The 144,179-nt window shown below is 39.9% G+C and overlaps 2 protein-coding genes across 3 annotated transcripts; one reads left to right on the forward strand and one right to left on the reverse strand.

The window, feature by feature from the left end:
- Window positions 1-2,060: 2,060 nt before the first annotated feature.
- On the reverse strand, window positions 2,061-17,031 carry TARS1 (threonyl-tRNA synthetase 1). The gene is made up of 19 exons (XM_054652205.2): window positions 16,884-17,031; window positions 16,541-16,621; window positions 15,543-15,733; window positions 14,368-14,491; window positions 13,186-13,307; window positions 12,848-12,965; window positions 11,951-12,015; window positions 11,791-11,869; window positions 11,055-11,201; window positions 10,050-10,148; window positions 9,143-9,309; window positions 8,481-8,643; window positions 8,255-8,392; window positions 7,510-7,587; window positions 5,708-5,808; window positions 5,493-5,597; window positions 4,768-4,840; window positions 3,922-4,036; window positions 2,061-3,301 (listed from the first exon to the last, which is right to left on the reverse strand). Exons 1-19 carry the CDS (start codon window positions 16,902-16,904, stop codon window positions 3,153-3,155), a joined length of 2,136 nt encoding a protein of 711 aa, XP_054508180.2. The 5' UTR covers window positions 16,905-17,031; the 3' UTR covers window positions 2,061-3,152.
- Window positions 17,032-29,786: 12,755 nt separating this feature from the next.
- NPR3 (natriuretic peptide receptor 3) lies at window positions 29,787-75,265 on the forward strand. Of its 2 annotated transcripts, none has more exons than XM_054652206.2 (8): window positions 29,787-30,784; window positions 35,344-35,466; window positions 39,194-39,360; window positions 55,952-56,087; window positions 59,866-59,960; window positions 62,738-62,873; window positions 64,357-64,444; window positions 67,313-75,265. In XM_054652206.2, exons 1-8 carry the CDS (start codon window positions 30,085-30,087, stop codon window positions 67,422-67,424), a joined length of 1,557 nt encoding a protein of 518 aa, XP_054508181.1. In that variant the 5' UTR covers window positions 29,787-30,084; the 3' UTR covers window positions 67,425-75,265. The 2 variants fall into 2 exon arrangements, with proteins under 2 accessions (XP_054508181.1, XP_077027213.1); XM_077171098.1 differs by having other exon boundaries at window positions 64,360-64,444.
- Window positions 75,266-144,179: the final 68,914 nt, after the last annotated feature.

Raw genomic sequence — 144,179 nt, forward strand, 5'->3', positions numbered from 1 at the left:
ATGAAAACTTTCCTAGGGATATACAGAGTGAAAAGCAAATTGCAAATTACTTGAACGTCTCTTACCTAATGCTGGCAATCAGAGCAGGCTCTGCCAAACTGGAGAGGTGGGTTTCAGCCTTCTTCTGGAATGAATTATTTAAGAGCTTCTTTCCTGCTTGACAAGTGTTCCCACCATCAATCTATGACAGCCAAGCTTCATTGTCCTGCCTTAGGAGACATGCACAGTACTTTGGGGGGAGCTTATGCTACCAAGGATGGTAAGCAGTGACCAAAGCCACTGTTCAGAGGAATTCTGGTTGAACCAAGGGAGAGAATGTGCTGCTTGTGCCAGGCCAGTGCTATAGATGAAGTATTGCACTTGTAACCAAGAAATAGCAGTATGTTTATCAATGTAAAACAGTGATCTAATGAAGCTTAATTGTAAATGCAACAGTGTTTTAACAAGATTCAGTGTCAAGGTACACTTGATTTTCACTGCATAAAGAACAGGATCAGGCAAAATTGTAGGGAGACCCTACTGCCATTGAGTCATGAGGTTCAGGGAGAAGTCCCAGGCATTCAACACTCCTTTCTGAGGGGAATCTAGGTGCTGCTGGATTCAGGCTTAGTCCCAGACTCAGTCAATAGCTTCTGTCTAAAGGATTACATGCGCACAATTCATCTTTTTTACCACTTACCCAATATTTCAAAGTTTAGCATGCTGTTAATCACTTGCTGAGAATTGGTTGTGGCAAGGATTCTCCCAGCCTCAAGGATTAACCCTGAGCAGAGTCCTTACTCAAGGAGACACGCTGGCACTGCCATAAAGGAGAGCCCATCAGGGCCTCAGCTGTCAACTATCTAAGGAATAAGACAATTGACTCACAGTAATATTTGCATACCAGATGTTTCTTGGGTTGGCACGTGCTAAACTAGCCCTCAGCTTCTGAGGAAGATTTATGACCTGAACTCCTGGAGTGCTGTCTGTAGCCAGATGCAGCCATCAGGAGCACTGCTGAAGGCTGCTGCTCGGGCAGGGACAGGGCTGCGGGAGCACAGCCTCAGAGCCAGCTTTATTTCTGTGCACAGCCACAGCTGAACTGTGCTGACCTGATCTGGAGGCAGACACCTCAGTCCTGTCAGCACCCTGCATGGGCTCTGTGCTGTGCCTAACCCTGCCTTGGGCAGTATTTCTAGAAATATGTGCTCACAGTACATACCCATTGTTCTGCTGGTATTTAAGAGCACAATCTCAGCAAATGAGGTTACGGTAGAGGGACAGCCTCTCCAAAACTGACACCTGCTGTGCCATAGAAAGCTGCTTTACAGCTCCAGCTTCTCACTACACAACCTGGGCAGTCTGGTGTGCCCAGGGATCCCCACAAAAGGAAAGGAGAGCTCTCTGCAAATCAACAAATACACCAGTGGAAAGGCAATATGAAGCACAATTTCTAGAGAGAAACAGAGCTAGTGGCTCCTTTACTCTGGCTACTGGTACCTACACCAGGTTTGCTTCACCAGTTGATGAAGTCCTGCTGCCCCAGGGGTAGATGACATCTGCTTCCACTGCAGTGACTGCATGGGCAACAGCCACTTCTCAGCAAAGAAGAGCAGGTGCAAAATACAGAAAATAACAACCCTTACAAAAGTAACTCTGAAAGCAGCAAGGCAGGGAAAAATCAATTTCCCCCTCTTCCCCCCACAGCAGTTAGATGGAACCTTTAATCACCATGAATGAGAGTAGGATGAAATAGATTTTGCAGAAAATTGCAGGGGTTAGAGTCTGCTGGGTCTGAATTCACTAAGAGTTCAAATACTGATTAGATGCGACCATCACCCCTGAGTAAAATAGGTGAGAAAACGCAGGATGAAATGCTTCTGCCCAGACAATAATGGAAATGGCAAGACATGGAGGCTTTCAAATGGTGAGCAAGCTCAAACCTGTCCTCAGACTTGTCTCATCTTTGCTTCGGCAGTAGCAATAGCTTTTTTTTCTTTTTAAATGAACTGTTAATCAACCACCTTCTGAAACTGTTCAAGTTAGTTAAGATTATTAAAATTAAAAAAATGCAAAAAAACCTCAGACCAAGATTTTATTTTTTTGTCAGTGACAGACATTTGCTTCTTGTTAGCCAGATGTAGAGGAAAACCCCAAACCAAACCCAGAATCAATAGATGAGAGCCCTCAGCAGTAAGATAGGAAGAGCTGCTAATTAAGTGATACCTTGGACTAGAGGCTTGGGAAGGAAGCCTGGATGGGACTGTACCTAATTAAGTGAAAAGCAGCATTTGTATTAAAGAAATAATCACTACCTTAGTACATTCTTGATTCTGTGTGAGAGATGCCCTTACTGTAACGACGGCTCAGAGATATGAACAGAAACACCCTTTGTTCCTAGTACTACCTGCTGCTTTGGCCCTAATGTGCCCTGCTTTTTCCAGACAGTGTTATCCCCTTTCTACAGCTCTGAGGACTTTACCTGCAGAGCCAGCACATTTCAGAGACTGCCTTTGGAAAGGGGCACAGTAGCCTTTGGTTAGCAGCCCTGTGCTCTGTGGCACAGGGCCCCACTGTGGAGTCAGGAATGCCTGACTTCAGGAGCTGAGACACTGCCAGAGGTAACAACCACTATGGAGGCAGGAGGCCTCTGTTCATGTCTCCATTCATGTGACTGGGAGCTCTGGAGAGCCAATATATTCACAGCTGGTAAGAGACCATGAGACAGGATAGCAAGGTATCACCTTCTTTGCTCATGGAGACACTCCAGAAGCTGCTGCTGCAGGACATGGTTACTATGTGGGTTCTTAAGCCTGAGGTCTATTGTTAAACTGACATGAAAAATATGTTATCAAAATGTATGTTATTCTTAACAGGGCAGATAGAATGCCAGAGATACCCCTGATTAATGTTTCCCTTGCAGTCACAGAAAGTCATTTCATCCTGCTTCATATGTCACTGGTTAAAAGCCAGGAAACTTTACTTAAACGTTTTTGAAAAACTTGATTTTTTTTATACAAAGAGAGGCATTTTTGACTAAAGAAAGATCCCCATTAAAATGAGCAAGAAGTCCAAATGTGAAATATACTTCAAATCTGGCTCAGAACAAAAACTCTGGTTAACTAAATTAGGAAAACTACAAATTCTTTATATGCCAGGTAGAGCAGATGGTGTTAAAATTCTTCTTCAGCTTGTCTGGAACGAGAGGATTTCAGCTGCAGCAGCCTCTCCACAGTGTCTGCAATGGTTCTTTCTCCATGCACCTTGTTGTCACGGGTGCGGATGTTCACTGTTCCACTTGCCTTCTCCTTTTCACCAACAACTACAAACAACCAAGAGGCAAAGCAATTAAGTGATTCTTCACCATTCTTTCAGTTACTTGGAGGGTAGAGTTTCTCTGTCAAAGGCTCCTTCTACTCTTAATGGATCCCAGATGGTTTTAAGGCCAATGCTAGACCCCCAATTCACACAACAGGACTACCATGCTGCTTCAAATCATGTACTTCAGGATGAGTTTCTAATTTTTCCTGCATCACTCTCTCTGAAAGAGGCTTCTCTTATGCATAAATGCCTAGTTCAGAAGTGTACCACGGCTGAATGCAATGGAAACATACTTCTTTTGATGAAGTAGAAGCAAGAGCATAAATTATTGGGAGGATGGAAAATTACTTAAAATCTGACTGATGAAGGACAAGAGACTTCCCATCTATCCCCATACTGCTGACCAGAAGACAGCAAAAAGTATCAATAATGCCTTGGGTCACAGTGATCTCCCTTCAGGGACAGCTCTCCAAACAAGGAATGCCTATGATGTCAGCAGGAGAGGTTCTCTGCAGGGGAAACTCTCAGGAACAAACTGACCTAGAACACTGATTACAACTCACAAAATGATCAAACCCTGTAACAAAACGGTCAGCCAGTACAAGGCAACTAATACATTACCCAGAATAAAGTTATACTGTGCAAGCTGAGCGTTTCTGATCTTCTTGTTCAGTGTGCACCCGGGGTCCACATCAACATCTGCCATAAATCCAGCATCATGGAAGTGCTGCCTGACCTAAGGAAAAAATATCAGAACTGTCACTACTGGCTATTCAGGACCATGAACTACTCATGACTTGTAGATTTAAACCATTTCAGATTATCTGAACCCTGAAACAAAAGCACTGTCATGGGTTCAGGCTTCTGAGATGAGTCCACTTCAAGAAATTAAAACACATCAGCTATCATGCAGCTATACACACAATAAATAAGTAAGCAGTGATGTGAACATCTAATGTTTGGGCTGAGTAGTGATTTGAGTTTGATACTGTAAAAGGCAACAGGATGATGTAGCTTACTGATTAGAAGAGATTTTTTAAAAAAAATTTTGCAAACTATTTTATTTGTATATAATGTGCTTGAAAGAACTACAGGCAGAGGTGTGCTGGATGCTAAGTCTGCAAAGACATCATCTTTCTTACTGCTCTGCAAGACGCACATGGCCATGGGGCACTAGAACCTGAAGGGTAAGACAGATCTGAGCAAGAGAAAAACTAAGTTTTCCAAAAATAAAAGTCTCACAAAGATCAACATTTATTATTCACATATCCAAAATCTAACTCAGGTTATCTTTAACAGATCTACAACTTCAGCAGCTAATTGTCACTGTGATATAAAAAATGACTCAATGCAATATGCAAAGACTTGGAATATGTCTCTGAAATAAATACTATTAATCATTAAGAACTAAGGATTTCAGATCAATACAATATACTGAAATCAAAGCCCTGAAACCATATACATCACCTTTTGAGCATACTCATCACATGCTGGTCCCACTGGTACCACCATTACTTGCTGTGGGGACAGCCAGAGTGGCCTTCAATAAACAAACAAAACAAGTTTAGATAGCTCTCATTGTTTTTTACAGTACAAAAAATACTATTTACAAAGAGGAATAAAATCTACACAAGAGACTCTTAAAGCCAGCTGCACAGATTAGGTTCAGAGGTGAGCCCTATATTCATTACAATTATTTCCCCAAAAGAACTGAGTGTCTAAAAGGATTGCAGCGTGGGCACGAGCACTTGCTGACTGGACAACTGCTGTTGTGTTTTATGACAGATAACAAAGCCTAACAGATTGAGCTCATTACTAACTAAGCACAGGAAAACCTTTGAGTCTTGTCAGAATCAGAGGGGACACTCCCACTGGGTATTAACACAGGTAAAGCAGATCACCTACATAAATGACTCTTTACAAGATGGTCCTGCTGCACAAGCAGCTGGAATGCATATGCTGTGGGCAGACTAGCTCTATGCTGCACCTGCACTGGCAGTGTCAGGTAGAATCTACCATATTGAATAATTTCACATCTAAGGAAGGTGGTTCAGAAGAAATTGCCCTGTGGTATTCCTAGGCATGTTGCCCTAGCAAGCAAGTGCAACAAACAGATCCTCTTGACTCTCCAGTACTTAGGGCTAATTTCTCTCCTACGTGAAGAGTTTGCTCGAGCTGGTAAGCAACCTTACCATTTGCCTCCATAGTTCTCAGTTAGAATGGCAATCATTCTCTCCACAGATCCCAAGATAGCCCGGTGAATGATAACTGGTCTTGTCTTGTCATTGCCATCATGGCTGTAAAGAAATGCTTTTGTAAGGCTTTTTGTCTTGATGCAACCTTATCCCTGTAAGTGTCACTGAAGTCAGATTACACAGAAACTAAAGCCACCAGCCTTTGTGCTTACCTGACAAAGGTGAGGTTAAATCTGACTGGCAACTGGAAGTCGAGCTGAATTGTAGCACATTGGTGGTAGCGGCCAATGGCATCCTTAATCTGAATGTCAATCTGAAGAACAAAAAGACATAAATTTTACAGTTAAGAGACAAGCATTCCCCTCTGAAAGCAAATTCATTGTTTTGAGATGGAAAGTTTCACTCAATGCAGAGAAATTCTATGCAGTTTAAACAGCATTCATTTTTGCAGGTTCTGATGCAAAAAATGTTAGAGCTAAAACAGGGTGAGTAACTAGAGAGATAATCTATCAGGTGGGAACTACATTTAATGTCTCAGACATTTTGTGAGTCTGAAAGTCTGGAACTTTCATGGGCCTTTTCACTCAGTGAGTACAGCAGAACATAAATGCAGAACTGAACATGTCTCCCCACAAATGAGACTTCTTCAGCCTCAAAGTGGCAAATTTGCACTTCTTTATTATACAGTATTTGAGGACTTTGCAGCTTGTGTTACAAATTCAGGGCATGAACAAGAGACAAGAATCTGTTAAACAGTCCACTTACCAGCAGGGGCTCCTATCAATCAGTGACACTTGTTCTGACTTAGGAGTCAAGCCTGTTCTTTCTTTTGTATCTAACAGTTAAATTCTGAGTACACTTATGATACAACTTAGACAGAGAAGACTTACAGAAAAGAGTAGACTTATAGTGTCCTGACATTATTTATTTATTACATTGCTCACTTACTCATCATTTTACCAGTATATATCAGGCTATATATTAAGGCAGTATGCCTTATTTTAATTTGTGTAATAAACAAACAGATCAGTATTTTAACAACTCAAGATCTAAATGTCCTTCAATTTCGCATCTAGTATTCAATTTATCAGAATTCAGCTAGTCATCAAAGAGCTTCTAATCAAAATACCTTATTTACAACCTAATTTAATTTCAAATCCAGACTGTATGAAGAGCAAGCGTAAGATTTATTAATGTTAACAGAAGTTCCTGTGTATTTGTCTTCCTTCAATCAAATACAGAAATTAATAAATATGAGCTGCTGTAACACATTTTACCTAAAAAATGACACAAACCAGAAGTGATTCAACTGGCATACAAATACAGAAATCAGAACCAGCTTACTAGATGAGTACACAAATATAAATGTAGTGAAGGCATATTAGGGAAAGATTTAAGTCATTTCATAATACTCTGTGTCCTTAGGAGCAAGGATAACAACGAAGTTTCTAAAAAGCCCTATTTAATCTGTCTAAACTGAGACTGTTCTTAAGAAACTCAACAAACTCACATGATCACTGCATGGGAATTTTTAAACTAACAAAAACCACCAGTAACTCAATGCAACTTCAAAACTGGGCAGTTAAAGGAATAAAAATTTGTTTAACCAGAAAGTTTACTTTTGATTTTCTCCTGACTCAGAATTCACTCACTGCTGAAAGGATTATTTGCAATGCAGAAGTTGCTCTGCTAAAACAGGTCATACAGTGCCACCTTGTGTTTATGCCATCCACCTGTCAGCTGTTTAAGCACCAGATAAATAGTTTATTCATGTTTAATTAACTAAATGGGTGTTAAAGCAGTTAAAACTATGTGAAAACCAGAATCATAGAAGATTATTTCTCTCTCAAGTATGTTAGAGTTTATGTATCTGGAAAAACAGCGAATTTCAGTCAGACAGCATCTTAAAATGGGCTAACATAAATAAAATCTGCCTTCTTCCTCATCCCAGCCTTTTGCCTTACCCAAACAGAATTAAAAACCAAATCCAGGGAGAGGTTAGCAACACACTAACCTTAGGTCCATAGAAAGCTCCATCACCAGGGTTTAACTCCCATTTCTCACCAAAGGCATTGAGGCTGTTTTCAAGTTGCTGGAGATAAAGGACACACACACTCAGCGTTTCTTTACACATTACAGTTTCAGGTCAGCCTGCTACTACCAATAGGTGACACTACCAAATTCTCACTACTTCTCAGTAACTGCCAAAACACATTTATTTTCTGAAAAAGGTGAGTTTTGGAAGAGCACCAGCACAAAAAAGTCTGAATTTAAACACACAAAATTAATGTACTCATATTGGAAGAGGCCAAAGAAGCATTAGCTAAGATATAAGAACTTTTTATACTAAATTCAAAGTCTGTAGGTAATGTTGAGATGAAATCTGCACTGGTACACCAAATGTCTACTCTTGCCCTATCTTCTCCCCAGTACTGCAGCTGCAGTGGCCAACCCCATCCCTTTCAGACTAACTTTTGGGAGATGGCTCTAAGTTTTATTACAGGGGCTGCCAGAACTGATTCTCTTCCTCCTTTTTTAATTATCAAAAAAGACAAGGAGAAAGAGTTCATTTGATGCTTACATGGAGACTGTCTCTGCAATGAGAGCAAATATTTACAGCAGGCAGACTGAACTGAAGGCAATTATCAAAGTTATTTTGCTCATGCCCAGCCCAGCTTCACTCTACCTCCCAGAAGGCAGTATGGTCTTACAGAAGATGCAGCTTTACATCCCAGAAAAGAGTAAGACTACTGTTTTACCTTTTCAGCTTGATTCCACACTTCAGTATCTCCCAGGTACTTTTCAGGACGGGTGGAGAGATTCAGTTTAAACGAAAATCCAAAGACATCATACACGGTACGCAAGAACTCCAGACAGCTCTTTATCTCATCTTCAATCTTAATGACAACAGAAAACATGTCTCAAGTACGGAAATTTCAGTTTACCTGATTTTACTACCCAGTTTCATTTAGCAATAGCCCCCACCTGCTCCATAGCACAGAAGATGTGAGCATCGTCCTGCTGGAACCGGCGTACTCGGGTGAGTCCTGTGAGAGCTCCCGACAGCTCGTTGCGATGCAGGACACCAAAATCCGCCAACCGCAACGGCAGCTCACGCCACGACCTCGGGCGATGGTCAAACATAAGGCTGAAGGAAAAGTTTATTACTTGAAGCTCATTCAGAACCAAAATTCTGCAAAGAACAGTCAGGGAGAAGCAGCCAGTGATGAAGCACATGCCTGTAAGGCCATTGGTGTAATCTGGACAGAGATATCAGTCTTATCTAGATTTGTCAGGGAAACAATCTCCTTCAACACCTGGTAGGCCTTCCCTTTTTCACAGAAAGGAGATAAAACAGCTCCTAAAACTGAGCTTTAAAAGCTGAATGCCTGAACTGCCACAAAACTGACAATGCCCCAGTAATGATGGGGTCACTCTAATGATGGTAAGATGACAAGACATTTCTCAGTGTCTCAAGTGAAGAGAGCATGTACACAGCAAGACATATAATTACATCATTCCTGACAGAATGGGTAACTGAAGGTAGCCATCCTTATCATTACACAGGCAAAGGAAGCACAGTGGGTTTCACTTGGATTTTTTTTCAATCAGCACAATCTCTGGTAAACTGAATTTGCTATACTTACCAGTGTCCTGGACAGTTCATAGGCTTCAGAGCAAAGATTTCTTTCTCCACTTCAAAGGAAAACATATTGTCACTGTAATGCTGCCAGTGCCCTGAAGTCATCCACAGTTTGCTGTTGAAAACATTTGGAGTGACAACCTCCTGGAATCCACGTTTTCGATACTCACTCTAGAATAGGCACAGTATATAAAAAAATAATAAAGAAAACAAAGGTAAGTACAGGCTTCAATCTCCAGCCAAAAAAAATATAAAACTGATGCCATATGAAAGTGCCATGACTTAGGAAGGGAACGGGGGAAGAAAGAATCAACTTGAAGCTGGACATGCCAGGATACATCCCTTCCACCACCCTTCCCCCAGACAATTTCTCTAGTAGAAAGTAAGCAAGAAGAACAAGTTTCCTCCCTGCAAGCAATGCAGCAGTCTCTAATTACTCCATGACCCTAGATATATTTAATTGCAGCCCAAATATACAATAATAACATAGACTTCAAATCTTAGAGCAGGAAGATCAGAATTCTTTTCGTACATATATTTTCAAAACAAGTAAGTCTTCAAGGTGAAATTAAGTATGTTTATTAAAACAAATCAATATGCAATAATGGAAGAGCAGCAGTGTGAGCTTAGCTCAGTAGAGCTAATAGCAGTTAGATGTCAAAGAATTCCTATGACAAAGAACCTTTACCACAGTTTCAACTGCAGGTAAAAAGTATTGATAAAACATAACTTCACAGAGATTGTGACACAACCAATTCAAAGAAACAAGGTTACTTTAGTTCCATGGCTTACACAATTAAAAGATAACTTGAAATAAAGGGCTACTGATACTGTTAAACATAGCATGCTGCTATGTATTTTTTTTAAATCATGCAATTTCTCCTACAAGATTTCCAAAAGATGTTACTTACCCGTATAAATTCAATTAATGTGTTATAAATGTAAGCTCCTTTTGGCAAGAAAAAACAGCTACCAGGGCTGAGCTCATGGAAGAAAAACAGTTCTTGGTCCTGCAGAAAAATAATACTTTAAGAACTTAGTATTTGCACCCTACCTTTTTCACTTAACATTCACACATGGATTGCTACTGACTGGTCATCACTAACAGAGTTTCAAAAAGAAAAACACGGGGAAAAAAGCAATATCCAATACACCAGATGCATTTTCACTAGTATTCTTATGTCTGTCAGCAGTTATAAGGGAAGGAAATTTTTCAGTTTCCTGTTTCACTCATTATTGATGTGCCAAAACTTTACACTTAACTCCCAACTGTGCCCTCACAGTTCCCCCTGCATGTTTACTTGTCAGTGTTTAATTCTGCTTCTGCAGCTCTCTAATTATCTGCACACAAACTGAAGGTGTGAACTACAGCTGGTTAATGTTGTTACAAACTGTGCACACACCTGAGATCTGCATATGAGGAGCTCTTCAGAATTTTGTCATAATGTACCAGCAACAGACATTTTAACCCTGTTCAGAACTATCAGTTAACTGACAGGGGTTTCCATCTCAAAAAAGAAACCCAAGAACCAGCTAACCAAAAAACACAGCTCTATACTGCCAACTCTGAAATCATGCAGAAGGAAAGAACTGCGTGAACAGGCTGCAGCAAACTGTGTAGGAATGAGCAGTGCCTGAGGACTGGAGCATTCATGGGTGCAGACTGAAGTCTTTATATTCTGTTCTGATCAATGTGTGCAATAAGGATGTCATTGTGTTGAAAGAATAAAGAAGTTATTTATTTTAGGACTTTGATGCTCCTGAGAAAAGCAGATGACTTCATAACCCAACTGAAAATAAAACTGTGTCACACCTTGGCTGTTGCAGCCAGTATAGGCTATCTTCAAGATGCTTTCAATTAAGGGCATATATCCACACAGTGCTTTTGGAATACATTACTAGAAAAGCTGTCTCACCCGCCCAATTTTTCTGTGATCTCTGCTTTTAGCCTCCTCCTGGAATTTCTCCCACTCCTTCAGCATTTTTGTATCTGGGAATGAAATTCCGTAGATCCTCTGGAGGGATTCCATATCAGCCTTGCCTTCCCAATAGGTAGAAGAATTCTGAACAAAAAAAGAAATTAAACATTGAAGAAAGGGAGAAGCCTCCACATTTTACTACTTCTGCCTGCTATGAAAAGGCATACAATTATTAATAAATGATTACTGTGGAACAACTAAGTAATAAGGAGAGTTTTAATGTGAAATTCAGAGCACTGATCAGAAACACCCTTAAAAGGTAAATACAGTAAGTAAAAATGGTTTCAGGCTCTTGTCTTTTTTAAAAGCCCATCTGCTTTGTAGCTATCCTATTCCAACTGTTTATTCACAAATAGGTATAATCATCAGCTAAGCAGAAACTATAAATTCTAATTGACACAGTTCAGCCAAACTTTAAACCAAACTCACCCTCCTGTACTGGAAGTGCAAGCCCTGGACATCTAATTGGGCTTCACACCATGGGAATATCATTCTAGCATACAACCCTTTCACAATCTGTAACACCAAGTTTTTGGCCAGGTTACACAGTAACCTGGAATTCCTTAGCCAGGAATGTACAGTTTCACAGTACGTTCCTGGCTAAGCCTAAAGGCAGCAATGCATCTGAAGTGTTGCAGTGAAAACATTTGTATAGGACAGTTCCAGCACTTACCTTATGAATTTTTATGGTCTTTATCTTGCCAGTATGTCTGACATGAGGCCCTCTGCATAAATCTATCAGGGGACCACACCTAAGAAAAGGAAAGCATTTATTTGGTATATTTAATCCTAGAGCCATAAACCCAGTACTATTACAATCCATGCATAATTACCTGTATACTGTAGTAGTTGGGGTATTGACCTTCTCGTTCAGGATGCGACACTTGAATTTATTATACTGAGAAGAAAAGCAGCACACATACTTGTTAATTCCTTGTTTCAAAAAGAGAAGTGGACAACAGTTTAAATTATTTGCAAACCTGATGCTGTGTTTCATCAGGCCTGTAAAAGAGACAGACAGGAGTACAGACAGTAGTGGAGCAAGGTGCCCAGAGAGCAGGGTGTGCAAATCAGTCCTTGGAGTTTTGAAGGCCCAACTGGACAAGCCCAGGAAACCTGGCCTCAGTGTCCCCATGTCTGATCCCATGTCCTGTGCATGAGACTGCACTGGACATCTATGGAATTACCTTCCAACCTAAGCGATGCTATGATTCTCCTGATGTCTTAACAGTGAAAACTCATTAACGTCTACCTCAGGAATGCCGAAAAATTATTTCCAGCTAGATATGAGAGAGAAAGGATCAGGTTTTAGAGTTGCCTGCACTCTTTTTGAAGTCCTTATTCTAAAAATGTTTTATAAAGCTTTCTGAATGCAGCAGCAACATATGCAGTCACAGTATCACCACAGACAAGGTAACACAACTAACTGCATACATGATGTGTCACAAATTTACATTTCTGGGAAGTAAATAAAGAATGTGGCTTCACAGAATTTAGTTAGATCACCTTGGGGAAGTTGTAGAAAATTCTCAGTTTTAGAAAATCAGAACACCTACTTCCAAGAGCCTAAAAATTACTTTTTCTTTTTTTTTTGTTAAGTATCAAAAATGAGTTTCTAAGAACATATCACCTTTAAAAATTTGATATACTTTCTTTTACCACTAGTAACACATGCTCTGAGATTACAAATACTTGCACAAGGCTAGAGATAACCTTCTGTAACAGCCCACCTTAAACATTTCAAGCAGTGTTTCCTTCTTAACTTCCAGTCTTTCAAAGGCTTGTTTTTCCTTCATTATCTTCTTGCATAATGTTTCCAAAGCAGAGAAATCATTACTTGATACACCCCTAAAATAAACACACCCAGAGAAGTGAGTAATTTTTGCTTTCATTTGCAATTTGTCATCCTGGTGCAACGCACCAACCTGTGGTTGGGATATCCTGCAAAAAATCCTAAGCCATCTGCAGCAGTACATATGACTTTGTTCTAGGAACAAGCACACAGCAGAAATTTTGCTGTGACTGCCACCCACCCCAGCTCCTAAATAAAGAAAAATACAAAACCTACCCTTCCTCAAGAAACATGTCATAATAAAATCCATTTTCTATTGGTGGGCCGTAGCACAAACAACCACCATAGATTCGCTCCATAGCTTCACCCATTATGTGAGCACTTGAGTGCCAGTAGACCTAACAGAAGTAAAAAAAGAAGGGATCAGTCTTGAATACACATGATGCATTTCCAGTTGTTTCATTTAAAACCTTTTCTGAAATGCTTGCTTTCAAGGATATTTGAGGCACATCCCAAATTAGAGCAGTGTGCAGAACAGAAGTGACCTGCGAGCACCACTCGCATCCTCAGCATCAATGTTTACAAAAAGCAGCATTTCCACTGGAAAACTGTGGAAATGGAAAACTTACATTCTGGTAGCAAACAATTCTTATTTTCAACTGTTGCAAACATGATTTCATTATTGTCAAGAAGTCAAGATACTAATTCAGAAATCTTTTTTTTCTATGAACTTTAATCAATCAGATCTGCATATTGACCAAAAGATGTGCTTTCAACATAAGACTGGTTCTACTCCAGCAATCTTATGCATAAGAAATCCTGCACACTCCTCAGGTGTTGTAGAACACCTGAGGTTTTGACAAAACCAAATCTTTTAAGAATTAGTCTGCCTTGGTTAGCACAAATTGAAATCATAAACTTGGAGCTGTGATTAAGCCAATATGAAGACCCTAGGTTTGAACGTAAGACTTCTGTGATGAGTTTGACTGACAGTTTCTTGTACCAACTGATTTTTTTTTCTAAAGAACCTAATCACAAATTTACTGGCTGGGCACATTTATCTGATTGAATAGCCAAAATAAAAAAGTAGATACTTTTGCATACACAAAGACAAAGAACAGTCTACTCAATACTTTTATGATTCTACACAGAAAGTACTGTACTCAGTTTTGTTCCCAAAATCAGTGCTGAAGATGTCAGTTCAAAAGACCTACTTTACATTAACATGAAGGCTGAAAATACAAATTTTTAGCAAGAACTACAGCAACTGCAAGCAGACTTGGCTACCAGTACACAGCAGAATGAACATTACCTGTAGTACCACAACTCTGCTAGTAAGGAGCTAAACGTCAAACCTGTTTTCTTCATCTTCTGAACACAGCAGTTATTTAAATAACTGCAAGAGGCTGAGTTAAATGTAAACCTGAAACAAAAAATGTTTTGGTAAAAGATACTCACTGCTTGAGCCTCTTCATCTTCAAATTTCAGCAGCTCCAAGGAACAATCCTCCTCCAAAGGACGGTCTAGATCCCAAACCACCTTGTTCACTTTGGCAATAACTGTGTTGTCAGCTAATCCCTGACTACAGAACAAACACAGAAGCACAATTATAAGAAAGTACATTGTACTTTGAAATCAGCAAGCAGAAGCTCCCCAGATTTGCCCTCCAGTGTGAATGAGACTTTATAGTGCTCAGAGTGGATATAATGCCACAAATAAATTTTAAATTAATAACCAGTTTAGCCAGTCTTGAACATTCATGAAAAATCCTACTTCTATTTTAGGGATATGGGAAGAAAACCCTACTATATACTTAACCTTCATACATATTTCACTTAGAGGCAGCTTCCTCCAAGTACAAACCTGACTTCACAATCCTATTGCAATGTAAGAGCAAACTACTCTTTTAAAAGCTATCAAATACAATTTTTGACATAGTAGCTTTACTGTTTGTATCCATTGGGCAAAATACTCTTTTCATGATCCCAAATCACAGAAGCAAAGGAGGTTCCAATGACATGGCATCTTATTATGGACAGGGGAAAAAAAAAATTAAAAAAGAGGCATTTCACCTTTAGGAATCACCCAATCTTTGCAATGTTAACTGTCAGGGTGTTCACTGTGTATGATTCAAAAATACTCCACAGCAGTTATGAGTAACCTGGAGATGTGCAACGCTCTTTTTAATAGATATCTCCCATGCAAATTATAATGTAGAATACTCATACTGTTAAATTTCTCTGTAATCAATTGAAACATCACCCAGCAGTCATCTTCCTTGAATCAATGCACACTGGTTTGCAGTGCTAACATTCCATTTGGTAATTTAATAGCAAATCAGTTCTTAATGCAAGCAGTTCTTAACAGCAGTACTTGGATGGAAAAATACACTATTAAAATGTGTCTAAAATACCTCAGTTTTATTCTTATTTAATGTCAGAAACTTCATCTTTATGAGGCAAAAGAAAACTGCACTCCAAAACTAAAACCCTGCTAGTTACCTTCAGTTCATTGCATACAAGATGCTTTGAGAAGACTTGAGATAAATTACAAAGAAAATAATTATACGTTACCCATTCCCTTAAACTCAGTGTCTGAAAATGACTGTGTAGCTTCACAGAACAGAAACATACCTAATTCCACATGCAATTTGATAAGGAGTAGTCTTCCAAGATTCAGCATCAACCTGCTTGCCATCAGGTAACGTAACTTTAATGGGTTTACTCTCATTTGCAGCTCTTTCTGCAAGGAGTGCATCGTGTTCAGCCTTAAGTTTATTGTACATCTCCAAACGCTCATTGATAAAGGCAGGCCAGGGATTTAGCTGTATATAATAAAGACAAAGGAAAATTATTAATCTGATTTTTAATCTGATAGTGCATCATGTCAACAATGGCAACACAATAGCTATTCATAAGCAACTATGTGGTGATAGCTGTGTGCCACATGTAACAAGTAATCACCATTATTTCAGATTATATAGTATTAATTATGTCATAATACCACATGGCTTCAGCTTAATGAAATCTGTACCACTGTACACCTGTTCAATAAACCACATATGTTACCAAACAACTACACCATCTAATAAACTACACAAGGACAAAAGTCAACCAGAAAAAAAAAAATGTAAGTTCAACGTAAAGCAAGACTTTCTTATTAGGTGAAAAAGCTGAGGGAGCGCTCTAGCCTGAGCCACCCAGGCAGGAACTGGCTCCAGTTTAAACACGTGTCCTGACGTCAGGACCATCCGCCCGGGCACAGCCATGCACTTGGCTCACGCCGCTGCTGACTGGCAGCGTGGGCTCACAGCGATCTGTGTTTACCCACCACGAAGACCAGAGCACCTTAAGCAGGCTTTCTCCACCTCGGCGATGTGCTGCCTGCTTCCCGCTGCAAAGAGGCACAGGGAAAAGCATAACCTAACCCAGCTATGGGAATCTGAGCTCTTCTCCTATTACACCAATGCAACTTAATGTAAAAAGCCAACAACGGCACTGCAAGGCACACTGTCGGAGGTGTAACTGTATCGCCTGATAAAACACCCCAGAAGGACAAACTGTAGCAATGTCAGGAGCGCAGCAAGGAGGACTCCGCATCCTCCCACCCCCGCGGCCCAGGGGCTGCTCACCTCCGACCGCCCTCCATCGCCAGCCCCTTCCTTCATCTTCTTCTTCCCGCAGTCTGCCTTCTTCTCTTCCCCAGCATCCACCTGCGGAGGGCGAAAATCGTTTAGTCATGCCCCGGCAGTCCCTCACACCTAAGGCGCTCTAAGCCCCCCCTGCCCCGCACACCGCGGAAAAGACCCGACCTCCTCGTCCTGCAAAGCCCGCGTGCCCCCAGCTCCCTGCTCCTTTTCCTTGGGGCACACCCCACCGCCCCCCGGAGCTGGGGAAAGGCTGGGGAAGAGGCCCAGCTCCCCCGCCGGCCTCCTGCCGCCCGCCCGCGCTGCCGAGCTGCGGAGCAGAGCCCACCTGGCTGTCAGCGCCCGCCATGGCCGCGGAGCCGCCCGGGAAGGGGCGGGCGCGGCCCGGCGCAGGCGCCGCTCGGCCCGCGGCTGATGCAACCGGGGGCGGCCGCGCCGGCCCGGCCCCAGCGGGAGCGGGGCGAGGGAGCCGAGCGGGGCGGCGGGGCTGTCCGGGGCCGCCCTGGGGTGGTGCGAGTGAAGGCGGCCCGTCACGGGGTGCGGCGGCTGGACACAGCCCATGCTCTGTCCGCGCCCATGAGGGCGGCGAGCGCGGCCCGGCGCTCGCACAACCGCGCTCCGCTCGCTGTCGCGGGAAGAATCAGAGAATTGATTCATTGGAATAGATCCCCGAGATCAGCGAGTCCGACCTGTCACCGAACGCCACGTTGTCAAGTAGACCACGGCGCTAAGTGCCATGTCCAGTCTTTGCTTGAACACCTCCAGGGACGGTGACTCCGCCACCCCCTGGGCAGCTTGTTCCAGTGTCGAATCACCCTTTCTGTGGAGAAATTCCTCCTAACGTCCAGCCTAAACCTTCCATGGCGTAGCTGAAATTGATCCTCTTGTTCTACCAGTTGTTGCCTGGAAGAAGAGGTGGATTCCCGCCTGGCTACACTCCCCTATCAGGTAGTTGTAGGGAGCGATAAGGTCTCCCCGAGCCTCCTTTTCTCCAAACACACCCAGCTCCCTCAGCTGCTCCTCATCACATTTGTGCTCCAGACTCTTCCCCAGCTCCTTGACCTTTCTCTGGACTCACTGCAGAACCCCGGGATACCTCGCTACCTTTCTCCCTGACACAGATGTTCGATTAAGGATGGATGAGTGATTGGGAGTACTTTTTAAAATAAAATAAAAATCGGGTTCACCACTGTCTGATTTCATAGGAGAGGGGGAAAAAAAAATATGCAGAAGAGATTCTGAGATGGCTGTGTCAGACTTGAACCACAAGATCACCTGCAGCTCTCCCAAGGAAAGCTGGTGGCTTCCCAGCTCAGTGGCTCGGAAGCTACAGACACCTCTGAGAAAAAGATGTGATATTCAGGCTTGACTTTTACTCTGCAACCATCTTTCCCTCCTCTCCTGCTGCTTTTCCTCTAATAATGATATTTTCATTTAGGAAAGTTACTGTCTTGCAGCACAATCTCATGATGGCTGTGGACTCCCAGAGTGGCCAGTCCCAAGGCCTTACGTGTGTTTGGTAACCTTAGGCATACTGGTATACCAGTGAACTCATCCAGTTTAAGCAAGATGTTCATCGCCAAATTTCAGGTTTTCAGGAAATCCTGGCACAACATCCTTACTTTGAAGAGGGTAAATCACAGGTCAGGTCTTGCCTTGGACTTCTGCTGCCTGCAGAGGACCCAAAACTACCATTCTGCCTCCTGAAATAGCTGCCTTCTCTTCATCTGCAGCAGTGATTGAGGAGTTTAGAGTGTCTAAAGTGTTCCCAGATGGATATCAGGGCACCTTATCCTCCATGGACTTAAGTGCTATGAGCCAAAGGTTCAGGGAAAAAAAGGATGTTTTATATAGCTTTCAAATATGTGGTTATGTAGCGGTGAAGGATGGTTGAAAGAATGTCACTGGGTCATTTCACCACAAATGTAGAAAATAATGCAAATATTTTAATCTATTTGTCAAAATATGAAAATGGGAAGGTGTAGTAAATAAGAACTTAAAGACAGAATCAGGCCTAGATCTAGATAGTTCTTTTGTGATCTGAAAGTAAAGTATGAACAGCATAAATATTGGCAAAAACATTTACTAAACAGATAAATTTAATAATACATATACATTCTTTTGTAGAAATACAATGTTTAGTAATACAAAGGGCATTTGTTTTATAATACTAATCTTTATATTTGCAAGTCTCCTAAAATCTTTTTTGGGTGGACAAATCACAAGTGGCTAAGAGACAGAACATTGCAAAACTTATAGATAAATTATGTAAGGCCAAAATGGAACAAAAACGTGTACTGATGCTGTTCAAGAGAAAAAACAATTAAGTATTTCAAAAGCAATTGGGAAACTGTAGAACTTTCTCTTGTGCCAGAAGATGGCAGCAGAGAAACACGCTGATCTGCTGAGACACAAATTCTGCTCTGCTCTTGGCTTTAGGTAGTAGGTTTTACGGCAAAAAGCACAAAATTAAATTAATGCTTCACTGACTTCGCTCTTAAACAGTGTAATTAATGATGTGCGACTAAATTCAGCCATGCTCTAATAGTTTAAATTTATTTCAGTGTGCTTTAATGATTATCAGCAATGAATAGACGTTTCTGTTTCATGAGAAGTTTGTTAGGGAAAATACGGTCAGAAATTTCTAGTGGAATTGCAGGGTAACTTGGCTTATATTTCATTTAGGAAAACTAAAGATCAAAATGAAATCAAAATGCAAGTAAAGATTTAGAGCAATGAATGTAACACCTTTACACCATTTACTTGCACCAGCTGCTCGAAGGGAACCATCTGATTTGTAATATAGCACTCACTAGGCTTTCTGTAAAATGTCTGGGTTTGTTCATATTTGTGTACATTAAATCAACTATATTCACTGTATCTAGTAATTTCACAAACTCTGAATTAATTTGAAAATAGAATTGTATGAATACCACCCATTTATGTTGAGGATTCAAAATATATAATTTGAATTCCAGGCCTAGTGGATTTCCATAAGCCCACTTCAAGCAAAGAGTTATTATCTCAAAATTAAGAAAACATACAAATATGAGAATCTCAGGTTTAAGAAATGAAATACTTTCGTGCAGTTCTCTCTTGTATTAATTTCCCCTGGGCTAATGCAACAAAGCAGTAAACTTTTTAGAAGTCTAGTATAACAGTCTTAGAAATATATATTCAGAAATTGGAAAATGTGTGAATGTAAACAAAAAAATAAATATGATATTTAAATATTGTGAAAATAACTGAAGCTCTGATTCAAACAGGAACATGCTAGGAAAATGAAATCTAAGCCATGACTTTTGATATTACTTCAGCTTCTAGTGACTTATTATTAAAATACTAATGTTTTTAGGACAGCAAGAAAAATAACTGGTATTTCACACAAAAAAAAGGAGACCATTTTGGTTTGGTTCTATGTCCATGATGACTTTGTGTACAGACACTATCATTTGTAGTCTGGTAATCTTCATTCACCAAGAGGTTTGCCCAAATACTGGGCTTATTTCTGCTTTTTCCAGGAGAGATACACGCTCATGCATGCTAGGGAGAAAATCCTCACTAACAGCAGAAATCCCAGACCTTTTGTAAACTGAAAACACACAGAGGCACAGAGACAGCCTCATCCCACCTCTGTTCCCCAGGATGCAGTTCCTCTCCACTTTCCCCTCTTACCCACTTCATACTTGCAGCAGTGGAGATAATACATTCAAATTACTCAGAGTCATTCAAATTACTTTGTTCTGTAATCATTCAAATTACTTTGTTCTCTAAGGCCAGGCAGGTTTTTTGAGAAGAACACAATAAGGGTGTATTTGGTAAAATGTAGGAGACAGCCAGTTTCATTGCTCATAGTTACAGGTGCTGAGACCAGAGGTTACACATTCCAGGTGCAACTTCAAACCAGGGTTCACTCCATGACATCAGATGGGCATCAGACTTCTACTAGGAATCCTTAGGCCTTTTAAAGGAGGGAGATGCTGGGTGATTTTCTCTTCCTTCCCTCCCTGGATTTTTCTCCCTCCAATAAAACAAGATTTGGCTTTCTGCTTCTTCATAACAAAAATACCAATTATAACTCATGTCTCATTTCCCCTGCATCTCAATTTTACCCCTAGTTCGCTTGGTTAAATGTTTTAGCACTTAGCATGTATAGCTGAGCCAGCAATATTTTGTCTCACATCATAAAAAGTAGTAGGTGTGCATGCACCCAAACAAACTCAGCTCTTTCCTGTTTTCTTTTTGTAGAGCTCAGATGTGTCATTTTGGAAGGTGCATTGTTAATCCATTATTAATTGATGTATCTAGGATTAAGATACTTTTCCAAACTCCTACCTTTAATATGAACTTCCCCTGCTTCACAGTATAACAGCAGATTCCTCCTACTCTATGATTCTATTTTCCAGTAGGATTTGCACTTAGAAATCTTGTTGTTTTCATTTAAAGCTTTTCTTTTGGATACTGCTCTCAGAAAAAGATGTGCTGTCTGCAGATGTGACTCCTACTCTGGTCTCCACTCCGTCTTATGAGTGGGCTGTGAGATGTGGATCCTGAGCTCCTGCCTTCCATTTCCTGTTTGTAGGTTATCAAACAGTGAGGCATCAGTCATTTTACAAGGAAAATAAAATGTTTGCTATTTTGTGTAGTGAGTAGGAGGGATGATAAGCTAAGAAAAAAATTAAAATCATGCGTCCTTGACTGTCCTTAAATATGACTGTCCTTAAATGTTAAAAATCACATTGGTAAATTTTTTGCCAAACTTCTGGATCTTGGAAGCATCCTTGGTTTTTGCAACTAAATTAAAACTAGCTTTTACTTTAACTGAGCATTTCACCAAGTTATTGCACTACATAAAACTTTTTTGTTTGTATATGTAATTTTTCAGAATACAAACTACCTTTTTATTAAACTTTTGTTCTTAACCCCCCCAAATTATTATAAAATATATAATATATATCGTATTATCTATTAGCTATTATCCATTATCTATTATATATTATATGTATATAGCATTATTCATTTTAGTGTGCATTTCAGAATTCAAAGTCTGAGAATGTGGGGTTTGACAGATACATTTGTAATAATGGAATTCCCTTTTTTTCTTACAGATATCACTGATAATTTTCCCCTCAGAATAACATTTTATTTTTCTGTAATGGCAGATCATGGATATGTTTATGTAGTACCTATACAGTTAGAAGATAAATTTTATCATTTCTAAATTTTAAGAAATAATTAGCACCAAAAAAACCCCAACGAACAACCCAAAAAACCCACACCAAAAAAACCCTTTCTGATACTCTTACCAGAAAAAACACTGATTTTCACATTACTGACATTGAGGTGTTTCTCCATGTTCTTTGTGGGCAAAGTCCTCTATGCCATGGTATGACATGGCACATGGAGCAATTTTCTACATAATGCCATTAGAAGCAGGAAATGCTGTTTCCAGTAATTTCCTGGGTACAGTCCATAACCTTTGATTTTCCAGACTCAGTTTCTTACTCCAGGCAATATCTGTCATACTCCATAGCACTAGAAATAATCTCCAGATACTGAGATGTGAAAAATGCTTGCATTATCTTCTGCTGAGGCTCCATCTCACAATTTTGGGAAGAAATTGCAGACAAGACAGGGAAGTCAGATATTGCATTCTAGGATTTTTTTTCTCTTTGACCATATTTTTCATTGCAGTAATGACCTAACTTCACACACTTCCAGAAAAACTTATTTTATTTGAAAAGTCTGTTCTTGGTTTCTCTTTTTAGCTATGACTCAAATGTTCTGGTGATGTTCTCATTAACATCCCTTTTTAGTGATGTTTCATGGACACAATCCAGTAACATTGCTTCAAATAAAGGAACACATGAAAGCTGATGAAAAGAGGTACATCATAACTGTGAATTTTGTCAGACCTCTTGTGACAAGTTATATAAAAGCTTTTTTCTTTGTGTCCTTTTCACTTGGAAGTATTTGGAACATTACTAAAAATAATACTAAACTGGAAAATGATTTCAAAGTTTTATAACCACAGGGATAGAGGGCAGAAGGGACTCCATTCTTACTTGCTGGTTAGAGGAAAAAGATATTCCAAGGGGACATACAAAATTTAAATTATTCACAATTCACCTAGAAGAATAAGATGGGATGTCTTGGCATGGAACAGAAAAACCAGCTCATCACTATGTTTGAAACATCTGCTCCATATGGAAGGACCACAACATATCTTTTCAGTCTTTTCTTTCCTAGACTAAGCAAACTTAATATTTTAATCTGTTTCAGGAAACATGCTTCCAGAGGGTTCTTCCCTTCTCAGTCTGTGATTTTCTCAAAACAATGGTGCTTAAAACAAGCACAATATTCCTGTAGAGCAGAGAGAACTATGCCTCAGACCTGACATAGAGCACTTTATTTGATATGACAGCTCAGTATTGCTCACTTGCCTTCAATTGGTGGCTTTTTAGGATAAGCAGCTCCATTCCATACTGTGTCCTGTTCTTCTCTACAATTCTCTGAACAGAAAAGCACTGGGCAGTAGCAAATTGTTTCTTTGATTTCAAACTACCTCTCCAGTTCATTGGTCACAGATTTTTAACATGTACTCTTTCCTCCCTCATTAATGACTTATGACTTTCTGGGCAAGAACTAAACACAGGGTAAAATCAGGGTAGAACCAGCTTGAAATATCCTCTAGTTTAGCACAGTTTCATTTAATCATGGAAGTATTCAGTAATTAATGCAGCCTATTTTAATTATTTTTGTTTCAATAAATTCATCTAGCTGCACTTGTCATTGCTCTCATGTCTCCCTGATGTCTCTCCATTGGTTTGGCATGATTCTGGCTCTGTCTTCTTGTGATTCTCCCTTACAAGGAAAGCACTGCATCATTCATTGAACACAGCCCATGTTGCTACATAAAGCTCTCCTTTCACAAACATCGTAGGTTCAATCACTCCTTTAAACAATGGCACAGTTTAATATTGACACCAAGGGTTAACCACAAGAGAAAGAAATACAGTAAAAGATATGTATTTTCTACCTTTATTTGTGTTTTGTATCACCTGAGCCTAATATACCATCTCAGGTGCAGCTGCCTTGGGATAAGAAATTTGTTATTGCAGCTCACCTGGAGCTATTTCCTCCACCTGAGATTATCACCCCCTCCAGCCTTTTGGCATTTCTTCATATGGATCTGCTCCCTAGCCTGGTTTTAGTGACCTAGTTTAGCAGAAACACCTTTTACACTCAAATCAGGCTGACAGAATGAGGGTAAATAGCAATTACACACGCACTTGTCCTGACATATCTGGAAGGGCAGTAAAGTCTGGCAGCAGAAACCAGCCAGAAAGCCCCATTTTTCACATCAACTATTGCCAGAATGGGCATGACCTTAAGTCTTTTTTTTGCCTTTTTTTTTTACTCATGGCAGTCCTATTGATTGTGGCAGTTGTACACAATAACCCAATAGTCCTGCTTCAGCTACAAATTACTTTGGGGTCTTGCTCTTCTCTGTCCTATGTTGGACCAGCTCCCAGCTGCCTTTGAGAAAATTAAATTGACCAAACACATCTGCCTAAAAAGATCTGTCTGGTGTTAAAAGAAGAACAGTATAAGAATTAAGGTTGAAGGCAAAAAGAATTAAACCCCAATATTTTCTGTCCTTTTTTTAATGTGAAAACTGTTGGGAAAATTTAGGAGGAAAAAGGAAGTGAAGAATTGCTTACTTCTTCAGAAAGATGTCTAACTCCTGCTAACATTTCCACCACTGCATACGTTTGCTCTTTCTGTCTGCTTTGGCAACAAAAGACACGAGGAAATTTTTTTTCACAAACACGAGGGATGCCTATGCCTTTTTGACCTTAGTCTACAAGTGTACATACAGGAGAATGAATTAAATATTTTCAAGCAGGTTTTTTGTCTGTGTGTGTATGATAAAAACACTTATGCTGTCAGAAAGAGCAAAATATAAAACTAATGGAAAGAACAAGCAGGCTCTTAAGAAATATGTGACAAACTGCACATAAAGAATATTTCTTTATATTTCTGGAATCACTTTCCAGAGGTGTCAGTGTGCAAATAGAAGCCACACTTCCAAAAGGCCTTTCTCTCTCTGCACAGAGTATGAGGACACCTCCATTTCATCCTGCTCTGCTTCTGTCAGAAGTGATCACTGCTGAGTTGTGCCTTTTAGCAGGAACTAGAACCTGTGAAGTAGTTTGCTTTATTTTTTGAGCCCTTATCCAACTTGCTATGATTAAATTACATTAACTGATGTGTGAAATGGCAAGTTTGCCATTAATTGTAAGGTCTCCTTTTTTTATTTGCTTTGTTGTGTCTCTATTGACTGTTGGCATCCCACTCTGCTCTGCACTTTGTCTTCCTCCATCAACTCATCTGTTCCTGGAGCTTTTGTCCTCACTCAGTAATCTTATTTGTTCCCATTCCTGTGATGTGATGACAAATGACAACTGTGCATTCCACCAAGTCCATACATTAATTTTTTAAACTGCATTAGTACTTTAATAAACTGGAAATTACAGAACCCATAAAGGACAAGTTTATTTAATATAATTTATTTTGATTTAATTAAATATTTTAAATATTTTTGTATCAGCTCAGTGGAATAAAACCTGTCAATAGTATTAAAAATGTTTTTTCTATGCATTCCCTGTAATTTAATCATTAACTAACATGCAAGAGAAAAGACATACAGAGATCTCAGTACTAATTTCCACTAAGAAGTTCCTGTCTCTCATCTCTGGCATTTTGCTGCTCTTGTTTCAGATCTCTTGCTCTGCTGTGCCAACACACCCACAAACCATATCAATGAGTTGATTTAGTTAAAAAAATAATCCACATTTTCCCTCAGAGTACTTCTAAAGATCAATCAGTTCCTGGGGCGACATTACTGTGTAAACTGACACATTCTGCAGAGCTGAATATCCTGACAAAGCATAGATGTCTGGCTTCTTTATGTTGTGAGACTTCTGTTCCTCTTATATGGGAATGCATGTGAAAGTAGACTTTGGATTAGTTTCTGTCTTGAGATTACACATAACAGCAATGCAGCTCCTTGGCTGTCAGTGGTCTGGGATGTCCGATCCCAACTCTCTTTTTGAGGGACACTGTGATAGTATTTCTAACTATTCTTTTACAAGAAATATGGGTACATATTGTAGTGTTACTAGATCTCAAGCAGAAAAGATCTTTGCTCTCCAAAACCTTTAAAATCCTCTGGACAGAAATGCCATTATATTGGTAAGGTACAGCTGGTGTTTGTATTTCACCACTCACTCTTTATCTCACACTATGATACAGCTGTTTGATGGAGGCAGATGCACGTGAGGAGCAAGGTGGCCACCATCCTGTGCACTCCAGTGACCATCCAGTGCTGACCTATCTAAGACATGTGGAAATGAAAACAAAAGTGAAAATCACAGGAACAACTTGGATCCAAGCCAATTTAGTTTAGTTAGATCCTTCTAATTTAGTTTAGTTGGCAAAAAAAGTCTGTTCTATACCCAGACATTATCTATATCCAGATATTGCCTCTAAATACAGAAACTGGTTGCCTGAACAAAGTGATTATTTTCTAACATAGTCTAGTCAGAAGAGGAAAGTGAGTTTAGCAGAGAGGCAGTATGACTTAAGGTAGTGTATAAGGTTACACTGTTAAAAATAATGCAATAGTTGCATTTTTAATATTACAATCCTGACTACAAGTACTTTCAAAATAGGTAACGTAGGTAGACTTTTTAAAAGTGAAAATAATTGCAAAAACATCTTTCTTAGAAATTAAAGTTATCTGGAGGGTTGTGATGTCAACTTCTCACCATTATGTTCTTTCACAAGCTTCAGTGGAAACACAAGTGTTCTATAAACACTAATGAATAATGCAACTAGTCTTTGCTGTGTAAAAAGCTGCATTTTGCCCACGTTGCATGTTGCATTTTGGCCATGTTGCACGTTGCATTTTGCCGATGTTGCATGTTGTCTGGAGTGGCAGGCAGCAGAAAAGAAGAATTGTTCCTCCTTAAACATTCATGACAAGAAGTTTAACCTTTATTATTTCTGGAAAAGAACAGAGTGGGAGCCAGTCTTTTGCATCCTAGCATCTCATTCATAAAATAAAAATGACATCTACCTGCCTGCCTTTTCTTTCTGCTGTGAAGTGGAATCTGTTCAGATGGCAACAGTAACAAAGTGTTATTACTATGCATGTATGTATATCTATGTGTGTACAGATATATATAGATATATATATATATATATATCTGTATGTATGTACATCTATGTTTTGTGTGCATTTTTGTGACCTTGTGGTTCTTATATCTCCACAGAAGTTGGTGTCACAAGGAAAAAATAAATTCACATTTCCATCTGTTTTTTTAGCATCAGATTGGCTCATCTTTCATGTGGGAGTATTTTCACCTGAAAACCATGTTGTTTTTTTACATAACAGACGTGTATGAAGGTAAGGTCACAGAACACAAAAAGATGCACAAGATACATCATGATGCATTTAGAAATCATTTAGGTGCATTCCAAAAGAGTATAGATTCCTTAAAATAAGAAGATAATAGACCTTGCAAAACAGGGAAAGAGTTTGCAAGTCTCAGTGCCTGGGTATATTTGCAGTATAGGCGATGGTAAAGCATTTCATCTTTTCAGCCTGTAGGTGGGACTGTGTTTTCAGCGAACTTATCTGTGAAAAAAATTCTGAACTGGCATCAGGCAGCTCAGAGTGCTGCTAATGCTAGCTGGAGTGAGTCAAGTGATTCTTGACTTGTGTTTGAGTTATTTCTGGGGAGAAAATAGCCTGTGTCCGAAATTGCTTTAGTCCTTAATGGGCTATTCTGAAATCTCTCTTCTCACTGCAGTCTGTGGGCATTCTGCCTGCTACAAATCTGCAACTGCAGGATTTGTTCCTATTAAAAAGCAGTTATGTAGCAGAAAAAAATAATGTCTGTGGAGAAATGTTGAATTTATAGCTATGAAAAATACTGTGAGTGAACTGATGATGGTGTAGTAAGTGACATTTTGAATTGGGATTAACAAGTAAATTCTCATGCATAACTTCTTGGCTCAGAAAAATAAAAGGCCATCACAGGCTGGGATTCTTTTTTACAAAAACACTTCAGGCAAAGAGGAACAAAAATGTTTATAGCACTCTAGGCCCACAGAGACACCGATTCCCATAACACTGAATGCAATTACTCAGGTGAGCAAGAGCCACATTCTGTGGGCCAAATGTTTTTATGAAAACACTGAAATTGGACTCCGACACTACTACTGCTACACGCTACTGGCTAGATGCCTTTTGTTTCTTGATTTGCCTCATGCTGGCCGTGCTTCTCCCACTCTGATTCATTCCCAGCAGTACTCTACCTCACAAGGAGCAGCCCATGTAAAGGGGCAGCAGCCCTGTGATTTATGGGGTTACTATCTCTTCTGTTGTGTTTACACAGCTTATGCTCAAATAAGACAGCTAGGAGAGTATGGAGCTCACATGTAAAATGTCTTTTTCATGTAAAATGAAAAAGATATTCTGTTGGGGGAAGAAGGAAATCAAGAGAGATCCGACCAGATTTTGGTGCTGTAAACACATCTGTTGGGTCACCATAAAGCAATGACTACAAAGGTCAGCATTTCAAAATGTGTCCTAAGAAAATGTTTTTGCAAGCTTTGTGGTAAAGATGGCTGGTGTGTTGTATATTGTAACATTCTGCTTAATCTCCTCTATGTTATATGGAGTCATTTACAACAAAAAATGCCTGACATAACTTACAGCACAGGAACACACAAAACCAGCTTCACCAGGGTGGATGTTTATGTAATCTTCAAGAACACTCTGAAGTTTGATTCAGTAATCAAATAAAACTACGAGAGGCACATTTCTCAGAGACACTACCCATCTTTGAATTTCTGAGCTTCTTTATTTTACCGAGCCTTGTTAGATAAATGTTGATGATTATTTCTGTACATCATGTTATCTGCTGTTTTCATTCCACTTCTCCGTTGTAATTGCACAAGCGCTTTGAGCTTGCTTTATTTGATTGAGGCATCTTAAAGGTGAGCAGATGGTCACCACAGGAGTGCAGGTTTCCCATTCACAGCCTGCACAGCGAAGGCAGCAACAAAAGTTAAGTTTACACATACTGCCCTGACAACGACCTCTGTGCTGAACTAAACAAACCCCTTCTGTAAAGCCAGGAGCAGTTCTCTCCCCTTTCAAACACAAACCTGGCACTCTCTAGCAACCGTAAAACATCAAAATGTACAGCCCTGCTCTGGCTTTCAGGATGCACGCTGCTACAGGGCACACAGAGCTCCACCGAGCACCATCCTTTAGGCTGTTGCAGTCAAAAAGCATCAGGTGCTCCAAAGCCTCTTTCACAAAACATCTTGCACATTTCACATCACTTTATTTCAGAAAAGGCTAACAAAAACTGAAACATAGCAGTTTTAAGCCAGTGAGTAGAACTCAACAGGGATGCTCCTAGGACTAGGCAGTGTTGTCGCAGTAATTCCAAAAGTTCTCTTTTTCCTGGTAAAATAATCTCAGACCTCTCCTTCACTGATGTTAACCTCTGTTGCTTGGGGCATGAAACTGTGTCTCTCCACACAGTGGGAAATGGCAAAACCCGGCATTCAGACCTTCTAGGCACGGGGGGCTCAGAAAGATCCCAAAGGGTCACAGGCAGGGGCCACAGATCCACTGTCAAATTCCCCGTTGGCCTATGCTGTGCGCGGGCACCTTTCCGGGTGAGGAGATGGGAGCGGGGCAGCCCCGCTTGTGTCCTGCCGCCTGCATGCCCAGGTGCTGATGCTGCAACCCCTCCTTCCCCAAATCCCCCAACCCTGCCGAGCACCGAACCCCTGAGCCCTCGGGATGTCTCAAAAGCCTTCCTCAACCAGTAAAGGACAGCTTAAGCGGTCTGTAACAGCCCCCAAAGAATATTTAAGAAATCTTTAAAAATGGTAGTGCAATGGGCTCCTTTACTCCCCGGGCCCGACCGCGGGGACTCGCTCGGCAAGGCAGCGCAGCAGCCGAGCCGGAAGGTAGGCGAAACACACACACATGAGTGTCGGATGCGTGCGATAAGGACACCCCCCGCGCGGCCGCGGAGGTGTGCGGGGCGGGGGGGCCGCAGGGAGGGGCCGCAGGGAGGGAGCGCCCGGGCCGGCTCCTCCCTGCGCACAAACCCGGCCGCGCCGCGCCGGGCGTGCGGAGACGCCGCCGCCGCTCCCGCGCTACTTAAGCGGGGAGGGCGCAGCCCGGCAGCCCCGCGGGGGGATCCGGCGTGGGGGGGAAAGTGATCATAGTAATAGTCGTCCATCTATAAGAGAACGAGAAAAGCAGAGCCGAGATGCTCCGTCCGTGACCCGCCAGCGGGGTGGGGAGGGGCAGGTTGTGAATCCGCCAAACACCTGAGAAATAAAGCACGACCGAACAATTTCGAGGCGGGCGGGGAAGGGGGGGGCGAAAAGTTTGCCGGAGCTCGGGCGTCTCCGGGGGGGCGGGCGCGATGCCGCCCTGGCTGCTCGGCAGCCTCTGCTGCGTGCTGGCGGCGCGGGCGGCGCTGGGCGGCGGCCCCGCGGGCGAGAAGGAGGAGGAGAAGCTGATCCGGGTGCTGGTGCTGCTGCCGCAGGACGACGCCTACCTCTTCTCGCTGGGGCGGGTGCGGCCGGCCATCGAGTACGCGGTGCGGAGCCTGCGGGAGAGCGGCACGGGTCTGCCGCCCGGCTACGCCTTCCAGATCACCTACGAGGACTCGGCGTGCGGCAACCGCGCCCTGTTCAGCCTGGTGGACATGGTGGCCCTGCAGCGCCGCCGCCCCGACCTGCTGCTGGGGCCGGTGTGCGAGTACGCGGCGGCGCCGGTGGCGCGGCTGGCCGCGCACTGGGACGTGCCGATGCTGTCGGCGGGAGCTCTGGCCGCCGGCTTCGGCGCCAAGGGCGGCGAGTACTCGCACCTCACCCGCGTCGCGCCCGCCTACGCCAAGATGGGAGAGATGCTGCTGGCCCTTTTCCGCCACCACCAGTGGAACCGGGCCACGCTGCTCTACAGCGACAGCAACCCCGAGCGCAGCTGCTACTTCGCCATGGAGGGCGTCCATGTGGTCTTCCAGGAGGAGGCTTTCCACATGGCCGTGCACAGCTTCGACGAGACCAGCCGGCACCTCGACATCGACGACGTCGTCCGCGCCCTCCAGACGGGAGAGAGGGGTGAGTGGCGGCGGAGTGCCCGGCAGGGCTCCTCCGTGGCGCTCGGTGGCGGCTGGGGCGGTGGGAATCCCGCGGAGGGAAGGACCTGCGCGGGGGGAAGAGTCCCGGCTCGTCCCCGCCCGTGGGGAAAGCCCTGCGGTGCTGCGACGGCGGTCGCGGGGCCAGGCATCCTCCGACGGATGGGAACAGCAGCCCGGAGTGAAAACTCTGCCCACAGAGGTAGAGTTTTGCCTCCCGACGGCGTAAAGAGCGGTTTGCCCTAGGGGACCACCTCAGGGGGGCTTTGTGCCGTGGTGAGAAATCAGCTTTCTGCTGGCGGTCGAGTTTACCCGACATTATCCACGTCTGCGGGGCAGCAAATCTGTTGCTTACTCTCTGAGATTTTTTGCAGTGACGCTGTGTAAGTTCAGGGACTAAACAAAGATGTTTTCCTCTCACCCCGCTGTGCCTGGCAGCGGGAGACCTTTTCACGACTTCTGCCATTGGGAGCCCCGTCAAGTATCTCGTAAATAATAGATGCATTTAGGGGAAATGGCAATTTCAGGGGATGTGTGCATGCGAAACACCTGCGTGCATGCCGTGATATTGTCACCCACAGTTAGGAAGAGACCGTGGAGATAAATGGCTTGTGAAACATCTGGGACAGTCAGGTCTGGGCTGGATAAACTGACTTTGCATCATGGAGCAGCAAAGCAAAGTGCTTTGGAACGTGCAGTTTTGTAGTTAGATGTGCTTTAAAGTGAGATACTGCCTAGCAATTGGTGGATATATGGGCTTATCAGAAACACTTTTCCTGTTAGAGGGTTTTAACAGCCACAGGCTTCCCCAGTAAGTCATGCAAAAAGAAAATATGTGTTCCAGGAGTGAACTGGAGGGTGAAGTTAAAGTCTTTAGGTATTTTCCAAGAAAGCCATGGATGTACAAAGCCCTTTGTACAATTCTTACATATCTTGCTGTAGAGTGTTAAAATAGCATCAGAATTGAACAGAAAAAGATCATGCTGTGTGTGGCAGGCAGAACTGGTATTATGGTGCTGTAGGCTGTGGATGGAGCAGCCTTGCACTGCTGATGTTACGCTGCTGTGAAATCATTAACATGCAGGAGTGTGTGAGATAACTGAGGTCTACCCGTATAGGGCTTTTAATTCCCTGTTCCCTGAAGCAGGTGCTTTAAATAGAGCTTTCCTTTTAAGTATCATTTGGGAAAATATAATGAATGGAGAGAAATAAATGTGTCAGTGCTGGAGGAAACCACAGTGTGGGGAAAGATGCTTGTCAAGTGTGTGTGTGTGTGGCTTTCCTGATGCCGAGAGCATTGCAGCATGCTTACAGCAGGAAAAGACAAGTGTTCACCTCAGCCCCACCATGCTGACGGTCAGGAAAGAGGGCTTGCTTTCAGCCTGGTCTGAAATCCTATGCTGAGCTGAGACATTTGATCTTTCACAATTTTTGCAACTTGCAAATGACTGAACAGAAGCAGCCCTCTTCTTTCTCCCCATTGTGCCCTGTGGGGTCCCTCCTTCCATCTCACCTCTTTATTTGTTCTCTGACTCCTGCCACTCAGGTGGGTTCCTCCAGCTTCCACTTGTGCCTTTCTGACCTTAAAAACTGACTGCAGGACTCACCTGGCCGATTCCTTTAGCCCTGCTGCTCATGGCATCTTTCAGGTTACCACAATATTTTAAGAGTTCTACACCACGTGGAGGGTGCACCAGATGAGGTCTGAAGATCAGTCAAAGTCTTTATTTGCTCACTGGAGATTCCCCCAGCAGGACTTGTGGGCAGCAGCACACTGTCCAGAGCACTTTCTAGAAATATTTTTTCTTGGTTGGTTTCCAGTTTTTCATGACTCCTGTGTCACACCTGCTGTGATACTGTCCTTGGCTCTAAGCTCTCACCTTCTCTAGCTTTCAAAGACTGCTGCTGTTTGGGGTCCCACCTGATTGGTCAGCCTTCGCTGAACTCCCTGACTGGCAGTGGGCTTTTGAGCAGATACAGGATTCTTGCTTGAAACTCTCCCAGAGCTGGAACAGGAACTGCCCCACCAGCTGTCCTGTGGGAAGCAGGACAGAGGCTGGGCCCTGGGGGTGAGGCTGATGCTGGCTGGGGGTTTGCACTGACCTCGCAGATGTCTGGGAGGAAGAGGCACACTCAGCCATTCACCCCAGGTACCAGGGACTGTGTGTTCAATGTGACATGACTGAAGTCTTGGAGCCACAAAAAATAATGATGAAAATATGATAACTAAAGTTAAGTGCTTGTCTACAATTTGTTTGATTAGTAGTTCAGGCTTTTTTACAAACTCAGGTAAGCCTGCTGCAGAGTTCATGTTGTAGGCTCAGGTTTACTGTAAGGTTCACAAATGCAGGCTTGTGATTAATCTATAAGCATGTAGTCCAAGGGATATGTGTAGCAAAGGGAACACTTATTCCTTTAAACTGGAATCAAACTCTAAAGTATTTTCAGGATGAGTCAATAATCCTAGTCAATAAATTCAGCATTTTAGTATTAGAATTACTGTGGTCTGTGTGTATTATGGTGGAGGGAGAATATTTTGTATGGGTTTGCACATACGTGTTTGTACATACACAATGGTAAGGTACAGGTGCAGATTTAATACATAATTTACATTTTTGGAAGATTGTGAGAAACATACCCTTGGCTTATTTGCTTCAGAATCTTGAAATATGTAATCTTTGCTTTCCTGCTGGGTTAGAAACCCCTTCCAAACAGTTAATATTACTTCCCTTACATTCCTTTAGAGGCTTACAAAATACCATTTAATGTATGTTAAAGTAGTTCACCACACACTCTCTTTCTTTTATTCCTTTTGCCTCAACGTCTTTTATTGGTGTTGTGGGAATCCCTTTGATTCCATCTACAGATTACAGTTTTATGATAGAAGTGAATTACAAAGGCAGAGTCAAGGAAGAATTGGGAGGGCAGCAAGGAAACATTTCAAAAGGAAATCTCTCACCTATACTGAAATTAAGAACAGTGAGACAAATTCATTCCTGATGTGCATCTGGAAAATATTTGGTCCAAATTTTATTGCAAGAAACTTTTTTTCTTGTTCGTTTTCCTTCATGCTAATATTCTTCACAATGATCATGAAATATGTCTTGCTCTGTTGCTCTGGAAATTATTATATTGCTCTGCCATCATCAGTAGGACAGAGCTATGCATGGTATAATTCTCCTGAAGCGAGGGGTTGTACTGAATATGACTCACCCCAGCGGCACATCTGGAGGCTTATGCCTGTGATGGCATCCAACCAGAAAGGCGATGGGAGAAGATTCATTGTGTGCGAAAAGATTTGGCCTGTTTGGCGTTTTCATTTCTTATAATAGAAAACACTTCCACCCAGAAGAGCCGAATGTGGTTTTGATTCATTTTTATTGTTGGGTTGAAAATATTTGCGTACATTATTGCAGCTTTTGAGTCCTGCCATGCGTGATGGCGTTCTTGGAAACGTGTGTGCAGTTGGTTTTGAATCACCCTTCTGACAGGATCTCTTATGTCTCTGCTTTAGGATACACTCCTGAAGCACACTCTGATAAATAAAATACTTTGCTCTTCCCTCTGATATCAGGATCTTCATACCTGTAGTCTTGCAAACCGGTGTAAAAGCTTGTAGTGTAACTAGCTCTGTGTGGGAGTTTTCTCCCCGATGTTGAAGACCTCACCTGTTGGGATTCTCCTTTTCTTTTGCAGAAGCAAAGAATAGCAAGGGCAGTAGTCCCCCTGCCCAGCAGATCTGGGAAGAGACCTAGGAACCACAATCATCACAGTGGGGGTCACGGTGCCCACACAGGGGCACACCTGTGGGCTTGTAGGTCTCGTCGTAGCAGCAGAGCCTCTGCTTAGCTATTGGCCCATGGTAAATGGGGCTCTGTGGTGTTTGTACCCACCTTTAATCTTCATGCTTATAAAATGGTGCTTGGTTTTTCCATTTATTAACATTAGGCATCCCATCAGAGGTGGTTGCTTAGGCTTATTGCATGGTCTTTGGAGAGGAAGTCATGTTCGGGAAAGATTCATACCACTGTTCCTGCTGCACAGGTGCTGCTCTCCCTTAAGTGCAGAGAGGCAGCAAAATCTAGGTCAGGTACCTAAATATTAGGTGCCTGAGGTGTAGGCAAGTTCAGTCTACATCAAACTGTTCAATGGAATGGAAATGGTAAGTCATGGTATTTCCATCTTTGTCTTATGTCTGCTTAGAAATAACAACGTAAGCTTGTGATTGTGGTCTAGTCTACAAATACATGTAGGTAAAGGAATTTGGAGCCAGAATTCTGCAGGGGTAAAAACCCAGATCACACAGAGGACCTATTTAATTATCTTCAGAGGAGACAAGGGAAGAGGAAGCCTTTCTGTGTTCACTACCTGTCTTGTCAGCTCTTTAGGAAATCAGCTTTTTTTTGCAATCTGTGTTTTCATGTTTGTTGCAAAACTGTGAGGACAGCTGGGGTCAGTGTCTCTGGCAGCATTCTTGCTTCACATGCTGTTCTCTGAAGTTCTTGAGCTGCTTCTTATCTATATTTCTTATTTTTTTTCCAGTTGTAATCATGTGTGCCAGTGGTGACACTATCAGGAACATCATGCTGGCTGCTCATCGGCAAGGAATGACCAATGGGGACTATGCTTTCTTCAATATTGAACTCTTCAACAGCTCATCATATGGTAATGCTTTTCTTGCCCAAGTGTGTTGCAAAGTCTTTTGTAACGTGGTATTATTTTTAGATTTGTTAGCCTCAAAACATGCAGCACTGAGTCCCAGAAAACACCACTGTCTCTCCCTGTTTTTTGCAGTTGTCTTCCACTTGGGCTATGGTGTTGCAAGAAATAAAACAGACCTTGTGGCTATAGTTGCTACTGGGTGGGTAACAAGATGCCAAGTATGCTACAGGGATTACTTTTTGGGGAAGTAGCACCAGGCAGAGACATTGGTTATGGTGTGGGTACCCCATTCTGCAGTGTGTGTGCTCAGGTCTGGGTGACTTTCACTGTGATCTTTTGATCACAGACTCTGTCTGCAAAAATATTCAGCCATGCTGCATTAAAGGGAAAGCTGTGGATGGGACACAGGCAGTCCAAATTTTCTAGAGCAGAGTGAATAAAAGTGGCGGTTTACACCCGTAAGTAAAAGAAGTCATTTTTGTCAAACTAAAATATGACTTCAAAATGTAAATTAAATGTATTTTCTTTTTGAAATATACCTAATATACCTGTATGCCAAAATATAATTGTAACTGCATGTTACATCAGTGCATGGCAGGGACTATACCTGCTCTCAGCTGGTGCAGCTGTCTCACCTAAATTCAAAGTAATATTGGAGCTATGTGTTTGCTGAGATCAAACATCAGGTGGCTGAAGGCAGGGCAGGTTTTGTTGAAGTATAATGTGGCTCTTAAAAGGAGCAGATTCTTTTGCAGATGTAGAGAAAATAATTTTCTCTGTGCAGACTTCTTTAAATAATCCACTATAATAAGAAATTCATTTCAAGTTAAAACCAAGTGGAAGTTGAGAAAAAAGATGAAGTGTGGGGGCTTTCTTTCTTAAAGCTGCAAAGGCTGAACAACAGAAACAACTGAATTTAAAAAAGGATGATTTTTTAAAATTAATCTGTTAACTGGAAGTTCTTCTGCATAAGCTTTCTGTTGCTCATCTACTACCCCTGAAATTATTTCACAGTAAACAGCGCTGTGTGACACCCTGTGTAATGAAGGTATGTAACTGTATAAATTCAGAGGTCTAGATATGTACAGAAGTACAGATTCTGCGACATATATCAAGATTAGCTAAAGAATGCCAAATTTTTCCAGGCAAGAAGTTAATCACTCAGATATCTAAAACATGAAGTTGTAGATCAAGATCTAAGCCAATGTGGGAGCCTCATTACCACCCTCCTTTGCATCACAGGTAGTCCAGCCTTCTTGTAGCTTTTCTGAGGGGTGAAAAATGCCTGGCTTCTGATGTAGTGTAGTTAGAATGTGGCATTTCCTGACATTTGTTTTAAACCAATTTTCTGCTTGTGGATGTGTTTCCTATGTAGTGGGAAATGATTGTGCATCAGAAGTTGACTTTTGCACAGATGGTCACTGCATATGAGAAGCAAACACAAGAGAAATGTAGAGAAGTTCTTCCAAAAATCCTTGTTCCCAGTGCCTGGAGATACTAAGTTTTGTGTTTCATAAAACCTAAGAGTGGGTGTGATTGGGCAATTGGCACTGTCTCCGAGTTCAGATGACTTTATTGCAGTTTGTTGTTGCCCTCTGTTCTGAATATTTCTAATTTTTCAGAAGACCAGGCTTATTAAATGCCAAGACTGCAATAATTGTACACAAGTATTGTAACAAGATGACCTCCCACAAAATACTCCATGAAGGAATTTAAATATGTGAATTATTCAAGGAACGCTGTTATGCAAGTGAACCTTCCCCAGTCCCAGTGTTGGGATTTAAAGAAGGAACACCTATAGTGTCCAGGACAGAAAGTTACATTCTACTAGCACCACCACATTTTTTAAAAATTTTTTTTAATGTCTCTAATCTCATGCTTTTTAGCTATGTCCATTTGCAAATGCAAAGCTATCACTAAGCCCTCTGTGCTGAAGTCTCTGATGCGCTTCTTGAATCCAGCACCTCCAAAATGCAGGTGCCCAGCTGGAGCAGAAGCTGTTCAGCTTTGAGGCATCTGCAAGGCTTGTACTCTCTTTTGGGAAGGTAGCAAGATGTGCTTGCTTACAGCTGCCAGATGTGTGTTTCCTTCTCTTTGAAAGCAGTGAAGAGGTCAGGTGCAGGCTCTGCCGGGGAGAGTGGCCAAACCAGACAGTGGGATGTGAGTTGCTATGCAGTGTCTCCACTGGGTGTGATGAATATGGCTCTGTGTAAGTGATTTTGACCTTGTATTGGGAAATAAATCCCTCAAGCAAGGCATATGTATCTAGAGCTCCTTCCTAAAAAAAAATTAAATCACTTTAAAAAAATAGCAAAGTTCCTGCTGTGTCTAAAGATTACAGTCCTAGTTGGTGTTGGGCTGTGGTAAATAAGGCTTTCCTAGGGTTGACAAGAGATGTGGGAAAGGTGCTCCTGTGTCTCCTGCCTTGTGTGGGGACTGACAGGAGCAGTCCTGGACCCAAAAACTGCAGGAGAAAGGGTTTATCCCCCAGAGAAGTGCAGGGCCTCTGCTCCTTCCCTTGTGCTCTCTGAGGAAGCAGAGCAAATCTCCAGTTAAGTCCCAGCAGTAGTGCTAGGAGGACAAAAAGCAAGCTCTGTTTACCTGCTTCATGTCCAAGAGTTTGTTCTTGCAGCTGTGTGATGCAGCTGGGAAGCACTGTGCAGGGAGCACCATGAGTTTTTTACCTGTACTCCATCTCCCTTAACATCCCTACAACTTGCTTCTCCTTGTCCAATGACAATATGGTCCTCAACACAAGCAAAATACCCACATCCTCTCTGATTTCAGGTTCAGTTGTACCTCCAGGTCACCTTGGGAATTTAGCATTAGTTTTGTCTTGGCTCATTTAGCCGTAATGGGGTTTGTTGCTGTTGTTCAAAAAATAAAGACTGTCTAGCTTTTAATTACTTGTAAACATTTAAAGGCTCACTGCTTAGGGCTACCATTGTTCCCTCTAGCCTTTTTTAGTTATCATTTACATAAAATAGTATAAAACCTGCTCCAGAACAACATGAATCTTTCCACTGACCTCCTGAGGCTTTGGATCAGGATCTCAGGGCCTGCTAAGGCCAGGGTATATTTGTAAGAAGGACTTCTTTCCTAATAAAAAACCAATCATCTATCCTGCTTTTTAAAAATGTGGTTTCTTTACTGGTGGTCTGAGTTAAATTGTTCCCTTGCTGTGACACAAAACACGTGTAAATACAGCGTAGGTGCAGGATTCCATTTTATTTCTATGTATTCCTTTCCCATTAAAAACAGAGCTGGTCTGGCAGCCATGGCACGCATGGTTTTGTCCTTGACCACAGTGGGAGAGCTGCACCATCTGCCTCCCATTCGGGGTGATTTTCATGCCTTTGACTTTACTGGTGCCTTTCTGACTGTCCAAGACGAGTGACATGTAACAAAAACTTTGTGCATGAATCCTCCCTCACTTCTTCTCACTTAAATCTCTCTGCCTTTGGGATCTGGCATATGTGTTTGGCTCCAAGATGCCATCTCACACTTAGGATTTATTCCACCCTTTTAAAATATGCAAAAACAGCATGGGAGTAAAGTTGTCCTTTGGTGTGCACATTCACTTCTTAGTTATTTCTTGCACACCTTGAGGAAGGGTCTGTTCTCCTTTGTACTTTACCATCTCTCCAACAATCAGAAAAGGGGACTTTTGGGTGGAAAAAGGATCCCATAATGATACCTAGTTTGGAAATGTGCTTGTTTCCCTCTTTAGGAAATGGCTCTTGGAGAAGAGGAGACAAACATGATCTTGAAGCCAAGAAAGCATATTCATACCTCCAAACTGTCACTCTCCTGAGGACTGTGAAGCCTGAGTTTGAGAAGTTTTCCCTGGAAGTGAAAAGTTCTGTTCAGAAGCAAGGTCTTCGTGAAGATGACTATGTAAGTATTTGATGACAGTCTTCAGATCATAGCATCTTGAAAAACATGGTCCTAATTAAAGTAGAAGTGGCAGAGAGACCTTATCAGGACAGAAACACCTGGGCTCAGTTGCAAAAGTGTGCTGTCGCACATATAATATTTTTTTTGGTGGATAATGCAAATTACACGGATAGGCTTGGTCTAGGTGCACTATATCTGCATCAGCATCCATGACCAATTGTCCTGTGCTCATCTCTTAGTTCATCAGCATAAAGGGCAAAGGCAGGTGTCTCTCACTCTACCACTGATAAGTCTTCTTAGCAGGTGAAGAAAGACAGCCTTCTTTTTTGTTTTCTCCCAATAATTAATTTTCTTTTTAGAATCCAGTCTCAGAAAGTTATGCTATCTGTATCACATACAATCAAGTCATTCCTGATGTGAGAAAAGTATTATTTCTCAAAAAAGAATATTTAAGTAGTTGCTGTTTTTATTTTGAACTGTCTAGAATATCAACAGTCCTTGCAAGTTGCTTTAAGCCTTGGGGAACGCCAGTGTCTTCCAGAGCTGGACATGGGAAGCTATGCCTTTTTTTAACCTCTCAAAATGTAGGAGGAAAACACCTTTGAAAATTGCTTTTGAGCTAGTGCTGAGCTAATGCTAAACTAGTTCATTAGGCATTTTCATAGAAAAGTCATCTGTGGAAGCAAAAATGTATGGCACATACCTGCAGGGATTTCTGCATGCTGATACAAGTACTTCCCAGACAGTCAGCCTTCTCCATGGTGCAGTCTCAGCTTTCCAAATACTCTTATAAAGAAGAGAGGCTTGAGGAGAGTTTGGTCAGCCTTTAGCTGCAGGAAATGAGAGCCTGAAACCCAAGAAAGCAACCCAAACCCTTCATTTTCCAGCTTTCACTTAGGCTTCCATCTCATCCCTTTTGCTTTAAGCATTGTGTCCATCTTTAGTTCATCACCTTGTGCTTGAATGTTATCTTAAGGAACGATAAACTTTCCTGCAGTTTATTGTATAACTTTGGCTACGTTTAGAAAATGTGGGCTTCTTAGAACTATGATGCATTTGATTTAAATATTTTACCTAAAATGTTAAATTTGAATCACAACAGTGGTTTATATTATTCCTGTGATACTTTCAAAATCTAGTCTTAGTCTTCTGTTGGCATGTTTTGTTTTGGGTTAGTGGGAGAAACCCCACCTCACAGTTTCAAGGTGCTGCTCTGAAGAACCTGCTAAATGAGTTTCTGAAGAAAGCCGTGGGACTTCAGTTTGTGCTGTTGCTCCCTTTTCTCTCCGTATGTCCTTTTGCAGATTTCACTTAGCAAGCTATGTCCTTTGAAAACCTGCTACGTGCCTTTGGTTGTGGTTGGTGAGAAATGTGGTTTTAAATACTTTACATCCATTCATCTGCAGCGTTGTGGTTTTCTTTTAGTCTGGGCAGTGTGATATATTCCCCAAATAAGCCTTATACTGCTGAGAGCTCAGGGTGCTGTCTGTGGGCAGTTTGGAGGCAGGCAAAAGGATACTTTTCTCTTCTTTGGGGTGGGGACCCACTGCAAACCCTGGGCACTGTTGATTGGGGCTGCATAGTTACAAGCCCTGTTCTGGGCATTCATTCTGTCAACCAGAATTGGATCTAGGGGAGAGCAAATTCCCCTCTGGCAGCATGGGGGAGATTTTGCAGGCTGATGTGTTTGCTGGGGAGACTCCCTCAGCTGCACACCCACTGTGTGCAGTGTCCTCTGCTGTCATTCCTCACTGCACAGCTCCTGTGTCTGCTGTCACTGCCCCTGGCTGTGCTGGACCAGCAACAGGGGCTGGCTCCCTACCGCCTCATCCTTGAGCACCTTCTGCCTGGCTCTGAGGGCTGCCTCTCCCTGTGTCCCATTTCCAGCTGTGATCCAGGGTCCTTCACCTTGTTCCAACATTCCTTCACAAAAAACCTTGAGCCTTTGCTAGGGCCAGGCAAGCTGCATAGGCCTCCTCCTGCTGCTGCTTCCCCTACTCCTCTTCCTGTTCTTCCTTTCCCATCTGGCTTTCTTCTTGCTTCCCTATCTGTTCTTGATGGGACACAGAGAACATCTTGGTAGGTGATCTGTGTACACCTGCCACAGGATCCTGCCATCTAAAACAAACATCAGCCCTTGGCTCACAGGCAGCCTTCAAGGTGGAGGCCACTGGCATCTGCAGCTCTGTAGAGGAAATACAGGTCATGGCTATGGGGAAGGAGGTTTGGTTTCAAATGCAGAGTATCCTGCTATTAGTTGGATGCTTAAATAAAATAGACCTCAGCAGAGCCTCCCCTACCTGCATTTTCACAGCCTTCTAACAATGGTAAAATAAAATGTCTCCAAGAGAGTTAGTTTCTGGTTGAGTATAGCAAAAAACCTCATTAACAGTGTGTGAACTTTAACTTTGTGGTTTGCTTTGCATCATTTTTGATGAATTATACATTTCCCCACTTTGGACAGTGGAAAAGACATGCATCATATTCCCTTAACTGATTGTCCTGCTGCCCTGTTCAGAGGAGAAACATTTTGGGGCAGCCTTCAGGATTAAGAAAGAAAAAGCATTTTGAAAACTAGTGGGGAAAGATAAAAAGCTAGACTGAAGGCCAGTTCCTTCCCCTCTGAAAAATTTCTGGGTAGTGGGCACACATTAATGTGCTTTCTTTGGCAACATGGGGGAAAAAGTGTCCTGGGTATTCATTAGGCAAAGCTGTGTCCTCCAAGGGAAGATTGGGAAGGAAAAGTCCTTGAGCTGAGTGGGTGGGAAGCGACAGAGATGGATGTTGCTCTGCTGGATTCTGCTCCTGAAAACAAAAACTATGTAGAAAGATAATCAATAGTACAGCCCATCTCAAGTCATATCCACGGGTGTTGAAATCTAGTCCTCATTCTTTTCTGCAAGCTGTGTCCCAAGAGGAGACGCTTAGGGAGGTTTGGATTTGAAGCATTCACTGTGTCTGCTTTTCTGTGTGGATTTTTCCAATGTCATGGGAAAACGGGGCCCCAAGCCCATGGTCTAAATTATCTCACAGTGACCCTAACTCAAACAAAAATCATTAGTGCTGCCATTTTGTCCTGGCCTCTTGCCAGCACTAATCCTAAAGGCATTATTATCTACCAAAAAAGAGTATAATAAAAATGGAAAATAAGCAGATGACAGAAGGAAAGATAAAGGAGACAGAAAGGGCAAAGTCCTAAAGCAGCAGCTGTCCCACTGCCAGATGCAGAACACATATGGCCCTTGGAGGAGTAAGGTCAAAGAGTGTTGGCTGTCTTCATCTCCAGCTGTGAGATCACACAGAAAAGAGAAAAACGTGTTTTGGGTATGTCTTTCCCAGCTCAGAAGTTTCTAGTGTTTCTGCATGAGTGTTAGGCTTTGGAAATGGGGAAGGTGGGAGAACCTATGCCTTATGAGAGAGCAGGAAAGTGTGGAAAAAACCAACTTCTCCAGGAATCTCTCTCGTGAAGTAAGAAGCTTCCTTAAGCACCTTTTAATTAGGCAGCATTGAAAGCAAGAGTGGCAGAGAGGTTCTGAGAAAGCATCCTGGAAATATTTGGATGGCACAGCATGGGGCAATGGTGATGTTCCCTGTCTGCAGTGTCCCACTGCAGCAGCCCCTGAATCCATTAGCAAATACTGCTGCTTGTTCACCAGTCTGAGTGTGAAAGCAGTTACTGTTATGTTAATGTAACCCGAAGAAATGTGGGCTGAAGCAATAAATCTGCTCAGCCATCATTTCAGCATTCAAGTGTCTCATGTTTTCTCAAGAAACATCCTGTAGTTTTGTAGAAAGTCTGACAATTTTATTCTGTGCCTACCTGAAGATTGACTTATCTGATAAAAGGAGGAATATTTTCAAAAATCCAATCAAATTTGGATTTCAAGCATGCAGTAAAATTGCTTATAGCTTTTATAACAAATGGTGGCAGTTTTCTTACTTTTGTAATGTTAATGCCTTAACAAGACATTAACAGCAGGGAGTCCTGTTCTCTATGAACCAACTAACATCCTTGGTTTAATTGCAAAATACAGGGCAAGCTCTGCTTGCAGACCTATAGCCTAGTTGAGGCAGACAGCAGTGGGAATTGCATGCAATTACTTGAAGGAAGAATTTAAAACTGTCTCTAAAGGGGTGTGTGAATAATTCCCAACACATACTGTAGTTAAAAATGTTTATGAATAAACAGTGTTTCAGTTGAAGTATATGCATAAGCCATTTTTATTAAATAATGCTGAACACTTAATGAATTGGTGGTAGGGTGCAGTTTGGAAGTTCTTAATGCACCTTCTGTTCCTGACTCAGGCCTAGGATTCAATAAATGCTTTTTTTATGCCCAACCCAGTATTCTGAGCTCAGATGAGTTTACAGCCAGGAATATTTGCTCTTCTGAGGTTACAGACCACCCATGGCTTGTTTTTTCTTCTCATTTAAAAGCTGAAAATGCAACTAATTAAACAAATATTTCTGCTGTGTTAACTACATGACAGCATTGTTCACAAGATGGATGCATGGGTTTTTTTCTTACCCACAGCCTTTTTCACCCTGAAAATGAGCAGTGGGAGAAGGGAACTGGAGCCTGATTTGCCAGTAAAGTTATCTCAATGAAAGAATGAGCCATGTAGATTAATTAGATCAGCAAGATGCTACTCCCTATTAGAAAGGGGAGCTCTGTTTTATTTAACATTTTCAGCCCTCTGAAAGGAGAAAAGGTGCACTCTAGAGCAACATTTTTAGGTCCAACAGTTAACTACAAAAGCTTCATGGGAGGTAGCTGTGCTCGTAAAGTTTATCATCTCATCCATAACATCCATGCCAGACTCTTCCCTGTGTGTATTCCTTACGTCAGACTTTTAATTAGGATTGCACACCAGCTAAGATAAGGCTGGGAGAAGTGAGCAATTCAGTCTTGTAGCTATGATGCTGAAAATGTAACTTATTCAGCAATGTCCTTCTCACTTGTCTTTTTCAGGCACAGGCAGGCGAGATTAATGTCAGGCAGTCTTTTGTGTCTTCTGACTGCATAAGGATGGGAGAGAGTTTAGAGGAGATTTAAGGGGCGGGGGGAAAGAACCCCCAAACCCTGCCAGGGAATAATTTGTTCAAATGAATGGTTCTATTCAGCTGCTGGAGTGCTTTGCTAATTGTGTTCGAAAGAATAAAAGCAAACCACAAGCTGCTTTCAGCAGCCGGAAAAAACGGTTTCACATGCTAGCTTATTAACAAGATGAATTCTATTAGTAAAACATATTTAGGATTTTCATGACCAACCCTTCACCCCTTGGAATTAATGAGAGTGTCCTTATTTTCTGTAGGAAAAGAGGAGTGCTGACCTGTGGACTGCTAAATTTGGTGAATACAGCAGACACTTTTACACTTTTTTTTTCCCCTGAAGTTAATGCTTTCTCAGTGTATGAAAGACCAGTGTCATCCACGTCAGGGTCTTAGGCAAAACTACAGTGTAATAGAAAGTTATTTGCCAGTAACAGATGTCATAAAAGACAGTAAAAGAAAGAAATTATTCTTCTCTCTTCCAGTGGATTTGTTTAGTTTTTCTAGCCTATCTAAGCATATTTTTGAAGCTATCTTAAACCATAGAGGAGATAGTGTAAAACTGTGTGTATATCTAGAAATAGAAACATCTGAACTTTTTGGTAATGTAAAAGTTTAGAGTTGATCTTCATGGTTATGTTGTATATTTTCCATAGCCACATGTTTTTAACTTGAATTTCACTGATATTCACATTCCACTTTACTAAACAGGCACTCAGAAATTTATGGGTAAGGTGCTCTTTGAAGTACTTGCTAGAAATATACCTTATTTTTCACTAATAAAGTGTGAAAAATATGTCCTCCTGCAAAATTCAAAGGCTGCTTCTGGTTTTAGTGCTTCTCTATGCTGTTTGCATTGCAAGCAAACCAAAAGCTGATTTGTCCCATTAAGGTATTGTTTTAACGTAATTCTAAGGGGGTTTTGACATTGGTGTAGAATGATCTTCAGGCTGGGCTCTGAGATGTTTGAGTGAAGGAAAAGGTAGACTATCTCATTTTGTATAAAATGTCACTTGAAAAATGAAATACCTTTGCCTAACAGCCTTTTTAGCAGTCACCTTTTCTTTCTGTGAGTCTTATTCTCTGGATATCTCATAAAAATATCACTGAGCTGGAAATTTCCTTCTCTACTGAAAGAATATTCAGCTCAACGAGGTATGAAGAGGAGGTTTGGGTGAATCTGTCCCACATCCAGGATGGTGTTGCAGCCAGCAGCAGGGTCCTGGGCAGGCAGCTGGGAGCTGTTTTGCTCTTGCTGGATGGCTGATGTGATGCTCCAGCTTCAGCAGCTTGGATGCTATGGAGGGTTCACCTCACCTGTGCTGGTACCTTCACACTGTGGTTACACAGATTGGGTTAAGAGTCCAGTGTTTGAATTCTGTCTGAGCCTAGCAGTTTAATCAGAAGGTTTGATTATGAGGGTGGCAGGAGGTGTGGGGAAGGAGCCATGCTTTGTTTCCTTTAGAGATGTAAAGGAAGAACAATTATTCAAGGCAAGAAATGTGAACTCCTTGTTTGAGAGCACCAGGGCAGAAGAATTGTTGTCTCCAGATTGAGGTGGTCCAGGAAAGCTTTCTTGCACTCATCTGGGGTATTGGTATGGTGTAGGTGATTGTGAATGACAGCAGGACAGGGTCTAACTTTGTGATATTCACAAGTGACAAGTCTTCTAAGAAACCAGTGTAAGTGGCAATCATTAACACCTCAAGTCTGAGATCTGCTGCTGTGTCAGCCCATTCATTTCTTATGGCTGAGTGCTTGAGATTAAGGTGAACCTAGCTCTGGGAAAGGCTCATTTTCCAGAGGGAAAAGAATCTTTTAACAGAAGGGCAGGCCAGTCCCATGGGTGAGTCAGGTCACCCTGGTGTATGAATGCTGGCAGAACCATGACAGGCAGCAGGGCTTGGGTGTGCTCCACTCTGTTGGGCTCTAAGAAAAGGTCAGTGTACAATGTGCCAGCTCTGATTTTTTTTTTTTTTCCCAGGGGATATTTAGTAATTTTGCTAGTGCAGAGGGAGTAATGTAGTCATCCCGTGAGAATGGGCTGTGTGAATAGAGGCAGTGGTGTTCTTGTGCATGCAAGGAGGCAGAGGAAGCCGCAGGAGGATGCTTAAAACTTTCCTCTTGAGTAGATACGTTTTTCATTAGGAAGAGAAGTCTGGAATAAAAATGAGAGGGTCTAGCCCATTCTAAAAAGAATGAATATATCAAAGCATATTGAAAAGACAAGGAGTGCCTCTGTCCCAGAGCAAATGAGTAAGAGGGGCATGAGAAGGGGCATGGGGCAATGGGAAAGAGGGTAGGTGAAGACACCTTTTGCTCTGTGGCTGGGAACAAGGTGACATACACTGAGCAGGACATTGACATTTGATGGGAAATGCATGTGTGCAATGCATCCAGTTGGCCCATCAGCCTGCAGACTACAAAAGGGAGCAAAACCAAGGAGGATCTCAGGGATCAGACAGTCAATATGGATGCAAGGAGCTACAAGAGTGAGTTTTTAGTTTCTTGGAGTGACTGCAAATCCTCATATTTAGAGGTATTAACTACCATGCTGCTGCTGAAGAGTGGGAGGATGTGTTTCAGGTGTGCAGCTGGAACCTTACTGCCTGCTGACAGGTACACACAAATATCTGCTGAGACAGCTGGTGTGCCCCTCCTGTGCTAATGGGATCCTCACAGGGATGCCAGCAAAGGGGTGGTTAATCAGCCAGCAGAACACCTTTCATCAGATATTCACTATCTGAGAGAAAATAACAAAACCAAATAGTTAAATTTTAAATTATTTGGAATGGAAGCATGACTAATAGCAGCCTGAGGGTTTGCATTAGTTCCGTGCCATTAAAGTTTACAAGTTCATGTGCCCATTTACCCTGGTATTTAATAAAAGGATCATTTGTCATGGCAACCACAGCCTCAGGTGGGCTCTCTTAGCAAATTATTTACTCCCAGCCCAGAGGTCCCTCAGGTTTTGGCAGGTCATACCTTTCCCCCAACACCTGGATTTCAGTTCCAGGAGTGCCTCTGCCTCAGGATGCCCTGCAGACAGGGCAGGGGAAAGGTGGAATTCAGATTCCCGGAAAGCAGAGATTGGACCTGAAGTTCTCTTATGCTAACGCAGTAATAGGAGGCCCAGGGCTTTTAGATGAAAGGGGCAGGGAATTTAAAAGGACTGGTGCCCTGTGAGGATTTGTGAAGGCCTTACTGCAAGTTCATGCGGGGGAAAGTTATCTGCTGGTGTGAGAATAAGAGGGTCACATCATCCCTCATTCTCTACCTCCTCTGCTGGCAAAGATGAGGTGGGATGCTGTCCTTATGAATCCTGGTTTTGTGTGCCTAATTTTTGCCTGGTACTGAATAAAGATCTTAGCTTACTAATCCCAGCTCCAAGCATACTTTTGAGCTAAGAACCACTTTTGGCTGTGTCTAAATCACTTGTGTTTATCCAGCCCCTAAGACTGTAAAGCACATGCTCTGCTGGGTAATCTTTGCTCATCTGCTGCAAAGGTCCTTTTCATCAGATGTGTTTTTTACCCCATCCAAGATTTTACCAGCCCACCAGCTAGTATGGCACGGGTAAATTCAGTTTGAACACGTGAGTTGTTTCCAAAGTGATACAGTGATTTCTCTGAGTTTTGCATAAGAACTGATGTGACCTTGAGAGTTTTTAACCACAAAAATCACAGACATATTTTATTTTTGTATTTGGTGATAATTTTAGTAATCCAGAATCCAAAACAATGGCACATTGCATAAGGATAAACATTTAACAAAAAAATGTCCTTCCTGTTTGTCCTATGTCTGCATTAATTTAAACCAATTTAACTTACTTTAGCAAGTGGAACTGATTTTTTCAGATGAGTGACTGAAAAAATCACAGATGAAAACAGAGATGATCCTGCTTGTAAAACATTCTTGCCTGCTGACATCAAAAACTTAATAATATCTAATGAAAGGATGGGGGTGGTATTTTTTTTGCTTCTAAGTGTTTATCTGCAATTAAAATGTTCCGATTTAAATGCCATCTTAAAATGTTAGCATTCATTACGACTGTGTAACAGATTATCAGACTACCAGTGGGGATTCTTAGAAAAATCTATTTAAAACAAGCATATTTTAGTTTCTGTATGTCTGTGTGTTTTCAGCTGAAAAGAATAATTTCTTTAGTATCTCTTGTGTTTCACCACGATGACTAGATATATAATTTCTGGAGATAGTTTTGGAACTCATCATGTGAATGGCCACATAGTTTGTTAGAAGGCAGGAAATCCTAAAAAAGTAGGAAGGTTAATTTTATAAATGACAGCTGCACCTTCTATGGTTAAGATCTGTTCAGTATTCAGGCAGTCACAGTACAGCGCTATGTGCTGGAGATCCTTTGCATTAGCTGTTTATCGGATGTTAGAGATGTAGTATAAACATGGAATATTTCACCTTAGCTGCTGGGGCACAGTAATGTGTTCTGTCATTCTATCCTTTTCCTTGATAGGTGACCTGGAGCTAAATTATTAAGGTGAATAGTATTTGTGTAAATCATACATAAAGGAGAAATTCCTCTAAAATTATTTCTCTGTAGGTAGTTGAGTTCTGGTACAAAACAGTTCTGCTCCCTAGATACATCAGCTGCACCCTTTAAGGGCAACATTAAAAGGTATTGCAGGAGCCAAAACTACAGAGGGTTTAAGTGGCTGGTTGCAGTTTGCAAAAGGAATCAGTGCACACTATGGATAGAGCCAGAAATAAACCCCACATGGGTTTTCAGGGGGCAAATCTGGTCTAGAAGAGCATCCTGTTCCTGGAGCAGGGCAGCTCTCAGCTCAGCCTGCCCCTGCTTTGGCCATGCCAGTGGAGGGCCGGGGTCAGAGTCTGAGCCCCCAGTGCTGTCAGGCTGTGGGATGAGGGCAGCAGTTGGAGCCCCTGGTGTGAGCTGGCTGTGGGTAAGGTTCTAACTCTGCCGAGCTGACAGTTCCTCTTTCTGTGTTCAGTGGAAGGAGCTCATTTTGGCTGTAGCTGGAAATTTCTGCCCAGCCTGTTAGCAGCAAGCCCTGGGGATTTACAGCCATTTTTTTAGATAACCATAGGAGGGTGTTGCAAGCAATAAACAAAGAATGGGCAGCTTTTGCAGGTAGTGGGGTGGAAGGTTTTCTCCACACCTTTGTATCTCAGTTGCCACTGTATCCTGATGTGTTTTAGCTGATATTTCACAGTACAGCTGCCCTGTAGTCTGGGACTGAATAGATTTTTGCTCCAGTTCACCACTGAGACAATAGAGCACCTTGTGGCTGCCCCAACTAGATGATCATGGGTAAATCTACTAGTTGTTCAAGAGTGAGATATTAAGAAAAACAAGGAAGAAGGCTTGAAGAATGAGATGAGATACAATAGCAAAGAAGCTGACTTTGTGGTTAGTTTTCTTTCCATAGCAAGAAAATTACTTTCACTGACAAATACCCTTAACTCCCTGGATGTGGATGCCTTTTTTAAGTAAATCACAGATACTGCTGTAATTTGTTAATTTACTTTTATTTTCTTCTTGTTAATATATTTTATTTCAGCAGACCTTTTCTTGGAACAAAGGACTGGCTTCTGGTCCACAATTGGCTTTAAAGTGGATTGTAGTTTGTTCCTAGTGGTACTTCAGTCCTGTTGGAATAAGCATCCTCTTGTCTGAGTGGAACAAAGGCAGCAGTGGTTTGGCATGCCTGGAGTGCACATCAGCTCGTGTACCAGCTGAACAGTGCAGGCAGGCAGAGGCATGGTCTCACACTCAAAGAAATTAGTTTAATTGCAGCACAGCATCTTTGTGTCCAAATCAAACAGGAAGTGCAGAAAAAAGCAGGGGTCTCGCTGCACATTTTATCTCTCAAATGGTGCATGCAGGCTCTTTCATGGTGGAGATGGGTGGCTGATGAGCTGCAAGCAATGCTTGCACCCAAGACTTGCTAAACGTGGCCTCAGTTGCAAATTCCTCAGGCCAGGGACACATTGCTTGGTGTGCAGAGTGCTTGGGTGGAGCACACAACCCATCTCCTCTGCTCTCAGCATCACTGCTGCTCCAGGGAATGCTAAATTATTAGGGTGAATAGTATGTGTCAAGGAGATGAACACAAGCAGGCAGCCTTGTTAAGGAAGAAGCCTCCTTAAAGGGAAGTTGAGTTCTTGTTTGACTGTGGTACTGAATTTTTAAGCTATAAATTTAGAGTGGAGTATAAGCCTCTGCCTGTAGAATCCCACTAATAAAGTCATGTGCTCCCCTATAAGAAAAATGTCTTCAGGGTTTCCACATAAACACTGTCTCCCTGTGAAACATGAAAAGGATGCAACAGTACTTGAATAAATCTCTCTTAGATATGCACAAGGTTTTACTGTTATGCTCTTCCTCTTTTCCTAGGGAGAGATGTGAGTTCCAGCCCCAAATAATAAAGTGAGTTTGGATATATCTTTAGAAAACCAAGTCCTGAGCCCTGGCCTCATGTTCTTGAGTAGGTGCCCATTTATATATTTATAGAGACTGGATATCAGTGAATAGAGTGTGAAGCTCTCTTTGGCTACAGCTGTGTTACCCAGAATTTGGTGTAATGCCATATATTCTTTTTTGGTTTTAAATTAAATATTGTGGAAATGGCCTTTTCAGAAGAAAGCATGTGTTTCTATAATTTTTTCCTTTTTCTTACTGTTTGTTTGAAGCACTATGGTCCAGTAGGGGAGCAGTATAGTTGCCCAAGCAAACAGTCTGTATTTTTAGTCTTAGGCATCTAAACATACAGATTTGATTAACTGTCTTTTAGCTTTATTCTCCTTTCCAGTTCCTGCTTTGTTTCCCCAGGGATGCATCCCTGTCTGCAGGCACCCAGGATATGCTTTTTATGACAGCTGACTATTGGTGTGTCCCGTGGCTTTGCATTTGATGTGCTTAGGAGTCCTTCAAATCCCAGTCCCAGTGCATGTTAGCATTACCCAGCTGTAATCCACAGATGTTATTCAGGAGCTCTGTGAGTTTCTGTTGCATAACCAAATGAAGAAATCCTGTGAGGATCTGAAGAGAGGGATGGTGGGTTAGTGAAAACTTTGATAATACTGTTGGGGTGGTAGCATGCAGAATGATATGTGGTAGTGTTATGGCAGTAGGACTAATACATTACTGCAAAACTGGAGCTAGACATGAGCTGGAACTACACAGGGTTTGAAATGCACTTCACCTTTTCTCAGGAAATGATCAGGTGTAAGAATATTCTTCCCACAGCTTCATGTTCTCAATCTACATGTCAGTTCCACCCAGAGTTTCTCACTGGGATTACCTAAACTAGAAGTTTAACACAAAATCAGTGTGTAATAATGATATTTTATCTTTAAAAAAATGAAACATGAATAATTTCTATATTTTTATTGTCTATTGTATGGGAATCATGAGCACCTTGTTCTAGATTTGTGCTGCTCAGAGCAAGGTTGTGGCAACTCATCAAAGAACTGCTGAAGGCCCCTGACCATCTCAGGACTGTAAATAAGTACTTAAAACAGCATGGGCTGTGGCAGTGTCCTCAATGGGAATATGCAGCATCAACAAATGGTATTGAAGAAAGAAATCCCTGCTGTAGAGTTAAGTGAATAGTGCTGGATAGTGAGTCAGCAGAAGACAACCAAATATATGTGTCAAGAATGCATGTGAGAGAAGTTAGTTATGCCAGACCTTCTTAAAAAGCTCATAAAGAAGGGACCATAATTATAATTGGTTTGGTGAAGGAGGATTAAAAGAGGATAACTGACAATTAAATTGCAACTGCTTAGAAAAATACTTCTCTTGAGATACGTTGTAACAGTGTGAGAAGTAGGAGCATTACATCAGCTACACAAATTGGTAAGATTTTTTGCAAGATGTTTGGGTGCAGCCCTCTGCAGTTCCCTGGGATCCTTGCTGACTGGGGCTGAAACCACGGTTTGACAGCTTGAATATCACTACAGATGTACTGGAAAGTAGATGCAGAGACCAAGTGTGGGAGATGTTTGCCTTTTCAATAGAAAAAAAGTGATGATGCTGATGCTCCCCACCAAGCATGGAAGTGGTACGAATTGCTGTAATTGCGGTGATTCAGAGCTGGGCAGCTCCAGATGGAGGAGAATAATCTTATTTTAGAGTCAGTAGGCAGGATATGGAAAATTATGGGCCCTGCATAGCTGTATCTTGGCTGTCTTCCACCTCAGTAGTATTTTGCATTGCTGTGTATGCTGTTAACACCTTGGTATATATGAACAGTGTGGTCACAATATAGCTGCTTGGGGAACTATAACTTCGAACTGGGTAAAATTTATGCATGTGATTTCCTCTGACGGGTTGTTGGGTTTTGGTTGCTTTCTTTTTTGTGATAGAAGATGATTAATTAGAGTAGAAAGGCAGGAAGTTAAAAGAGATATGTCTTATTTACATATACAGTTGGCATGCTTGCTTTTTAGGTGTATGGTATTAAAACAGGATGTGAAAGTAGTACAGAAGATAGCTCAGAAAGAGGTTTCCACGTATTTGTACTGAAGCCTCCAAAGGTGTTCAGAAAACCTTGCAGCTTCTCTGCTGCCAGTGGCATTGCTGCCACGTTGAGGGGGTGGCCCCAGACAGCAACATTTCAGTAGCTCTGACATGCAAATTGTGATCACAGCCTTTGGAGCTCTGCTCACACCTATAATTAAAAGGCAGCTTAAATGAAAATGGAAAAGACTACAATAAAAAGACTCTGATTTGTATTAGAGCTCAACTAAAAGAATTTTTAATTACCTATAAGATTAGTGGGCCTTTAATAGATTTTTATCCTGCAGGTGTCTAAGGTTGAACTAACACATTATTAATTACCATGGACACCATCAAACAGCCTGTGAAGACATCTTCACAGTTACTCTCATTCCTATTGAAAGTATTCCTGGAATATAAAGTTTTTAGTCTAGCCCTTTTTAATGCTTTTCCTGAAGCAAAGAGCAAACCCTTCAAAAATTTTTGCAGCTGTTACTTCACATTTTAATATTCCTCTGTCCTACACATCACGCAACCTGTGGTCTGTGTGGAATTGTGGCAACTTACAAATGATTGAACAAGATGATATGCAGGAAAACCCTATTCCCTTCATGGAATCCTGTATCACCTTTCAAGAACTGCTGCTTAAATGTGTTCCTTGGTTAATGTGAAAAGTCTCAGGTGTGGCCAGCATATGGTTTGGCTGGGAAGTGTAAGAGCAATCCCATCTGCAAACAGTAATTGCAATTCTTTCAGAAGATTTTGCATGGCATAAATTATCCAAAAATTATCCAACTTCTTTGACAACATGAGGTAAAACGCTGGGGTTTGTGTGTGAGCAACTGAGCAGTGGCATAAATGACTTTCTGACAATTTTTAATGTGATTTTTCACGTAATGTAAGGGGTTTTGGCCAAGTGGAGCTTTGGCAAGATGCTGTGGCAGTAATTTTCCAAACTGCCAAGTGAGTTTTGACAGGGCTTATCTGGCAAATCTGCAGTGTCTACAGAAGGGTTTTCAGGCTGGTGGCATGAGTAGATTTCAGGTTGAGCAAATTAGCTGACAAAATGGATTTTGAAGGTTGCTGTTTTACACTGAGAGGTCTCTGCCATGGACAAAAGAAGTGACAAATAGCTTTCCTTGAAACAAATGCCAGCCACAAACTGCAAATCAGCCAGCAGGGAGGTATAGCTACTGGAGAGTCTAATTTCTCTCCTGAGAGAAAGAATGTCACATTAACAAAGCTGAAGTTTGATCTTCCACAGGCCACTTGGACTCTAACGTTGGCACATGAAGCAGTTGTCGAGCTTTGTGGTTTCTTGGTTTTGTTGGGTTTTTTTAAATTCTGAAAAGTTAAAGCCCCTGCTGGCAAAGCCTGTCCTAGTATGCACTCTGTCCATCAGCTCTTTTTATTCCACCAAAAGCCTGACTTTCACGTCTTCTTTCGGGCTTTCTCTTTAGCTCAGAATAACTGCAGCTGCCCTTTAGTCAGTGACTGTCAGAGTGAGCTGAGCTGTTCTGCCCCTTCTGTAGCACCACAGGCTCTTCCCTGTGATGAATGTGGTGCATTCAACTGCAGCGTAGGTTGGAGTTAGTGAAACTCCACTTTTAAATGTCAGAGCAATGTAAACTTTTATATTATCAGTAAATAATTCCGAAATTCTCCTTACTGTTGGCAGCTGCTTTAAGAGTGAAGGAATGTCTTGGATGTAATTATACTATCAGGGTTTGATTAGTTCTGCTTAGCCAATCAACTATGTAATACTTCTTATCTGTGGAACAGTTATTTAGTTAACTGGCCATATGTTTTGTCTTGTAACTTTTTTAACCTCCAGCTAAACCTGTCAGAGCTAGTGTAGCACTTCATTTACTGGCATTTTAAGTTGTTTAGATACACTGACGTGGGAGATAGCTAAATGTTACTTCTGTCCAGGGGAGTATTTGTAGAGGTGAGTGATTCACTGGAAGTGGCAGTAAGAGACCCCATAATGTGGTTACACCTTTGCTAGGGTGTCAGGAGTTTTTTTATTGTAGTGAAACTCTGAGTGGATGGGAACATCTTGCAGCTGAAAAGATAATTCATTCTGAATTACTCTGCATTTAGTGAGTACATTGCACTGCTGAAATGTTCATTGCTGCCTACAGAAGAGGTATACCTCTGGTCATTCTGCATCAGCTTCTGCTGATGGGTCTCCATCTGAACTCCACTCCTGAGTAATTACTGCTTCACCACTGAAGCATGTCAGGCTCCTGAGAGCAAATTGTCATGTTTATGCAGCACTCAGGTGTTAACTGTTTATGTAACTGACGGACCAAAAACTGTAGGCTGCCTATGAAGGTTCATTGGCAGCAATCTTCTTTTGTGTTAGGGTTATAAAGCAGGATTGGGGTTATTAGGGTTATTTCATTTGTTTCATGTAACTTACTGAGAAAACTATAAAGGACAGGAAAAAGTTCTCCTGGCACTCAAGAGAACACATTACTGAAGATGGTAAGTAGTTTTCTCCATTGCTTATTTGCGAGTGGAGAGATGCTTGGCTGAACAAGGGCCAGAAGTGGAAGTGGTAATCATTAAACAAGCAAATCCACCAGCTGTGCTCTCCAAAAAAAATCATGAGAGAACATACTTCCCAGTCCTGAGAGGTGCTAAGTCCCCTGTGCAAAGGGTGGGAGTTATGCTTGCTGCTGTGGGATGAGGGTGCTCAGCACTTAACAGAATCTCACATGGTCAAGTGCAGAATTTGTGCCTCTGGGCATGGGAACTGGGATCTGCAAATTTCACCCCTATCTGCAGAGCTATTCAGACACATTATGAATGTCCAGAATAGCAGATAGTGGTTAACTGTTTTTAAAAATGGGTCAGAAGTTCCCCTGAGGTTTTTTTGCGATACATTCCTTTCTGTTCCAGCAGCTGAGAAAGTAACTCTCCAAATTAGTCACTTTGGTTAATTTGTAGATTCTCTCTAGTCAATCAATTACCTAGGAAAGAATAATTTTGTAATGTGTCAATTGTCATTGTTTTTTTTTTCTTCTTTTTTTTTAGGTGAACATGTTTGTGGAAGGATTCCATGATGCTGTTCTTCTTTATGCTCTAGCTTTACAGGAAGTCCTGAAAATCGGTTTCAGTAAGAAAGATGGGGAAAAAATTGTTCAACAAACACGGAACAGAACATACGAAGGTAAGAGTTAATATGGAATTCCAGCTTTCAGAGTAAAAAGCCTTCAGGTCTTTATACTGTGCAAAGTAAGGACCCATGCCTGTTCCACTCCTAAGAGAGAGGAAAGCAAACGTAGGAAACCATGTGCATCTTTAAGGCTGGCTCACGTATCTCACCAGTCTGTCTTTTTTTTGCATCAACTGTTGAGGTCTTGACTCAGTTTAAAAAACTCTTAACAATTTAATGACCCTCACTGATGTGGTAAAGAAATACCAATAATTTTCTCAGGCTCCTTTTTTGTTTTTGAAAAGATTACAGCTGCTCACTTTGCTCATGTTCATCTATTAGCTCTCAGATTGCCTCATTTTTTCCGTTTCACTTTTTTATCTTGAAAGCCTGGGAATGGATAGAAGGAAGCAGGTGCCAGGGTTGGGGTTATTTTGTGTTTCTCAATGGGATTCCTTTGGGCCCTAGAAGGATTTCCCCCAGCCTCCTTTCAGGAGCTGTGTGTGTTGTCTCAGAGGCAGCACCCCTGTGCCTTTCTGTGCCTAATCCTCGAGGCTGCAGTTTTGCACTGCAACTGGCACTTGTGTGGCACCTTGCTGATGCAAAGCAATGCAGATGCTTTTGCCAGGTAAGAATTGTAAAAAATAAACTGAAGATTATTGTTTTCATCTGTCATCTCTTTAAAATATTTCCATCCATCTCGTGTGATAGTCCAATCATTTGATGTAGGACTGGCAAGATTTCCTGTGGAAATGCTGGAGAGAAGGAAACATTTCCCCTAGATAAAAAGTGAATGATTCATCTGAATGTGTAAGAAAAGCCCCAGTGGCCAGGTTCTCAGCTCTAAGAACACATTGGACATTGTATAAGAAGGCAAGAAGGGCAGCAGCTCCAAACCAATTTTCTGTTCTGAAATTGTGGTGTGAACATGAGGAAAAAGAATACTCAGGGCACTTAAGGGAACACTTAAGCACTTTAAAGCAAGGGGTTGCTTTAAATTATGCTGGTTGCAATCATCCCATAAGCAGCCCTGCACCATCTATAGGTTGTGCTTGGTGTCCACTGTATCTCTTCATATCTGTGGCTCCCCAAAACACTCTGCTTTAAAAGGGAGGGAATCTTGTGTCTAAGGATTTGCCTCTCTGTTTGTGTTGTGCATGAGTAGATGCCCCAGCACAGCCTGTGTTTGCTCCTGTTCCTGTGCTCCAGGAAGCCACCAAATGGTGTGCCCATGCCTCCTTTGTAGTGCCATGTGCTCCACCTGGGCTACGTGGCTGGTTCTCACACCTTGCTTGTAAAACCTGACAGGAGGGAACAATATTCTCTTCCCCCACTTGTGAAAACCAGATTGTTGTTGGTGGCTGATCTGCTCCACCTATTCTGAAAATGTTTCTGAGTTGGGCTACAGCTGAGGGTGCAGTTGGTCAAAATTCTTGTAAGCCATATGCCTTTTCCTCCCTGTAGCAGTACTTTGCTGGACATAAAATTGATGTTGAAAGAAGCCTTTAACTCAGTGTCTTGCAATCCAGTCCCTTAGAGAAGATGATGTCCCTTTATTTTGCTTGTGAGCCCCTCTTTGCAGTGGGTGAAGCATCACAGAGTATGGTTCATGCACACCCATCAGGTTCTGCTGCAGGACTGAAGCTTTGTAATTCCCTTTGATTTTGGCAGGCCTTGATAATGAGAACTCCACTTTCACTAATGACATTAATTTAACTTCTGACATGTAGATATCTGATTGTCTTGGCACCTCATTTTACTGACTGCTCTGATTTATCAGGACTCCCAACAGAATGTAGATGGTGCTTTCTGCAGAATTCCATCTGCCTGCCACAGCTGCACAGACATTAAGGGCTTAGAAAAGGATAAGGCTGAGGTGATCAAAAGATTTCTTAGTGATTGGGCTGTTAAAGGCAGCATCTGGGCATAAGGGCACATCTGGTGGACAGTATTTGCTATTCATTGGCATTTTCTCTGAAAAAGTAGCAAAATTTTTTGTCTGTCTAACATAAAAAATATGTTAGAAACAGAAAGAAAGTTGAGATAAAATCATTCCACCTTCATGCAAATGCAATTCTTCATTAAGGTAGTTTCAAAATTTGCTACCTCTGTTTCTTAAGGAAGTCCAGGAAATGGCAACTTTTAAAATTTGTATTTCTGATTCAGATGAAAAATTGAAAAATAAATCTTTTCTGACTGAAAGAAACTCCAAGTTTCAATTTTAGTACCTCTTTGCAAAAACAGAGTTATGGTTTTCTTAGATCACAAAAGTATCTGTTCCAATTAGTACCTCCACTCAGATCCAGAATCCAAATTGATGTGTAAACAGGGACATCACAGTTCTTCAGAGTGGCCTCTTCTTTCAGTGTCTCACAGCCAAGTGCTTGTTACACCAATTTGATTTCCCTGCAGTAATTGACTTGACAATAGCTTGGTAACTGTGTTGTTATAATGAAATAGGTGCTTGACAATAATTTTGATTACCACTACATATTTTGAAAACCACAGCAAGCCGAAATGTTCCTGACATCACTAAATCTGAACAGATACAGAATAAATGGAGGTGTGTTAAGTCTGTTGCACACTCACTGTCACTAGGCACAATGGGGGAAGTTGATACTCTGAATAACTGACCTCTCTTTTCTGACTGACTGTCACTGAGAGCCTGAATCTCCCTGGCTTTGTGCCTGGTCTAGGCATGTGTTTGGTGTAACATGGATGTACAATGGTGCCTGTTTGCCTTGCATGGCTGTAATTGGCTGTGTTTGGTGTCAGGCAGTGGAGGATCACGTTTGAGAGTACCTGAGATGAAAAAGTGTGTCAGCAGTCTTAAGATGTCTTCACCATAATCAATTAATATTGTTTGATGGATTTTAAGACTCTGTTTTGACTTATACCTTGAGAATTTGAAGCCAAGCTTTTTGTACACAAGGGGGTTTTAAAAGAGGTTTAGATTGAATCCAAGGATGTGTTCATTTCCCATGACAGATCAAACAAGTTGTCCCACTGAGGCTGTGGAGCTTTTGCTCTCCGAAGTCCTTGGAGATTTTGGAGAGCAGATAACACCTTGAGCATTCTCCTGGGTGTCTCTGCTCTGAGCTGGAGGTTGGGCTCAAGATCTCCAAAGCTCCTTCAAACTTGACATATCCTATGAATCAATGAGTCCCAGTTTCCCCAAAGTTTTCTAGAAATTGTAAAACAGGAAAGTGGAATGGGGCTCTAAAAATATAAACCAAACTGCGTGTATTATGTGGTTAATCTTAAGCAGATGAATGCTGGGCTTAATGCATATTTAGTGCACATGGTACCCCTTGTCCATGCCATCTCCAGTATCCCATTTTGTGGAATCAGCATTGGACTGGTTATATGGGTGCAGCAGCCCCTTCATCCTGTGGGATCTATGTCTCTGCCTCTGTGTCCTCTGCAGCATATGAGCTGGACTCTCTTCAATGAGGCATCATCAGATATTTCAGGATTAGGCTCTCTGTAAATAATTAATGTTAAATATTTGTGTTTTAGTCTTACATGCTCATTTTTGGATTAGATTTTTCTCACGTATTCTCCAGTTTCACACGTTTAATATTTAAAAAGGAGAAATGTTAAGAATTCAGGAATGCAGACACCGAGATGAAATTACAATTTCTTCTGGAATGCCAACAAAAATGCAGGGAGACTGATGAGATTTCCTGTCATATCGGTCTGTAAAAACCTGTCCACTGTTTTCATGTTTTGCTTGGAAAGGCTCAGTATTTTAACTAATTAATCTTCTGATTCCTCACATGCCATTCTTTAGGCATTGCTGGGCAGGTGTCCATTGATGCCAATGGAGACAGATATGGGGATTTCTCTGTGATTGGAATGACAGACCCGGAGGCAGGCACACAGGAGGTAAGGAAACAAACACGATTGCAATTGGCCACTGATGAATTAGTTATTCAGTAAAGTAACATGATATCATCTCTTTACTTGGTGCCTTAATCTTATCAACCTAAAGACAAAATCCTTTCTGTAAAATAGCAATCTTGAAGTAGTTATAACAAGTTTTTTAAACTTCCTTCTTTTCTTTAACAATAGAACTTCACATGATGCTAAAGAGTGAATTCTCACAAGCTGGCTAAGCATCGCTGATTTTGAATATGATAAATTATTGTTTAAAAATGAGCAAGACTTTTTATTTATTGTTGGGAAGAAAGATTAATCTTACAGCAACAGTGATGGACAAGCTGTCTTGATGTGTTAACACAGCAGGTACAGGTATTTAAATCTTATGCTGTGAGACAGACATCTCTGAGTGCCTTCTTTTCAGTGTTTAAGAAACATTTTAATCAGATGGCTCCACATATTCCAGATAGGTTATTCCACTGGATGTAGAAGGATTGGAAGAGGTGGACTGTGAAAAAGTCTGTGAGAAGCAGCAGCAGCTGCACACAGAGTAGCATGTCTGGGCTGAGTTTATTAATACATGCGCTGCCCTAAGTCCACCTGCAGTGGATGCATTTGTTAGTTGCAAAATCAGCATCAGCCTCAGCTTTGCTGGTGTCCCTAATTTCAACAAGCTCAAACAAAAAGTAGCAATATCTGAGCTGGACATTTCAATGTATGGTTTTGAGTCCAGTGAAGTTACATTGTTGTTGGTACTGCAGTGGAGAAAAATTCAACGAGCCCCTTTGAAAGTGTAAAAGTGATAGAAAAACAACACCAGTAAACTGCAGACACTCCCAGGGGCAGTAGAAGTACAAAATAGTTGGGATAACTTTGGTGTGAACAATCTGTGTATCTTCTGTTTGTTCAGCCCAGTAGCTTTTTATCTCATTTCTCAATTTAATTTCCCTCTCTTACCATTCCTTCCGTTGCTCTTTCACTTGCAGTTTAAATTCCTTTTTTTTTTAATGCTCCATTTATTCTTTTAACTTATTGTGGAATTTCCCTCTACTTTATTAGGTACATAAATATACATGCAATTAACATTTTACTCGTGATTACTTACTACTTTTTTGTCTGCCATATAATTTCTACCTTCATGCCTCTCTATAAAAACATTGTTTCTTTGATAACTTGTTCTATTCAGCTGGATAATTTTTTTCTGTGTCTGAGAATGTTTCTCAGCTGAACTGTGACAGACAGATGGGTGTTTGGGCAGAGCTGTTTTCCCAGGTCTGTTTGCAGAGTTTAAAGCTAGAAGAGAATGTGAATTTCCTAGTTTGACCTCTGCTATATTAGACACAGGCAGGTTTCTTAACCTTTATGGAGCCCTCTAGTTCACATGTGACTAAAGCTCATGCTGGAACAGGCATTTATTTTTTGTTTGGAGATACTGAAAGGACAGGGACTGCCTTGCTGGTGTCCTCAAAATTTGTTCCACAGATCAACCACTCCTGCTCTTCAAAAATCTATATCCTACTTCTGAACTGAATCCACGTGGCTCCTGCTTATAGCTTTTTGTTCTCAAACCATTCTGCTTATTTTCTTATTTAGTAAGTTGTGCTAGTAGAGGACTCACCCACTCCTGCTTGATGAATTAATCAATCTCCTAATAAATAATATAATGCCTGTGAATGGTCTCTATTTTTTTCCAGTTTACTGCATTTGCCTTAATTTTTGGACAAATGTTGAACACATTCATTCTACAAAGGATTTCTATCCCAGTTTCAACTGTGAGAGAAATAAATATCTTTATTTAGTGTAAAATATACCCTTGTGTATTTAGGCAGAGCAAACATTCTTTAAAGTCATTGGCTTCAAAATGAAATTCAGATGAAAAGTTTGAAGAGGCTATCCATCAATTCTAAACCTAGTGTATTAATATCTGCATTTTATCTGTAGGAGGACAAATAGATCTATTGATGTGCTTCTGCTATTGCTTCTGACCACTTTAGTGACACAATATATGGTCCTGCTGCTGTACCTAGGTTTTTTAGACATATTGCTGCAGTAGATTCCACATAGGTTATCTTGAAACTGCTGAAGACAGGACTGAAATTCTGAGGTGCTTTTATGAATGGGTATGAAAAAATCCAGCCTCTCACCCACCAGCACCCCCAGGTCCTTCTGGGCAGGGCTGCTCTGGGTCTGTTCATGCCCAGTCAGGACTGATGTCTAGCTTAAGCTGGGTGACTATCCTGGGCACCCAACTCACTATGGAGAAATGAATAAAAGCCCAGGGAGAGCAGGACAAATATTCAGAAGGTTAAAAAGCTTGTATAAACTGGATTTATATAGAAGAGAAGCCTGAGGGCAGAATCAGATAAGAGCCTGTGAATATATAAACCAGCCTTTCAAAAAGGAAGGACTCCTATGACCACTGACAATTTGGTAACAAGTGATGGATGACTACAAAAAAAGAATTTTATGTTATATGCTAGGGAAAACAACTGACAGTAAGGCTAGCTAAATTCCAGAATAATTGGTGCAGAAATTGTCAAGTCTCCATCCTTGAAGGCTTTCATTGACAGATTAGATAAACATCTGTCAGGAATGCTTCTGTTCAGCTGATTCTGCCCTAGGGCAGGCCGTGCACTCCATAACCTCCCACAGACCCCTTCAGCCCTCCTCTCTGACATTCAGCATCATGCCACAGCAGTCGAGGGAGTCCTGCTTCTCTCCCGTTTGTTTCACTTCTCTAAGTTGATAGGAAAATCTTGTTATCCCTTTCTTGTTTTGCATAGGTGATTGGGGACTACTTTGGAAAGGAGGGGCGGTTTGAAATTCGCCCGAATGTGAAATACCCGTGGAACCACGGCAGGCTGCGCCTCGATGAAAGCCGGGTTTCAGAGCACACCAACAATACACCATGCAAATCATGTAAGCTTAGTGACTTAATGTTTCTGTACCAGCTCCAAAAAGGAGAATCCATGAGTTGCTGCAATATATTGGGCCATATTAAATTGTTCAGCACAGTTTTCCAGCTGAGACATGGTGACTGGCTCTCTCTCTCTCCCCCCACTGCTTGGGAGGTGAAGGTCTGACAGCCGTGGGTAGTACATGGTCTGAATCACTTCCCTGAATTTAAATGTAACAGTAATCATGCACAGGCCAGAGCCCAGGAGGCTTTAGGTCTTTGCAGGAGCCTTTTAGTCAGAAAGAGGGATGTAACTGAAACCCCAGCATGGAATAATCATGCTGATAATTAGCAGCTGTGCTGGTGGGAGCAGTGTTCTCCCAGTGCAGAATGGTTTTCAGCATTGTGAGAAGGCACTGTGAGGGCTCAGTAGGCTGAGGAGGAGTGAAGACAATTGAATGGGGTGACATCTGTGAATTCAGAAGGCTGAGACTACTCTCCAAAGGGCAGGTGTCCATTCTTTCCTGCACACTTGAATCACAGACCGTGTAGTAGTGCATAGGACACTGCAGAGAGATTGGGGTAGGAGGATACTGGTGCCTCAGTGACAAAAGGTGGCCTTAGCTTTTCACAGGAGACAAATTGCTAGTCCTGCAGTGAAAAGGTAACTCCAGCCTGATAATTCTTGAACCCTTGAAAAACTGGTGTGAATGCAGACCACCTGCCGCAGTGTGGTGTAGCTATGTGCCTTCTTCCTTTTGTACAGACAGAATCCCCTCGAAGGGTCAGGAATGAAGGAAAAGCAGGGAGCAGTTTGATTTCCTTCTCTATTCCTTTCCACAAATCCAGGTGGGAATGGAAGTGGGAGTAGACTACATGCACATGAAAATGCCATTGTTCTTCAGGTGCCCAGTACTACCCAGAGATGGTCCCTGTTTGGGATCCCCTTCAGCCACTGTTTCCCTTTTCTGCCTCTGTTGAGATTTGAAGCTAGTCAAAAGTCACATGGCTTTAACTTGAAACAACATATCTTCAGGAAATTAGAAAAAAATTGAGGAACTGTTGGATAATCATAGTCATTTTAATAAACCTGGGTGATAGAGGGTTATGATTCTAATCCAAGTAAGATGAGCTTGTTTCTGTTACAGTGACTCAAGGCATATTCAGTGCTGATTCCCATGATGTGCATCACTGTAACCATGATCAGTGTTATGATTCAGACCAAGCCATCCAGGCCAGTTACCTAAAAATATTCCCTTGTATCACATCTCCAGAATTGTGCCTTCATCTGACACTGATCTAAGGCTTTTTCAGCCCCAAGGACAGCAAGGACAAAAAGTAAACATGCAGACACTGGAACAGGTTCCCATGGAGTCCCAAGCTCTGAAAGGCTTTAGTTATTATCTAATGTTTGTCACTAATTTCCTAATTGTGTGTATTTTCCAATACATGAATGCAGATAGTTCTCAATATAAACCCTGATTGTTTATTTTTCTCTTTTTCAAGCAGGTGGTCTAGGAGAATCAGCAGTTACAGGAATAGTTGTGGGCGCCTTGCTTGGAGCAGGATTGCTAATGGCTTTTTACTTCTTCAGGTTAGTCCAATTCTTTGAAAGTTCTGTAAACTTTTTATTTGTCATCCAAACTTCTCAGCTCCTGGCAGAACATCCTTGGTGGGAGACAGGGAGGCACCATAATAGTGTGTGGTAACATTTTCACCAGAGACAGTGAACACACTTTGATTGTCCTTTTGTGTTTATCCAAATTATTTTATTGACTTGGGTCTTCATCCTGTAACTATTTACATCCCTAAGTAATGTTACTCATGGAAGTAATTCCAGTGAGTTCCAGACATTCACAGTTGCTTTAGTAAAGTGCCCTGGCCTTGAAAGCTGCCTTTGTTTGCTGCTCCTTGCCAGCACAGTTGTGCAGGCTGTGATCTGCAAGAGATTTATATCATTTGCCTGGTATTGAATGGAATTGTACTGCAGAACAGAAAGAGATTTCTGTTTTGGTGTAAGAGAGCATTTGGATTCCAAAGCTGTGCATTTAACTTAATAAGCTGAGGTCAATGCAGGGTGATCAGTGTTTTATTCGTGTTTAAGTAAAATAATTCTTACACTGCTAGTCAGCAAATGTAAAGTCCAGATAGTTGATCCTAAACTGATGGAATAGTTATACATGTTCAGCACCTTATGTATACAGTGATTTATCCTCCTGCTATGTAAAAGCCAGATAGGAGAATAGAATTAACTTCTGCATACAAGAATCAAATAATTCTATCCATTAAAACCAACTGTTTATAAAAAATGTTAACAAAATAAAACAGGCAAAGCCTGTTTCAATTCACCAGGACACTTTCAGGGTTTCAAAGAACCAAGCTTATTCATCAGGTACTTAGAACTGAAATTCTGGCAGGTGATTTTATTCTTGCATATGTTCAGTGCTTATATAGTATGTTTTTTGCATTTGAGATACAATTAAGTTGGCTTGGACTGAATAAAGACTATCTTTAAAAGAAAAAGAAAATAAAAATCTGTCTTCATATTTTATGTCATCAGAGGTTCTTGCATCTTGTGTAGCTTCTTAACCAGAGATGTCAGTTATTAGGTGTGGATTGTAGCATTGCTGATATTGGGAAGGAATTTGGTTTGTAAGGACAAGAAATAAAACAACAAATATCCTGGTCTGGTATAAAGCTGTGCAAAGTATTGCTTTAAGAACAGAACTCCTTGTCATCTTACACAAAACTTGGATTGGAAATCCATGTCAGCAAAGGTGGGTGTCTGTAGAAGTAGATGTAATACACCTGAGCTCAACACCCAGGCTTTTTATGTATGCTCAGAGGGGAGAAATGAGCACTTTTCTTCTCTGCAGTTCATGTCATCTTCATCTAAAAGCTAAACCAGGTCTCTTAGTGCTTGTTTCTCTGTTTACTGAAGAAAGCTGCAGGTGCTGTCAGATGGATCTATATGTTGGAGATGTCTAAAGACCTGTGGGTGAATTTCACTCTGGAGATCTGATTGCAATTGCTCAAAGCAGAAGCAGGGGACAACCTCCTTATTCCACCATTAGAATAAATATTTGAAACCTAACAAGTCAGGGTGTATGGGTCAGATTTTCAGAAAATGTAGGTTTAGCATTTGTGTGCCTGAAGTAATTTGTACTTGCAGCTTCTGTAGCTTTTAAACTGTAAATATACCCTTCTGATTACCTTTCATTTGGATCTGTAATTGCCACAAATGAGTATACAAATACAGTTTTGAGTGTGCATGCAAACAGTTAAAAGGTCTGGGGAGTAGTGCTGACGTGTAACTTTGACCATATTTTAACTTAAACACCTGTATGTCTGAAATCTGGACCTGTCCTTCTGCAAGAGCTACTGCTGTGCATGCTCTGATCCCTGTAAGGGTCTGACTTGAAAATACATAAAGAAATGAAACAACTCAGGTTTTTCAAGTTATTTTGGAGTTTACTGATGCGGACATAAGTATTGAGGGAGTATTTTCAGAACTTTTAGGTTGCCACTTTCTATTCAGCCATGTTGCTTGAATCAAAACTTTGGTGTTGTGAAAATCCTTCTTCCACTGCTGCATACCTAGCTGTGACTCCTGCTCTCTGTGCTGGTGGAACAGGGCTTTCCTTGGCATACAAGGTTTTTGCCATGCATCTCCTCCAGCAGTACAAGCCCATGGGGTTGGACTAATGCCCTTCTGAAAAATTTGTCCTGAAACAGAGTAGAAGCCTAAACATACAAAATGTAAATGTGAATAATCTGATGATTTTTGGGGGGGATTTAGGTACTAAAGGGGAAGCTAAAAGGCAGTCAGAGGGTTTGTTTGATGTAAAAAGCATAGCAGAATTCTTCAAAAGGCCCTAGAGGAAGACACACAGGAAGAGCTGTGTCTGATACATGAGCATTTGTGTTTATTTCTTATCTGTCTTCTACATCCCTCTTCTTAATTCATCATGTTACCTCCTCTGACATTACAAACATTGTAGCTTTCTCAGAGGGAAATGGGAAGATTAGTTAGTTAATACATAGTTTCAGTGAGAAAGGCAGCTGAATAGTCAGAGCTGTTGTTTGAACTCTGCAGAAAGTTCCCCCCCACCCAGCATACTGAAAAGAAAATTGGCTTTGATCAATACAAAGCAGTGAAGTAACACAGTTCACATGACACTTCACAAAAACTCCTAATCACTTAGATCAGAAATTTTCAAAGAAGCAAATGTCCGTGCCTTAGTGCTTTGAGACTGCCATGTAGGAATTAACAGGCATTCTTGAGCCTGGGTAAAATGTTCTGAGGCAAACTACTTTAATCTTTGACCAGGGTTTCACATTCTGCCACGTTTCATTTTTCAAATGGCACCCAGCTGTCCCCTACAGGCATTCTTCATAAGGAATGTCTGTTAGCCTGTAGCTGGAGAAAGATTTCTCATTCTGTTCCTCTCCTTTCATGCAGAAAGAAATACAGAATAACTATTGAGAGACGAAGTCAACAGGAGGACTGTAACATGGGGAAACATCGGCAGTTACGTGAAGACTCCATTAGATCTCATTTTTCTGCTGCATAAAGAAGATGAAAAAGAATCCCATTCTTCCTAGGGAAAAGAAAGAATTAGAGAAAAGGACACCAAAGACATCAGTGTAAAAAGAAGTGGCTCTTGAAGAACTCACTCTTTAAGCAGTAATTTTGTCTTAATTTCTTTCAGAAGCTCAGGAATGATTTACTAATCACGTTATGCCGCATGGCCTTTCATCTCATGAGAAAAGAAAATTATGCAGTTTGATGTTATAGGATGTACTTAATATGTAAAGACAGTTTTTCCTAAGGCATATATTAAGGCGAGAAGATCTTGGATTAGTTGATGGGGAATGCCTCGTTTTGTTCCCTTTTTTTTTTTTTTTTTAGCTTCTATCACCTCCTTCCATATTTGCATCTCACCCATGAGTAACAAATATGGTTTCAGAAGTACAGGTGCTGGTTGCTGTCAAAAGGAAAAAAGGGATTAGTTTTGGGGTATGTTCCTGCATCACTGAATCACTGACATTGATAACAGGGGATATGAAAGTTGGTGTACGGGCCTTAGTTCTGGGAGAGAACTGGCACTTGGTTCTAATTAATTCCTCTGAGAAGGTCAGGCAGGTGGAAACACACAAACCATTCTTTCCTTGTTTGTGTGGTGTCACAGTCCAAAGCACTCTTTCTCCCCGTTACCTGGTGGGACTTAGGAAAAACTCCAGTGAAGGATGAGGAGTTTCACACACGTGAAATAGTGATAGAGAAGACAATCAGGTCTCTGGAGAGGACTGATTAATTCCTCAGTCTTATGTGCGCTTTGCCACACTCTTTTCTGTCCACTGCCATGACTTCTCAGAAGGGCAGATGTAGTCCATGTCAAGCCTGCTCCAGTTCCTAGTGAAGTCAATGGCAAAATCCCATTAACTTCAGTGAGCACAGGACTGCATCCATAACTGTAAATATGAAAGTGTTTGTATAGCTGATGCAATTCAAAAGGGGATTTTTTTTGTGTGTATAAAAATGACATTCCATGCAACCATTTTATTTTTTAGGATATTTTTAATCTTGTATTTTTCTATTAAAGTATCTATTTTTGCTTTGGTAGGTTTAAAAATTAAGGAAGAGGATGTTTTGAAGACATATTTTGTATGATAGGAGTAATATGCAGGGAAAGTCAACAGCTGTAAATACATTTTAGAACCAGTACTTAGGGGAGGAGAAATGACTTTGTGGATGGTAATAGATTTTTTTGCCCAATTTTTTTCTCCAGTCATGTGCAACATTCAAATAGTTACTTGAACAACAAAAATGCAGTTATTGAATTGTCTATGTGATGATCACCCTGATGCTGTAAATAATGTATTTTTCACATGTTAAAGAGTCCTATAGAAGTCACTGAGATTTAACTATCCATGTGTGTACAATTAAGCACCCAGGAATACCTTCAGGAATCATGTGTTAAAACCCTATTTGAGGCTGACTTTAATCCTGCTGCCATCACTATCCGCTGGAAATTTTGCCATTTATTTTACCAGGAGCAAAATTGAATCTATGTTGAATTAGTTACTGACAGGTTAATTTATACTAGACAGAGGAGAGCTTTGCACTTTGTAGTCAACAAATGGAAATGAACCATGCTTACTGCAAATGTAGTGAAGAAGATCCATAAAAGTATTGTCAGTGGGGAACAGAGCTATGACTATGATTCTAAGAGTCCATTAAATATTTTGGTTCATTCTATTCTGATTTCATAAACGGAACTTTCTGGTCTCAGCAGTTCTAGCCAGACTTAAAAGTTAATCTCAAAACGTGCTCTGAAGCCTGATTTCTACAAAACTTCTAGGCCCTGAAAGTCAGTTGGTCAGACTTCCAACTCTGAGAAACCACTTTGGGATACATGGGAGTGAAGAGCAAAAACTCGCCATGTCTGCTTTCTGCTGCCTTTTATTTGTTGTTGGACATGTTTTTTTCCATTATATTTCCATATATCCTTAGCATATGGAGGGCTCATCACCTGCCCTTGTGATATATTGTCCTATGTCCCAGGCAGCCAGAGGGCAAAGCTTCCTGACTGTCAGGGCAGCTCCACCACAGGACATTGATTTCCAGCATCCCATTTCCCAGTCTGGGCCTGTGTGACCTCTACAAAGGTGCTTTAGCCAGAGCAGTGGACACTTTTCTGAAGTATTCTCCTTATTTCATGGGCACCAGAAGTAGGCTAGAGCAGCATTCATGCTGAAATGGACTTGGGGAGGAAAAAAGACTTCCTGATTAGTTTCTGCATTTTTTTTTCCCCCCAAGCAGTTGAGTTTGTCTAGCCCCTGGGCATGCTTAAAGTTTGTGATTTTTTAAAGATATTTTTGATCTACTTCTGGTTTTGCAAATAGGTCTTTCTTTTACCCATTTGACCACTCTGCCTCAGAAAAAAAGGCCAGGAAAATTTTTAAATGAGTAGAGAAGAGGTTATAATTTGAAACATAAGCTCTTTTGGAAATTATTTTTGCTGTGACTTGTTTTGCAGTATGAGCTAGTACTCAAACAGGTAGGTTTGGAATCAAGACAATTGTGTAGAGGTCCATTTTACCTGTGCCATGCAGAGTTGAGTCACACCAGAAGATGGGAGATCTGGCTGGGACAATAAATTCTCATGACAGTTTATTTATTATGTCATTTTATGATACCTATAAAAAAAGTATAGTAAAAGGTCACTTTTTTAAAAAGAATATTAATTCTAATGTTTTAAAACCTTTATGTAGGGTTTTAAATCATGACCTCGGGAACTGTTCCTGTGAGATGTCTGTTGGTGGGGTGCTGAGCTAGCTTAGCCAAAACTGTGCATCCCAGCACCTCCCAAAAAAGGTGAACCTTCTTTTGCACCTTAGAGCATTTTAGATCAGTGGGCTTTAATGTTTGCAAATTGATGCACACAAGTGTATGTGTTTTTCCCATGGAAGTGCGGAGATCATTTAAGACATTTCACATAAGTAGATTCCTTCATAGCATAAATAAACTTGTTCTTCTTAGCTGCCTTTCACAGGCCTCTTGCTAATAGTTCCCAAGTCTTCCGTGGAGCAGAGATCAGAAGCTGCCTCGAGTTTAGATTATTCAGGAGAGAGATTCTTTATTGGCTAATGCACTTTTCCTTTCTGGTTCATCTGCATTAGCTCAATGCCACAATGTTTAGGCTCCGAACTCTGTAAGGGAATGTCTAATCAAAATAATAATAATTGATCCTCAAAAGAGGTTTCAAAACCTACATTTTTGGCTTCAACAAATTGCCCGTATTACAAACATACATCTGTGTTACAGAGAAGCACAAGGAGACCCTTGACTCAGCTCAGCACTTCAGAACACACTTAAAATATGCTCAACTTCAGCTTCTAAGTGCTTTGCTCACTTGGGACCAAAGGCTATGATCCTGGCTGTGGCTGAACCAAAGGGAGATTTGTCATGTGCTTGAATTTAAGAAAGGCTGGCTGTGTAGGCCATATTTATTGCTAATTCTTACAGTTGTGCCTGTTAAATTGAAATTTAACTAGTGGATTCATACTCTGTTTGTTAAAATTTGACAAATTCTGCTAATTTTGTATTTATTAAAATTACTGAACAGTGGTCAGCTTAATACCTGGTTCACTTCAGAATCCTCTTCCTGAGGGTTCTATGGACAGTTTTCCTGCCTTTTTACCCTCATAACTTCAACACCCAGGCTTCTACTGCAAGTGACAAAGATGAAGAAGAACTTTCAAAAGTATCTGTTATTTAGTTTCCTGAAACCCACTTCAGGAAACTAAAGCTTCAGAGTCAGATGTCTAGGTTCTTTGTCCTGGGCCACTGGTAGTTCTGAAATGTTTGTTTATGGACAGTTTGTGTGTTCTGAGTTGTCTGTGACTACTACCAACACCAGTTCCCGCTCTAATGTGCTTCACTGAAGACCACACCTAGCTGAGCTCTGAAAACATTTAGTCTTAGCTAAAACTTGTGATTGAGTGTGACTGAGAGCACTTTGGAAGATTGTGACCAGAATTCAGTTTATTAAAGAGTTGTATTAATTTCTGAAAATAAACCATGTTGATCTATTTTCAATTTGTTTTTAAGCAATGTGCCATTGCATTATTGGAAGTATTTTGTTGGGGTTTTTCAGTGGAGAGTTATTAAGGTGTAGCTAATGCTTTGAAAACATTTGTGCTGGACAAAATAAAGAGTGTTCTCCCTGACAACGTGTTTTACTGGGAAGTTGATCTCTGATTCATTTTTTGGCTTAGAAATACAATCACACATTAAACTGACAAAACCCTCCTCTTACTGATTCAGTGGGAGTAAATTCAGGCCCTCCGTGAGTGTCTGCAGGCTTGAAGCAGTTCAGAGTGAGTTTCTCAGCTTTGCAGTAGAACAGGCTGCATCAGCCTTAGCTGACCTTGGCTCCAGTGATGTTTTCACCTCATGAATGCCATAATGCTCCTGGAAAGCCAAGAATAGACATCAAAGACAGGAAGCTAATAGTCCTGGTCATAAATTTCTTTGGCAATTCAGTCCACCTTTTCCGGAGCTCAAGACAGTTCCACATCCTTCACTGCCCTCCTCTGTGCTTCAGAGTTGTAGCCATGTGGGCATTCTGGTTCTTTCAGTAAAGCAGTTAAGGTTATTTTTCCTCATTTTCTCCAAGAGTCGAGTGACCAGTCTTTAATTACCCTTTTTTTTTTGCCATGGTCTTTTGTCAAAGGTTCAGAAGTACTTTGAAAAGAAGTCAACCATTTTCTATCATTTAGTCAGAAATGCTCCTTCCTTTCTGGGAGTATTGGCTTTTGTGTGTTGAACCACCATTTCAGACGTGGTTCATTGCTGAGCACTGTGCAGCTGTCAACACACCTCATGGTGTCATCACAGCATGGCCATGCCAGCCACTACCAGAGTTATAGGCCTAGAATTACCTGTTGTGTTTTTTCATCCTTATTGTTATTGCTATAAAATGATGTCAAGTCTAGCAACCACCTTCCCCATGGCAGGGCACATGGGAACAGAAATACCAGTTTCTAATGCTACATTACCTTTTCTGTGGGTTAGCAACATGCCCTAGTAACTCACCTCACAATGGTGAGCTGTAAAGTGATAAATTTCAAAGTCCATGTTTTGTAGGAGTCAGTTTTAGCCCTTTTTAGAAACAAAGGAACACAGGCGTTGCCCTTGGAATGTATTTTTAAGGACATGATGGGAAAAGTTCTGCTTTCAGATATGTTGTGTGTGTGTCACCTCTCCTCCCCCCCTTTCCTTCTCACTGTTGAAAGCACAAAAAGATTTGCGTGTGTGTGAAAACTTTCAAGCGGAAGAAATGGAAGAGTTTGCACTGTGCATATCCCTGCTTAGAGGCAGAAATTAATTCAGATGGCTTGAGGGCTGAATTGTTTTCCATTCTCAGATGCCTTTTAACATCTGAGCTCTGAGACTGATGAAAAATGATTGTTGAAATTAAAACAAATAGCTGTTTGTGAGAGACATCAGACCTGGCTGTCTGCAGGGTCAGCAAGCTGTGCAGCAGACATTGATAGTGCCTGTTCTCTTCTAAAGAATAACAACAGAAAGCCTGAGCACTGTGCTTTGCCCCAGTGAAGCCTTAAGTCTGTCATAAATGCAGCTTCCCCTTTATCTCACGCATAGAGGAAGAAAGGAAAAAGGTTAATGTTGGACTTTTTATGGAGTTACTGCTGGTTTTGATCAAGATAAGGCTGCCACAGTTTTGAGGCTTTCTCGGGTTGATGTTTAATTGTGTCCAGTGTATCACTATAGAGACTTTTATAATGCTATTACTTCTCTCAGAATTTACTTTTTAGAAGGTCCTAACTGACATATAACAAATCTACAGCATAAAAAACTAGCAAAAAGGAGAGGCTTATAGTTCCCTCAAAATCTCTCACTAACCACAAAAATAATATTCTGCATCAAAGACAAATTACTCTGAATAATTTGACACTATTACAGTTTGTATGTTAAGCTATATTCAGAAATGTTAGGTGGATTCGTTAGATGACAAATCTTTGAAAAGTTAAAATTCACTCTGTGTGAACTGTTCCTTGGTGTTTCTGCAACATGAATGCTTCTAGAGAACACTTGAGCAAGCAACAAAAATGTACCAAAATTGGTATTTAAAAAAAAAAAATCTTATTTTAGGTGTTTCTTTTGTAATGTGAACTGGTATGCACAGGGAGGACGCAATTCTGCCCCCCCATGCCCCAGCTACAAACAGAGGTTTCACTGGTGTTGTGCATTAGCAGCAGGCACAGGGAGCACAGCTGCATTGCTTTCCTCTTAGGGATAGTCTGGACTTCTCCTTCTCTCGGAAAAGAATCTTCACTGGGCAGGTCTGAAAGTGCTGAGACAACTTGGAGAGGCAGAATGAAGGCAATGGGTAGAATTTGCTGTGTTTCTTGTGCATAGGGTGTAACAATCAAAAACTAACAGTGCTCAGGATAGACAATATAAGGAACTTTATCCCCTTTTTTGTGGTTCCCTCTTAATGGAAAAATACTGGACAAAAGAGAAACCTAGTGCCAGTTGAGCAGAAAGCAAATGGAAAACTGCACAGTATATTGTACTGATGTAAGTAGAACTATCTGCATATAATGTGATTTTATTTATTGTTGTTTTTGTGTAGAGGAGAGTGCGTATTCATGACTGTGGATATAACCTTTGTTTATTTGTGTAATGTATTTTATTTCTTCTATGACTTGGTCATTTAAAATATCTACATTCGCTGGTGTCCTTTGACTTTTTATTCTGTGCATTTTCTTTCACACATTTTAAAAATGCAAGAATATCACATAACCTAAATTGTAACAAAATGTTTCCATTAAAGACATAAGAATATCTTATCAGCTGTTTCTATCAGGTGTCTTTTGTCATCTTTTTACTACATCCTTGGTCTGTTCCACATAAGAAGGTACTGTCAGATGGTACAGGGTTAATAACAGGAGGGTTATTCTTGGTCTAAGAAACTGTAAAAACCACTGATTTTAATAAGGCTTAGCAACTGATTAAATCAATCTAACCTTTCCTTGGGAAAAAATCTCCCCCTTTGCATTTTAAGATCTGGGAAAGGTTTTAGTCATTGAACTCCAAATGAACTTTGAATATTTTTGTATTTATTCTTAGTTGTCTAGAAATGCAAGTAATTATGAACCAAACTATTGAAATGCATTGAAACCTGAACTAGCAAGCATTAATTTTTATAGCCTGCAGAGGGGCAAAATTTATATATTTTACTAAGCTACAAGTTCATTTCTTAGCAGCAATCTTACCAAATTTGGGGAATTTTGATTTCCTGTGTTATTAAATACAGTCTTCACATTATCCTGTTTTGTCTAGCCTTCTGCTTTCTGTATGCATGTGTCTGTTGGAGCAATGTTGCCAGATTTAAGATCTGTGTTTGATAGTATGCCAGACCTTTATACTCTGAAATAACTGGAAATGAGCGTGAGGAAGAAGTATCTGGTCACACTTGTATCAAAGTATTAAGAATTCACTGGAGAGTTGATGAAGAGATAAAAATCCTCTGGGTTAACTATGGACCTTTCTACAGTGCAGAAAATAAAAAAAAAAAAAAAAAAACCAGAGTAAAAATACAGATTTGGAGAGGCCCATTCAGTTAGGGGAGGGTTGAACTAATGTCCTAGTAGCAGTGCTTTTCACTGGTAAATCTCTAAATGTGTCACTACATTTAATTAACTCAATACTGTAAGAAATAGGACAGTTTGTACAGCTGATTAAAAGTCCAAAGATACTAATCTTCTGAAAGTGTAGAAGGTATTCCCAATATTTGTTAGAATGTAACTTATTTTAAATCTGCCTCTTATAGATACACTTATATGCATGTTTTACAAATAAAAATTATTATTTCTCCTTCTTTTGCTTGATGGTTATGTTTTTATATCTTCATCCCATTACAGACAGGAATCCTCTGGAAGTACCGAGAAAATTTCCAGTATTTCTGTATAAAGCATCATAGAAAAATTGTACAAATAGCCTTTTTTGTTCTGGATAACTGCAGTAACCATTAAAGGTGTTTTGGGAACAAAAGTGGATATTATAAATGAAACATCTCCTGTCTCTTCTAGCAATTTAAGATTCAGGTCAAGGGAAGCTAAAGATTAGTTTACTAGTTTTTATTAATTTTCTAAATTTTCTACAACTGAGAGTAGTTAATGCTTTAACCGTGCTGCGTCATAGGGAATACATCTTCAGAGCAGACAGCAGGCAGGCAGACTTTTGAAATCTTGCCTTCATTGACAGCAATTGAAAATATTGCTCATCAGCTTCTCTAAAATGAAGTTTTCACTCAGGCTTGGGAATTTTTTCACTCAGGCATGAGAGATCACTGACTGAATTTATGTTCAGTATATGACCCTCAGGCCAACATGTCACAGTGACAGGACTGTCTTCCACTGTTACAAGATGGGTAATTTTTTTTTAATAGCTTATCCTTCAAAATAAATGCTTGAGATGGGTGTGATGAATTGTGTAGAGGTATACGTACATCAAAGTTTATGAAACTGTTCATCCAAATGTGTCAGAGATCCCTTTGTCAGAGAGCCTCAGCCAGTCTGACAGGTAAAAATGTAATTTGGTGAAATTACTTAAGGCAATTGATCTTCAGTGGTAGCAACTTCTGGATATCATTTTAGATATCCTGAAACCTAGCTGGACACATTTTTGTGGCTTCCTTAGGAAACTATTTCTTGAGGAACATTCATCACATTTCTGAAAAATTGTGGTGGCATTTGAGCCAAATCTTGGTCTTGAACCTCAGCCAGTGTTTTCTTGAGTTGAAAGAGCACTGCCAATAAAAAATAATTGTACAACTGACAGAACCTCTTTTCTTTCCTCCTAGGAATAACCATAATTTACAGTCTGTAAAGCCTGTATGAGCCAAAAAGGTCTCCCTGTGTACATATGCTACTCTTGGTAAGTCTTCCTGTGTCATTTTAGGGTTGGTTTGATGGCCTCTGACTCAGAAAAAAATAATCATATTCCCCTTTCTATAAATAAGTACTCTTCCCAGTTAATTGTTCTGGCAGCATGGCAGTTTATTATCAGTGTCAGTTACTTTTGATACTGCCATTTAATTTAGACAATAAATCCCTTCTTTCAGGTTTCTGATACCTGTGTATATATCTATATAGTTCAAAAATGAGCTGATGGCAAAAAATGTAACCATGTATTTATAATTGTCCAGGACAGGGACATAGGAAGCTCATATCTATGTAAGCTCTGGTTTTCTCCCACCTCTATTTCTGTGGTATGAAAACAGACCAGGTCCCCAGCTGCTCACTACATGAGCACCTCTTTGGCCAACAACCACCACTGTGCTGCCTGTAAGCCAGCAAGTTCCCCTTTTGGGGTTTAGCAGGCTAAAAGCACGCTTAGACCATATAAAGTGCCTCTTCCTCCTGTCCTGCCTGGTGTTAGAGCAGTAGTGGCGTGACTGGAGGAAATCCAGCATCCTGCATTTGGATGAGGTGTAGAACTGCAGTCTTCCTGTGTCCTAAGAGAAAAAAACATGCTATTTGTGGAACAGTATGTACTCAATTTACTGTTGCACAAAAATTGAGAATGCCTCAGGTAAAGGCATTTAAAAATAATTTCCCCATAATCTGAATGCCTAGACTACCAGACTACAGCAGACATTTCTCACTTTTTGTTTCTCTTGCTGCAGCAGAACAATTTTTATCGTTATTTAATCTTCAAAGGGGAAGAGTGAGCAGACAGACTTCAGTGTAGCACAGGAGCCATTTTGTCAGCAACATGGATTTAAAAATCCCTCTTCAACCCTTACAGAAGAGAAGTATGATCTGGCACTTGCTGCGGCCCTGGTGACCGGTATTTGTTAAAATGACAGTGTTAGGAGCAGTCCCTCTGGCTGAAGGGACAGAGGAGGATCTGAAGAGCGAGGAGCCTGCTCCCATAATGAAGAATTTCAGATAGTGAGAAAGTCCTGTCATTGCCTTGCACACATGTATAATGTGTCCCTGCTAAACTGGATTGCCAGGAACCATTAAGTTGGACTTTTTTGCTTGGGCATGCTTAAAGCATGGAGTACCCTGAGACTCTTCTGCAGTATTAGGCTCCATGTGCAGGATGGAGGGTCCAAAGGAAGAATTCACAGCCTTGACTAAATCCTGCTGAGCAAGATTTCCTCAGAACAAATGAAGGGATCCCACTTGCTCCTGTTTGATTAGTGCAGTGTTTTGTGGGGTATCAACTGAAATAACAGCTTAAGAAATTTCTTTCTTTCTTTCTTAAGAAAAAATACTTAAAGAAGCATCTCTTGTGCTCAGACATCAAAGGAAGAAGTGCAATAAAAACAGATTGATAAACCCCTCCATTAGGTAAGGGAGTACAAAAAGCACAGCAACAGCATGATGAGTACAGGAAATTAAACTGGAGGACTTAGGCTACTGGGTCATGATGAGGAAAAGGCATATTGTAGATTGAGTCTCTGTTCTAAGGATAGATTTACCAGAGCAGGGGACTGGCCAGTATCCAATCTTCTACCCTTCTGGGATAGACAGAAATGGGGCTTTCTGCTGGGTCCTGGGCAGTTTCAGGGAAGAAATAACAGAGCCTGTCAGGAAGGCACCAAAGGGTTTAAAGAATGTGGAGTAGTCTCTGGCTTTTTGCATGCCTTCTTAAACAGAAATAAACCTTAGAACCACCTGGGATTCACCCAGCACCAGTTATAAATATGAATAATGGAGTGAAGACATCAAACAAAGGAAAATGCAGGCTATGTATCAGGAAAGATTGCATAAGATTGTGATCTAAGAGCCCTCATGCACTCCTCCCAAAGGGGGTGGAGGTAGAATTTCTGTTGCTCAAAGCATTAAAACCCCAGGCCCTGGGGAGTGTACTGCAGGAACAATCCCACACTGACTGGAGGGATGAGGTGATTTAATGGGCGGTCATTTCCACCTTCAACTCTCTTTTATGTACATGCCAAGGTGCCTTTAGTGACAAGCTGCAGTTCAACACCGGAGCTGAAAGCAGCCTGGACATAGCTCGAGAGAGTGATTCAGAAGAACTAGACAGGAAAGGAGGTATAGAAAGAGGGGTGGGGGTGTTAATTTAACTGAGAGAAGCCAAAGTGCATAAAAAATTTTCCAGTTCAGTTTGGGATGGGAACTGAGGCTGAAATGAAGAAAGAGTGATTAAGTGATCCCATCATTCCTTAAATATTTATAGATGCATGTCACATGCCAGTGGCAAGTATGTTAAAGTCTCATTAATATTGTTTTCCTTAGTCAAGGCCTGACAAATTAATACAGATTTTAAGGGTTTATGCCTTGGACAGAGATGCCACTGCTCTCACTCACCTGGGTCTGACCAGGAAAAATTCTTTCTCTGCCTGAGCTGAAGCTGAAACAAAATTTTCCATCGGCACCAGTACCAAACACTTAATTTCCTCCTCCCTAAAGCTCCCCCTTCTCTGCCAAAGAAATAAAAATGAAAGAGAAATAACCTTTCCTAATCATGAATGTCTGCATAAGAGATTATATTTTACTTCACTTCTTTACATTGTCAGTTCTTTCTATAGTCACTCCTTTCATTACTTGTTTTCACATTGTTATTTTTTCCCTTTGTTTCCTCCATCATCCTCTCCAATCTCTCTACTCCACACCTAACCTATGTCCTTCCTTCTGCCTGCCAGTTTTCCTAAGTGCTTTATTTCTCTTCCTTAAAGCCATTTTAAAAATGTTTGTTGACTTACTTTTAAGAGCCCCCCGGATTGTATACTCCTGGAAGAAAAGCACCAGCCAAGCTGGAAGCCTGACACAACAAATCTCAGTTGTAGGGCTCTTTCCACTGTGTCCCCCAGGCTGTGCTGAGGGCTGCTGCATCCTGCTCCTTTCTCCCTGGCCTGCTCTGTGTTGCTCTACCCCCTTAACTGCAGCAGGGGCTGATACTGAGGGACACTGCTTCTATGGGACTCTGATTTTATTTCTGGCCCACAGCAGAAGTAAAACTAACTACAAAAAACTGCATTCCTTCAGGATTCATGGATATCAGACAGTGTCATGATTTTTTTCTTTCTCCTATAAAAAACAACACAACTTTCTGTAGAGTATTTTGATTTTTAATTTATTTTTACTAGAAATAAGTGGCTTTGGTCTGATTTCTCAGACTGTCAGAATGACCAAAATCCAATTGCATTATAGCAGCCTTTAATCCCATACAGACCACCTGTTGGAAATAAAGTTTGTTGTTTGTCAGACAAACATCATTAGGAGGCTGTGTCCTGCTAGAACATGATGTACCTAACTTGGCAGAATAATGTTAACAGGATAGTGCCATCACAGAGGGAGGAGGCAAAGACACACCCCTACACTGCCCATGGTGCCAGCACAATCCTCCCTATCCCTTGAGGCCTATAAAATTTGAAGCTGAGTTTATCTGTAGAGCTACAGCTCTATGTCTGGGCAGCAAGGAGAACTGCACTGCAGGAGAAGAGTTTCAGACCCTGGTAGTAACATTCCTTACACAGGGCTTCACAAGGTTAGGAAAATCCTATGGAAACATCAACCAGCACACACCACATGGCCTTGACAATCAGCAGTGCTGCCTCCCAAAGAATGTTTTAATCTTCTGGCTGAATGCCAGCGTGGTGTTCCTTGTGGAATAAGTTCTTCAGCTGAAACTCTGCATAAGCTGATCTGCCCCATGACAGATCAGGCATCTGATGCAGCCCTTGCATTTCTGTTGTTGATTTGGCTAAATATTAGAACTGACTATGGGGCAAATGCCACAATTTACTTGCATCAGAATAGGGTGGTTGGGTTAAAATGCTTCCAAATGTAGCAGCCAAGGCTTTGAAAAAGAACTGACTGGTGGTTTTAAATCTCTCCATGCAGAGGATGCTTACTTTGAGATAATTTGATGTAACTTGACTTTGTCAAAGCCTGAGAAAATCACATATACTTTAGAGGACTCAAGCAGGCCCATGTATAAGCAATGGATCCAAAATCACCTAATCACTTGGAAAACAGAAATATTTTTTAAAAAGTCAGTTCTCACATCTTCTTAAACCCCCAAATCCTTAGTTACTGCATAAAAAAATTATTATGGCCTTTTTTGGTAACATATTTCTTCTCAGTAGCAGTTTCACAAATGCATAAATGGGAGAAAACACTGAAATAGCAAGAAAGTGTATAGGAAAATTCAAAACATTGGAAAATAAAGAAGAACAACCAGCCCTGTGCATGTAACAGAGCTTGAGTCATTGCTTGACTAACACCTGCATTAGAAATGCAATCTGAAGCAGGGCTTTCAGTCAAAACCATCACCGTTCAGGTCTGCAGCTCTGGTTGCTTTAAGTGCCCACATATTTACATTACATTTACACTGCTCCAGTGCTCTGTGTTTCGTGTGTTGCTTAGGCTCCCTTGTGGCTGCAAGGGTAACTGGATTACTTCATGATTTTTGAGAAGGTTAGTATCCTAGGTGGGAGGCAGGAAGCTGGGTAGTGTTGCAAAAAAATTGTTTCCTATTGTAGTTCCAGTTTAAAAATCAAGGTGGTCATCTGGTACTACACCATTAGTTAAAAACTACTGTTTTTAACTGCAACTTATTAAATGTAGGCAGATTATATTGATGCATTGTCATGCACAACACATTGTCTTCTGTCTGACTGTGCCACATAAATATTGGAAACACTACAAGCACACATTAAGTAAATAGTGGAAACAGAGCCAGGTTGTATAGCTATGTGCTTTTTTCAGAATATCAAGCCTAAATGCTTCATGTGCCGTAAGAATCATTCTTCCTCCATATATACATAGATTTATCTCCAATAGCTGGGGAGAAAACTAATAGTTGAGAAACAACAGTTTTTGATGGAAATGAGGGCTCTTTTCTCTTCCTGGAACATCTTTCTTTGCACAAATCTCTTCAGAGTTCGAAGTGTTCAGAAAAGGAAAACACAGCTTTTAAAAATAAAAGACAAGCTTTAGAAATTGTTCGAGGTATGATCTACCAAAATACATAAATTCTGATAGAATTTTGTCCACTGTCCCACCCTTAAGACATGCATGCAAGATTTCTCACAAATACTTGTATGTAATCCTATCAAAGCGAAATACATTCAAGGATAAAAAGTTTTTCAATGCCTATTTCAGCTTATGAAACTTCTTGCTTTATTTTCTATTTATTGCCATTCTTACTAATGATTTGGTGATCACATCTAAAAAGCTTGATATGTGAGCTTGCCTGAAAAATGTGAATATACTCAGTGAAAAAAGGAAACACTACTATGCCCTGCTCTTAATACTCTTTCCTTCAAAATCTTGGAAAGGCTGTTACTTCTTGAATGAAAAAAAAAATTATTTCAGCCCATTGGAAAAAAAAATCAGTATTTTCCACAAGAGAAAGAGTCCTTTTACTTTTTCCTTTAAAGAGCTGTTTTCAGGCATGAAACACATAGGAGTTACTAAAAGGTAAGGTAACTGTTACCTTCAACATTATTTGCTGAAAAAGAATCAGAGGTTGAAGCAAGAGTTTTGTAGCAAAGCTTTTCTGTATGCCCTCCAGTCATTTGTCCATCAGTGGGAAGTTTTGAAACAGTTCCTAAGTTTCAACTGTGTTTGATAGAGGGGTGGATGAGTCTTAAAGATACTTGGGGTTCAGAGATTTCATGCAAATGCTAAGTACAGGGAGGTGATAAGAGTGAGAGGCAGAGAGAAACAGCTAAAGGTCTCTATTACTGGAAGGAATCGAAGCTGCGTTCAGCATTTATTATCTCGGTTGTCCTGCTGCTAGCCAGTCCAAATCCAAGCACTGAGCTGGTGGTCAAGCAGCCATCCCAGGCTCATTTCACAATGTTTTGAATGGTAGTGTAAGTTGGAGTAATTACTTTTCATTTGGCATTGAAATAAACAGAGGAAAAAGACAAGGAAGGGGAAGGATAAACATTTTTGCAAAGCACATTTAAAACGCTAAGGAACATTAAATCATTTCTACAGGAGTTTGCAAATCAAAGGAAACAAGGAAGAAACCCTCCTAAGTTTGTTAGATTGGGAACAAGTACTCTTATTTTTGTTTTTCTACTACTATCTGGAATTTTCCTTCTTCCTAGCTTTATCATTTTTACCTTACATTTAAGTCTGTGCAAAGTGTGATTTAACACAGGAGACGTGGAAAGTTGTCAGCTCCCAAACATTGTCTACACTGCATAGATCTGTGTACTTTGGCAGGTTTATAGCTCAGAATCTAGCTCCCTGGAGACTTGCTGCAACTTGTAAACCCATAAGGAATTTTTCAGGCCAGTTCTAAGCCTAATTCATTCATTTATGAGAATAGTTTGATTATAAGATTTTTAATAGGGATTTTCAAATAATTGTTTTTTTTGTCATTCTTTCAGTTTGAAACATGGAAAAAGATGTCAGATTAGATTTCTGAACCAGATCTGGATATCAAGGTGGAATTCCTTAAAGATTGGGGTTGTTATCTGAGATGCAGAAAAACAGACGGGACAAAAAACATTGCAGCATTTGTTCTTGGCTTTTTACTTGGATTTATTTCTAAGTGCACTTCTTGCCCTCTAGGTCAAATGCCTGTATCAGCCGTGCAGCTGGACAAAAGGGCAAAAGAATAGAACCAAGTAATCATCAGAAAAAACCCTTTATTTTATGTTTAGCAATAGACTTCATGTAACCTGAAATATTTTGGTGGTTTTATTTGTTCTTGGCTGGGAAAACAACCTGGTTTCATTTAATTTTAATCTGAATCTGTTTTTCTGTCTTCAGATATTTGCAGGTCGCTTAATTAATCACTAATGAAGAAAATACATTAACTGGGCTGTATATTACAAGATGATTTAATTCTACTCTTTCATTAAAGGTTAAAATATTCCAAATTCTTCAGAGGAAAAAGAATCTGCTTTTTTTTGACTTTTTTTTGCACTAGACTGTGCATGGAGCCCCAGCAGTATGAAAACTTAGCTCACTAAATTCCTTTACAATTTTCCTTAGGATTGTAGCTTCTTTATATGCTTGGGTTACTTGGCTGGATCTTTTATCTGTTCTTCCTATCAGTGGCTTCCAATCTTCCTCTCTTACTTTTTCACGTTTTTCTCTCTTCATCCTGTGAGACCTTTTCTTTGTACTACTAAAGCCACAGATACAAATTGTTTTTCTGAAAGACTCATCAAGTTTTGATTGATTCCTGAATACCGGGAGTAAATTGCAAATTATTTCCCCCACCATTCCAGCACGTTCCTTCAGCACAGAGATGGGGCTTGCATTTAGTGTAAGATGTAATTCATGGCAGAAAGAGGACACTTTGGGAAAGTTTAGGGACATGGTTAGTGTACAGGTTTGCTGTACTCCATGACCCCCTTGGGCTATTGCAACAAGAAGGCAAAACCCTGCAGTGCAGCTCTGTCCCTGCCCAAGGTGAGAGGAGATGGTGATTTACTGATGCAGCTGATCCTTCTGCTGCCCTGCAGAGCTCCAGCACACCTGGAGCTCTGTCTCACTGGGACCACGAGCAACTGTGGAATCAGCCCCTGGAGGACTGGCTGCCAAATGATTCAAAGAGCATTGTACAAAGCACATTTCTGATAAAGAATTTACATACTAGTTTAAAGTGTTTTCATGTAACCCATACTTCCTCCTATTCAGTTCTGGTTAATTTACCCTGTCCACATCCACGGTAAGAGTGTCCAGAGGCAGTGTGATTACATCTGTTTTATCAATATGCACCATTCTGTGGAAATGGGAGCAGCAATTAAAATTAAATTATGCTGCTTTTCCCCTTTGAAATCATTGATGAAAAAATAATCTACAAATATTATCTTAACCTTTTGCTAGTATCACTGTGAACCCTTGGTTTAAGGTCTCTTTATTTAACTGTTTAAAAGAGGAAATGATAACAAATGTTTCAAGGAACATTGTTCCCAAAGACGTAGGAACTCTGTCTCCAAGCAAAATACTTCACCACTTCTTGTTTACAAGAGGTATTTTCTGATCTTTTCTGGTCTGAAAAGTTTCAAAACCTATGTTAAAGTAAAGGAGAAGCAGAGAAGCACCTCTGTGGAACTCACAAATAAAATCCTTCATTTGCATTGTAGCTGGATAGATACAGTGATGCAAGGGAAGATTTGAAAAGTACCCAACAGGGAATTTTTTCATAGGACTACTCTGGAGTACATTAGCACAAGGGAAGTTAGTAACACCTAGCTAAGTTAAACTTAGTGGTTATGCTAGAGCCTTCTCTTGAGAAATACTAGCTGATGTTTCTAATAGAGATTTTTGAAATTGAATTGAAATAAGTAATTTAATGGTGCAAAATGTTTGGGATATCGTTAACTAAATTAACATCTTTAATTAGGGGGGAAACCCTTACACATATTATGAACTGATTTTTGCACAGTGCTGAATGTTATTTTTATCCACATTCTCCCCATGAAATTGATGGAGCTGTGTAGGAGTAACATGGCATGTGAGAGGAATCAAAACTTTACTTTGATTTACTTATCAAGGCACATATAGGAACCTGCAGATTTGAGAGATTTTGAACACTAATCTTTAGTTTTAGAAACGGTACTGCTGCAGTCACAGGAGAAGCAAGTACCCTATGGGCTTTCCTGTGCTAAGGAGCTCATGCTAAAAGAGCTCAGCACTTCTAGAAGGGATAGAGCTTTTGAAACCTCTAAACCAGATGAAACAATTTTTAGGATTTATGTTGCTGACGTGGAGAATGTAACCTGGCCTGCAAAATTCAGTTGCTGCCTCAGTTTTCTGCAGCTGTCCTGGACAGTTGCTGAATCTGGTCTCTTATGGGATTTCTCTGTTGAATAATTATTGACCATTGGACATAAAGACCCTTCTTTAGTTATTTTCTTCTTTGCAATGGTTAGAGAATTCACTCTAGCAGCTAGTTTGAAGAAATCTTGAGATGGAGGCAGGAGGAAAACTTTTAAAGAGGGAGATATTTAGCATTTTAAAGGCAAAGAAAACATGCCAGCCAAACTTCTGACCACTCATAGTCAGCATTAAACACAAAGCTAAGGAACATAAATTAGTTTTGGGTTTCACTTATTCCGTTTTAAAATACTGTAGAGTAATTAAGGTCTCAATTAACTTGAAATAAGATTTCATTTTTATGTCTGGATGTGGATATTGGATTAATATAAAAGAAGTTCTATTGCTGTAGCTGGAAAAAGAAACCAGGGAGGCTGATTCTTTCTGATGAGGGACATTATGACTTTTTTGATAGTGAGAAATATATGCATTACTCAGGAGAATAATAATAATGAGAACTAACTCAGATTTTCCAAGGGATCTTTAATTTAATTGCATTTACCCTATGTTCTGCAGTGGTTAGATGGTTTAAAGAAAGTTGAGAAAAAACTCATCACGTAAAGACTTCCCAGAGGAGGAATTTCTTCCAGTCTGTATAAATTAGTGATGTTTTTCTATCCTGAAGCAAAGGATTCATACATAAACATAAACTACAATTCCTATTTGAATTCATGCAGTTATCTGTCTGTGAAAAGACAGCATTTTCTGTGATGGGTTTTCAGAATATTTCTTTCAGATACTTCTCTGCCTTGGGTATTTTTAAAAAGCAAATTAAACCTCATTTTATATTGAATATGTGAAAATGGGATGTGGCACAATTAAAAAATGGGCTCTCTGGACATTTTTTCTGTGCTAAAACACCACAGTGGGTCTAGGTGAAAGTAGCATGGTACAGTGCACACCTAGCATGAAGAGTAACTAAAGGAAAGTTGTAGTAACTAAAGGAAAGTGTGCGAACCTTTGACAGCTTTCCTGAGAGAGGCACTTGAACACTGCAACAACCACAGCAAGAAGGCACAACAGTAACTGTTCCAGGGCAGGTCTTCAGAAAGATTTGGAGCTTTCACAACATGGACATGGACATGAGGAAATACATGTTGATTTTTCCCAGTGCCTTGTGTTGTAAAAAAAACCTGTCTAGCCATTCCAGGAGGAATTTTGGAGATGATTGTTTCTCACATAATTTTACAGTTTTAAAATATTTCTCTCTTTCATCCTAGTAGAAGGAAAGTGATAGTCAGGACAGCAAGTCATGCAACAGAAACCTGACCCTGATGGTGCTGCACTTAATCAAGCTGAAGTGCAAATCATTTCTCATAGAAATTATTTCCTGTCTGCTGGATATATTCCCACAGCACTAATAGAGAGCTGGTATATTGCTGTAATTGAAAAACCTTATGTTGTCTAGAAGGCTAGCTTTGTATAAATGCAACAGAGAACATTTGCTATCAGATAGCAGAAAATACAGAAGTTAATCCAAACATGTCTGTGTGGCTTTCAGCTTAAAAAAAAAGTTTCATAAATGGAAAAACTAACACATGCTGGTTGCCCTGTGAATTATGCTATGCTACCCTTTTAATAACCCTGACTTCCTGAGCCTTTCACAAAATCCCTTTTTGCTCTCTCATATTTACCTGGAAGCATCTTGTCATTCATTCTAATCTCACCTCATTTATATTGCTCAGTATTTCCTCTCTTTCTCATCTTCCCTAATTTCTACTTATGCAGAGTTTAATGCTAGTTTAACTCCACATATAAATACCCAAGTATATATCATATGCATGGAGTACATATTTAGTGGAACTATACACAAATCATCCAGGCACCAGTTATGGTTCACAGACATGAATGTATAGCTGTTTATCAGACTTTCTGTATATACATCCATGAAACTTAAAATGCAATCTATCGCAATTAAGCAGACCTGTTTGTCTGTAGGCGTACTGCTCTAAATCAACCCTAAACCGAACTATGAAAACCAAAAAAATCCTACCTCCTTCTCATGCAGGGATTTACAGAGTGCTGATCAAAAGCTATTACTCTATTGTGAACTAAAAACTCTGTGTCTCAGGTAATGCAAACCTGACAACACATCTGCATATTTGCAAGCATCCTTTTTCATTAAAAGATCTGAATAGAAAAATTGAAGGGGTTTATGCTATGTTAAAAGGGGACTTCTGCAAAGTGTCTGTGCTCAAGAAAATCATCAAGCCACTACTTTTGCACATTCCTGAGGTTGCTGAGAATAGTAAAATGCTTATTCTGTTCTTCTCTCTGATTTTGGTGCTTAATAACCCATTTCTGAGAGCTGTAAGGCTGTGGGCCCTGAGTTTACACACTGTGATCACTGTGATTAGTACAGCAGCCACAGGCTCCCCTGTTCCTGAGCACAACCTTTCACTGGGTTCCATTTCATGGGCAATCTCACTTAGACTTAATGCATTCACAGATGCACGATGCTGGAAGCAGACAGACACAGGCCTTGAAAAAGATCCAAATCTATTAATTTTTACTTCTGGTAGCACAAGTGATCTCCAAACCCAGACACACAATATGCTGTCTGTATACATTTGCCCTGTTTCAGTTTCCTCATGCTTAAGCATTCTTTTGGGTTAAGTTACTCTTTTAAGGAGTTCAGCATTTTCTTCTTCCTACTATACTTTGACTTTTCCTTCTAAGCAGAGAGTTGAAACAAGCTCTTCCCTAAACTTTTCAAAAGTGTCCACTAGTGAAAAAGAGGGGGTTTTAAAGACTTACTTTACCATGACAAGATAGATAACTTTCTTTAATTTATCTGTCTTGAGGCTCTCAGCAATGAAGAAGTACTTTGTCCTGAGTAAAAGTTCTCTGCAATGCTATTTGGATACACAATCATCAAAAACTTTTACATATTATCATTATCTTCCATTCTTATCCATGTAATGAGTGCAAAATTCTTTCTTGGCAGTATTGCTGAGGTTTAACCTAGTAGGAAGGCAAAGGACAGCAGCAAAAAGAGTCAAGCCCCACCCCTAAAATAGATGTTGCAAGCTGACCAAATCATGTGCATATGAAAATCTCATTTCACATGGACATTTTCAGTGACCTTTCTTGCTACTCTATTGCAGAAGTGATATTCTGCAATAACTGTGTCCACATGGCCAGCTGTTTCCTACTTAATTTCTATAACAATGGCATAAAGACAGCAGGGGCCTATTCTGGGCAGGAATCCTGTGCTGTTTTTTCCAGATGGTGAGCTAGCTGTTTGTGTTCTGGATCCTCTCTTGCAACGTGTTGTGACTGCACTGCAGAGCCAGCTGGAATCAGCCAGAACTGCAGGACTTGTGGTCAAGCTACACATTTGCACTGATTCATCTTCTTTTGGTGAATGAAAGCATTTTCAAGCTGCCATCAGGGAACTCTTCCTTCTGCCATGGCCCTAGGAGCCTCTCAAACAAAAGAGCTGAATGGAGTTGTGTGTGGAAAACACACAGGATTCTGACAGGTCATTTACCAGCTCAGATAAGGTGATGACATCAGGAGGAAGATGGGAATACTAAGCAGAAATAAACAGTTTCTGAAATTAATTTCACACGTAAAATATAAATTACACAGGTAAAAGATTGGACATGCTGGGGAACTGCACTGTACTGCAGATCTGTAATGCTGAGTGGGGACAATAACAATACAAGAACTGGGATGGTTTCTGTTCTTTGGATCTCTGCCATGTTAATCTTAAGAAATGGCAATAGCACAGCAGCATGGACCATAAAACATAAAAGGCATGGGAGGTTCCTGGTGGTATTACTCCTTTTTCCATGTGATTTTAATGTCTTAATAGCAGCTGTGTGCCTGTACTTTGCCTGCTGCACCAAGACGAAACACTCCAAAGAAATGTGGTTAAATAGAAATTTCTCTATAGGTTTTGATGACCTGCTTGCTCAGTACGGTGGCTTCTCCAACACCATAGTCACAAACCCATAAACAGAAAAGAGATATTGCTCCAAAATTCAAAGGGAATACTCACATTGTTTAAATTGTTGCTACTGTTTTGGAAAAAAAGATTACCTCCCCTTGCCTTAAGCAAGAGTTTGCACAGAAAGATGGATTAGTTTTTCCTGGGAAACTACAGATTGACAGTGGAGACAGTGTATTTAAGGGTTGGAGCAGGAAAAGAGTGCTTAACTGACTGATTGTGAACACTGCCTCCCTTGTAAGTGCTTGCTTGATTGCTCCAGATTTATGAGAAAAAAGGAGACTATATTTCATGGAGAACAAGAGGAGTCCCAGATGGCAACTGGCAATGACAACAAATTCAGAGAGCATTTGGGTTCCCACATGGAACACCAAAATAAAGTTACTTTATCCATCAGATGCATCATATGCATGGGTATTACGCTTTTATGGAAAATAGAATGACTTTTCACAGAACAGCATAGGTTAAATATACTGCTTTGGCAGTGGAGACCATGATAATTCACAATACTTTGCTGATGTGTGTGAGGATCAATGCACAAAGTGGAGCTCAGGTTCATAGGCTTTTGAAAATGCATGCAATTATTCTCACCAATCAGGTGTGAAAAATTCAATTCTAGATATTTGCATATAGCCCTGTGTAAGTAATTGATTTTTCAGTTGGCTAGGCCAGGCTTTCTCTTTGATTTCACTTGAGCGCCCAGAGGAGATACAGACTCCTCATTAACTCCTCATGGAAAGAAGAAATATTTCTTAGTCTTTGTACTTCAAAGACTCCTATAAATAATCCAACTACATCTTGATACAGTTAGAGTAGGAGGTAAGGTTTAGCTAGACATCTAAGATTCTGTTTCTCTCTATTTTTAGATTTACAAATGTGCTTTTAATTTTTGAAAACTGTTGTGTTGTTGATGTTCAATTTGAGTTATCTGTGGAGAGATATGAAAGACAGCAAATGTGGGTAGTCTTAGCTTTGGTATCTCCAGATGTGGTCCATTCTCTAAGAAAATTTTTCAAGAAAAAGTTCATTCATGTTTAGGTTAATATGTCCACAAGATTTTCTTCCTGGGCAAAAACAACTACAGAGATAAAATGATAAGTGAGCTCATACACAGATTCCACATCACTGATGTCTCTTGCAATTATAACCCACAACCTCTATTATGGAGATTTGTTACAACACAATGAAAGTGTGACAAGGCCTCAAAAAAATCACACATTTTTATTAAAACAGCACTGCCCAGGCTGGTAAATGTAAATGTCCAGATGTGCTTCAGGAAAGAAAGACAAAAAGTGTGCACTGTTCATCTTTAGCTATAAGGAAAACATTTTCATGAATAAGGTGGCAACAATTTCCAGATATGATCTCAATATCAAAGTCATGCTGGCCTTTGAGAAAAGGATCATGCTTGACTTCAGAGTAGATAAATCTTTGCGATTTGGTAAAAGATTTCACATGACCATTTCTTCCGTTTTCAGTTTGCCTCTATACAAAATAAAGCAGAAGAGTTTCACAGAAGGGTTTTGAATTTAGGCTTGTAGGTAGTTGACAGGGGTGGGAATTTTGCAGCCTAAAATTTCCTTAATAATCATGTTGAGCAGACTTTTGGGAGGTGCACCATGGGAATCCAAGGCTCATGCTGAATGCAAGGCAGGATTAAGTGCTTTCCAGTCCCAACACTGTGCCTGTGACTCAGCTCAGCTGCAGTTTCTAGGGTATGTCTGGGCATGGAGCTCACATATACATCAAAACTCTGTTGTGCCTAGAGATTTTACCTGGGATTAAGTCAAATCCACACTTTCATGGCATTTAAATATAATAAATTATGAGCTCAATTGTAGATTCACAGATGTCAAGGAACGGATTCCTTTGAACCTCAACCTCAACCTCAACCTGAGTAACATAAGATAGTGATTTTGTGATCATCTGATTTAAATATATGATTTAAATATATCATTAAAACAAATGTACCACTGAGTTCATTGAGCTGATATAATTTTAGCAACTACATAAAAAGTTCATTGCTTTTTATTGCAAAATTTTCATGGAAAGTATGCTCATTGATGAAGAGAGCTTAATTTTCAAGTATAGTTTGCTGAGTATGGGCCAGGCACAGCCCTAGCATCATCTGCAGTCAATCAAGGCGGTGGATTGCTGGTGTTTAAAAATGACCATAACCCCATAGTTTATGCTTCCATGCTGTAGGAACAAAAATTCCTTTTGGAAATAATGCCAGATAGTCAGATTTCCAGTGTACTTAGAATTTTGTTTCATGTTGCCCTCACTAAGGGCTTGGATCGCTCATGCCACCAACCAAAGGACCCAGAGGACCTATTACCTCATTTTCATGGCATACAGTAAAGATTTATAATGCTATATGTATGAGGCCTTTGAATTTATTATGTGGTGAAAGCAAATTCAGACATTATTTAAATACATGAAGATTCAGCAGTGCAATTTAGTGAGATATATCCCTCATGGACAGATACGTATCTGTTGAAAAACAAATGAACCCTTGGATTTTTTTTGTTGGCTTCACTCCACATTGGGGTTTTCTCCAAAGTGGCCTGTGGATCTTGGTGCCTGCTATTTCTCTGTTTACTTTTAAATGAATGTATGTTCTGATGCACATAGCATAAAAGTCAAATTTTCACACAAGGCATGTGTTTCTAGGCATAGTCTGGGGTTTGGAAATACGTTGGGGTGGAAGGGAGGCTGTTCCATGGCATGCTGCCACATCTCTTTTGATTAGGAAGCTCACAGCTGGATAACTTCTGAAAACAGGAAGGTATGACAACAAAACTTTATTTCGATTAAATAGATCCTATGTAAACACAGGAATTCCACTGTCATCCCCTCTCCTTATCCTCAGCAGGTTTTGCAAGGACAGACTGGCTGGGTGACAGGTCCGGTGGCCCTGTGCTGGCCCCAGGTCACTGAGAGCAGGTTTCTGACCTAGCTCAGCTGGCAGCTGAAAGAAATCCTCTGAAATGTCACAACACAGCCAGTCTTAGCAGAATTTACTATTCCTCTGTGGATCTAATGACTTCTTTAGATTTTCATGGAGACCTAGAGGAAAGCTTTCAACACCAGGATTATGTTACACACAAAATGTCTGCCACCCACCCTTCCTGCCAGGGATTTGGGAGACAACAAAATGACTGCCCTGACTCCCCACAGCATGTGAGAAGAACAAGTGGAGTGCAGCAAGGGAGAACGAGGGAGGAGACAGCAGGGTGAGAGCTGGAAGGTGTTATGGATGGGAGCGGGGCACTGAGGTTGGGCTGGCAGTGTGTGAGGGAAGGCCGCCCCTTCAGGGGGTGGGTGGCTGTTCAAGGCCAAATTTTAACCTTAGAAGCCAGTGGGTGCTTTAGAAGTACCACCCCCCTTAATTTCAACTGAACAGCCCTAAGAGTAGATTAATTTATTGTATCAACAGTGATTTTTGATGTGTGCTTCTGTTTGTTGGGGGCCTGGCTGAGGTCAATGAGCGGTGCCATTTTAAATGCTGGCAGCTGCTGACTAGCAAAGTATGACTCTTCTGAATTACTTTTGGTGTATTTCAAACATTATAAAAATATTCAGTTGCATCTTTGGAATTGAAAAGAGATATGTTCTTTCCTACTTTCTGGTGGAAGAAATCAGCTGTCTCAGATGTGTACCCTCTCTTCTCACAGGGCAGTGACGACTGTTTTGGTGAAGGAATTTGGAAGGCTGAGGACGCAGGGAGCTGCTGCAGGGAAGTCAGGTGAGGGGAGGTGGAACGTGGCTGGAGAACAACTGGAGAGAGCCATGGGAAGCTGCAAGTGGGAGTAGTGTTCCCACCAAACCCAAGGGGCATTAAGGAAAGGTGAGCTCAGCTCCTGACCTGCAGAGACTGAGTAGAAAAAGGACCACTCCCAGGTAGCTTAGGCTGAGGGCGTGTGCAGTGGGGCACAGAAAGAGAAGTTTATTCAGTACAAAGGGTGAAAGATACATCTTTTTTTTTTTTAATTATTAGATGGAAAGGATTTCTTCTTGCAAAACAGCATGCAAGGCAGTAGAGAACAACCAGTTATCCTTCTCCCACCATAGTTCCCCAGTCTATTTAGAGTTTAGTTCTGTGTTCAGCAGCATCATGAGCACTACAGTTAAACTCAAACTGACCTAGATACTACTAACTACCCAGTGCACATGTAAAAATCACTGGCCTATATGTATTGACAGAAAACAAGCTAGAGAAAAGATGCAGTGATTATTTGGTTAAATACAGGAGGGGAAAAAATTTGCAATGGTAATGGTATTAGCTGGTATCAATTTGCTCTATTTATAGCTCAGTTTCCTCTAAAATTCTCAATGAAGTTTAAAGTGAAGTACGAAGGATTACTAAATATATTTGTTAAATAAACAAACCAAAACTTTGACATGCAATTTCTTAGAAGTCTGGTAAAATTAATTTGAATTTAAATAATCTGCTCCCAAATCATTATAAAACTCAATCTTACAGAGAAAAAGGGTGAATTTTGAACACTTGGTGTTCATAAAACAGTGTTGCCTCATTTAATTCCCATATGTAATTCACATTTTAACCACAGTGATGCTTTCAGTGTTTGTATACATAGAGTGTATTGCAGTTTCAAACAATCCCTTAGGAAGTTGCAAATATTCAGGTGAAAATCAGGTAGAAGAAAATGAGAACCATATTTCAGAATTGTTATTTAGGTTTTACTGTCTCTACACAAAAGTTTGTAATATTAATGGAACTAGTTTCTTAATAATTTTAATCCTGGAGCCTGCTGTTAACTGTCTGCTGCAGAGTTCACACATTACTGGTGTTAGACAAGGTTTTTCATTCCTTCCACAAACTCACCCAAGCTTTAATTACAGACAAGACTGAAAATTTTCTCTATTTCCACCATTGTGGACCTCACACTTCTAATAAACTCTGAAAAGTACCTTGTACTGATGAATTAAAAATCCATCCTCAAAGTTGCCCTTAATAATCATACGTTGTTTAAATATAGTGTGCAAACTGTGACTCCTTTGAACAATTGCACAGATCAGTTGCCTATATTTCTTTATAAACAATACTGAGATTAATTAGTTGAAATGGCTTCCTTTGCTTCGCCTCTGATGTCATGAAAATGCTATTGCTAGCTCTTCCTTGGACAGAATAAACAAGCATATCTGATATGCAAGCTAATATAATGTCCTTTATTTACATGATTCTAAATCCTGTTAGCTTTAAAACAATTTTGAATTTAGGAGAGAGCCAAAAAGGGGAATAACAAAGGAGAGAAGTGACCTCAGCAATTCCATGCTGACGTATCTTCAGCCTTAGAACTGCCATGGGAAGGTTGTGTTATCAGTTGGCTTGGGAATCCTGAGTGCTGTCTCTGCCATTCTGCCCACAGCAGGACATAAACAACTACTAATTGTTTCAGGAGTTCGTATCTTTTACCTGTATCTCAGTTAAGCTTTCTGTGTAGTATGCATAGGGTTTCAGAAATGCTGAACAGAGTTAATCCTTTAAAAAGAGCCAAACTGGGTTTTTAGAGCTTCATCTACTAAAGAACTTTGTATTCAATATCCAAGTGCTTTAAGCTTCTGCTATAACAACCCTGAATCTTATTTCAGTGGCTGCACATCATTTTGGACAGGCATGTAAAAGAGAAATCTAACCTCTTTCAAAATGGTGATCATATTCCCAATGAAAATATTACTGTATGATACAAAAATGCCATGAAACATCAGCAATTGGTGCTGTACTTGTGAGGGAGTGCTACCCAAGCCTAAGCTCAGGCTGGTTACCTAATCACTTTTATTAGTTTATTCTGGAAAGTGTAGGTGTTTGTGTTTCCTCATGACATCTACTCAAGAATGAACATATATTGTGAAAGATGAGCATTTAGCACACTTTCTCTTTTTAAACATATCTTTTCAGCTACATCCCACACTTCATTGTGAGATTTTTTTTTTTTAAGCACCAGCTCTTAAAGATTACAAATTAGGAACCAGGGTGGAAGCCAGATCCACCCTGGCTTAAGAAAATGAATGGTGGATCTCCTAGTTTTTTCAATGGAACTGAGTTTTCAGCCCAGCCTTTGTCAAGGAAGAACTCACAAAGAAGTGGCTAGGACTTCTTCTTGTAAGATGCTGGGTTTGCCTCAAGAGTAATTGGTTGAGATCAGGGCTTTGTGTGGACCCAAACATTTTATTTTTCTCAAATTTAAGTACTTATATTTAAGTTTACAGAGTAACCCAAATTTTATAAGGCTAGCAAGTTGAAATTTCGTTCAAAGATACCCATACAGGTTAATATTTGTTTAGAGCTGATGTACTGTAGCTTAACTCAGAGTGGTATTTCATTTTCAGCAGCCCAAAAGTACAGAACAGACAATATGCCCAAGGTCTACCCAAATCTCCTGTCATCATAACAGTGAGCAGAGAAGAGTAGCAGTATGGCAAACATTTTACAAGTATACCACATATTTTTGATTTCAGGAACTTCATAAATCATCCTGTCCCCAAAGGTAATTATTCCCTAGTGCAGTGCATAATCTATGAATGGATGCTGAGCCAATACCCCCCATTCTGAATTCAGCCCATTACAGAGAATCTTCTGGCCTAAACCCCATGTCCCAGGTGTAATAAATTGACTTTTTGCAGCCCCCTCAGGAGGTTTGCCTATGTGCATGCATTTTGTACCACACACATAGTGAGCTATGTTGGGTCTTCTACACAGGGATCTGTTCTTGTTCAGAGGGTCTGGTCATTTTTCAGGGAAATCATAGTAACACTCAGGCTCTGCCTGCCTCACTTACTGGGGAGGCAGAAGACTGTTTTTGTTAATGCATTCCCTTTCTTCAGTGAAAGTGTGATTTCTGTCATCAGTCCTGGTATATGCAGGATTAACTTTGCTTAAATCAGTGACATTCATTCCATGATCTGGCACTCTTCCTTTCTGAGAAAGGCACAGGAAAATAACAATAACAAAAGTAAGTGGTTGTTTCATCTTAAAAAAATTAGCCTGATTTTTGTTTTTTCTCTCTTCCCCTTCATTTTTCCATGACAGAAATAGATAGAGTAACCATGGACCATGTTACCAAGAAATCAGAAATTGTTTGGAGACTTAAACTCTTCCCAAAAACCTGGAACAGTGTTTACATATGAGAGAGCTTGGAATATTTAATTCTGTGTGATAAATACTCTTCAACTAAGAAAAAAAAAACCAAACCACCAAACACTGGAAATTTCCAAATATAAAGCTGAGCCTGATTTGGGACACGTTAGACTTGTGAGTAATCAGAAGATTCAGATTTAGCAGAGTGAAAAAAATCAAAATTGGACTTAGTAATTATAACTTTGCTGTGAATTTGTATTTTTCTTCTGGACTCCATGTCTCTTGAGCGTGTCTTAATATTGTATACCTTTTGATACATAACCTAATTCTGATAGACTTGCCAAATCCTATGCCATATATAAGAATTAATACAAGCATATGTAATTGTATTTAAAATTGTTAATGTGCCTAATGTACACTAAACCACTGAGGATTCTGCTAAAGTTAGCTGTACTGTGCAGACTGGTTTTAAAAAAGGCAGCTCACAAGAAATCTAAATACACTTATTCCCATTTTTATTGTGGCTTTTCTAGAGGAATGTCTAGAAGAATTTCTAGAGTATTTATGTGAGGGCTTTACTATTTTACCTAGGCTAGGCCCTGTGGGTGGGTCTGTGCAACACCAGGCTTAGCAGCCATGGAAGAGGAGCTGCTGGTCAGGTCATGAGTGAAACAGTGCCTGCTCTGCAGTTTTTCATCCCAGCTAACATTAAAACCATGGTCTTACTCTCCTCCTGCCTCAGCCCATTTGCAGTAAAGGAATTTTATCTTTCTGCTTTGTTTTCTGCTTTCTGCCCCAAACGTTAAGCTCTTCCAGCTACAAGGAAAACTGGACAACAGATTCAAGTGTTCTCATTTGCAAAGACTGTTTTCCTGAAAGAGAGATGAGATGATATTTTCTTTACTGAGCCCCATGCCAGCCTCCTCTTAGTCCCCAAACCTGATTGTTATAGCTTCTTGTAATGTTTGGTGTTGTGCTCTTGGGGGAATTTTTTGAGTTGGTTTGTAGTCAATTCCATTGAGTTGCTGTTTGTGTTTGCTGTGCTTGTGTGTTCTGTTGGTGTCTTTTACTGTTACAGAGTTCATTCAACAGAAAAGCATAGTTCATCCTTTCAGATTTGCTGAAGGAGGCCTGTGCACTGCAGTCATTACCTTTACAAGGTTTAGCTCAATACATGGTCATTTACTCTGGGATGTGAAGGACGATACAGAACAGGCAGAAAGAAGTTGTGAGGGTTACTAGAAAGTCTCAAAATTTAAAGGAATACTGACATTCAAAAGGGTGTGCACTTTCATGTGCAAACAGATCCTTTTGACAGGATTCAGTTCTCTAAGACTTTCAGAAAGCATTTACTGTAAGAAACTGAAAGTTTTTTCTGTTTATTTTTGCATACATAAAATTTGCTTGTTTTCACTCTGATTTTTTTATCTGTTTGTTTTAGTATTTGCCTTATTTTAATATTGTCCATTCTTTTATGAGATGGTGAATTGCACTCTGTAACCATCTCAGTTACCTGTGTGGTTCGCTATCCTACCCCAGCAGCAGCTCTGGACATGACACGATGTAGCAGCCGGCACAATGTCCTAAGGGCTCATAGGTAGTGCAGGACATGTAATTGGGATGCCACAGTTTCACTGGTGTGCTATGTGATCTAGGAAAACTTTTTAACCTCTACCCTTCAGTCTTGGAGCTCAGAAGATGCAATACTGCAAAACTATTAATTTCCATGTGGAAAAACCCCACCAGTTTCTGAGTTTCTTGTGGTACATCAAAGACAAAAACATTAACAGAGGCAAGGGAATAGAATGTTGTTCATTCAAGACTGTTGGCTGGAATCCAGGGTTTAGTTTGTTGGAAAAGATTCCTTATCTCTCTAATCTTCTAAATGTGAAGTAGAGATAATGTAATTTTCCTTCTCCCGTCTTCTTTTTGTTGATGGCTATTTATACAATGCTCTTTTTTCTGTCAGTTCTACTACATGCATGTATAATTTCATACCTCCCACGCTAAATGAAATGACTTTATAAACACTGCTTGAGGTCTTAAAGTTTGGAATTTTTTCCTCTGCAGGATCCACAGGAAAATCTGTGGATTTTTTACATGGTTGCTAGCTTTTTCAGGACCATCTTCTGCTCTTCTATCCAGAGTGAGTCAGTTTAACATCTGATAACTTCTGGTGAAAATAAGTGTTCTGCCATTCCCGCAGTTTCAAAGTCCAAATAAATCACTATTTGCCCCCAACACATGACCTCTTTTCACTGCCAATATTAAATCCATGGTTTTCATGGTTATTTTAAGCTACTGCTATTGCAAATACTGTCTAACTGTGAAGCATTTGGTCTCGGCATCTAAATGGCACCACAGAGGTATGAAATATTACTGCATTGCTGTTTTGTTTTATTTTTAGGATAAATATAGCAGTGATGTCAAGGGAGATGTATGTCTCACAGCAGTTCTTGGAAAGTAGGTTGTGGTCTGATAGAGCATAAATGCCTTTTTTTTCCATTTTTTCTTCCATTAAGGCTGGCAAAAACAGAGGACAAATCCTAGGGCATGGTGAATTATGACTTTTAAGGTGACACTCATTGTCACTGGAAGATGAAGAGCAGGATTTTTAGTTCTGAAGCAGGAGGCTGTGAGTTTGGGATGAATTAAAAAAATGCCAAGGGATTTACATATCATTCTACATCTTTGAACTGTTTGCTTCTAAGATGTGTTTTAAAAATATTTCTGTACACCACAAGAATGATACTTGGATTGTAATATGTCACATTCCTGTAAAGATGCCTATATCTGAGTTATTCATTATATTATTTGAATATTATTTGACTCCTTTCTGTTTCTTAACGTCTTCTGTATCTCCTTTCTGCATTTTAACACCTTCTTCCTTCTGAAGTCCACCTATGCCTGACATTTTTCATTGCACAATTTTAGCCAGAGTTGCTATAATTTCAGAAAACTCAGTGTAAGACAGTAATGTCTCCTGCTCAAGACCTGACCTTTAAAGATACAAATCATCTGAAGAGCAGCAAAGGTGAAGATGAGATTACTGCATCTCAAATTTGGGCCTTGAGGGGATTGAGGAACAGGTTGTGTGCAGTCACAAATCACAGTAAAGTGCTCATGGATGGTTAAAGTCTGCTTTGTTCTGCCCTGATCTGAAGGCTGATTTGCAATGGTTGTGAGAGCAGCAAGAGTGTCCTGTATTTGCCATGACATTCACATTCAGATCATCTTCAGGTGAACAGTGAAAAAGTATGATAAGGATATCACTGCTTACAAGTGTTCAGGGATAAATTTATAAGCTGATACTAAAGAGAGCTGCAAATGCATAGAGGTTATCAGTGCTGATACCAGCTCCTGGAAGTAATTGAACTTGTTTTGGAAACCATCCTTGGGATGCACTCAGAATCACCACCTGTTAACCTTATTTATGGGCATTCTGCCTCATTTGTTACATTTAGGACATACCTATATATGTATGTCTATAAACCCTGTAAACAGACATCTGCATTTTCTATGATGAGGTAAAAATTGATTCTCCTTTATTATTGAATTCTTTAGTCACTACCAATAAAGCCTCTGAGCCATTTCACAAACTTCTTCAAGGAACAGCTGGTGCCTCGTGGTGTTTCTGTACACATCATCAAGATGTGGAGAACAGACCTGCCAGCTTTCACCTGCAAGAATAACCTGACCTACAGTCTTGATCTTCCTCCCTGGGGAAAGGCTGTAGATCTAGGGTGATTCCTTGGTCAAGTTAACACTAAAGATGATGGATCCCTGCAGGTAATATTTTGTTAAGTGGTGGGTTCCTTTTTGAAGGAACAGGCTGGACCACAGCCACATTGTCTTTTCCTCCCTACCATTTCTGCTTTTGCTCTGTATCCATTTTTATCTAATCTCCCTGTTTTTACCAGGTGAAATCTAAAAGCAATTGAAGGAAGAGAAAGGATAAATATATTTCTTGAAACTGTTGGTGTGAGTGAGGATTGACTTAGGACTGTCCAGTACCAAAGTAAAAAAAGGAGACTCTCAGCAGGTGAACATCATGGAAGAAACTCTTTTAACTCCCACATTATGGAAAACCTTAACCCTGACTTCTAGAAATGCTGAGTCAGATGCCAGATAAAACCTTGATACCCTGAAAAGATGTCTCAGTTAGTAACTATTGATTTTGCATTCAATATCATCTTGGTGCTCACTAACTTAAAAAAAAGAAGTATTTTTTTCTAAACTCATTCTCAGAGGTCATTTCAGGCTTTAGGAAATATTGAACTTCCAAGTACTTGCATTGTTTCTGCAAAGGGGCAGGAAATGATCTATATAATATCATTCTTCCTCACAGAATTTATGCCTGGAATTGGAACAGGAAGACAGTGGCAATTCTTCCAGCATTTCCAGCATTGTTTTAGCAGCTTTGATAGTTCAAAGAATCTCCGAAACAGATCTGTTTTATGCCTATCTGTTTCATGCCTAGAATGCCTATGATATGGCATTCTAGATCTTATTCTGGATGTCTCTGGATGTCTCTTTGGAGTTTAAAATATTTTATGCACAGCTTTACAGATTGGCCTGTGGGAGTTCATTTATTAGAAAAATAGTAAATCTGAGTCAAATATTCTTTTAAAAAGTAAGGACCATACATGTTTGCTTAAAGACTTGCACAGTTTCTTCATGAACTACCTTTTATGCTTTACCGCTGAAGATCTTCTTACATGTTTGATCACTGGCATGCTGCCAGCTGTCTCACACAGACCACCCACCCTTCACAATGACGTCAAGGAAGTCCCCAAGTTTGCATTATTCAATGGCAAGGAAGCCTTTGCTATCTTTGACTACACAGATGGCGAGCAAAGGGATGGGAACCTTTGGTTTGGACAGCATCCCTTGACTCTGATTTGTTTTCTCTTCTCAACAGAGCCCCTCTGTAACAAAGAAATCTTCTGTTTCATATACTTGCAATAAGAAAAAAACCCCATTCCTATTGACGACAGGTGCTTTTTGAAGTGCGTCATACCGCTAGGAAAAAACCCAGCTGAAAAATGCATGGAACTTCAGAAAATCTTTCACAAGCCCTGCTGTGCGATCCCCAGGAATGTGCTTTGCTCAGCTGAGCTCAGGGCAAGGCTGTTTGCTTTCACCTTTTTACTCTGCTTCTCTTTCCTAGTGCTGCTGCAGTGCCCCAGTCTGTGCTGGTGGAGACAGGTTTGCAAGGGCACAGAATCGCAGGAGGGATTGGGTTGGAAGGGACCTACAGGGTCATCTAGTCCAGCCCCCCTGCAACAAGCAGTGACATCTTTAGCTGGATCAGATTACTGAGAACCCTGTCCAGTCTGACCCTGAATGTTACCATCTGTAGCGTGCACTAGAATTCTGATTTCCTTCTTGCACTCCGCATCCTCTGCCATCTGCTCTTGGACTCTTCCTGATGTTTTTATGTTGCAAAACTCCTTGAGACAGGATGTTTTCCTTTTTATTTGTTAAGGACCTAGTGTAGAGTAATGATAAACAGGAATCTGGGGTTATGATGGATATCAAGTTGCTGTATTTTCCTGGTATTGTGGAATGTGTCAGTTACTCAGGTGTGTGGGACTGATGCGGATAAGGAGGAGAGAGCCAAATATCAGCTAATATTTAGGAGTGGGAATTATATTAAAACTACTAACTTTGTATGATTTTGCATCCAGATGTCCCCCTCTTTTCAATTAAGAATAGTCAAGATCTGTAAATTTGGATTAAAGGACTTCTGGAAAATTAAATATTTTGAATATTTATCTAGGGGAGCACCAAAAGGTGGAAAGAGTTTGGTTTCCATCTATTAAACCAAGGGGGAAGACTGTGGTTGCATCAAAATTCGCCTTCATTCAAACCTGGTAAGCACTTAAATGTGTACTTCTGCCTTTGTCTAAGTGGCAAACCACAAAATTCAGAAGATGTGGGAGGCCAAATGATGAGGCATGGGTCAGGTTGCCCTACAAAACTCTTCTAAACTAGGCAAGCCCTACTCCTCTCCAAGGGTTAGAAAGGTTCTAGGATAAAATAGAACTTTAGTTAGCATCATATTTCAGCCTTCTGTGTAGAGAAGAATCCCCTTCTATTTAGAGAGCTGCTTGGTGACTGTATAGTCCTGTTCAAAGGCACCCAGAGCTGCAGATTAGATTTGCAGAACCACAAGTAGTTAATGCTCAGTGCAAAAGGCATAGCCCAAGAAGAAGAAAAGGACAAATTTTACCTTAAAATCAGGTGAAATATTAAGCTAGAGTTGTGAAAATATGTGGGGAGAGGACATCTTAGGTCCTCAGAACACTGGAATGGGATGGTTTGTTTGAAAGAATATAGTAAAGCTCAAGATCTCCACTGACTGATGTGCAATGACGTATTTTTCTTGGCCCCTTTTTATGAAAATTGAGTTGTAAAATCTTAATTTATATAGTTCACCTTTACAAGTCTAACACATTTTGAAGTAATTTGCTTCAGATTACAGAAATTTTATGAGATACTAGGGAGCAGAATGGAAGAATCATGATTTACTTTTTATGTTCCACCCATTAACATGTGCTTTATCATCCTGGACGAACAGGAAGAATTATTGAACCTGTTACATTAATTAGGCATGCATTCTGAAAAAAATTGATCCAGGGCTATCAAGTGGACACATAATCTGCTTACAGCTTTTTTTTGGTAATAAATATTTGTTGGAACAAGTAATATGGCTTATAATGGGATCTCAGATGTACCTTGGACAGATCTAAGTTTCAATAGATTGTTGAAATTTAGTTACATGAGGAAATATGATTTACATGTATCAGTTTTGTTTATAAAATGTGTGTACAAATTTTCAGCATCCCACTGAAAATGCGCATTTTCAGTTTCAGTGTCACTGCCTAAAGAAACACTGAGAAAACCAAAAGCTGTGCTTGAATAAATTGGCAGTGAAATTTAAAGCTGGCAGTCCTAAAACATGTATCTTTACTAAGTTTGGTTTCAAACAGGAGCTGTATACAGAAAAGAAGTGTGGGGACATAGATTCAGTGGTAAAACAAAACCCTGTAGGCCTAGATTGAATCCATTTAACTGTAAGTTCTTGTTTAAGAGGCCCACTACTAAAGACACCTTTTTCCTCAGTCTTTTTTCTGATCAATGGAGAGAAAGGCACTGTAAATTAATCAGCCACCTTTAAGTCAAAATCACCTTTGAAAATTTCCAGGCATCTACCTGTCTATTAAATGTAGACAGAAGCTGGAGCAAATGAGCTGGTAACTTAGGCACCTTATGGCTACTCCAAAATCAGAGGAATGAACCCAACCTACATGGATGTCATAACAAACCTGGAGAAGAAATTTGCTTTTCTCTTTCCTAGATTCAAAAGCAAATAGAAAGCACCAATTCTGATGATTACCACCTTCTAAAAATCATTCAGGTTCTTTTTTTAAGCCTCAGCCCTTTGTTCATCTCTGTAATGTGCAAGTTTACATTACAGTCTGTGATGACAAAAGTGTTAGGCACTGCCCTTCTACTTTGATTTCTAGTCACATACCTGCTAATTAAAAAAAGATCTGGGAAAGAGCCAAGTAAGAAAAAAATTCTGAAAAATGTCGTAAGTATATTTCTACTTTTAAAAGGTATTTCAAGTTCTGGTTAAACTCAGATATTTCCATTACCATTAAATTATTTTTCTCAAAAAATAAAATCTCTCAAGGAATCTCTATTTTAATAAAATATTTGGAAGGAGATCCAATACCGGCATTTTGGAATTGATTTATTTCCACTGGACTGAACTAAAAATCAGATATGACATATATCATAGGCTTCTTCCAAAGAATTAGCCACTTCTTCTGAACTGAGAACTAAAGCAATTATTGTGCCTTGCCTAGAAAACAGGAGGAAATATTTCTGAATCCTGTCTGAACAGTACTTTCTGTGAATTTAAACAATAGATCAGCCTGTCCATTGAGCTACTTTCAGGCAACCATTTCTGTTCTTTAAGCTCAGCAGCTGCATTTCAAATCCTGCCCTGTTTCTATCCTCTCACCTTCATGCCTGCAGTGGCGGTTCTTGATAAGCAATAACAAGTTTGTTTCCCTGCACATGCCTGCCAGCCAGGTAAATTCAGCATAGAGCACATGAGCTGGCCGCAGTTCAGCAGCTTTTCTTGATATATCCACAGCAACCATTTTGGTCTAAAGCCAGCATTGATTCCAGATTGCTTAATTGCTAATGTGCTATCGTCAGCATGTGAAAGTGTATCTGCTGATTAGAGGCAAATGAAGTGTGGGAGCTGGTAGATCTAGCTGAAAGAATTCCTCAGGCCCTGTCCAGGCCCTTTTTGCTTCTTCCTTTGTGTTTCTGCCTTGGGGCCACGGAGAGCAGAGGCCCAGCATGTGAAAGGGTACAATCCAGGGCTTGTCCCAGTTGCTCTTTCAGAGCAGAACCTGTTTCCCAGTTAAAGGAATTCCATGACCAGTGAATAGGCATCAAGGCTGCTCTTTGGCTCCAACAGAAGAGTAGAAGATCTCAAGAAACTGGAACTTGAATTTCCAATTTTAAGAGCCACATGAGTGATTGCTGTAGCAAAGAAAGGAAATGCATAATGTAGCAAGATGTCCCTTTTACAACTACTGTTTTCACATCGAAAATAGCCCTCGGCTGCTACAAAATGGGGAGCAAATTGCATTCCTTTCTGTTTTGGAATTCAAAAACAGCCAGAGATATCCTCTTGCTCCAAAATGTGTTACTGGTTCATTTCTTCTTGAGTCATCACTTGCATCTGTGCCGGCTAAGGATAAACTGCTGCTGTTCTGATTTGGTTGAAATTACATTTAGACTGCCAGAGACTGTAGCAAACCAAATGGATCAGGTTTGTATTTCAATTATCCCCAGGCAACCCTAGTGGGTTCAGCAGGTTCACAGGGAAGTGATTAAAAATCAAATTCAATCTGTGTCTTTTTTACAGGGTTATGTGCAATCTGTCACACATGCTTCTCTATTTTCACACAGTTACTCTTTGTATTGCACTTCTGCATCACATTCATTTCAGTTTAGACACAAACACCAGCTGAGAAGGCAAATTCTCTAAGGAATTTGTTGCTCACTTTCTCCTGATATGATCTGTACCATGCTCAGGTTGAATGTTTCTTTAGATCTGTCCTTCTTGCCTCTAAGAAGTGTAAACAAGTTTTATTCAGATACTCATGGAACTGGTTAAGAGAAAAGCCTGTAAACCAGCTACCCTGGGATGCATTTAATAATTCTTTTTAAATGCTTGTATTTATTTTCCAGCCATTACCATTCTTTTAAAATGCCTGTATTTATTTTCTAGCCTTGTTGGTCTAACAAGGGGAGTTTATCAGCTTTGTTTTCAAAAGACATAAATTTGGGCTGTACAGCTTGGAGAGATATTTTCTTAACCTTAAATAGGAGGACAGCATAAGTCATAAGAGTCAGAACCTCAGATGACAAAAATAGATTAATTTGATAAGAATTATTTCTAATAGCCAAGGATTTGGCACAGTATCAGACAGTGTAGCACGATTTGATGCAAAGGATTGTTAGGTAGCATACGAAGCAAGGAAGTTTCATTCTTCTCTAAGGAGTTAGCATGCAGAGTTTCTCCTAAATCAAATAATCCCTCTCACTTGGCTGAAAAATTAAGGCTGGACCTTGAGGGCAAGGCTGACAGCCTTGTTTGTTGAAATGTAGCCCCAGCTTTGAAAATGTCCTCCCCTCATATGATGGATTTGATTCTTCACTGGAAAATCTTCTGCCAGAAAGATTGCTTGGGATTCCATGGGAGTTCATCTGAAGCACATCCAGGATGGAGCTCAGTGTCCGTACACACACACAGTGAACTAAGCTGTGCTACCCAGGCTAAGCTTAGAGGGAAAAATGACAGGGCACCTTCTGTCCTGAAGGTGACTGTGCCAAATCCTTAATGCGCCATTTTCTGTGAGTGAAGACAGGAATTTCAGGTGGTTTGAGGAAAAATGCTGCTTGTCAAAATGGTACATGGTGCAAGCATATTTGAAAGGGTTTTGAGACTAAATATTCCTCTAAGAACAATTTGAGGTGTTTGGAATTCCCATTTATAGTCTAACAGAGACAAGCAGGTAGAATGAGTTGCTGTGAGATCTAAATCCAAATCTTCTCCATCTTCCAGGGAAGACATGGCATTTTCACAGGATTTTCACAGGATTTCACAGGATATTCTGAGTTGGAAGGGACCCAAAAGAATCATTGAATTCTAACTCTTAAGTCAATGGCCCATATGCAGTTTAAACTTGCAACCTTGGTATTATTAGTACCATGCTCTAAAAAACTGAGCTAATATCCTAGATCTACAAGGAAATAACTGGGAATAAACTGCCCTTTAAGCTGAACAAATTAATCTTGAGAGAACAAGCATAAATAACATTGGGATTTTTCTAGCTGTTTATTTAATAAGCTTTCTATAACTGTGACCCAGAGAAAATATCTTTTTTATGCCATAAGTGCTACATGTATAGATTTTTGCCCATGCCAATGCACTGAATACACAGAGAACATCCTGAAAATTGAGTTTGTTTACATAATTTTTATATTTTTCATTAAATATGCTTGAATAAATACTACTATGAAAGTACTATTAACAGATAATAAGTGAAGGGCTGCAAATTACCTGTTTTCAAAGTGGTCCCTGCAGATGTCCTTTCTAGGCAAGACACATATCTCTGCTCCATCATATTCTTTATTTTAAACTGTTATTCTTAAATTCCATCACCTGATCCTGATACAAACAAGGATATAGACTGATTGTAACTCAGCGTGTGAAAAGCAGAGGAGATTCTTCACCGCAACAGGATGCAAGCGGTACTGACTTAAGTATTGTGTTCAATTTATAGTAAGATTTAGTTGGTTTAAATAGGACTTTAAGTAACAGGATTAGATGCCTAAATGGCAAACTACAAAATTCCAGTTTACTACAGCATGTGGAAGATTGTGAAGTCTGTAGGAAGTTCAGAATTTCAGAAAAAAATTCTGGAAGTATCTTTGTCCTCTTGCGTATGGCAATTGGGAAAACTCCTGTTTAAGTTATGAATTCAGCCTGCTGGGATTTACCAGGGAGGTGTTCTTCAACCTCCTTGCTGGAGAACCAGTCTGATGGTGTTCTGAGGGTGAGCCTGTCAAGACTGGTCTCATCCAAAATCTATCCAAAAAAGCTAGATGTTTTCAAAATATACATGAGGATGATGTTTCCCCAGCCCAATTATATGTAAGCTCAGTTGATGGATTGTTGGGGAGTATGAGCAACCTGTTGGCAGCCCTTAATCTGGTGGCCTGGGCTTAAACCTTTTTGTTCCTACTTAACAGGAGAAGACTCCTATGGCTGAGGTGCAGACTGGCAGCTGTGGGTGCAGCAGGGTGGTCTGAGGTGGCTGCCAGGCAGGGGTGAGGAGCTGGCTGTCACACCACATGCTGCATTACACTGTGCCCATACTCCAATTTCCCCTTATCACTCACTTCCTACGCCAAACAACCTCAGCCAGAAAGGCAACAAAACCCTTCTACCTTCCCTTTAGATTCACAAGGATCTGTTTCTCAATGTAGATTATTCGCCAGTCCCCCACACAAACAACTCCCAGACACAGACTCACAGACTGCGTTCCAAATAAATGCTGAATATTTTCTGCAGTACTAATGCTGCATGTAGCCATTCTGGTCAAACTTTTTTTGCTAAACATCCAAATTTGTAAATTTCCAAATTTGCATTTGTTTTGGTACTCACTCATTTACATGTTCCTCAAAGCCTCCCTTCAAGGTTTAGTGAGGCTCTTCAGTGAATAGTCAAGAATATTTTTCAGCATTCTGTTCAATGCATTTGTAAAAAACAATGAAATTGTCTTTGATACTCTGGGAGCAACATAATAATTTACTATAAGTATAATTTAGACAATATATCTCCAATACTATAATAATACCAGGTTAATATTGACTATAAGTTATTTTAGAGCCATCTCCCAGAAGAAAATATTGGTTAATGAATCATTTCAATAATTATTGTCTATCTCATCTGACCTTTTTTTTTAAGTATTTGAGTATTCCGAAGCAATGGAAATGCTATTCAGAAATACATGAAAACTGTTATATATACACAGATTTAAAATTAAATTTTATAACAAAAATACAGATGTTAATAGTATGAATAAATGCCAAGATAGTTCTTATAAGCTTTGATAAACAGAAGCAAAATATGATCTAGTTCTTATATTCTATAGGAACAGTACTACCAGGTGGAATCTGTTCCATCCCAGAAGCCTGGAGCCATAAGAAAATTGTTCAAGAGACATGTTCTTCACTAGGAGTTGTGCTCAGTGCAGTAAAAACACACTGAAGATACAGAAGAGGTCACAATGAACGCTTAGATAAACTCCAGCATGTTAGAGAGCTAAATATTTTACAGCAACAGTACACTAGGGGGACAAGTTTTACTCTTCCTTCAATCCTGAACATGTGTCACAGTCAAAGACAGTGCATCTTCAAGGAATAAGTACTTTTGGCACTGTTTGTAGTGGATCCTCCATGTAGCAGGCCAAATATCATTACTCTTTGTCTTCTAAAATCAGAAAGTAATTTAATACCTCAAAGTTACCTGACATATAATTTTTTTTCTCTTCAGCTCAGACAGATGTTTCTCTGGCAGAGAATTGCCAGAGAAATTGTTTAAATTTAACAATTTAAATATGAATGTGACAAGAAAGAAGAAATGAATACTCATAATACTGAAATTGATAATTTCAGATATCATTAAGCAGAACAGAATGAACATTTTTCTGCTAGCATAAATCTGCAGCATTTTCACCACATAAAATGGACTTGCTTCAGAACAAGTCTAATCAGCCCCAGCTTATTGTATATGGTAAAGCTAGGAAAACTGAGTTTCATGCAACAGAGCATATTTAAATTCTGTTTTAGAAGGAAACTTGATTATTTTGTTAAATAAACTTCCCTTACTTCTTTGAATAGGTGAAAAGAATTAAGTGAATTAAACTTATTCTCCTTTAGATGTTTTGTGCAGAGAATTAGAAAGAGTAAAGTGAGAAATCCTGACTTGTCTGGTACTGCCTCTTGTCTTTTTCAAAAAATCACAGAAACACTCACCCTAATCTCCCCCTATACTTTTGTTTAATCTTTGATGTGCCGGCAGTTCTGAAGGCCAATGTATCCTTAGGGCACTCTGGGGGGGCTGTACTGCATGGGTGGGATTTTCAATAATCCAGCACCTGAATGTTCCTCTTTAGTTGTAAACATAACGAATAAAAAACTGGATCTGGATTTTTTCACTGAGCTGTTGTTCTCAATAGAATCTGTGCTACGGTGGATATGTCTCTTAAGTATGTCAGGTTTTAAAATTTGCTTAAAATTTAAATCTTCTTTGTGTCATTAATAAAATTATAGATAAATAATTATTAAGAAAGAAGGACTATATTAAAAGGTGATGATTGTCTAGTATTCAACTTTCACCATTTTATGTTCTTTATAAAGTATTTCTCCAGAGTGTCTCACCTGAACAGTTAATAGAAATTTTCCATGATGCTGTCTCAAAAGAACTTCTTTTGGAGTCTAAGGCTATTAGAGTTAAGAACTTCTTACTACAGCCTAACCTAAACTTTCCCTTCCTTAGTTCCAAGCCATTGTTCCATTGCAATTGTAAATATTTCCCTTCCTTCATTTAAGATAAACTTTTAAGGAAAACATCAAGCAAACACAAAAAAAAAAAAAAAAAAGAGGGAAAAAAACATCTCTCCTTCTTTAGAAGCAATGAAATACCTCAGCATATTGCAAACATGTGCAACTTTTAATATTTGTGCAGAAAGCAGTCCATGTGGAAAGCCATAACTGGAGAATAATTGTACATGTCATTCTAAAAGCTTCCATCCTGAGCAACTGATAAATTCTCAGGGATAAAGCTCTCTTCTAATCAAATTTTCAAAGGAAAGTTCACACTGGTAGTTTGTGGAGAGATAGTTCTGTCTTACGTGTAGCCCCAACTCTGACGTTTGCATGTGACCACCAAATTAATATGTGCAATAGAGTTCAGGGTTTTTAAAGCATTTCATCTAGTACCTGCTGGCATTTTGATTAAGGATTAAGGAAAGATAAAAATGAAAATACCAATATTGCACATAATACATAAAATAAGAGCAAATATTAGTTCTTGATATATAGATGCAAATTGAGAATCATCAATGGTCTGCTGTTTGATGTCCGATACTCCAATGTCTGATACTCCAAAAGCCCCTTTCTGATGCTGAGATAATTATCAAATTTTATAGATGGTCTGAGAAAAACATGAAATCTCTGTTGACCAATTTTGCAGATGCCACAAAAATTATTTAAATAATGTAATGAATGAACTGCTTAATATAATTGAATACTTTCACAAGGAAGTCACAAACAGATCAGTGGAATCACTGGATCAATATTTCTAAACGGGCACTCTTATACCTAAAAATGTTCTTGTAGCATGTGGATGGCCTTCCTGGGGAAGAGTAAATTGGGGTTCATGGCAGGCAGCTAACTTGGATATGAACTACCATCATGATACCATTTCCAAAAGTGCTATTGAAACCCTTAGATACATATAAATTAATAATTAATATTAATAATAAGTATTATTATGAATACAGTATTTATTAATAAAATATCAATATGTTATCATAGATAGAAAAGGCATACATTAGCTCTCTATTTGATGCTGCAACTATGAAAATTCTGTCCAACTCTGTTGCCCAAGACTGGACAGTTGATCTTGTTATCTGGACAGTTCCTCTTGTAATCCGTGTGTTGATAAATTAGAGAAAGCCCAGAGCAGGGTTGCAAAAGCAATTGGAACATGAAAAACATAATACATTAACAAATTCATGAAGCTCAGTCTCATTCAAAGGGTTATGTGATGACAGCCTCTGCCAGGCTGTATCAAAACAAGAAATCAGAGTTAAAAGAGAGGATGATAAAGCTAGACAAATAAAGGCTAAAAATGAGTCTTTGGGGAAAAAAACAAATCAAACTAAAACCAAGAATGAAAACAAAAGTTCGTGGCAACTGGTTACCGAAAGAGTTGTGGACTCATCGTGGATTCTCAGTTCCAAGAATTTTTTTTAGTCACTTAATTTCCACTGACATGGAAATTAATTCTTGAGGGCCTGTGCAACTTAATCTAAACCGGTTCCTCTTTGAACAGGGGGTTGCACAAGATGACCTCCTGAGGTTTCTTCCAGCCTTAGAACTGAAAATAATTCTATGGTTTCTGCCTTCTGGGAGATCTGACTGGATGACCCTTTCTGGCTTTTAGGTAAGTTTCTACTTGTTTGCAGTGCAGGGCAGAGATAGCAGCAGCCGCCCTGTAGCTGCAGGGAGCACAGCTCAGCAAGGCTAATTTATCTGGAGATCAGTGCACCTCATCCTCCAGTAACCTGAGGCAGATCTGATTTGCAGTATTCCAGAACCAAGGTGTGCACATGTGCCAGTGGAATGCAGATGCTTCCCTTGCTTGAGGTTAGCCTTTGGTTTTGATGTTTGTTTGCCAATAATTAGCTATGACCGATTCCAAGTCAAGCTAGCACTGGCACAGAGCTGGGTACAGGAAATATCTTCACGCCTTCAGTTCCCATTAGAAAGAAAGGGATAAAAAAGGGCACAGAAACAACATACATTGCCAGCACAGGGCAAGGTATGTTCCCTGCCCCATAAGAGAACTTAGAGAGTTTATTAAAATAGGATGTGAAAGAGCTGTAACAAATAATAGGAGTGGAGAGGAACTGCAGTCAAACCCACACTTCCACTCAGTGATGAGGTGCTCAGCAAGGTATTTCTGATTCTCCTAACATCCACTTGAAGCAGTAATGGTTTGTTTTATCAGTGTTTACTCAGTTACCAGCGTTCTATTGATTTCTGCAGTTCTTAATGCTACAGGGGAGGGAGGAGGATTAAGAATGAATGTAATATTCTTATACACTTTCTGTGGCAGTTTGTAAGGCACTATACTGAAACTTGAAAGCACTGTGTGGAAGAAAGCCAAGCACAGATTCACTGGTTGAGTAGAACAGGACAGAAACTCTTAAAGAAGATAGAGGAGAGCTGTAGTTTCTACACTATTTACTGTGCTTGCCTTTTTTATTTTCCTGTGTTGTTGTATAGTTTGTAATTTTTCTTTCTCATAAATTCTGTCTTTAGTATTCTTGTATAGTTATTACTCTGCAGCCCGATGCTGTATTAATTTTTGTTTTGCATTTCAAATATTCATATTCAGCAAATATTTAGCTACCTGTTTGATGGATGATGGCTAATCATAGTGCTTTTACTTTGAAATTTTCTTTTCTTAAACCCATAATACTATCATCAGTGAGTACAAACAGCTCAGCTAAAGAACTCAAAAATATTAGCTGATGGAGCCCAAATACTAAAAAGGGCATAGATGGTTATTAAAATAATTACTGCATCCATATTGCTTGGCCCAAAATTCTGCTCTTTGCACACTTGAAAATCAGTCTGCTAAAAGAAGTTAAAAGCAAGTGAGGAAAACTAAACATTCAGCACCAAAGAGAATTCTGTCTTACAAGATAACAATGTGCATGCAAGGACATAAATATCTCTCTCTGTCTTAGCCCCAGTTTTACCTATGGACAGAAGCATGGGAGAAGAAGTAAATTAAAATCTGTTCCACTTGGATCACTTTACATTCATTTTTAGAATATAGCAGAAGAATTTAGAATGACTGTACACAGATCTGACAAATATTTTTTAATTTATGTTTTTGCTCTAGAAAAGCCAGTAGGTACTTACTGATCCAGTGAGTCAGTGCATTAAATGGGACCTCAGTGCTGCCTGAGGAGAATGATGAGGCCAGTAGCAAGAAGAGCAAGGAAACAGATTCCCAGTGTGCCATGCTGAGGTAAAACTACTTTTAATTTTCCTACTGGTTGTTGTTGATTTTGCTGCAGTAGCAACTGCTGAAAAGCACTGACCTGAACTGATGTTTCTGCAAGAAATCTAGGAAGATCATTCATATAATGTGCTTTCTATTTTGACATTGGCTTTACATGCCAGGGTTGTAAGTAAGGTTCCTAAACTTACTTTGTTTGAAGAAAATCAGTAAAAAATGTTTTTTATTGAAAAGGGCATTAATAAAATTACCAAAGAAAAGCCAAAAAGATACTAACTTTTGTGCTTGTGTGGGAATGAGTAGTGTTAATGGAAGAAAACAAATGGAAAAGATAAGAACGGTGTGGTTCTGTGAGCCTGAGGGTAGAGAACAACCTGTCCATTTCCATTTTCCAGGCTGACTGAAGTGTAAGAGCTCCAGAATCTGTTTCTGCAGCTCATACCAACTGGAAGGCAGGGCAAGCTTTAAGTAGGACTCTGTTATAGGAAAGACAGCAAGAGTTTTGCCTTTACTAAGGAGGAGGGGATCTTAATAACAGGAAGGGAAGAGCTGCATGAAGATGCAGTGAAAAGACACAATGCTGGGCAGCCTAACCAATACTCTGGGCCTCAGTTTCCCTTTTTCTATAGTGAGTCATTACTGCTGCTCTTTCTCCCAAGAGATAAGTGGTCATAGTAATGACTGGTAGATAAGTGGTCATAGTAATGCACTATTTGGAGACACTAAAACCAGAATTTTGGTAAGAATGAAGGATATGCCAGGAGATGACTGAATTTCCAAATTCAGATTTAATGAAAATCTCCTAGTAAACATATTACTCAAGATTTTAATGTTATGGAAGAGTCCATGGCTAGGACTAAAACTGGGTCCTCAGAGAGGAACATAAACATTTGTCTTGTGGAAAGGACAATGTTCAGGGTACATTGTGTACTTATTTCTAAGTGCAGTCACCCTGTATCTCAAAAGAGTACAAAAAGCATGTGAGAATACACATGCTTCTTCAGCACACAAGCCATAACCCGCAGCCTCAACACAAGCTGAGCCAAGCAGTTATTTTCTTTTTAATCTCCACTGGCACAAACACACCCTTTTGCCCTCACCCCTTTGTCTCTCCTTTATGTTTGTCAAATTTACGCAGCTGTGTCTCTCTGGACCCTGGCTGTTCCAGCAGCATCCATGGCAGGCCCTGCCTCACTTCCCCTCTTGCTCTCGCCCTGGAGTCTCTGGCAGAAAAGCACTCATCTTGTCTCCTTCCTTGGCCAGCCAGCCCGTTTATTTTAGATAATGCTGCTGCTTCAGATGAAGGAAACTGAGAGTGTCAAACACGTCTCATGGTGCTTAAGTCTTCATAAACACAAGATTTGCAGACTAGATACAAGGCAAATAAAATGGAAGGTAAAATCCTGAGTCATAGAAATATGTATTAAAATAATTACAAGTACAGGCTGTCATCTTTCTCCCTAAAACCTTGAGAATGACTGCTGTGCCCATGAGCTTGGTTATTTTTTTCTACCAACCCTAGGTAGTCTAATGAGAGATACTATTAATTTGTAAATCATGTCCTCTTTTCCTTTATCCAAGACAGGCTTTTTCTTCATAGACATGTACCAATAACTATATTTGGATAAATGTCCATTAAGATTTTGTAAGCAAGTTTTTGCCCATATATCAAAGGATACCTCCCCATTACATTTTTTGAATTAAAGAAATTGACAAAATATTTGCCATCCCATACAAAAAGGTGTATGGGAAGCTGTGATGCTGAGAGCAGCTGGAGAGGTATCAACAGTGCAGCAGGAGCCCAAGAAGAAGGATTAAGGTTCCTAAAACCTTTCTCCAGCAGTCAGTATGTGTTCAGTGGGATCTAATTGCTGCAGTGTGACAGTGTTAAGAAAAATTAATCCTTGTAAGGATTATTTTAATTGTCTCATGAGAGCTGTCAGCTCTGAAGAGCCAAGTCTGTGGAATTTTACATTGTGAAATATAGACTGCACAGTCTGGATTGCTTAATTTTAATGCAATTTGGGAATCTCTGTAGTCTGTAGAAGTATAGCTGTGATATCATACATCAGTGAAAGAAGTGGTAATTTTTTTTTATATTTAAAAATACTTTTTTTTCTCAAGCTTTTTAAAGAAAGCTATTCTGGTATTGTAAGTCTTTTTAGAGGACACTCTAATATTGAGCCTGCATTTTGTCATCTCTAATTTATCCTTAATTTGTGAATTACAAAGAACAATCTAAACTGTGTTACAAGAACAGACAAGCTCTTCATCCTCACTTTTGTGGACATTCTGTGAATATCTAATACATTTTTTGAGATTTTGATTTATTTGGGAATGACTTGTGATCAAAAGAAAGACAAACATTTACCAAACACCTTATGAATGTGTAGTCTAAATAAGTTTACAAACAGATTTTCCAGCATATTTATCAATGCTCCCTATAGAAAATTTCTAGTGTATGTACATCTGACAGGAAAACTGTTGAAACAATAATAGTTTCCAAATGTAACTCTGCACTGAGCAGTGGGAGTTGATGTATATTGTTCAGTGTATCAGAAGCAATGTGTGGTCAGGGAAAACTTTGTAAGGATAAGAGAGAGATTTCAGCAGTGACATGGCCAAAACAAACAAATTCAAATATTTACTATGTTTTCTAGTTCAACCTGACAGTTACTGTTATCAGCAACTGCAGAGAGTGGATGTGACAGGTCTTCCCACTGGAAGGGCAATGAGGTCTGTGTGAAATGTTTAGTGGCCTAAGTTTAATCTTTAAAAAAGACATGAATGTTTCTCATGGCAGAAAGAGCACAGATAAAAGAAAATGCTGTACTTATTCTGTGGGGTCACTGTGCATCTAGATAGAGCACAAAGATCCAGGTAGAAGGATGCAAACTCCTTAGGTGCAGTGTAGCCATAAACCAAAAAACCCAGGCTGTCAATGGGTTTCAGAAGGTAGTAAGCTGTGAGGCAGAGCAGGAGGCTGTTGTATTGAATGTTAAAGAAGTTTACAGTCATTCATGCTGCATTTGTATAGCATCCCACCAGCAGTAACAGATGCTGTCTCCTGAATTAGATGGCTAAAAAGGAAGAAAATATCCTAATGTGCTATGCACACGAGTGTTAAGATAATTACTGTAGGAACAGTGACTGCATCATTCATCCGTTTCAACCTTCAGCAAGTAATAGAAAAGGTGAATTGTAAAGTAAAAGTGTGCAGCTTCCTAAACTCAGAGGGGCTGCATTACCAGGTCATAGACTGCTCAGCTTGCCAGAGGAGACAGAAACACAGAGTGCTCACAAATTTGTTAGTGGCAGTGTCTTTTATTTTCTCCTTCTAAAAAATTTAAGACATTTCTAGACATTTGTGAAGAATGAAATGTAATTATTGCTTCAGAAAAGCCATTTAATTTCTCTCATTCCCTCTAAGTTTGGATTGTTCTGCAATTGTTCCCTAGCATACAGGGACAGACAGCTGGGCACTGCCACTGTTTCCCACACTATGACTACAACATGACCTGAACATCATTTGCAGTGCCTTTGAAACACCAGCCCAGCTTTTTCAGATGCAAAGTAAAATTTCACCACATCCAGTTTCAGGAGTCTCCAGTGAAAGCTCTGTGATCGGAGCTGGCTGTCTGTGTTCCCCTCTTCTCCAACACACAGAAACTGGCACTCAGGAGAGCTGGTTGTCCAGCTTACGGGGATACCAGAAAACTGCCCTTTTCTCTCCATCATCTCCCAAGGAAACCTGGATAGCTGGCTGATGTGCACCTTGCTCAATAGAAGGTTATGTTTGGACAGATATCCTACCTGAGATATCAGGACAGAATGCTCCGGTCTTTTTCATGGATATCTATCCATGTTTTCCTTTGCATGGCTTATCAGCTCTTCCATGTAGTCATCCCCTCTGGAGCATCCCCAGTGCCTGGCTCTAGGTGTGGGCTCATTGCCACAAGTTCTGCACAGATACTGCTATTCCTAAGTCTGCCTCTGCCTTTCTGCCAGCTCTCATAATGTCCACTGCCCAGCATCAAATGTACTTTTTAAAATGCTTGCTGAACAGGCTTGACTTCAGTTCTAACTCCACAGCTCTGGAAGTGTCTCCGTCTCATGAGGTGAAATGCTCCATCTTGACATTCCTTCAAATTCACAGCAGCCTGGAACAGAAACTAAGAAATCAGGCTATGCTGTTACACATAGCAATCCTTTAGGAAGCGTGCATTGAACTAATAATGTGTCATAAAAATCAAAACCAGTATTCCTCATGCTTTAAAATTGTTGGGAGTCAATAAATCTATACTAAAGGACAACTCCAGCTTGCTAGTGAGCACATAATTGGCTTTATGGAATGAGCTCTTGAGATTTGTCTAAATTAGAAGAATATTGTCCCCCCCCACTTGTAATTATTGTTTGCTCAGAGTATTTAACCTAATAAACAGATAGATCAACTCTACCTTTCTGTTTATAGAAAACAAAATTTACTGATTTCCTAGCTGTCCCAGGGATCATATATCTTAATTCTTTCTTTTTCTTTTCCTTTTTAGAAGATTATTTTAATATTTTTATTCTTAATTAGTTCATTTGTGATTCAATTCTATTGAAGAACAAAGAAACCTCATGTATTAATTCATATACAACTGAAAAGAGAGTAACTCTGTATTAAGCATACCTTTGTTCAATGTGACTGAGCACCTTGAAGATACAAATCCAAAGGATTTCCTGACACAATATATCACATCCAAGTCAGTTTTTACCCTAGTTTTCAAAGCTCCTTGTACTTTTGATGCACATTTTCTCACAGCGTCTTAATATTGTTTTCTTTTTAGCTCTAGCTATGTTTGGTCTGAGTTATGACAGTAGAATTATTCAGAATCTCATGTTATAAAGGGTGTAATTTTATTTTCAAAGTATGCCAGTAGGACTTAAATATGCCAGCCTGAATTATGTCAAGCAGCAGACACAGAGCAGAAGGTGGGCCAGCAATTTGCCATTTTCATGGGAGAATAAACAGCACAACACGACTAAAAGTACTATAGTTATTCCTTGCCATGCAGGAAAATGCACTTTTCTTAGGCTTTATTATTTATCTGGGGAGGTTGAAGGCCACAGTAGCACTCAATTCTCAGTAGAAAACTTGCTTTAAATCACGTTCTGTCGCTGCCTTTATAACAATACAAACTAACCCCCTACATCCCTACCTACCTTACCCATACTGTCTTAAACTTCAATGAAGCTCTGTTAGCTCAGTCTCTTATGATCACTTGCACAGTGCTTGCATCTTCCATAACAGCAATCCCCCTAATATTTCTGCTTGGAATACACCTACAGAAATTGCTTCTCCCGCATAGGATTGGATCTGAATATAGAAAGAATTCTTTACAATAACCTGTTGGTATTTAGATGTCTAAACACAGGCATTTATGTGCAAGATGGGTATCTAAGCTCTTATTACTATCAATATGCCTATTTCCTAAGTTCCTAGTTTTTGGAAGGAGACTTGAAGTACAGAAGGATATGATAGCTTTCTAAAACTCATGAAGTAGAAGAAAGAAGAAATGAACCCACGTCTCAAAAATGCCTTGTCAGTCACTTGTCTGCCATGACTTAAGTAGCATGGTCTTCCTTTTATATATGTGTAGGAATAAGCTATCCATTAATTCCTATTTTTCACAGATGCAGAAAATAAGAAATAGAGCAGAGAGAGCTTCACCTTGCATAATGCAGAATCATGTATGGACAAGAAGACCTTCACAGCAAATATGGCAAAAATCCATTCTGGTTCATCCATTAATGTAATCTTCTTATACTACAGCTATTCTTAAGCACGTGGATCAGTCATTAGGTTTGAGGTAGTTTAGAAGTTTTTTAGGTGTGCATAAATTTATAGTGCAAACTCCTGCTTATTTTAGTGAGGATTCAGTCCTATCAAGTTTAGTGTGTGCAACTGAATATGATAAGCTATAATTTTTAAAGGGTTTTTGAGAGAAGTATGGGCTCATAACTAATGAAAATACAGGCAAGAGCATAGTGAAGATGGAGTCTCAAGGTCTGCAGTACTAGTTTTATTGCTTTTAATAGGCACTCCAATATCAGGGTCATTGAGTAAGTGGATAAAAGAAGCTTTGTAACTTTAGCTATGAATTTTAAACTATGAAAAAGCTTGGAGTTAGGAGAGTCATATGAAAATAACTAAAGAAAGCAAATAACTTACACTGTCACTGGCTAAAATTACTGTGTTTTCTGGAAGTTTAAAAGCCCAGTGATAAATGGAAAATTAATAAATTATCTGAGATGGTAAAACAGATTACAAAGACAAATTCAGATGGCCTCCCAATAGGGATCTAGCAAGCAAATACAATATTTTTTTTCAAAATTACTGGGTTTAATTTAGATCACTTCAAGCTTGATCCAGTTCTCAATCATTAATTTGGCTTAAAACAGTGTCCTTCAACTTCAGTGGACTTTGGACCAAATCCTTAATGGACATAACAACTCTTGTAGTCAGTCAAAACTCAACTGCATGCCCAAAGCATTGAATGCTTCTTCTACTCATAGAAGCTGCTCTTAAAAAATATACTGTCTTCATCTAAAAGTATGGCTGAGGTCTGTCATCCACCACAGCATAGTGGATAAAGAAAGATAAAAAAATCCAAGCAGAACTTCTTCCGAGATTGGATAAATATTCTGGGATATTGCAAGATATACTGATTAGTAAAGGCTGTATGTTATTTGCATTGTCAAAATTGGCTGTTAAAATTCAAAGCTATTATTTTGTTCTGTAGGTGAGGGTATTGCAATCTTTGTAAAATGCAAGGTAGGGCAGCAGAGCAATGTCTGCAATAGATGTAAAATTGTATAGAAACCCTTGAAGAAAACATGTATTTATTTTGTGGTTCCTATGGATTCAAACAAAGTATCTTTGTACCGAAATGGATACCACTGTGGCTATTAATCACATCTTGCTCTTCATAAATAATGAAGATTATACCCCAGTGCATCATGAACTTCAATTTGGAAGAATGTTATAACAGGATGAGAAGCTTTTGTTGGTTTATTTGGCATTTCAAGTAACAACTCTTCATGTCCTTCTGAAAATTATGTTTTGGTGCACTTTGTGAAGTGCCTGGTATGTTTTAAGAAAGCAGTTTGATCCTTTAAATGGCTCCTTAGCTGTTTTTTCTCTCTGACAAGAAGAGTTTTTCTTCCTGTAAACAAAGTTCTACAATCTGTCATGTTAAGTGGCATACTCAGGGCATAAAATAAAACCTTTCTCATGTAATTTTCTTCCTATGACATCCACAGCTGGCAAAGACAGAAAGTAAAAACATTCTAAATGTAATCATTCCCATTTAGGCAGAATTAAGGACATGAGAATTAAGGACATTCCCATTTAGGCAGAATTAAGGACACAAACTCTTGCTAGCATTCAGATAAAGGATTAAACATTGCTATTTACACATCTAGCATGACTCCTTTGCCTTTGAATAGCTGAAAGAAATAGTTGTTACAACTTCCAAAAAACTATTTTTGTTCCTGTTTTTAAGATTTACACTATACAGTTTGAGTGAGGTAGAATGAATGAGTTCAGGAAGGTGGATAGCTGTAGCCTGAAATTTCTTCTCATTTAACTTGCAAAGTCAAAACAAAGATTTAAGCTTTTGGATTTTTTCTATTATTTTTCTAATTTAAACAACGAAAAGGCTGAGACACCCACTTTCTTGCAGAGTTCACTAAAGATAAAGAAATACAGATATTGTGGTTTTTCATGGAAGCTTTACTTTATTCCTTATTTTGTTGTTTTAATCTAAAATCAAAATAATGTTAATTGAAAGCATATGGCAGTTCTTTATGCACAAATATAACCATCTAGGAACAATTATTGGATCTCTTGGAGATTAAAAAAAACTTTCTTACAAGATTTGTGGCTGTTTTAGAGATTTATGATAGGTTCTTCTTCAACATACCTCGGAAAAGCATATGAAATTTTTTATCAGCTCCAGAGCTCAATTTGACTGTGATTCTTTGAATTGTCCCCAAGAGTTGAACTCAGTTCACAGAATACTGGGCTGGCCACATTTGAAATGCAGAATCTGTCCCTCCTCACACAGTGCCACTGAAATCAGGGAGTAGAATAGAGCACATGTTAGCATCCACAGAGCAGAATAAAAACTCTAAGACAATTGGTAATTTTTGTAATTTAAAGTGGGACTTCTACACCAGCTAACCATTGGCATTTTCACATAGGCCACTTTGGAAAAGGAGAAGGCAGATATTTGTGCATAATCCAGCTCAGAAACAGACAGAAATAGCTTCTATGGAAGATGACTATACCTCAGAATGCAAATAAGCCACTTACACATTAAAAAATAAATCTGCCCAGGTCTTTCCATGTCATGTGTATCTATCATATTCAATTTGATACATTCATATTGAAGCCTCTTTGTGAGGAAAGATGAACAGAGATGGGAAATCTTTTTCCTTTCCTCTGGGAAGGCCTGCTGACCAAGAGGAGCATCAGTCATAGGCCTGCTCATGCTTACCAAGGCAGCAGTGGGTGGAAAACATTGATCAATCCATTAAAAATTAATAAAGAAGTACTTACCATTATCTTCAGAACTATACCAAGAAAATATATATATATTTATATACCTGTAATAAAAGCCACACTAGATACTCTCTCTGTCTCTTTTCTTACTCTGCAGAATTTAGGAAATACTTCTTGCCTTGTTCCCAAAGCCAAACAACACAAATTCCATCATGGTTCCTTTTTGTCAAGTTTTAAAAACACACAAAATAAGATTCTAGATAAAACAAGACTGATGCAATGGTAATACTAAGATTTATGTGTTTGTTGATACTGTAAATTATTGTTTATAAAATACTTCTTAAAATAAAACATTTACAAGAATGTTTTTTTCTGAAAGCTTACTGAGCTAAGAGGTTGATCTCATTCTCAGTGAAGTCAAGACCTTTGCCCCTGAAGTCATTACTTTGTATGGGCCTGGATTTGCCTTAAAACTTTTGTGAAATTATTTATTTGCTAAAGAAGCTGTTTTATTAACCAAAAGCAAGTATATGACATATCCATCAACATCAAGTTATCTAGTATACTACAAATTTTTCAATAGTATTTTATTATTAGCTACTACAAGCATATGGAAAGCTGTTTAGTCTTTAAGGGATGATTTTTCAAACAACAAAATCAAAGAAGTAAGGTTCCTGATGTCTTCTTCAGTTTGAGTGAAAGTTGCATTGGATTTGACCTTGTGGATGAATAAAAAAATAGAAGAGTTTTTAAAGACTAATTGATGGTATTATATTTCTGATATACATTAAAAAAAATCAAACCAACCTTCAGTAAAGTTAAGGTATCATCTAAACTTCAAAATTTTGCTGGCATATGAGCTGGCTGCAAAGTAAAACTGTCTGCTGGGGAAAATTCAACCTGATGTCTGAATGCCTCAGTTTGGAATGCCTTATTAACTGGAAACAGAAAAATATGCCAGCAAAGACCCAAGCAGAGATGCAACAAGAGCCACCCAAGCAAACTTTAGCAGGTTCCAGGACAGTGTTTCCTAGCACCAGTAAATCTGCCATGGCAGAAACCTGGCAGTACAGTGCACACCTCTGCTACAGGACCTTCTCCAGGCCTGGAGGAAACCTAGACCCAGTAGGGGTACACATGCATGCTCCTGAAATTAAATCCAGAAGGCCGAGCCAGGCATTTTCTGTTTCACAGGAGGTGTTAATTTAAGCAGGGCCTAGAGGAGGCAAGGGACTAAAAGAGCCTTCAGTCAGCTCACTGCCACCAGAGCTCCCAGGGCCAGCCCCTCAGAAATGAGGATCCGTCTGAATGTTCTGTCAGATGTTCAGAAAGGAGGATTTGTTTTCACTCACTGGTGAAAATTTCCTTACAAAGACATGTCCACATTCCCTTTCCCATAAAGGAAAGACGCAGCCTGTTTGGAAAGGATAGGCATCAGGGGAGCACTGCCTTTTTGTGCTGGCCCACACCCTGTGCACTACCAACCTAAGGCGTGGAGGATCGTGGAGCTGCTTTAACACTTGCATATCAGAAGAGGTTGCAGATAAAACTACTTTCTTTCTGTTGTAGCACTAAGGATAGAAAGATGCTGGCATCCCTAAAAGAAGAAATGTTCAAGATATACACAGTAAGAAAAGTCATGCAAGTTTTATATGATCCACCTGTCACGTGAAATGGTAGGATCTTGAATCCAAGTGTTCTAAATGTCACAACTGAGTCTTGATCTAGATGGAATAAACAGAGGGAAATAAAGAGATGAAAATTGTCTGAAGCTTAAGGAAGCCATCCTGCCCAAACACAGCAGAGGGAAGTAATCTGCTGGGGAGAATTCAAACTGAGTTTTGAAAACACCATCTGGCTGATAGCACTGGGGGCCCCTTTGACAGTCACAGCTGGCAAGAGCGGGACAAACAGTAGTTTGTGAATTCTCTTAAATACTAGACAAGTGACTGAAATTATCAGAACTGTGCCAGAAACATTCAGAGGTTGTGTTTGTTTTCACAGCACCTCCTTGCATGAAGAGATACTATTAATAAATTATTGTGATATATTTCATTCAGGTGCCTGAAATTGTAATTTTGAATTTTTTACGCATTACTCAAATACTTCATCACTGTTATTTGCTTTCTCCCCTTCAAATTCTTTTAATCTTTTCCTCCATAGAGAAAGGACAACCTCTTAAAGGATTTTAATTAGGTGTGCCAACAACACTCCTCAAACAACACATTTACAGTTGCCATGAATGTGGAAAAATAACAATCTCCAACAAGGCTTGAAAAAACATGATGCTTATGAATTTGTGCCAACAAAAGGGGTTAACTTATGGTATTAATGGAAGAGATGCACCTGGCCTCTGAAAGAGTATTTTAGAGAAAATGGTACTGCATCACCACTGTTGAAACCCCAGTCTGTGATTCTGTGGTCCTGTGATTACTCAAGTGAAGTGGCACCTTAGCCCTCAATTAGAGTGGAGAATAAATTCCACTTATCATGACAACAAGGAGAAGGATTCAACTCCTTGGATTTCATTCCTTTGGAGTAGTAACTACTTCTTTGGAGTAGTAACTTATAAAGTCTTCTGAGCTGTATACAACCACAACTACACGTTTGACTGCTTCAGGAAGGCACAACTATTAATTTTGGACATTGTCGTGAGTGGATGATTTGGGTTTGTATACTGTTGCCAAATCCAGGTTTGTCAACCCAGCAGTGCAAATGGAGGTTGATAATGTTAACAGAGTAGCATTCCAAAGCATGACATGAGTACCAGTGGAGTGACTCAGATCAAAGCACCCTCTATCCTGTAGTTCATCTCTACAGTAACCAGTAACAGGAAACCAAGGGGAAGAGTTTTGAAGGACGTGAGGTCTTAGCAAGGTTCTTCTGTAGTGCACCCTGTCTGCTGGCATTCTGCAAATGGATTTTCTGAGCCAGGATTTGCATTTTAACCAGCAAATTCATCCAATGTCTTATTGGCTGGAAGAACTAGTAGTGCATTTTTGGGTACTGCTGGTACATTAAGATAGTATCACCATGTAAATAAGAAGGGTTGAAAAGTAATTAAAGTAATTTAGGTGATTGCTAGAACCAGGTACTCCTTCATAGCAGAACTGCAAAAGCAACAGAGAACTGTAATCCAAATCTTGAGGGAAGCACGTCTGCTAAAGAGGAAGCAGTAATTTACAGGTGCAAGTACAATTCTGTTAGATATTGATTAGTGATTGTTGACATATCAGGCAATCTTTTCTTTTTTCCTGCTTTCCTTCATGCAAAACCAAAATATATGGAGTTTGAAAACTGCACTCTCTTAAAAATGTTTATATACATATATATAGTATGTGTGTGTATATATATGTTCATATATATATATATATTTATTGCACATTTGTTTGATTTAATATTAATCTCTGAGTGCAAGTGAGCAAAGGATAAGAATGCATACCAGGAAAATGCGTAGAGCTCCATTTATTTTTCCCCTAGTGTTTTCAGCGTGACTGTTTCTTATCACTATGATTGCAAAGGCTATCCCAGGTTTTCTTGTCCTTTCTTTGCTCCCTATGGAGACATGGATGGATTCACTCCACCCAAAACAAACTTGTTTCTCCACCCATCAGAGATAACTTTTGTAGTTGTTACCAACATCAGAGTATAAATCCTGTTCTGATAAATTTGAAATGTCAATTCTGTGAATGAAGCTTCACAATATGTTCTTTTGAACAGTTATAAACAAGATACGAGTATTGTATCTGACATAACAAAATCTGTACCTCATTCACAGCTTTCACAAGGAAAATAAAACCTTCACATCATTACACAGGGGACTTGGAATTGCAGTTGGAGATGATGATTATGCGGAAACTGAGACTTATAAATGCTTTATTGTTTTGCTGGAAATCAGCCAGGAAGGCAGATAAAAGACTTAAGAAGAGCTAGCTAGGAAAAAAAATCAAGAGACCTAAATGACCCTACTGGAAAAATAAATTCTAGAACTTAACATCTGGTTCTTGCAGTTGTCAAGTCACTCAGCAAATGGTCAGACTGATTAGCTGCTTGCATGCAGAATATGGGGACTGGAGCAAAGACCACATCCTATCAACAGTAGCAGGCAGTGCCAAGTGAGTGCTCATAATCTGCAGTTTTACTGACATAGGTAGCAGATAGCAGTGTCCAGATAAATAAAGTTTGTGTTCGTGCTCTAGTACATCTTCACTGGTACAACCACGCAAAAAATAAATAGTGATTAGTTGGTTGTTAAGGAAGAGGATATAGAATCTTAAGCCTCACACAAAACATTTGGTAGCAAATTACCTTGGACTTCATTGCAAACTTTTAAATGAGGCCAGGTTTACTCAAGTCAGGAACTGTACTTCCAAAAGTTTAAAGTCAGCTTGGACTGGTTTACAGCCAGTCACTTACTCAGTTGGCTCAAAACAGTATTTTGATGCAAAACCACAATCAAGTCAATGAGCTTGACGATTTTTTCTTGAAAAAAGACCTAAAAATTAAGGATGTGGGAAGCCCTCTTGGAGGAGAAATGCCTTCTGCTGAATGCAGCAAACATGCAAGACTAGCATTCTATCTAAGCTGCACTTACACCACACAACAAAAAGGAGGCTTAGGAAATTATTGTGTATTTGGAATCTGAGACAAAAAACCCACCCAGTGCAGCTTAACACAGTGCAAATCCAGACATATCAGTCAGCTTGGTTCTTGCCAATCCTTGCAAAGTGTGAAGCAGGAGTGGTGCCCTGGCCACACTGTTTGCCTGCTTTCAGATGCCAGCTGTCCTTCCCCCAGATCAGTGCAGTTTTCTGTCCTGGCCCCAAGGGCTGTGGGTGTCAGAGGGACAAATCTTCCCTCTGAGCCATGAGTTACATGTGCCAGCAGCAGTGGTGACCCAGCAACTGTCTTCTGCTTTTACTCAGCATTGGTCTTTTATTCAATACTAATCAAACAGAACACAAAAACATTTTCTTTATTAAGGGAGAGTAAGTGGAGTGCAAATGTGTTTGCTTTGCTACATGAAGTACAGTGATGTGTTTGAAGCTTGTTTCTGTGTTCCCTCTAGTCTGGCCCTTGTCCAGGATGGCAAATCCAACAGCAAACACTGGGAGATACCATTCCCCAAAGTCTGATGGAATCACAGTCTTCTTTCATGATTAGTTATTCTCACATTTAAGCATTTCAGCATATTTTGCTTGCAGATAAGTGCTATTCCAGCATAGAAACAGGACACTGGTGGGGATCTTTCATAACTCTATCATTTTTGAAAATCAGTCTTCTTGCCTGAATAGTCAGAAGCAAATAAAGCACCACTTTTTGATGATGCAGTGATTAAGGTGAAGAGAGACAGAGTGCTGAACAAAAACCGCTCACCTTTCCCCCATGCCCCAACCCACCAGAAAAACACAGAAATTTGACTGTTATTCTGTCAAACTTCTTAGTAATGAACCATCTTGAAAGGCTACTGGTGTATTTCCAGACAGCCCCCATTATAGCCTGGGATCCAAGACTAAAAATGCAGGCTTTCCTTAGACCAGCAGTAAGAGAGGACTCTTTTTCTGCCCTGATCACTTCCTGTGAGCCATGCTGAGTGCCACTCTGGTGTTTCCCTTGGAGCTGCACTTATTTCCAGCAGATCTGAATGAGGTGGTAGATTTACAGAGCTGATATGTTTGTAACGTTCCTTTTTACAAACACAGCTATATTTCGTTCCTTGCATGTTTAAATTTCTAATCATGTGGGTCCACAATAGTTCCATCACCTCAAGGTGCCTAAATATAGACAGAAGTCTGTAGGCTAATCTTGATTTATACAATCCAGTAGAATTGTATAGTCTAACTAGAGTGGAATATGGCTCCAAAGTTTGTGGGTTTTTTTAGAGGCTGAGAGATTAATCATCTTGTCACTTCCTACAATCCCTAAGACAAACTCTTTTCCTCAATAGAAAAATACTCTGCTGCACATTTTAACCATCAAGATGACTGAACAATGCTCAGAAACCCAACATTTATAGATTCTATGTTACAGAAGTAGCAATTAATGATCTGGAAGAATTTTTGACTGTAATTTAAGTGTCTTGCATTTTTAAGGCAGGCACAGAGCCTATTAAAGAGCATTTCAGGATATTCAAGCTTGAATATCAAGTTTTCAACCACAATTCTACTCAGCTCTGGTAAGGCTGCATCCTGTGTCCAGTTTTGAGTCCCTTGCTATGAGAAAGGCATTGAGGTGCTGGAGTGTGTCCAGAGAAGGGCAATGGAGCTGGGGAAGGGTCTGGAGCACAAGTGTGAAGAGCAGTGACTGAGGGAGCTGGGGGTGTTTAACCTGGAGAAAAGGAGCCTCAGGGGGGACCTTATCACTCTCTGCAATGACAGGAGGGTGTAGCCCGGTGGGGTCGGTCTCTTCTCTCAAGCAACAAGTGACAGGACAAGAGGAACAGCCTCAGACTGTGCCAGGAGAGGTTTAGGTTGGATATTTAGAAAAATTTCTTCACTGAAAGGGTGGTCAGACATTGGAACAGGCTGCCCATGGACGTGGTGGAGTCACCATCCCTGGAGGTTTTTAAGACATGTGCATGTGGCAGTCGGGGACATGGTTCAGTGGTTGGCTCGGCAGTGCTGGGTTAGTGGTTGGACTCAGTGAACCAAAAGGTCTTTGTCAACATTTCTATGATTCTGCAACTTCATGTTCATTCATTGTGATTACTGAATTGATAAATCTTTGATTTGGATGGAACAGGTAAATGTGATACCTTTACATTTTCTTGGTCCATGTCACAGCTTGAGTTGGGCAGTGGAAAGGCAAAAAAAGTAGACTTAATGAAACACAGTAATGTTTCAGGGTCTTGCACTCCCCCCATTAAAATTCTTTTGTAAAACAAAGGCATGGAATTTCATTAAAAAAATAACTACATAGGCTACTCCACATGTTATTTTCTTTCAAGGTTGATGCATGTAAAAAATCTGTATTGCATTAAATAGGAAGTAAGTGTAAATATGACCTGTGGAAATCCTCCAGAAGATTGAACTGTAAAAAATTATTTAATGCTGCAAAATATTTCTCCTCTCTCTTAGCTAGCAGCATGCATTTCTTTATAAAGACAATACAAAACTTTTAATGTGCTGATTTTAAAGAAATTTAACTAGCGCTTTAAGGAGAAAAAAAAATCTCATCCTATTGCTTTATTGCTGTATTGGGATTTTTACTAAAGTCAAAAGAAAAACCATTACTTTAACACGAGGTCTTTAATATGAGGCTCATTCAATCAGTGCATATCAAAATGAACTTTTTTGAAGTAAGTGAATTCAATGGTACAGAAGTTAGGAGGCTGAGGTCTGTTCCACTGACTGCAGTGCAGTTACCTCTGACCTGCCCCAGTGTGAGATCAGATTCAGTCCAACATGGATAGGCTTTCACATTCCATTTAACTCCAGGAACAGGCTTGAGACGCACAGTATGAATCCACATCCCCACTTCCCTAAAGACAGGGTGTCGAGTACATTCATCTGGGGTTTGACAGTGGGAAACACAGGAGAAAGTTAAGAATACTTGGATTTTAAAATCAAATGTCTGCAAATCAACACCCTTGCTTATATTGTCAGAACCTAGCAACATGTCTCTGAATTTCTACTGTATGAAAAACTAATATTTAAAATAGAAAATATGCTTGAAGTGGGAGCAAAATTATCTGCTGCTGGAGAAGAAATCCAGAACTCTGGATTCATTTCTTGGCAGATAAATTCCTTTTGATTCATCTAAACCTAATGTTGACATTAAAAAGGATGAGATGAATAAAACTTGGTTTTCTAACTCTTCTGAGTGTTCTGCATGAAGTAAGATAACAAAGCTGGCTAAAGTGGTGAAAGGGTTTGATGTTCAGAGGTTTGAACTGGATGGGAAATGCAGAAATGTTTTTATATTTACTATAATCCTTGAACCTTCCCCATTTTTACAACTACCTCCAAAGTGCACTATTTTTTTAAGTTTAAAACTATTTCAATAAGTCTTCTCCACTTTTGGTTTCTAATTGCATCTAAAATGCCAAATGTCTTAAGGAAGGCTGCTCTCTCAATTTCTTCAAGATGTTTGAATACATTTTAAATCCATATGGAAACCCAACCTAAGTATAAAGCCTTTGGATATGTCACCTCATTACACCCCTGCAGGTTCCAAAAGAGCAGTGCCAACCCACCTCCCAAAGCTGTGAACACCTCTACCTCTCATTGCACACTCGTTATGTTAAACCAGGCAGAAAGCTGTTAATAAAGATCACACTGTCAGTAGAGTATCATAGACACCTACTTAAGAGTGTATATTCGTTTGTTCCTTTTCTTATTTTTAAAGCAAATCAGGAAAATCAAGAGGGAGCCAAGATTTCCTCACAGTGTTGGCATCAAGGAGCCTTGCTAGGATCCCATGGAAGGAAAAGGAAAAGAACTAAACATAGCACATGTGCCTTTTTAACCTGACCCAGGAATAGCCAGACACTGAAGTGAATTCAGACCTTTTCTCTCTTCTCACTCTCATATGGAATGAATTTCCAAACAGAGGAAATGAAGAACAAAGTGGAGGTTAGGTGATGGTCTGGTCATAACCACATAATTATAGTAAGACAGGATAGGGAAGTCCTCAAGAGGTAGTACAGTGCAACACAAACACAGCATTTTCCCTATAGACACTTCCTTAATGTACTGGAACAGCAGGAAGGTTCTGAAATCCAATTAGACTTAGACTGGTGAGTGTTTAAATTCCTGGAAATCCATATAATTTGAGAGATTAAAGAGGTAAATCCAGACCAAAAAAAAAAAAAAAAAAGCTGCTTACAGGATAGGATAGACTAGCAACCTACCCTTTTAAAAAATGGTAATATGATAAGGCTGCTGTTCTGACAAAAAACATGATAAATACAAATGGTAGAGTTTTGTTCAAAGTCTCTATGCCATATTTGATGATGCAAGAAAATGTAAGTGTATACAGAAACTATCGACTTAGCTTGATGTGGCTTTGTAAGTTTGCTTACTTTTGTATTGTAGCAGTAGGATGTATAATTTGAAATAAAATAAAATTGATTAAAGTGATTAAGAAGTCATATTAGCTTTACTTGGTTGTTGGTTGTTCTTTTTCTTTTTATAAGGTTCTGTAGAAAAGATTTATGGATAGAAAAAATTTCAAAAAGAAAATATTATTCCAACTGAGTTCTTTGGTGAATGTAGATTGTTTGCATCTGTTGTGCTGCCTGATACTTCACAGTATGGCAGATCACTGGAAGATCAAGAGGCAGCAACTGATCCCAACAGGAACTCCAGAAGTGTAATAGAAGGGCCCTCTGAGACCATCCCACCCTGGTGCAATTATCTCCTGTTACTAGACAAATGCCAAAGTGCATTCAAGTCACTATCAAAACAAAATGTTGAGAAAAAGCTGAGATGTTTATTTTCAAAGCTGGAGGCTCTGCCCCAGGAAAGCAACCCCCTGAGTGACCCTGTTCTTCCTGGCTGCATCAAATGACAGATGTTGGTGTAGGGTCATGTCATCTGATAGGCACCAGAGCAAGGGAGTGAATTTCTCCACCATGAAATAGGATTCACAGAAGTTAACTATTTAAAAAATAGTCTGTATTTCCTGGTATTCTGATTATGATTTTAAAAAGGTTCCTGGGAGTTCAGGATGTCCAGTGACTGTGAAACCAAGTTAGTGAGAAGAGCCCCAAAGAGCCCCATTGCTCATGAGACAGAACCACATCAGCATGGTGAATCCATGTGGAACAGGACAGACTTTGCAGAGGTGGCAGTCAGAAATTAGGAGCATCATCCCTGCACATCCCTGCATGTCCTGCTGACATCTGCCAGCAACTTGCATCTCAGGAGAGCTTTTCCCTTACCTTGGCCTTTCCTGGGTCTGCTTCTCTTCAGGATCTGTGGGGAGAGAGCTGATTCTGTCTCTGGTCACATGGGTCAGTGACAGGTAACTTCTATTTATTAATCTGTTTTGCTTTTTGCTATCAAAATTTGGGCAACACAATACTTCTCATGAGAAAGGCTTTGGGTTGTGGGGGTTTTTCTTATGGTTTTATTTTAATGAAATTTAATTGTATTTTGAAGTTTTGTATTAATACCCTAAATTCAGCCAGCACAAAACTGAAAAAAGCCCTTGAGAGTTTAATATATATATTTTTTTTTTTGCTCATTGGAACTTAGAAGACTGTCCAGGAGGTGATGTTCCAACTGTATTAAAATAGAGGAGAGCATTAGGATGTAGGGAGAGTGTGAGTGGAACAGTCTGAATGTGTAACCTGCAAAAGCACCAAGGAAAGGAGCTCAGGGGATCCAGATATGCATTTATGATCCATTCAGCCTAGGCAGCTGCTGGTCAATAGAAATCCATGAAATTTCCAGAGCGAGCATACAGAACTGAGAAGCTGGTTAAAAAATTCTCATGTCAGATTTTGGTTTAACTCTTTCAAAGCACTCATTTTAAACTTTTTTTTTTTCTTGCTTTTCCACTCTGTTTTATAATTTCTCAGTAAAACAGCTGGAGAAAGCTACTTTTCCTGGGATGATGGAAATAGTATTGAGAAACATAACTGTTTGGCTTTAGATCACTGAGTTGAACTGGAAGGAACAAAGTCTGTCAAAATTCAGTGACGGTTCCAGGCTGCATATAGAACTCATTAGTAGCTTCAGTTTTATTCTCAGTTGCACAAAGATAAAAAATACCACTACCATGACTTAAGCCTTTTATTGGCAATCCCAACAGAACAAGATAGGTCAAGCTTGGAAGCAAATGAGTGGGGTGGGGTGGAATGGGGGAAATTTCCTCTCAGTCCTACAGGTGCACTATCTAAGCCAGTGCTGCAGCACATGGAGGAGGCAATAATAGCAGATTTGTGCTGCCAGAACACCAGATGGATCTCCTCTGAGATTAACCAAAAGACAGAAATTAATGTTTGAATGCCCTGAAAACTCTTCATTTAAAGATAGCAGACCTTCAGCATCTGTCACCAGAATTCTTGAGTCCTCCCAGGCCTCCAGTGGGTCCCAGGAAGGTAAAACAGAACAAACTGTCAATGGAGTAATCCTGTCCAGGCCCAGAGTGAAGCAGAGCACGAGGCACAGTGCACCTTCATTGTGTTTGACAAAAGGAACACTTTCAGCACATTTTTATCGGTGCCTGGTTTTTATTTCCTCATTTGTAAGGTTCCTGATATTAAGTTCATCTTAAGGCAAACATTCACTGTGCACTGATAACAAACTGGAGACACTTTGCTTTTGATAGTGATAAAGTAACCCCTTTCTTCCATAAAACACACAAAAACATATTTATTTAGCTAAGTTTTCCTAGGAATTAATCTTATTTGTCTTACAGTGTACAAGGAACAAAACTCTTCATTAAGGTACAGTTAAGAAAATTCAATATAAAACTTTTGTGTGTGACATTGGGAAATCTCTGAATCACTTCCAACACTGCTATCAAGACAGAAAGGCAAACGCTGAATGTTTTTCATGTGACAGGTCCCTCTTTACATCTTAATAACTTGCTGTGTCATTTTAAAACAAGTGGTCATTTAATACGTAGAGTAAAATGTTTGAATTTTAGTTATTGGAATGAAAGAGAGAGAATTGCAGTGATCAAATCGCTGGCTGAATTTTGTTATTTTATTTTCTGTTTCACAGTTTGTTGTTCACAGACTGCTATTTCCAGGAATGCATCCATTGAAAATCATTCCAAAATTGTGAAACTATTCTAATTCAAAAAGTTTTTGAACCCAGAGGGATTTTTCAATGAGGACAGTATAGTAAGTATTTAATACTAGTATCCAAGTGATCAAATGCCTATCTTATTTTAAAATAATCATAATAAATATTTATACACACTTTACATCTGAGTTTGCTTATATTTAAATGGAACTAGAAAATAACAGTTTTGGTCTAATTCTTGATTCAGCATAGACAGGAATTAATTTTCCTTAATTTTTTAAAATTTTCTCTAGGTGTTCTTAGTTATTACTCCTTAAAATATGATTCCTTGAGAGAAAAGTCCAGAGAAACAAAAGAAATATGTGATTGTTTAATTCAGTTCACAATTCAAAAGAAATGTTCATTATTTTAGGGACAAAATAAAAAAACCAAACCAGATAATTTTACTGAATTCTTATTGAAAAGATCTCTTTTACTGACATATTTTATCTAATACTACTTATTTAAGAAAATAAAGGTGCTTTATGGCAGCTCTATTTCCAACTCTATGGCATTAGAGTGCTTGCCAAGTTTTTCTTGGCTAACATTATGGATAATTATTTTTCAACTGTGTGCATTTTAGCACTTGAACCACAATATTTACCTACATAACTACTACGGAGAGAGTAGAAGTTTCCTCAAATCAGTGTGGCTGAGTCATTTTTGTGATCAAAAGCTGTAATGGTAAGAAACCAATATAAATGATAGCTATTTCAAATGTACAGATATTCAGATCTGCTGGAAGCACTGAGTTATGCTTTCATACAATTCACATTGATGTTACCAAGAACCCAGCGCAGAACATTTCTTTAATTCTTGATGTTTTAACAAGTTGACAGTAAACCTGATGTTTAGTGCTATTAGCAATCTCTATGCTACAGCAGGGTTGGGTTTTGTGCTCTAGAAGAGGCTGATTAGTTCTTCAGAGTCCCCTGCATGGCTGTCTGCAGTGCTCTTTGCTCTTTGCAGTGCTAATGCAAGCTATACCAGCACCTTGAAGTTCAGAGCCTTTCCCTTTCCATACCTTAATCCTGAGGGATGAAAATGACTGCCCCTAATGACCTTATTTGCCTGCTGTATCGAGGTTATATATGATTTCCCCACCTTCATGGTATCCTACAGAGGGAGTAATGAATATCCAGCTTTTTAAGAAAGAGGCAGTAGCTACTTCCCAGCAGCTCTCAAGTGCTTAGATTAAGTAGTCTCCCATAGAGCACAAGACTCTTATTTAATGTTTGCATCTGGTTTATTTGAAAACCACTGACACAACTTTTCTGTGTCCTAGGAACGTGTTCAAGTGGGATTTCAAACATTGGGGTTGTTGTAGTAGAGAGGTGTGCCTGTGTTCTGTATTAGTTACCACAGCTGCACTGTGGCTTGTGCACCAAAGTTGCCAATGCACCAATCCGTGTGATCGATCAGAAACAGATTCTCATTCCTTTTGAATGAACCCATTATTTATCAAAGGGTTAACAAGGGTTTTGCTAAACAATTTCTGGAGTATTCTCTATAAATCTCTCTTTTTAGTTTTCTGTTTGGTTGTCTGAATCTTGTGCTGGGAAACGGGAAGGAAATTTAGCCTGAAAAGAGGAGCAGTGCATGGTTTCACTACTGTAGCCAGACCTCAGGGTACTTCTTATGACTCTTTCCCTACCTCTGATAGGTGAGTGATGTGTTCTTTGTCCAGCCAGCATCTAAAAGCTTCTCTACTTACACAGACCCATTCCAGTTTTGAACCCCAGTGAATCCCAATTCAGTGCTGTGGAACCCAGGCAGCCTTGGGTGGCCCAATTGTAGATTACAAGAAATATAGGAGAGGACAGGAATATTTTGCACAGAGTATTCTTGTTCCCAAATTTGAAGGAAAACCTGGGAAGACAAGAGGTCAGATTTCTGCTATCATTAATCATTTGTGCTAGAATCCACAACCTCTCTATGATTTATTTGCACTCTCTAAAAGAGAGGAAAGTTGTCCAAATAATCATGATCCTGATCCAATGATGTTGTAATTCCCTACAAGTCAATCTGCAAACTGAATCTGGATTTTATATTTATGTAGGGATTCACATAATAGGTTTATATAATTTCATTAGCCAGCTAGTTCCCTCTTTATGAAGCAGGGTGAACAAAACAAACAAAAATAGCCCAACTCTGTTTGCTTTTTGATGTGTTGGCAGCCTGGGACACTTTTACACCACAAATAAACACTCCCTAGAGACAGATCTCAGAATGGTCCAGCCTAAAAAAGCCTAGGGCAAAGGTTCAGGTTCTCATAGTTGTTTGTTGGTGCTTCTATTTTGCAATATTTGAGAAAGGCAAAATCACAACAGAGCAGTAGAAATCTGTTTACTTGTTCAGTTCTCTCATCTGCTTTGGATGCTCCGGCTGGCAGGTCCTTGGAGCTGTGTGAAAAGGTGACCAATTCCTGCAGCAAAAAAGGCTCTTTTTTTTTTTTTTTTTCTGAAAGTTCAGTAATGCAAGTTTGGAAAAGAAATCATTTTGCACACACATCAGCCTCATACAAAGATAATGGCTCAACTCCAGGCCTGTTGCTGTCCATTTGGTGGGGCCAGCTGTCCTGATCATGCTGCCCTGGAATTGGGGTGCCTAAGTGGGTAAATACTGTCCAGACTGCATGGTTGGGATGGGTAAAAAACTGCGAAGAGCTCTTCACATCCATGAAATAGGTGCATCCAATCTAATTAACATTGTGACATTAATTAATTCTGAGAGGTAATAATGTCTCCTGGGACAATGGTTTCTCTTTTGGCTTGTTGGTATCATAATGGTGTTGCAAGGGGACAGTCATTAGACTAGTGTTCCAGCTTCTGGAGAGTTTAATCATCACAACATTCTGAAGATAACAGAAAATGTTTCTGACACATTCCATGCTTTCACTTCTGAAATGCAGAACAGTACTCACTGCAGACATTGTCTCATGAGGGTTTTCTTCATGAGCAGCTCTGAGCAGTCATTCTGTCATTCTGTCCCTTCTGCTCTTCAATCTCATGCTTCTGGGCTGGTACTCTGAAGAAAAAGTAGCTTGTTGAGTTTGCTGGGACAGCCTAGAGATAAAATATTTTGTGGACAAGTGTTGAGGCTGAGAATATCAGCTTCACAGTGATTTTTGACATGGCTTTCCCCAGAACACCACTGTCCTGACAAGCTGATAATAAATCATTGTTCTTGGTGACAAAACCAGCCATTCCACGAAAAAACAGCACAGAATTTATTGTCTAACCTTGATGATCCCAGAGGATTTATTGTCCTCTTCTCTTTATTGGGCTCTCCTTGTTTTTCCCTTCAGCTCTGAACTCTCCACGGTCTCTGCCAGCATCTGAGACACCTCATGCCAGCACTGAGACATCGGACGGCCTGGCTCTTCTGCAGCCACCACTGCGTCCCTCCCTCGCCGCCTGCTCCCTTCCTCAGCAAGCATCTGCTCCTGCAGGAGCCGGCGGTGCTGGGGTGTGGGAGCCGCTGGAAGCACCGGGGCTGTCCGTCCGAGCGCGGCTGGAGCCGCAGGAGCCGCTGCCCGCGGGGAGCCCCGGGGCCGAGACACCGACCCAGAGAACACCCACCCCAGCCAAAGCCGGGCTCTTGGCACCTCTGTGACTGCCGAAGGAGTTACACAGCTTGGAACAAAAAAGCGTTTTTAAGGCTAAGTGGGGAGAAGGAGGCTTTTGCCTACCTAAAACTTACCATGCACTGTAGGCACAGACATTTACGTTTTAGTGGTGATGGGGATACTTTTGTTTTCCAATGTTCATGTGCTCTAACAAGAGAGAATTACTGGGAATGAATAACTAGCTGGAAAAATGTGGCCAAGGTAAAACCTTTCAGGTCCATTCATGCCTGTGAATTAATTTAGCTTTCCCTTTTATGATCTTAAGTTATGAAATGGTCATGCAAAGCATTACTAGCTAAAGAGAGCCAAGAGACAGTCTATTATGCCAAACACTAATCACTAGACAGTAATTAGGCTGTCAGTTACAAAACACAGCATTTGTGGTATTTCCAAATTAATCAACAGTCCATGCCATATGTCAAAAACAGGGATTGGTTCAGACAGGTAAGAGCCTCTTCCTTTGACAGTTGCCAGCTTAACTTCTGAGCAAATTAAAACCTTGTGCCATTGTGCCAATGAGTCTTGGTTTGTCAGAAGATCTTACAGAGACATTCTTGGTGCAGGCCCACAGATAATGAAAGAAAAATTTCCTAAGAATACAACAGAGATTTTCCTCCTGATTTTCAACAAAAAGGCAGATTATTACTCATCTCATTATTTGAGACCTCAGGACATTCCTTTAACACATGCGTGAGCAGAAGTTAAATAACATCACAACATCCTGAAGAGTTTAGTGAAGTTTGTTTTATGGCTTTTTTGGATGTGAGGTGTTTATTAAGTCAAGCATTTTTGAACAGTCACCATGAAAGTCATGCAACAGGATCCATTTTGAGGGTTAAAATAGTAATTCAAAGGTTCACTAGATTAGGACCCCAAGTACACTTAGCTGTCCATGTTCCCATACATTTTGCTCCAAGGCTTAAGGTAAATTTTTACTCACATTTACTCATAATTACCTACAGTTGCCCAGAGCCTGCTTACTGGGAGAGGTAGAAAATTAAGATGCACATAAATCATTGTACTCATTAACATTGTTTTACTAGCATAAACATAGATAAAGAAAACACTTATGTTCAAATGCAGAAACAGTAGCTGATGCTACCTGGATGATGTAAGCAAAACCAGGGATATTTTACATTCAAACATGCCATCTTGGTCTCCCACAGCAGCTTGGTTGTGGCTGAACTGTCCAGCCTGACAGGAGGAAAAACATCTCATATCTGCATAACTAACCATTGCAGCTGCAGGTACTTGACATGCTGCTGAGGAAACCTCTGGTTTTACAGAGTAAGAATTATTTACTGAAGACATCAGTGCAAAATTGTCTGTGGTGAAAAACTGGTGCTATAATGGGCAGAAAATCCCCATGGTCCTTCCTCAGTGCAGAGTGTACCTTAATAAATAACAGGAATGTTTCCCAGATTGATAAAAGCCAGCACAAATGCTTTGGCAATTGTTGCTGGGAACAGCCAGCTCACCCACCGTGCCATTTTTGAGGCTAACAGGTCCAGCTCCAAGTACAAGCAAGCTGCAGAACGGTGTGAGAAATTTTACTGCTTTGCACCAAGGCCAGCACCAGTTGCTGGTGATTCTGTGCTTCTCAGAAGCATTTATTTGGTGAAGCAATTGCTCAGACATTCAGACACTATACAGGCATTTGGGGATTTCTTCTCTTTGTGAGCACACCTTTTGTTTTGTGTATCAACCTATCTAGAGTCTGGCTAAGCTTAGGCAGCTGTTTGGCCAGTACATGCAAGCAGATTTTATGAAATCCCAGATAAATAGGGAGCAGTAAATACTGCAAAGGACAGAGAATACTACTCAAATATTTACTGAAATTGAAAACATAACAGCAAAGCAAGACTTTTTAATAACATTTAAACAGCCTCAATATCAGCACATGTAGGTGTTTTGCAGAGGTGAAATGCACTTAGACTCACAGCACTGTTTAGTTACAAAGAGTTATATTGCCTCATTTTCCACAGAGCTGGAAAGTGAACACAGAATTCTCAAATCTTTTACTAGTATCATAAGCCATCATTCTGCTATTATAACCAGAAACATACAGTGCAAGCAATTCTGGGAAATTACTTACTGCCAAATGAGGACAAAAGGAGAAACATGTAGGAACAAAGAAAGAAAGTTACCATGAAAAAAGATCCTGAAAGAGACAGAGATAAGATAGGTATTTAATATGATTTTCCAGTGCAATATGGTAGTAAGAAAAACTTATTTACAAGCTACAATAATAAGGGCAATAGGTCATGGGGAAGAGAGGTTGTATAACCCTGTCTGTAGGGTTATGGTGAGACCATTGCTAAAAATACTTTTGGTTTTGAGCAACTTACTATAAGGGTGATTGTGCCAAACTGGAACAGACTCAGATAACAACAAAACAATTATTAAGTGACTGGATTTATGAGGAAGGATAAAGCAACTAAATATATACATAATTTGGCTATGAGATATCTAAGGGGAGACATTCATTGTCTGTTAGTAAAATATTTGAAAAGTTAAATGTCAAAGAGGCTGAAAAAGCATATGAATTATTTAGTGAGATATTAAGAGGATGCAATTATAGCTCATGAAATAGTCTCCAGTGACAGTGCCTGAGAAAGGGCCTCAACCATGTAATGCAGCAATGGTCTTTGGTCTTGCTGCCACATTATCTGCTGCAGGTTTATTGAGAGGACATGTATGTAGGCCAGGGAGCAGAGAGGCATTACAGGCAATTTCACTCAAAAATTAATTTGTGGCAAATTACATGCAATTTACACTCTGGGTGGACAAACAAAAAAGCATGATTTATAAATGTCAACTCTCAAGTCCTTGTAGAAACAAGGTGTTTGGTATAAGGACTCTAGCTATCAAAAATTGGAAGTTTCTGTGCAGGTTCCATATTCATTGTGAACTCCAATATTAGCCTGTTACTGTTTTATATATGCAGAAAGTACATATGCAGTGCAACTAAATGAATTTAAACGGCTCAGTGAATTTAAAAGAATCCTGCCTACTGGATTTTCCAGCATGAGAGAGAAACCTCCAGCGGTTTTTCTTTTGTTTCCATGTGAGATGCATGAAACTACACAAACACAGAGACCCCAAACTAATTTAATCCCCTTCATTCCCTGGAAAAAAGCATAGAAAAACTTTGGAGAGCTTTGGTTCTGCTAAAAAAATAGACTTCATCCATTTCCGCTGTGCTGTTACGGTTTTTATCTGTGGTGTTTTGTATGGAAGTTGCCAAACAACATCTGTGTTGCTCATGAAAAACAAATGAAAATGTTTTCAATTTGTTTAGATCAGCAAAAATATATTTTCACATTAAATAGTTCTTGTTCTAGCAGCTATCTGATGAAGAATTGAGTGACAAACACATGAGTCAGAATTGCTCCTGGCATTTTGCTGCCTTAGGTAAAATACCAGCCCAAATACCCATTCAATTTTTTATCATGTTTGACAAGTCAATTTAAGAGTGCTTTCTATCCAGGCAGAATTTGTCTTTTTGATTTTGCTGTGCTTTCTGCTCTTATCCCATTGTCTTCAATCACCTTCATGCTTCAGCATGTCCCTTTGTTCATGTTATGCTCATTTACTAAGGATATTTAAATCATTTTTGCCATTCAGCCTCTCTTCATGCATTTCCTTTCTTTCCCTTCCCGTGCACTGTTCTACTGGAGTCCCATATATACTGGTCCATGCCATCCCAGTTGTCACACTTTGACAATTAAAGAGCCTTAAGGCTCATGAATGCACATACCCTTGAAGGAAAGGGCCCTTAACAGAGCACCTTGGTAGTTTTAAGGCTTGCAGTGGAGAAGAAAAGTACAAAGATAGATAAAGAGGGAGAAAAGGCACTAGTTTCAACTGCAAAACTTCCTTTGTTCTGTTTGTATGTGATTTTAATGATTCTTTATTAGTGTATTTTAGTATCTGTAGCTTTTCCATCCTATCTTTGAACTGCTGCTGCCCCAAATCTGAAAGCAGAGAAGACCTTACAGTCCAATATGCCAGGGCCAGATGAGCACTCTGTCTTTCACTTTTAAATAAGCAGGAAGGACCATCCACATAAGTTTCCTAACCTTGGTTCTGCAGGATTAGCTCAGACATGACTGAGACAGATCCTTAACACACAAATGTTGTACTTTGGAACAGGTTTGAATTAGATTTTGGCAGAAAAACTCCATCTGGTCCCAAAGGATTTCAGTTTAGTAAAAGCATCCAGGCTCCTGGTCTAGAAGAAAAGGGTGTGAGACAGGTGTGACAGTAGAAAGCTTTAATGTTAAGTCCTGTTTTAAACTTCAAGTCAAGGGCCTGAAATTTATGTGTCCTTCAAACAAGGGAGCTTTCCAAGCTGTCCCAAAAAGCTGCAGTTCCTGCAATTCCTGTAAAAGGGTCAGAAATGGATGAAACAAGAATATGTTCCTTTCCTGTCCTTTGCTAGGAAGCTTCCCCTGTGAAACCTGTCAAACTGAAGTAACCATTTGGAACAGATCTCCACAAAGAGCTCAAGTTTACATTAAGATTCAGGAACATTTCAAAGAACAGGAGGTGAGATATACATATAGTATACATTTATGCATATGCATACACATTTATATATGCATATTAACACACAATAAACATTCATTAAACCTTTTGAGTACTCATATTTATTAAGAAAGTGTAGTTTAAAATTGAAGAAGATGGTACATTCAGTCAGGATTCTTCTCTTAATGTTTTGTCCTGCTTGTTTCCAAGGATCATTTTTCTCAGTGTGCCTTCTACTGTTTCCAGAAAGTGTTTTTAAGAAGACGTCTTGTGTGAAAGTGAGACCTTAAAATTGTCACATAACCATATTCAGACTGTTTAGGGAAACTCTGAAACCTGATGCATGAGAAATAGTATGCAAACTGATTATACAGAAACTGGAAAAATATCCAGGAGTATGGGAGTGTAGGCATATTTTCCTAGCACCATGGAGGCACTTAAGCATGGTTTAGATGGCATGTGTTACCCCTTGATTTAGTTTTAGAAACATACTCAAGAAAATGTGAGGCCTCCCCAGGACACACCAATTTTTGGTTTTGCAGTTGCAGCTGTCCACAGAGATTAAGGAACTTGGATCAGTTCCAACCTTCATTTACACATGTTGGAATAGCAAAATCCTGTTTGCTGTGTCAGGTGATGGTGCCTTTAAATAAATGCACTAATTTGTGTCCTAAGTGTTGGCATTTAATTTGTGTCCTAAGTGTTGGCATTGAGGTGAGGATAGAAATAATAGAGGAACATAGGCAATATTATGCTTCCTTCCTGTTTTTAATTTAGCTGTTACAGTAAGCTTTGAATATGAAAATGCATATATGACTTTCATTTCAATATGAGACCTGGATCCTGAACACTGCTTCCAGCTGAGCAGGTTCCTGCAGCCTCCAGAAGCCTGAGAAACCAACAGGAGAACACCAAACAGTCAAGGGTGTGATCTTGTATCATTCTCCACAGCTCAATAAATGAGGCACAGGTATTTTATACATTCAGAAGAAACAAAATTTACCATACAACTCCTAATACATCCCAAAGGAAAAGAATAGGGCAAGGCAAGGGCACTGGGCCTGTTGATTTTGCCAATGTGAATAGACTTTGCTCCTGGGAACAACTCTGTTGTCCTCAGCAGAAGGGAAGTACCCTGCAGCAGCTGAAGAATGCAAGAGATTTTTTGGAAATCTTTTTCATTGTTAGTGGTGTTCAAGTTGTATTTTAAACCCTGTATTATAAAAAAACAAATAAATGTCCCAATCAAAACTTCACCAGGCACAAATCTTCGTTGAATCTATTATCAAAAAACAACCAGTTAGAGGTCAGCTGCAGAAAGTTCCTTGCTACTGGTCCCAAACACGCCTGCAACAAAACAGGGGCTGTATAAAACATTGTTCTGCTTACCAGCAGGTACCATCAACTATTAAATTCTCAGCACTGTTAATGACATCTCCAGGGACCATGACTTAGGTCAACAGCTTGGCAGGAGGTGCTGGCAAATGTTAAATCAACAGCAATCAAAACTACAAAACCAACATGCTTGCTACCATCAAATTTAAAAGAGAACTTATTGTGCCTCAAACACAGCAGCAGGTTTAATAGAAAAGTAGACATGTTTATGGTTTCAGATTTACAACAAGACTTATAAAGACCTTATTACTCAGAATCCAGTCTGCTGCCCTAGAAACTAAGAATGTTACTTTGTTGAGAAGAAGGATCTGTTGACACAAATGTCTTCCCTAGCCTTGCCATTGTGGTTAACCAAAATACATTTACTAGTGAGAAGGTAAATAAAAGCAAACAAGATGCGTCTTATACCACAATACAGTAAAGTTCAAACTGACCAAGATTAATGCTATGACATAAATATGCCTAATGTTTATGGAATTTTTCTAGGAGCTGCTTGCCCTGTTAGGCTTAACGTCTTACATGAGACCTACTGAATGGGAATGTGTTTTAGGTATTACACATACTTAAAGACCTCATCAAAAATATTCAGAGGAGCTGCCATGAATACCACAGTTAACCACGCTGCAAATAAAATGGGTCATGGTTTACTCTTAGATTAACATGAATAAATCAATCTTGTCCCATATAGTATATGTACACAGAAAAATTAACTGATAATTGAAGTGATAACACTATTGGAACCAGGGCTGTATAAATATAAATCAACTGCACAGACTGCACTGAAAAACACAATAGCTCTTTAATCTGCAAGAGAACAGAGAAAGTGGGAAATCCAGCTCTGGCATCTGAGCTTCTGCTCAGGGAGGCAGGGTCTTGCACAACTGCTTCTCTAGTAAGTAACCAAAAGCATGCCCAGCATCATCTGATGCTAAAGGAGAAACTCCAGGCCACAAAAAGCTGGATGGGCTTAGATTAGTCTTAGATTGCTCTGCTGCCATGCAATAAAATCCTCATTTTTGTCTTCCTCCTATATGGAAGAAAAGAAAGACAAAAAGACTGAGAGGGAAACTACTGAGAAGGAAATAAGGCCATAGTGTATCCATTTCAGTGCACAGTCTCAGACTGAATCAGGTTGGTTTGCAAGCAA

The sequence above is a fragment of the Agelaius phoeniceus genome, chromosome Z (genome assembly GCF_051311805.1).
Source record: "Agelaius phoeniceus isolate bAgePho1 chromosome Z, bAgePho1.hap1, whole genome shotgun sequence".
Lineage (NCBI taxonomy): Eukaryota > Metazoa > Chordata > Aves > Passeriformes > Icteridae > Agelaius > Agelaius phoeniceus.

Bases quoted from the DNA above. Each gene is read 5' to 3' on its own strand.
- TARS1 (XM_054652205.2), bottom strand. From the start codon at position 16,904: ATGGCGGGCGCTGACAGCCAG. The intron at 11,202-11,790 runs GTAAGTGCTGGA...TTTTTTGTTCAG, and splicing joins AGACCATAAAAATTCATAAG to AATTCTTCTACCTATTGGGA. The intron at 8,644-9,142 runs GTAAGTATAGCA...CTTTTCCTTCAG, and splicing joins ATGAACTGTCCAGGACACTG to CCTTATGTTTGACCATCGCC.
- NPR3 (XM_054652206.2), top strand. From the start codon at position 30,085: ATGCCGCCCTGGCTGCTCGGCAGCCTCTGCTGCGTGCTGGCGGCGCGG. The intron at 56,088-59,865 runs GTAAGAGTTAAT...GCCATTCTTTAG, and splicing joins ACGGAACAGAACATACGAAG to GCATTGCTGGGCAGGTGTCC. The intron at 64,445-67,312 runs GTTAGTCCAATT...CCTTTCATGCAG, and splicing joins ATGGCTTTTTACTTCTTCAG to AAAGAAATACAGAATAACTA.